General features: G+C 32.7%; 15 protein-coding genes across 15 annotated transcripts; 9 read left to right on the forward strand and 6 right to left on the reverse strand.

The window, feature by feature from the left end:
• Positions 1 to 6143: 6143 nt before the first annotated feature.
• TRIADDRAFT_55930 (uncharacterized protein) lies at positions 6144 to 14698 on the reverse strand (the record flags this gene model as incomplete). The annotated part of the gene is made up of 14 exons (XM_002112133.1): positions 6144 to 6243; positions 6342 to 6418; positions 6983 to 7084; positions 7166 to 7231; positions 7391 to 7515; positions 7984 to 8042; positions 8177 to 8283; positions 9298 to 9375; positions 10162 to 10260; positions 10406 to 10634; positions 10880 to 11004; positions 11180 to 11251; positions 13295 to 13471; positions 13904 to 14698. The coding sequence occupies 14 exons, from the start codon at positions 14696 to 14698 to the stop codon at positions 6144 to 6146; spliced, it is 2211 nt and encodes a 736-aa protein (XP_002112169.1).
• A 9214-nt stretch (positions 14699 to 23912) lies between these two features.
• Positions 23913 to 27432, forward strand: TRIADDRAFT_55931 (uncharacterized protein; the record flags this gene model as incomplete). Its single annotated transcript, XM_002111628.1, has 4 exons — positions 23913 to 24015; positions 24799 to 24917; positions 26091 to 26351; positions 26578 to 27432. 4 exons carry the CDS (start codon positions 23913 to 23915, stop codon positions 27430 to 27432), a joined length of 1338 nt encoding a protein of 445 aa, XP_002111664.1.
• Positions 27433 to 36638: 9206 nt separating this feature from the next.
• Positions 36639 to 38108, forward strand: TRIADDRAFT_55932 (uncharacterized protein; the record flags this gene model as incomplete). Its single annotated transcript, XM_002111629.1, has 3 exons — positions 36639 to 37276; positions 37879 to 37957; positions 38052 to 38108. 3 exons carry the CDS (start codon positions 36639 to 36641, stop codon positions 38106 to 38108), a joined length of 774 nt encoding a protein of 257 aa, XP_002111665.1.
• Positions 38109 to 39209: 1101 nt separating this feature from the next.
• Positions 39210 to 41132, reverse strand: TRIADDRAFT_23895 (uncharacterized protein; the record flags this gene model as incomplete). Its single annotated transcript, XM_002112134.1, has 8 exons — positions 39210 to 39308; positions 39428 to 39547; positions 39645 to 39726; positions 39914 to 39979; positions 40098 to 40181; positions 40319 to 40448; positions 40676 to 40752; positions 41011 to 41132. 8 exons carry the CDS (start codon positions 41130 to 41132, stop codon positions 39210 to 39212), a joined length of 780 nt encoding a protein of 259 aa, XP_002112170.1.
• A 2697-nt stretch (positions 41133 to 43829) lies between these two features.
• TRIADDRAFT_37642 (uncharacterized protein) lies at positions 43830 to 46325 on the reverse strand (the record flags this gene model as incomplete). Its single annotated transcript, XM_002112135.1, has 1 exon — positions 43830 to 46325. The coding sequence occupies one exon, from the start codon at positions 46323 to 46325 to the stop codon at positions 44232 to 44234; it is 2094 nt and encodes a 697-aa protein (XP_002112171.1). The 3' UTR covers positions 43830 to 44231.
• An 8643-nt stretch (positions 46326 to 54968) lies between these two features.
• Positions 54969 to 66462, reverse strand: TRIADDRAFT_55935 (uncharacterized protein; the record flags this gene model as incomplete). Its single annotated transcript, XM_002112136.1, has 39 exons — positions 54969 to 55063; positions 55094 to 55219; positions 55405 to 55511; positions 55629 to 55738; positions 55856 to 56066; positions 56216 to 56358; positions 56537 to 56613; positions 56908 to 57010; positions 57090 to 57197; positions 57360 to 57491; positions 57660 to 57762; positions 57886 to 57974; positions 58056 to 58114; positions 58217 to 58268; positions 58380 to 58435; positions 58521 to 58587; positions 58683 to 58725; positions 58813 to 60286; positions 60372 to 60675; positions 60776 to 60805; positions 61087 to 61110; positions 61286 to 61351; positions 61695 to 61757; positions 61963 to 62016; positions 62111 to 62164; positions 62264 to 62643; positions 62847 to 63036; positions 63324 to 63596; positions 63706 to 63815; positions 64013 to 64217; positions 64314 to 64388; positions 64500 to 64527; positions 64632 to 64704; positions 64816 to 64901; positions 65027 to 65223; positions 65461 to 65481; positions 65653 to 65850; positions 66012 to 66200; positions 66430 to 66462. 39 exons carry the CDS (start codon positions 66460 to 66462, stop codon positions 54969 to 54971), a joined length of 5808 nt encoding a protein of 1935 aa, XP_002112172.1.
• Positions 66463 to 68656: 2194 nt separating this feature from the next.
• Positions 68657 to 73452, forward strand: TRIADDRAFT_55936 (uncharacterized protein; the record flags this gene model as incomplete). The annotated part of the gene is made up of 17 exons (XM_002111630.1): positions 68657 to 68671; positions 68929 to 69044; positions 69297 to 69336; positions 69427 to 69501; positions 69594 to 69699; positions 69797 to 69860; positions 69951 to 70044; positions 70163 to 70210; positions 70395 to 70440; positions 70520 to 70593; positions 70714 to 70937; positions 71064 to 71347; positions 71521 to 71904; positions 72099 to 72316; positions 72405 to 72535; positions 72637 to 72729; positions 72873 to 73452. The coding sequence occupies 17 exons, from the start codon at positions 68657 to 68659 to the stop codon at positions 73450 to 73452; spliced, it is 2592 nt and encodes an 863-aa protein (XP_002111666.1).
• A 746-nt stretch (positions 73453 to 74198) lies between these two features.
• Positions 74199 to 76042, forward strand: TRIADDRAFT_23555 (uncharacterized protein; the record flags this gene model as incomplete). The annotated part of the gene is made up of 4 exons (XM_002111631.1): positions 74199 to 74363; positions 75056 to 75363; positions 75421 to 75760; positions 75905 to 76042. 4 exons carry the CDS (start codon positions 74199 to 74201, stop codon positions 76040 to 76042), a joined length of 951 nt encoding a protein of 316 aa, XP_002111667.1.
• Positions 76043 to 78359: 2317 nt separating this feature from the next.
• TRIADDRAFT_24660 (uncharacterized protein) lies at positions 78360 to 78932 on the reverse strand (the record flags this gene model as incomplete). Its single annotated transcript, XM_002112137.1, has 1 exon — positions 78360 to 78932. The coding sequence occupies one exon, from the start codon at positions 78930 to 78932 to the stop codon at positions 78360 to 78362; it is 573 nt and encodes a 190-aa protein (XP_002112173.1).
• A 3531-nt stretch (positions 78933 to 82463) lies between these two features.
• TRIADDRAFT_63905 (expressed hypothetical protein) lies at positions 82464 to 84847 on the reverse strand (the record flags this gene model as incomplete). The annotated part of the gene is made up of 5 exons (XM_002112138.1): positions 82464 to 82628; positions 82750 to 82854; positions 83199 to 83314; positions 83869 to 83967; positions 84715 to 84847. The coding sequence occupies 5 exons, from the start codon at positions 84845 to 84847 to the stop codon at positions 82464 to 82466; spliced, it is 618 nt and encodes a 205-aa protein (XP_002112174.1).
• Positions 84848 to 86561: 1714 nt separating this feature from the next.
• Positions 86562 to 87113, forward strand: TRIADDRAFT_5070 (uncharacterized protein; the record flags this gene model as incomplete). The annotated part of the gene is made up of 1 exon (XM_002111632.1): positions 86562 to 87113. A coding segment is annotated over one exon (552 nt), but the record flags the coding sequence as incomplete, so codon positions are not given.
• A 4131-nt stretch (positions 87114 to 91244) lies between these two features.
• Positions 91245 to 91691, forward strand: TRIADDRAFT_55941 (uncharacterized protein; the record flags this gene model as incomplete). Its single annotated transcript, XM_002111633.1, has 2 exons — positions 91245 to 91428; positions 91567 to 91691. The coding sequence occupies 2 exons, from the start codon at positions 91245 to 91247 to the stop codon at positions 91689 to 91691; spliced, it is 309 nt and encodes a 102-aa protein (XP_002111669.1).
• Positions 91692 to 96058: 4367 nt separating this feature from the next.
• Positions 96059 to 106100, forward strand: TRIADDRAFT_55942 (uncharacterized protein; the record flags this gene model as incomplete). The annotated part of the gene is made up of 25 exons (XM_002111634.1): positions 96059 to 96108; positions 96329 to 96411; positions 96999 to 97355; positions 97467 to 97985; positions 98105 to 99637; positions 100380 to 100489; positions 100600 to 100779; positions 100925 to 100993; positions 101152 to 101254; positions 101644 to 101811; positions 101901 to 101985; positions 102104 to 102224; positions 102364 to 102434; positions 102548 to 102674; positions 102846 to 102952; positions 103137 to 103239; positions 103879 to 104029; positions 104179 to 104260; positions 104358 to 104424; positions 104686 to 104774; positions 104855 to 104981; positions 105100 to 105141; positions 105698 to 105765; positions 105882 to 105932; positions 106043 to 106100. The coding sequence occupies 25 exons, from the start codon at positions 96059 to 96061 to the stop codon at positions 106098 to 106100; spliced, it is 4521 nt and encodes a 1506-aa protein (XP_002111670.1).
• Positions 106101 to 106563: 463 nt separating this feature from the next.
• TRIADDRAFT_55943 (uncharacterized protein) lies at positions 106564 to 107181 on the forward strand (the record flags this gene model as incomplete). Its single annotated transcript, XM_002111635.1, has 1 exon — positions 106564 to 107181. One exon carries the CDS (start codon positions 106564 to 106566, stop codon positions 107179 to 107181), a length of 618 nt encoding a protein of 205 aa, XP_002111671.1.
• Positions 107182 to 111914: 4733 nt separating this feature from the next.
• Positions 111915 to 120411, forward strand: TRIADDRAFT_55944 (uncharacterized protein; the record flags this gene model as incomplete). The annotated part of the gene is made up of 20 exons (XM_002111636.1): positions 111915 to 111969; positions 112102 to 112452; positions 112548 to 112799; positions 113001 to 113075; positions 113777 to 114049; positions 114206 to 114315; positions 114427 to 114606; positions 114796 to 114864; positions 115019 to 115118; positions 115667 to 115757; positions 115941 to 116061; positions 116196 to 116266; positions 116848 to 116950; positions 117067 to 117217; positions 117311 to 117392; positions 117541 to 117607; positions 118157 to 118198; positions 118833 to 118900; positions 119036 to 119086; positions 119832 to 120411. The coding sequence occupies 20 exons, from the start codon at positions 111915 to 111917 to the stop codon at positions 120409 to 120411; spliced, it is 2892 nt and encodes a 963-aa protein (XP_002111672.1).
• Positions 120412 to 121107: the final 696 nt, after the last annotated feature.

The raw sequence follows: 121107 nt of genomic DNA on the forward strand, positions 1-121107 counted from the left end.
GGAGACATTGCTTTGATCTTCATCGATAAACTGGTCGGTTTCACGGCACGTATAGGATATATCGGTTTGATTTAATTCAATCTCACTCATATTGAAATGGTTTTGGGTTCCTTCACAAGGCCCTATATATTTATAAGAAATCAACAACCGATATAACTTAAAAGGACCTTTACTATGGTATTAGCAGATTAATTCATTATTTCCTAAAAGCAACCAACACGGCTACACCTGATCATGATCAGGTTAGTGGGCATTCTACCGTGACCATAATAAATTTGTAATTGCTAGCACAACTTATTCCACTAATAACATATTTAATGACTATTATTTGAGTGCACTATTCATACTCTCTTTCAATCCTCGAAGGATATATCATTATATCATTGTATATATAAATTCAAATAGATTTGTATCTGTATAATTGCAATACAAATTAATCACATTACGCCTGCAGCCCCGTATAATCAATTATCTCCAATCCATTAATTATATTCATTACAGCATAAGATAGAGCAGAAGTTACAGTAGTCACTGCAAAAGTAGGAACTAATGCTAAATCTAAAGTAGGGAGACTTGAAACGACAATTGAAATCTTTTTATACTATACGAAAGACATTCTTTTGACACGATAAATAAAATAAAATGCCCCAATTATGTCGTTGATAAAGGGATTAGAATATTCTAGATGTCAATGAATATTTTTTACTGAAAAATTTCTTTTGACTTTGCAAACAAAATTAATTATAAATTAAAAAAAATAAAACTTGATCAAACATAGAGGATTAAAATGAGTTATTGATGAGACTTAGCTATTAGAAGACGAACGAAATCGCGATTAAAAATGTAGAAACATTATTACGTAGAAAAGGAAAAAAAATCTCAATACAGTAACAACAAATTTCGACAATGACCTTAAATTCATGCTCGATACGAGAACTTTTAAATTTTTCTTATTTTACAATTTTCAGACCGATATCACAACATAGAGACGAGTCAATACAGAATTGGATCTTAGTAAAGGACCCTTGTTAAAACACTAAAATGTAGCAAACTGAAGTAGCAATAAATTTTAGTTTCATCTCAATGCCGAGTAATGGAGAGCATCGTTCAATACTACATAGGCACTTGCTTCTGGTCCGTGGACAAGTCAGCAGTATTACGCTATTATTTCTTACTTAAGTTCGAAAGTAAGAGTAATAAAATATATAGCAATATTAAATCGTTGAATGTAAAGTACATCAAGTTGGACATCATCGCTTATTTATTTGGACATTTTCTTCCACGGTATGTTATCACAGCTGTCGTAAACTACTTCACTAACAAAAAAATAAACGCCATTTGCTCCGCTATTACTCGAAGCTTATCATTGGACTCAATTCTTAATACAGTATATACTGTAGTTACGTTTGATATAAAGTACAGGACAAGCCACGATATAATTATCGCTTCCATATTTCCTAGTAAGCTCTGCTACAGTAATAATTCATGATTTTGAATAATATCATACAAAAGAAAAAATAATGAGTGATACATACATTAATTGGTAACATTGGGATTTGGGAATGAATAAAGTATTATTAATTAAGCTCTGCAATGGAGCTCGCTACGTTCTGGAATTTCTTCCATTTCCATTTACCACAATGATATGAATAAAGACTGCAAGATAAAATCTATTTTAAAGTGCCAAACTACTTAATCCTGCAAGAGATGCTATATCTTCCAATTTTTTAAGCTAGTTGACAAACGGAACTCAAATTAAAGAAGTTGATGACATCCAAATTATACTGTACTGAGTGCGTAAAGTAGCGATCCTCACCATAAGTATACACTCACTATACAGTACAGTACAATGCTCATACTGTATATTGGATTGTCAATAATACTGGCCGTCATGATTATTCATTATTTATTTACTATAATCTAGGCAGAATACAAGATTAATAAACAGTTCAAATGTCCATTGCCTCATTAGACGTAGGGCATGACTCATTGCTGATAATGAGTTCATACATCCCATGGAAACTTGACTGAATAACCTGTGATGATTTGTCACTTTTAAAGAAATATTGATGAAAATACCAATTACACTATGGATAGAAGTTGTATACCGGATAAGCAGACCGCCCATTGCCCTGAGATTAATCACCATCATTAAAATATAGCACAAGGCAAATTACCGATAAAGCAGAATCTAAAAAAAAATGAAACGAGAAAAATCAAGGCAGTTCATCGTTTTAGTGGAAATCAGCGCCATACAAGAGCCAGATATCTGTGTATCCGAGTCTATAATTTGTCTTCTGTATTGTTGTCTATGGCAGGTGCAGTAGGATGGCACTAAGCAGAGTAGGAAAATATCCTGATTGATCAATCATAACTTTATTTTCATTTCTGACAGTTGATAATTTACTAATTTATTTATGAAGCTTCAATACAATGCTGGTCAGAGCGATATTGCCGTCTACTACTGCATGTGGCAAGCAAGAGGAAACGATCGTCTTTCCAAACTGATGACTATGAAAGTTGAATTTGATCAATGATATCAACAAGGAATGATGGAGAATCGAAATGAAAGTATTTGTTATAGTGAAATAGTGTAATACCCTACTGTATGTGTTAAGTAAAAAGAGGAAATGATCGTATTTCCAAACTGCTCACTATTGCTTATTGTAACAGTTGAACTTGATCCATGATGTCAACAAGGAATGATCGAGAATCGAAACGAAAATTTTTGTCATAGTGAAATAGTGTAATACTATCTAGTACAGTACTGCATGTGTTCAGAAAGAGGAAATGATCATGTTTAAAAACTGATGACTGTGAAAGCTGAAGTTGATCAATGATATCAATTGGGAATGGTGGAGAATCGATATAAAAATTTGAGCAATAGTGATTCCTATAATTACAACTATTCATTTCGCTAGGCTAGAATACTTCAAGTCGTTCACATAGGAAAGCATGAGTAAATCAAAAGTAGATCAACCGTCGTCTTTAGAGACAGCAATCGTATCCATTCTAATTTGATGCTTCAGCAAGTAGATTACTTGAAATCGAGGTAGTTTGAAAATAACTTTTCTATCCATTTGAAAATCAAACTCCATTCACGGTCATGAAGCCATTGTTGTTTGTTATTGCACTTTATTATAGATATCTTCATCCAACCGCAAGAATATCCTTCAAAGCGGAGTCTTGCTTTGATACTCATGCTATTGTCGTCATTTTGGGTAAAAGATGACTAGCCTAGAATACATGGAATCATACCTCTAAACTGAAACGTTGATGTAGAGTACTCAAGACATCAAGTGAAACATCCTACTACAAGGGAGGCTGTCTAAACTTTCAGGTAGACATCAACTCTTATTACGCCAGACTGTAACGTTATTAACGTCTCCACAAAGAACCCCCCCCCCCCAAAAAAAAAAACTCCAGTACAGTACTGTCTATCACCGATATCGGTCGATCTTCTGCCAAGAGACCCGAAACGACTGTTATTCAATCATCATCGCCATAACAAGACGAACATAGTGAAAACGAAAACGAAAATGAAGTCGGTCTTTTCATCATTTTGAGTCTATTGATAACAACTTCAAGCCTATCGTATCCCTGATTTCAACGCTTACCTGAAGAACCAAGCAACTCTCCCTTATCACGGTTATAATCACAATCGGACATGAGTTAGGCAAAATTTTGGGTGATGGATCAACGTGGAATCTTTTCGATTGGAGCAATGGTCAGCGGCAGCATGAAAGCAATGAAATAATTTGCCCAAATGTTTTCAACTAATTTAATCAATAGCCAGCTAGATAACGTTAACCTAGTGATCAAAAGTAACAATAGAGAAATGACGAATAGAGTTGATGATGAGTTGGTATTGGCTGAGGTCACAACAGTGACGTCGATCACTTTCTTTGTACTGTTTGGTGCTGGATAGTACAGTACTTTGCACTGTAATGCACTGTACTATACACTGTACTATTCTTCCAAGTCCTTGCTACTGCCTCGGGACCGTCATGGCCAAATGTAGGAAAACTTTTGAATTTGGCCTTATCCTCTAACCAGCGACTTGTAAATTTCCTCTTGCAATAAATTATTACAATCCTTGTTTTGACTAAGGTTTCTTTTTCGATAGTGGCACAACATTGTAGTCCATGCTCGAAAATCGCGCATGGATTACTTTAGTCGATGCTGTAGACTAACCTGAACTGGTCGAATAAAACTGTACAGTACAGACACACAACAAGACTAGTTCCAGGTCAGTGGACTTTACCATATGCAGTACTACAAAGCAACATGTCCAATGTGGACAGCATAGCATGCCGTTGCTGATATCCTATGCCATCGAAATGACCAGTAAAACTCTTCTCATTGATCTCCACATTTTGAGTAATAGATGATCATGAAAATGGCATAGTCAATAAAACGACCTTGAAGAGGTTACGATATCAACTAAAATTGATAGAATGTCTTAAAAAATGGACTCGGAGAGAGCGAGCGTAAAAGCAGTTCAAAATCAACCGTGCGCAACTTTAAATCTATCAGCGTCGGTACCTAAATGGCCTCTCACTCACCGAGTTATCAACTACGTAGTAGCACTGATCGAGCTGTTGTTATGCAGGAAAATTGATGTTAAAGTCAAAACTTAGAGTAAAAGAAAGACGAAATAATTCTTTACTTTTGCCGATATACCATTGTCGTATTAAGATGGATTGCTTACAAGCAGATCAAATAGAACTGGCCAAATCGATCCTAGACTCTACTGCCTCCTGAAGCCTTAGCGCTTTTTAGGGCTATAACTCAACTTTCAAAGTAGGGATGCCAATTCATACACCAAAATGGCCTTGAAGAAGGCGCAAAACAAACTAAAGTCAATGTAATGCCTTTCAAAGAGGACATCAGACAGGTTATAAAACTAGATTATCATCAATCGTAAATGATTACGTACATCCTACAATACCTAAATGGCGTTGCAATGCCTTTCAAAGGGGACATCAGGCAGGCCATAAAACTAGACTAAAACCAATCGTAGATGATTACGTGTATATCCTACAATACATAAATGGCGTTGCAATGCCTTTTAAAGGGAACATCAGACAGGTTATAAAACTAAACTAAAATCAATCGTAGATGATTACGCGTATATCCTACAATACGTAAATGGCCTTGCAATGCCTTTCAAAGCGGACATCAGACAGGTTATAAAACTAGACTAAAATCAATCGTAAATAACTACGTACATCCCGCAATACCTAAATGGCCTTGGCATGCCTTTTAAATGGAACATTAGACAGGTTATAAAACTAGACTAAAATCAATCGTAGATAACTACGTACATCCCGCAATACCTAAATGGCCTTGGCATGCCTTTTAAATGGAACATTAGACAGGTTATAAAACTAGACTAAAATCAATCGTCCATGACTACGCACATCCTACAATACCCAAATGGCCTTGCTGAAAGTACGACACACTACGCCTATTCATTATACAACTGCGCCGTTAAAATCCTGTGAGAGACTACTAGATATATATCATTGACTATTAGCTATAGCTGAATCAATTGGAAGACATCTTAGTTTATGAACAATTTATTATACGAGTATAGATAGTGTTAAGGACAAATCGATCCCTAAGCTACGTATAATAACAAATCTAATAGGTTACAAATAGAAAATTTGACAACGCGTTGTTAGTTCGATAACTAACTGCAACAACCCGTTGCAATTATTAGCTCAAAATGTGACTATTCTAAAGCATTCCGACATAAACGTGGACTTGACGGCTATTGCAACACATCAATAATATAATCATCCATTTGAAAAGCACAAATTGCAGAAACAGTTGATTACTACCTAGTTGAGTCTCAAGATACATTCAATGAAATAAAAACAAAGGAAATTGGTGCTAGACTAATTCCATTTTCTTCCATGAAAATGAAAACGGCAGCGGTTAAATAGTGCAAGACCAAAGGGACCATAGTCGAACAATGGATGACTTTAGATCTTCAAAAATACCCCCTGTACGTCGAGCTACTTATAAATATTTAAACTGCGATGACTAATTTGCTAACAAAACTATCACCATTTTCAACAATTAATTTGAATGCTAATGTCATGCATACAAAATAAATTCCATCGTCATATCAACATTCATAACAGCAAACATTTATCCTTTGGATTCATGGGAGAATTTGCTTGGCAATCAAATACATCAGCAAATTCATGAAGATTAGATAACGAACCAATAACCCTGGACAAAAAATTAGAAATCGATAAGCTACAATATCAAATGTGGACTAATGCCTTGGATAGAAAATTTTTAAATTAACGAATAAGCTATCTATCAACCTGAAAACATTGGGGCTATGCAATTCAGTCATCTCGAAGTTTAGCAAATAGTTTAGCAACGATGTCCTGCACATACTCTGTAAAATGAATTCGTTAAATAAAACTGAAAACAACAGCAATGGTTAAAATGTCGATGCTCGTTACAAATACTAGTCAGAAAATAATATTATCGTATGTATCAGCACAGACAATATGCCATAGCCACTTCTAAGTCAACGTTCCATGCAAGAATAGTCTAAGCTAAATGGCTTATACTAGTATAAATTATTTCACGTTATAAAATTAAACTCCATTCTAGAACTGCGTAGAACGGTAATGACACATGTGCTAGACTCAATCTAAAACTGTACTAAATAAAATCCATAAAAATATATTCTTATTTCAGTGTTCATCTACATATTCAAAAATACAGGATTACTGCTTCAATGCCATTGAACTGTGATCAGATGAATATAACCTATTCCACATTAAATTTCATTCATTCATGCACCGAAAAACGTAATGTAATCACAAATAGCATAAGCTAAAACAAATATCATAAATGTTATCATGACTAAATTAATCTTGCATACGCGTAATAGAGATATAGACAAGCTATTTTCTGATCAATCACATTAAAGCAAAATACTTTTGCAACCAACCTGAGCGTAATGTATGAAGAATAACTGTTTCCTTGTGAAATCATTTTTCTCTGCATTTCCACAAGGTGAATTTTCAGCTTGATTTAAATTGATTTCATAGGCCTAAGTAATTTATTTTGCAGCAAAACCTTCAAATTACATAAAACATTAAATTAATTAGCTAAACTGCCACATGCAACTCACCTTGTAGGCTAGCTTTAAACCTTCAGAATCGGCTATATTTTCAGACACAGTCAAATTACCATTCATCTAGACAACAAATACATATTGTCAAGAAGAAAGATTGTTAGCACAATAAGAAAAACATTCATTAATTAATTATGCAAGAATAGAATATCAATAAATATATAGCAAATAAAGCCGTGAAATGGATCTGATAAGAATAAAAATGATCCCAATCAAACTCACATGTTTCTCATCTAATTTATATGATGAATATTGATTAGCAAAGCACTGGATTCTACTGATATAGTTCTTTAAAATATCATTGTCTAGCCATGTCATGATATTGCCATATCGATCATGCTTAATACCTACGATACCAAAAAATGATGACAAAGAAAGAAAAGTTAATGTACTAATGGCTAATAGCGTCCTCTACAGCAAGCAAAAACTCTATATTAACTATACTAGTCACATTATAAACTAATTCTTGAAAGCTAATGCCAAACCTGTAGGATCCAATGAGTGCATAAGTTCATGACCTATTATAGTTCCTAATGCAGCATAGTTAGCAGCGCTACTTGTATAAGAAAAAGTCAAGGTTCGATCAGTTCAGAGGGCTCGTCATCAATAGAATATATAGTGTAAGATAGACGCATATATCGACACTTCGATCAAAATTAAGTGATCTACTAACTTTGAATATAAAAGACTAAATATGGGCTTTTGCAATAGTCCAAGAGGAACAGCTGCCATAAATAACAAGAGTGTGTATTTCAAAAAGACTAACATTTATCATTAAATCGTTGAGTTTAGCTCAAATTAAACTAGAAACTTACCTATCGAATTCCAGGCACGATAATACAAAGCATTATTTGAGTCGATATTGATTAACCACCTTGAATTAATCATGTAGCAACAAATAGAAGACTGTTACTATGACTAAAATCCATATGCTAACATTTTCTATAAATTTTAATTTTCATGTTATTTTTTAATCCTCTTACAACGCTCAATTTATGATTAGTTTACCTCCGTCCTATTTCGGTTGGTTTTGCGATGGTTGAAAGCTTGGCTTTAAAATTAAACGCCTTTACATTCATTATATTTTCAAAGAAACAATCCTGCTTTACCCTAACCTGTAAATATTGTGATAAATAGCAAAGCTATCAAAATCGTCATGTTCAGTACATATAGTATGTTGAAAAATGAAAGTAAAACAATAAAACATCGCAAAACCGCTATATCATATTTTCCAGCTATTTCCACTCTATCCGAGCAGATCATGAATCATCAAATACTACAATGTCGTTATATACTCGTGTATCTGCAATAAATCTTAATTTATATAGAATGGAAAATAGTCATGATACTGATGTGAGATAGTATTCCACCCTGTCAACTTCCATTGCTTTATAGTTGCAATTGAATGAATATTAAACTCGTATCCAAAATAGCTTAATTACATATAGCATTCATAGTCATACATCGTATGTCCTATTCTACGGTCTAACGTTGATAGTTTAGATCTAGTAGGTATAAAGGACAATGAATTTAAGCCAACCCATATTTTCTCTATCTTACATAAGCAAAAGCTAAGGTCTAAAGGCAAGAGATATAACTACGAGTACATTGGATAATAAATTCGACTAATTATAGATTTAAGAAAATATAAGCATCTCCACACTTTCGGAAAAACTCAAGGTTTAGCTAACTAGACTTCAGCTAATTTTATTATACTCTATGGAATCTATCCCATATATCATTTTTACTATGGCCATATATATCAAATTCATTTGTGATAGACTCCGCCATAATTAATGATATTCTAAATAAAGGTATACAAAAACAAATACTCCAAAGTATCGCTATATTATCTAAATCTCAATAGATTAACAAACTACATCGCAGTTGATTATAAAAGCCGCCTTTTATTATGGTTGTCTTAATTCACCTATTCCCGTCCAACCCCTTATTTAATATTTTAATCAAATGCTAATATAAGCCCAGATACTTCGATGACAGGTAGATACAAACCATCACTGTCACATTATGGTATTGATTTATTCTGATGAAAAACATAATTGCTCGAAAACCTTAACTTAAATTATCTTGCGTTCTATTTCCTATTGCGCAATTTACATATTATATACCTCCGAATATTGATTTAATAGCCCAGTGTCATTAAGTATCCATTCAGGAAATCCAATCATAGACGAAATACCATGAATCTGAGAAAGTAGAATAGAAGACAATCATAACGTGCAATCTCACCAATCGTATAAAAATTACGCAACCAAAGATGCTAATATGGTTAGGACAATGATACTGTAATATCTTAAGTATCGGAAATCATTCTACAGTCGTTATCATCTAATCACCCAAACTTAACTATCTATATCCTGATGCTTTCATTCACTTTCTCATGCACGACACTATTAGGATTTAAAACTCACTTATCAGTCAATTTGTATACAACAAAACGTTAAGCTCAACAATGTCACAAATAGGGGAGAAAGAAAGTTATTAAGTTATTTTATCTAAAATTTGAGCAACCAATTGAAATAAAATCTATTAAAGCATTAGCAAGGATTTTCTGATCGTTATTTAAGAAATAGTTTGCCTTAAAAGATATTAAGAGCTAATATATTATACAGGTGAACTAAAAACAAATGCTTGCTAATGAATATCACTTGCATTTTTGTAAATAATGTAAATAATGTAAAAAATGTAGCCATTTAACCTATTGACGTTTAGACGATAGTTTATATTACTTCTTAATTATTAATTACAATTCAATAATGCATCTAGACAGCAGTTATTCGGATAGGTTTATGATAATAACATGTAAAGGATTGTGAAAGTTAAAATGAGTGAAATAAACTCGAATCCACTGAACTCTAAAATTGTTAAGGTCTCCTCTATCTAGTGTACACTACACATCCAGACATCATTTTATTGATTTTATAGCCACTCGATCACGTCATTAAACCCCTTATAATACGGCACAACTCTACCTTGGTAAGCATTTCCCCTTTAAGTCTGGCACCCAACCAATGAGATTCTTCGACTTTGGATAAGAGAAGGGTCTTAATTTCGTTAACTATTTTTTCAACCTTGTCAAATAAGAAAATTTAATATCCAGAGTGATACCGTATTTATCCAATATTAATCCCAATACATTTTCGGAATTTACAACACCAACAGCCTTAGTTATGTCAATAAATAAGCTTAAGAGCTAATATCACCATTTCTTCTTACCATTTTAATTTTTTCCAGCTTAACTTGATTTGCTTGAACAAAGAGTGAACTAGTAATAACCCCAAAATTCTCATCAGACCACTTTATACACATTTTCCATCGTGGCTGGATGGACTTAGGGTAGCCATTAATTGCTGTAGTAAAATCATCTTTTAATTTTACTAATGGTGTAGATAAGTAAGGAATAAAAGATGATATCGAACGCCAGACGACAAAGTTGGAAAAGACACTGTATTAAAGAATTAAATTATTCAATAATAGAATCGCTTCGAAGACTTATACGACTGTAAAGTAGTAAGATGTCTATATATACTATATATATATACTCGTTACATAGACTAATACATAATATAAATTTAACAATGACACATTAATCTGCATTCAACATGTTAATGATGTATGAGAAGTATCCTGAAGGGATTATAAAACTTGACTTTGCACTGCACATTATATGGGCATATAGTCATTTCTTACTGTTTGTCTATTGCTTCAATTAGTTTGCACATATTTCTAAAATAATCTTCGTTATATATTTCAACTTCAAGGTGAGAAGCAATTTTTATTTGTGCAATACTTTCTAATACTTCAATCCAGTTTACCTAGATCGTAATCATGAATGAAACATAGGTAATATCAATTTCTTAAATATTTAATCATCCTGGCTAATTTCTTAAAAACCGCAATCGCTCTTAAAATAGTTCATTGGATTATGCTTTAATGCTTTAAATCGTATTTTTAGTCAAATAAGTATTTGGTATATGAAATTGTAGTTACCTTGCTACATAATTCTTTCTGAATTTTAATAATTGGAATACGTTGAATCTTTTTCTTTTCATTGTTCATTAACTACGAAAATAGGAAGCTAAAGCTATAAAATCATCGCAAGATCTATCCGTTCGAGCACAATTTAGTACAGGCAATACCTAGCCACTAAATATATATTCCTAAGTACTATGTATCTGCTGAATACTTGATTTAAAAAAATATCCAACATACAGTATATGAGTAAATTACATACATTTACGGCAATAATCATAATATAGGTGTAAGATCGATCTTAAAATAATTGATGAGCTGTATGTAGTTATGCATCAGTGATAGGAATTTTTTTCTTTTCGAGTTTCCACTGTTATATATAATAATCTATGTTGTACAACTGGGTTCGATCAAAAGCAGATGTTCTAGAATTTTTTATATAAAATCTAGTAATTCTCAGCCGTCAATATAGCTACAGGAAGGAAACAATCAATCAATCACTGTGCTGTTATTTTTTGCAACGTGGAAATAAAAAGAATCATCTAAAATATGAGGTTGAAAACTGTGATCATAATCAAAACAATATAGTACTGTTCATCGATATAGAAATGATAAAAACAGAAAATTACTGCACATCCTCAATTTTTGCATTTCATTGTCTTTAAATTAAAATTGTAGGAATTGCTTATGGCTTGGTCCTGGTAAATAGCAACTGCGTAACATACGCGTATATTACTAGCCAACCGACAAATAAACTAATTCAGACGCATCTGTTGTATTTGGCCAAGTACTAGAAATTATTTAATTACATTAATTATTTTGATAATGAGGAATTTTAACTGCAGTAAATATCTATTTGATGTTTCTTCTCTATCTTAACCCAATAATACCATTTATTTCAAATGATGATCTATTTAGACATTTGCATAGATCTTTCTTTAAGACTAAGTCAACGCTCTCCATGAGGAGAATTGCCTTAAGGATAATTTAGAATAATACACCGTTAGTATAAAAGGTATCATGATGAATTTTTTTCTGTTTTAAAATTTTAATGTTAGTCTAATAAGTCCATATTTCAGCACTATATTTAATAAAATAAAATTTAATAGAATCTTTCGTCTTTACAAACAAAACTAGGTTACATAAATGTGTGTGTGACGTAGTGCTTATAATTATATTTTTGAAATAGAATAACAATATGTTGAATTAAAATTAGTATCAGCTTACGTACAATACTAGTTGAAAAAGAATCAATAATGTATTTGTAAGTAATACCATCCATCAATTGTTGAAAAAAAAATGCCAATTTATGTAGCTATAAAAGAGCAAACCAAAGATTTTATATCACTGACATTGTTTTAGCTGAATTTTTTTGATAATGTCAAGTTGAAATAGAACCAATTTCTGCTTTTCTGATGTAATTTACTTCAAAATAACAATTATTTTAAGGGCTTTTAACGAAACTAGAGGCTCTAAGATGGATATATTTCTGTTAAAAATATCTCATCCAAGTGCAATAGCAATAAAAATTAGATTAATTCTCTGTTGAGATACAATTCTACTACTGAATAGATTGTCCGTAATAGAAAAGAATTTAGCAGACTCAATGAAATAGGTACCATGGTATTGCAACAAATACAGTAAATTGATCAAGTAAATACTAGTTTTTGAAACGAATATTTGTCTTACTAGGATACTAAAATATTCATTGAACTTAATGAAGAAAACATTATTGAAAGTATTAATTGTCAATATTTAGATTCATTATAATCATCACCAAAAATGCGTTCCTTAACGTTAAGAAGACTTATAGTAGTTACTAAATGCTGATAAAAAAAATTATATTAAATAATATATTGCGACTAAAATTATTACTTCTAACCTAGGTTAAACCAAATTAAAACTAAATACATTACTCTCTATCCCACTTAGAAATTATGACCATTACAAACTACCTTCATACAGGTCAATTTTTGCCGGATGAACCCTTCAAATTTATTTATATATAGTATTGTAACATCAGAGGTAATTCTTTATTTTACCCATGACTGTCAATCAGTTCAGTTTTCCCTTAAGGATTATCGAATTCATTCTTCTGAATCAAATTGTCGATGCTTAAAAATTTGGACTTACTTTCACAATAGTCTGCTCAATTTGGATGATATCATCTAGATCCATTAAAGATATCGATGTATGCCAAGTAGACTGTAAATGCTGCCAAACCTGTCTTAGGTAATTGCGATAGACTTGTATCTTGCCGGGGTCATCGTAGTATGTTAAATTGAAAAATTCTAATTTCGGTGGATGGATCTAAATAAGATAGTAGACATAGTAGACAAAGAAATGAACAATAAGCATCCTGTTTATTTCTAATAGAAAGACTAAATTATCATGCGGTAAGTGATACAAAACAAGACGTTTTAGTTTCAATTTTAAATTCAAGCCTTTCGCCTAAATTGAATACTTCAATCTTCTAATGAAATTAGTCATATGTTTATACATAAATCACGTAAATGAATTGTAGTGTATCTGTAGCAGAATGAGCTTGAATCAAATCTAAATTTATCGACAAGCCTGATTCTGCCATAATAATTGAACGAATAAAATATAGATAGATTGACTTCGCAATCGTACTATCCGTAGCAGAATCAGCTTAAATCAAATCCATATTTATCTACAAGCTTGATTTTATCATAATAATTAAACGAATAAGATAAATTTCTATCGATGTGGCAATCATACTTGTAAAATTTCTCTTGAGGAATTTCGACCATCAGTATGAATAACAAATTGAAATAAAGTCGGCACATTCCACTTCATAGACAACGTTAAGATTCGATGAAAATGTTTCGTAGGAGATTGTTTCTTGACATGAGATCCATGTTTGGATAGGGTGCTATTAATTCCGTGGCGATGGTTATGTGGAAGCAATTGCTGTATTAAGTCTAACAGAGGCCACGAATCCATTCTGTCAATTGTGGTTAAATTTATACAAGAATCATAAAACTGTCTCAATTTATACAGGGAAATATTTTTGGTAGGATGGCTACAATTAGCTTTACTACTGTTCAATTTCTCTTCAGTTAAGTTTAAAATTGATTGTTGAACGAGGAGAAAATTTCCCTTTAAGATTTCATCGAATGGACTCCAATGCGTATAATTCTGTAGTAAACGATTATTTTCTATATAGCGATCACATGCATATCGATAGAAATTTTCACAAGGATTAACCGATAAATTTAATGTTGCTGTTATATTATGTATCTTGTTTTGACCATCGATTTGAGTGGAATTACAATCTGTCGATGTATGTTTTCGTTGGTACTTTACTACGGTCATATAAATTGTTACAATCACAATCATGAATATAATAATAATCAGAAGAATTGATATTACGACAGCCCAGCAATCAATTTCACTTTCATCACCGCAACCGCTGCGAGTCTTTATAGTTTGATTTCCTCGACCAGAATTGTTTTGTAGTAGTCTATTTGTAGAATAAACCAGTCTAGATTTAGTAATATAATGTGATAACATTTCTGTTACATTAACAGTAACCACTCTTTCGGGTTAGCTAATCCTCTCAATTTATTACATAAATAAGTTGTATTGAACACGTTCTGTTACAAAAAAGGCATTGAAATTTCTGAAAGTATATCATTTAAAGCTTCTAATTTAGTCAAAATAGTTACCGATACTTCCATCGAGGACTTTTTTGCATACGATAACGACGAAAAGCATTCATAGTGAATCAATATTAGCGAATACCATGTAACATTAGCTGATTGAAGATTACTGTATGCTATTACAATTTTTGACCCCACAATTCAAAAGCAGAGTGAGCATAAGGTAGAGGCTTTTATAAGGCGATCTGCGATGACTTTGGATGCAATAATAGACTGACCAAGTCTGCAACTAATTATAAACATGATTAATATTCATAATGTCATTAAATGTAACAGTCGCTTTAACTATGTATTTTCATTCACGAACAAAGATATCATAGTCAGGCCACATTATAAATTTATTAAAATATGAAAGGAAGAACAATAGCTTAGAATATAAGTTAGATGAAAGATAAATTTAAGAATGGATCATTTTAAACGACCAAGATAAGTAAGTATAATCAGCGTTATGATCATTAAGAGGGTCTTGAATAGAGTGACTGCGTTACTTCATATACATTCCCTTGGGGAAGGATACTGTAATTTATTGCACCCTACAAGGAATGCATATTTATTTACAAAAAAAGAAAAGGTAACCGACGATATAATGGTATGTCTACTGTGATCTTAAACAGAAATTTAGAATCATCAGGGACTTGGATCGATTGGTAAAAAGTAGCTAAGGGTATTGATTAAGACGGTTTACCATTGCTACCACTTTGCTGGAAGTTTAATGAAAGATAGCTTCACGAGCATATGAGGAAAGGTATCCAGCTAAACAAGGAAGACTCTAGTTCTAATATTAAAATTATGCTAAAATCAGTCAATCGATGCTGAGGATAGTGGACTTATTATAGAAATATTATCCATCAAATGTAAAATGTGGATCATATTCGATGAATTTTATGTTCTTCACCTCTGATAAAATCTTTTGTCTTAAATGTTAACCATTTTAATTATAAAAGAGAATAAAAAAATTTCTGGTATTGTCTGACACTAATTCTTTGGCTCATTAATAATTTAAGACCATGAATGAAAGTGATCCCCTTGAATTTTCTATCAGATTATGAATTATTTATATAACGCAAACATAACTAAACACCTATTACACCTAGCTGAAATGTAAGATTAAATGAAAATCATATTCTAACGGAACGATATGTTAATTATAATCTTAGCTTACAAAACTATTAACAATATATTGACATATTAAGTGCCATAACTGATTGATTTATTGACATTAAAATATTATTTATTCTCATCTATAGACAATAGTTTCGATGCAATAGATAGCCAGCAACAAATGCTTGGAAAAAAGAACAGATGCTACTGTTTAATATTTTTATGATTGCTAAGTAGAATCTACGGCTTCATTCGACTGCTAGTCTGAAATACTGATCAAACTACAGTATTAAAAATTAACTTGCGAAGCTAGTTCTGTAATATCTTCATCTTAGTATAGGTAGTGATAATGAGGAGAAGAAAATCTACTCGTCATTAGCTACACATTTCACTATGGAGCAAACTGAAAAATTAATCTATAGAATAATATAAAATTAAAAATGCTGGCATTATGAATGGCATAATGTACCGTACCCTATGAAATTAGATCGATAAGCTTTCACCATAAATTGTCTAACTTTAATCTCTTTTCTATTAATAGATGGACTATAGTTTATAGGGTAGCAAATTTTAGCATTATAATTAATGGATTGAGTATGTATGATGATAGTTTTATCCGATGTTATTATTAATTATCTAGTAAGTAGTTTAAGTTTACTGTAAATTCTCAACTTCAATGTAAGTAAACTTAAAAGCTAAATTAATGTCGGCAGGTTCTGGAAAAGTAGAAATTTACTGGAAAGAGCGCATTAGAGGGCATAAATTGTATTGGAAATCCTGAATATCTAATATCTTGACATTAGCGGTAGTTGGAGCATAAAAGTGAATAATTCCCTACCTATCTGAGTCAGATCTACAACAAAATAAATATAACCCTATTGCTACTAAGGACAGTAGATTACTTGGCATATTGAAAGATATCACTCGCGTTGATTTTCTCTCTTGCTCAATATTAGTATATTTTTAATATTAAAATGAAAGGAAGCCAACGAAATTTTAAATAAATTTTAATTGGTGATGTAATTAAAGTTTACTGATCTCCATGATACACTCATTACTTGATAGGAGAAACGACTAAAGCGACTTTAAAGTTGAGACTAGGGACGTACCTTATTTATATAGTTTAAAGCCACACTTAACTTAACCAACTTCGGTCTTTGCATCTCGGCTATTGATAGATAAATTTCATTGCCAGAAAGCTCTAATTACTTATTATTTTTAGACTACTGCCTCGATCTCTGGAATAAATTTGGCTTGAACTTTCTTCTTCATAGTATCTAGATTTGCTAGCTTTCGCTTAATGTACAAGATCCGACATAGCTAGCATGTGAATTGACGATATTTTATTATCTCACTACTATTACTAAAATATCGAGTTTTACAGTTTCACTTGAAATTACTTGAATTCAGCGACCTAATTAACTCTGATTTTCAGTCTTTATAGATATACGCGATATCCGAATTAATATTATACTATGGACCAAGGATTTCATCATAAAGTAGTAATACACTAGTCCTAGAATGTTTTCTAATCATGAAATTTATTCACTTAAATTTTTTCTTATGCAACCGGCAGAAGTGAGAATAAATCTTAATACTGCGCTGCTCAAATAGAGCAGCACATGGGATGATATTTTAGCCTTAATGTCTTAATGTTGATTTGCGTAAGCTAATATCGAATTAGTCTCCTAATACTCTTTACTTAGTATAACTGCTACGTTTATAGTAAACGATGAGATATCAATCAGGCATCATCGTATTAGATTTCGGTGCATAATACTATATAAAAGTGCTACTGTTAATTTGGCTCATAAGAAATTGGTTCTAAAAGTCTAGTAGTCTACGTAACAAATAGTATTCCATTATACCATATGCTATCATTACATGGAAAAGACCCGTACAAATAATTACACCGGTAAATTGGTTTGAAATACTGTAAATTATGGAAACATGAGGGTAAAGTTTACATAATCAAAAGCAACTTTTGTCTATTGGGTAATAACCTTCTATATTAGATAATCTAATCTAATGCACCCGAGTGTATATAAAGTAGGAAAAGATAGTGATTGTCTACTAATTATAACAATAACATCAGATACACTTTTGTTGGAAATTTATGCACGCATGGTTACATATTGGCAATCAAACGATCATTTCTATCTGCTTAATACAAGGATTGGATAATTAACAAACTTTTGAGGAAAAGTCAAGTACTTTGGCGAACAAATAGAATAACCATATGAATTACTATACTTACGTATTTAAAGCTATAATTGAATTTTTTATATAAATTAATCTTAACTGTTAATAGAGTCGCGATCTAATATATACCGTGTAATTAGCTGTAAGCAAGTATGTCAGATATGGCCTGTAATAATCTCGTATGTACAGCTGAAGATCATTTATGTTCTAGAGGGTAAGCAATTTCAAAATAGAAGTGATTTAAGAATATAGCACAGCATTTTTACAGTACTTAATACAATGTATGATTATAGATTACTATCACAACTAACGTCGAAGATGGTAATTGGACATCAAGTGAAAAAGCTTCATTTGTTGTAATTTGAAGTTGTGCAAGACTCAATCATAGAGAACTAAATTTTGTTACTATCGTTAGCCAGTTTGTTATATGAAGCTGAAAAAATATGAAGAGTAATTACCGGATCTTTTTCGTCATTTCTTATTTTTTGACTATAAAAATAATGCAAGCATAAGTAGATGTCTCATCCAAAAATTTATTGAAAATTTCTGCAAAGTCATGTAGTTAAGCAGTCCCAAAATATTGTTTCAACAATTAACGCTTTCTGTATGGTTCTTTCCCATTAACCGTTTCTGCTCTAATCTTGAACTGTCCCCGTTGAAAATTTGTCTTTTCAATGTGTCATAAGAATATAATCATCGTAGTAGCAAGCCAGCAATCTCGAGATTATTATACAGCAAAGTCGATTTAAATACAGTTTAAAGGTAGAATAATAATAGTCCAGCGTATAGGCTATGTCGATACGAAACACTGCTAAGTGCATTATAATAAATTTGTTTCATATGTAGCCAGGATAATAATTTCATATGTGACGAAGATTCAGAGTGTATTTTATTCTTAATTCTCTTTCCAACTTATGTACATCAATTTGCAAATTTCAATATGGAGTGTTCTCAAATTAAAAATTTATTGAATTATCAAATTCAAAATAGTATCATCTTTGGGATCATTAAACTAAAGTAAACTAGCTAGATATAAAGTTAAATAACCACTAAATTTTTGTTATGAAAAAATTCCGTAAATGTTTTTAGGTTATAACGTTGATCAAACAAAATGCAATCAAATTCTCCACTAGTGTTTATGCAAGTTTGCGCTCTGATGTTTTTTACAGATTGCGATTTCAAACGTGGCGGAGATTGCTTAATAATTTCAACATGGTAACTTTTCTATAGACTTAGTACTTTTAACCGCTATACAACGTAAAGCAGCCTTACCGTTTCGTAGCCACTAGCAGACCAATTTTCTTGAGTGATATGAATACCCTGTTACTTTTACGTAGAGAAAAGCCCTGCTAAGTATTTAGTAATGTTTCCGATGGAAGAACAAGAAATGCCAAAAGTCATTCATTTCTTACCCGCAATAAACAGCTATGTTGTCATTTCTCGTTAATTCAACGTCGTATTACTAACTAGTATATGCATAATATTGTTATACTGAATATTTTCAATCAAACAATTTCATGAGAAAAAGTATTAAAACTAAAATAAACCGTCTCTTAGGCTAAAATAAAAGCCTTGAATAACGTATAATTACTTCCGTTTCTTATCTTTCATACATGACTTTGTATCAATCCTAATGTTATTTAAATGATGTTGCTTGGTATTGAATCAATCGTAATCAGTGGTATAATCTAGTTTACTGAATAATATTTTAGTTTATGTGCCTGTATGTATCGAACAAACAACTTCCGTTATGTATTCGTATTACAGAATGATATTTTAGTTTATCTAATATAATATATCAAATAACCGACCTCAGTCACAATTCTATAGACGTAATCGCTATTAATATTAGCACCCAATAACTTATTTAAGGTACAGAAAATAAGTTATTTGTTCACAATGGCCTAAAGCATAAACTTTGAGTCATAAAGCAGTACATGTATACATTTTAAAGCATAGCACTGCAGATAAAAAGGGATATTTTTATTGAATCTTAGTATTCAACTAGTAGAATGCTTGGTTTTAATATCGTAATAATCAACATGGCTTTACATTTATGCCTAAAATATTTACTGCTGGTAATTTGTTACCATGGATAATTTAAATTAGGCTATTGTGATCAACACTGGATGTATCTTTGCTATCAAAGGCGTAATATATTAAGTTCTTGATTTGCCACAACACATAATTATTATCGTATTATTGACAAGATCCAGGTCATTCTGAAGATACTTTTCTTACTCCAACCTGATTAATAAAAGTAACTTTTTTGAGCTAGTCAATGTGGGCCAAAGATAACCCGTAAACTTAATTTGTACTGTACGTATATTGTCTATTCAGCATCTTTAAGAAAATATATTTTTTTAATATAATTTACTTACCTGTACACGGACATAACAGAGTATCACATGCCCACGCTTTGTACACATTATTGCGGTTAGAATTCTTACCTTTATTACTATTTCTTCGTTTTTATTTGCAAGATAAAATGCATGTTGATAATGAACTCCTAGCTTCTATAGTCTCAAAACTTTATTTATATAATATTTCATTGATTAAAGTGGGAAAACTTTAAGTTTCAATATTGTATTCTATTTTTATACCTATCTGTAAATACAAGTCGAATGATGTGTCTTAAAATTTTTAATTTAAAGTCCTACTTTATTATTTTCAAATATGGTTTTGCAATTACGTCGATAGTTTTTATTCGAAGTATCACAATTAAAGTAAGAAAGGTCAAGGTGAAATTAGACTATAAAGCTATACTGTAAATCAGCAGATATTGCGTCACTTTTTTATAGTTAGGCTTCTTAGACTATAATGAATGTAAGTAATACGAGTAATAACCAATTGACTGCTAAAAGTAGCTATAACCTCAATTTTAAGTACAAAGAATTTTTGATGATTAAATTCATTGAATTAGCCCCTTATTGCCGGGCTATTGGCTTTGAAACTACGCTGCCTGATATCGCCTTCGAGTAAAAAGATAGCGATTGAATGAGCGACACCGGAGGAATCATGATTGCAGTATCAAATCTCGCTATTTTTAAACAAAATGTCGATACAACAATTAAGTAACAATTATGAAAATCATATCACCTCACGGAAATTAAATATTTATAAGATGCTATAGAGTGAAGAATGAATTAAGCCATATCGATCGTTGAGCATTGTTGAAGCTCTATCTATTCTACTGGTCTAGTTAAGAAATAAGAAATACGAGAATTTTCACAGCAGCTGTAGCGGTCTATCTAACTGAAGGCGCGATATTTGATTTATTTTTGATATAGCAAAGGTCAGCATGATCACCGTGCTGAAGCTAGACTAATATTGCGTTATTACACCTTTGAGTGAGATGATATGCATTAAAATAATCAATAGGCTTCATCAGGAGCTGATCATTTTAGCCCAAATCAAGGGATGCTTAAATCGGTTTAAAAAGTACGATTGATCTATTGATCGAATTAGAACGAAACGTAGATCATAAATGTATTCCATGTATTCGTATGTAATCCATCTGTTGTAGTTGAAAGATCTCGATCATATCGTACAAAATCGACGTCATAAAACTGTGTACGCTAGAAGATTATAATGTAGATCAAATTCAACCTTAGATCATCCAATGGTTCATTCATTGTAAACCTAGAACTGCAATACAGTCCATTTCGGTAGTTTTGCAATCTATCAATGAACTTCATAACTTTGTCAATGTCTGCAATGATTATTTAACTCGCGCCTGGTGGTAGATGTGGCCCCGAAATAACTCAATTACGCTAGTGGTTATTACACTGGCAATGAACAGAACATGACCCGACTTTGAAGTCATCTTATTAACTGCATAACCAATGTTGAAAGTGACTCTTAACAAGTAATTATCGAATAAAGCTTTGGAAGGACTTTACTTTAAATAAATAGTATCAGTTTGGTAGAATAGTCTGTTTTTGTCAGGCCACAAAGAATCCGTTATCAGCAAGAGCAATTGTGAACGATCCTATTTTCACGTCGGATTAGAATTCATGCATCACAATATTCTGTGAAGGAGTAGGATGATAAAAAAATCCTGTAATTTGCATCGATTACGTGAATCCTATTGATGGACCACTTTCTTCGATATTAGCTGAGCCTTTAAAATAGAGAGTACAATCGTAACAACCAGCTAGGAGATTCGGTGGGGGGGGGGGGAAGCTGAAGGTATGCAGGATGCCAGATAATTACAGTTTGTGGACGATTTGACAGTGGTATCATTGTTTGTTGTTTGCTATTGGTTGTTGAAAAAATCTTCCACTATTTTATGTGGCCGTTTAGTCAAGAAAATTTCTATCCATAACGTTAGCAGCATCCTCTATGTCAAGCCAGATTGCTAATCATAATTATATATACAAGAAATGATCTCTGTAATCACCTCTGACGAATAAACTATCTAGAATAGGGAATGCAATGGATCACTTATCTCGTATTGAACGCAATCCGAGTATGCCATCAATGAATGGATTTTAGTCAATTATTATTGCATAGAGAAGCAAGATAGACTTGATCAATTTCAATTTGTGAATCAGTAGAATATAGAGTATACTGTACATACAGTAAATAGACGAATGGATTTTAGTCAATCCTTATTGCATAGAGAAGCAAGATAGACTTGATCAATTTCAATTTGAGAATCAGTACAATATAGAGTGTACTGTGCATACAGTACAGTAAATAGACAAATGGATTTTAGTCAATTCTTATTGCATAGAGAAGTAAGATAGACTTGATCAATTTCAATTTGTGAATCAGTAGAATATAGAGTATACTGTGCATACAGTAAATAGACTCTTGGTCTTGATATACCCATTTTTAAAATGGTAGTTGATAGAACAATTTCAAGGTTGGCTAGCGTTTGCTATACGCTTGGCCGATATCCTTCAAATTGCAATAGGCTGTCAAGCAATCGGATATGGTCGACATTCTTCATAGTGTGTCTATGTTGCGGCCATTCCTTAGGCTGATTTTGTCCTTCAGATTGATGATTGCAGTCTTCGCCTTGGCCGTGACCAATCTTTGAAGGACAAAATCAGTCTTGGGAATGGCCGATTCCGTTCATGGACCGTGCCATATTCTACAGTAGACAGTACAACAAGCATGGAACATGTTCGGTATTATTGATTGATTTTCCTTCAGGCCGGTTTCAGCCAAAATAGGAGCATGCAATAGTTGCTTTCTATCCACTGATGTAGAAAATCGTTTGCACAGTTTTCAACACTTCAATATGAACTCAATCATCATTGGATGCTGTAAGGTGTTTGTGTGAGATCGATGCAAACTCTTCTTCTTCTTGTCCACTCAGACAGATCGTCCATTTTGTTTGGTTTTCCATGTTGTCTTCAATCGTCTGTAGTATCCTATTGAGAAGTGACAGTCGTCTTGGCGTCGATCCGTACGCTTACTCGTGGTACTGTACAGTGTACAGTACGACTAGCTCGTTGGTGGGAACAATTCTACACTGTACAGTACTGTACCATAGTGTACAGTGTACAGTACTACAGTTTACCGTACTGTACCGTAGTACAGTTTGGACTGTACTGTAAGCAGAAATGTCTGCGGGTTTCCCTATTCAGAAGTTTCGAATAGTGGCACACAGGTAAAACGCCAATCGAACAGGCAAATAAAGAGAAACTCTTTTCCTTAGTTAGCAACAAAGCAAGTGGAAAGTATTGTACACCGTCTAGTATAGTACACCCATGGACAGTACGGTGCCGTGGTAGGGTTTTTAGGCTGGGATGTCTGCGGGTTTCCCGAATCAGAATTGGGTATTGAAGGGACACACAAGGATACAAGCCCAATCGAACAGGTTAAGAGAAACTCTTTTGGTCACCGGCATAAGTAAGTTGTTTTGCAGGGAGAGGAAGGAAAAGAGAATGGGGGGGGGGGGTGATCCATTTTGGACACTACCATAGAAGTCGAGTACTGTACCGTATAGTACACGCTATATCTTGCAACTATACGCGTAGTACAGTACCGTATTGTAGTGAGTATTGTAGCGTAAAGGAGGCACCGGTGGGCAACATGTTGGGAATGAAAGAGAATTTGCAGTACCGCACACTGCGTGTTGGAAAAAGTAAAGTCACTGATCTGTCTTCTCTTTGCCAGTGTAGCCATTGCATTCCAAGGCCGCTGATAGTGACATCAATTTGACGAGCGAATGGCACTGGCGTACAGTACGAATCCAATGGACCGTCGCCGACTTGGAAATGACATCCAGTAGATTCCCATCATTGGTACAGTACATGCTGACGTCACAAACGCCATGACACCACAGTACGGTACGCCTGATTACCATTGGTACAATACCAATGGCAGACGACATGCCTGGGTACAATACCGTTCTTGACGGTCAAATCACAACCGCCTGGCGCGCTAACCCTGGTCTCATTCTTGTCTCCACGCCAACATAACTTACTATAGTCTACATGACGGTTTTCATGTGCAGAACCACTTGCAACCCCCCCCCCTAGACTCCAGGCTGTCCGTCTCACGTCGCCGTACAGACCGTACAATACAGTCATGAAGGAAAGTAAAAGAAAGCGTACCGTACTGTACTTTACCGTAACGTACTGTACCGTAACGTACTGTACCGTAACGGACCGTACCGTAACGGGCCTAAAGGAAAAAAGTATAAAAACATCACTAGGGCCCGGCAAGCGTTGCATTCAATTTCCGCAATACCTGGAGAAGGAGAGTTGGCCATTACCTGCAGTGGACTGAGCGCCTTTCCGTTTGGGGAAGTAAGTAGGATAGAGAGTAAATGTTGTTTTGAAGACCCGATGGAGCAGATTGCAAGGACGGTCATCAGCCTACGATAGCAAGTTGGTTGCATTTGCAAATGATACCAGACTCCTTGCTCACTGACTTGACCTTGCACTTTTGACTTTCACCTCAGTTGATCAACAATGACTGACGATCATCATGTTATGAGGATGATTATCATTCACTTCATCATGATTACTACGGTACTGCAACACTTTGGACAAGGAGATGAGTTGGTGTTTTCCACTAAATCATCTCTAAAACATCAACCATAACTCAATTGGACAGCGAGATACAAGGAGTGTACACTGTACACTCTATCCCCATGCAGTGTTAAGTACAGTACTCGTAATCGTGTTGGAGAGTGCACCACTTGACCATGACCGAGATAAAATGGTTATTTTGCAATCTTATCCTTCGTGGCCATTCCAATGGCATCAAACCAACAGTGGCAATAGTTGACGACGCAATAATGTCTTCTATTGTCATGTTGTAGTGGACTATTGCAGCATTCAGCTATTCATTAGCTTGACTCTGACATAACGTTAGTGCTTCCATTGTCTATCGTAAACTAATCATTAATTCATTCATCAATCACAATCATCCAAGTGGCTCGTAACATTTTCTCATCACTTGCGAACTACCACGCCAGTCATGATACAACATCCATTGCCATTCCCATGGTAGATCATGATAGAGTAGACGATTCTAGCTAGTAACGTGTCAATAGTTTAAATCGTAATAGCATCATAAGTACAATAGTCGAGTAGGTAGTGTTATTATTGTCAATCGTAGTCGATGCCACTATTTCACCATCACTTGCTAACGATGACTGGAGTCATGATACAACATCCATTGCCATTCCAATGGTAGGACATGATAGAGTAGACAATTCTAGTAACGTGTCAATAGTTTAGATCGTGATAGCATGATAAGTAGAATAGTCGAGTAGGTAGTGTTATTATTGTCAATCGTTGTGATCGATGTCACTATTTCACCTCTCAGCTATCAATATACTTGACTCTTGCCGATTCTACTTGCTTACTTCTTGGGTAGACCAATGATATCAGCTAGGCGGTGAACAACGCTTTGTCGTCATTGCTAGGCGAGAAGTAATGATACCATATACTCTATATGTATTCACTTAATAGACAGTTGTCGTGATGGCATCTAACCGTAGCCAACGCAGCAATGCTGGTAACCGAATGTCAAGGTTAATCGATGAAGAAGCAGAAGAGGACGAATTTTATGAAACTGCTTTCGGTGGATTCCAAGAAGAATCTGATGATGAAAAGTATGATACTGAGGAATCAGAGGAAGATGTTGCCGATTCCGACATTGATGCTAGTGAACACTCAGAACAAGAAGATGCTAGTAGTGACGATTCCCAACCACGAAAAAAACGCAAAAAGGTAAAAAAAACCTTATAGCATCTGTAATCATTTCCTGTATGCGTCTATCTTGACGCCAAGGAGATAATATTACTAACGGTAATGCATGTACAATTCATGATGATCGTTATCCATGGAATGATGGTAAAATAATGATACAATTTTATCTATCAATCATATTCAATTGGTACTGTGTGTCATCACCATTATAATTTATCGATCTCCAAATACTTCCAATAAAATGTAGATTGTCATTGCTGCTGTTGCGCGTGATAAAAACAACACAACCAAGGTCGGCCAGAAACGTGAACGCAAAGTCATCGCATCAACTAGTACGGTAGATACTGACGAAGGTACCAGTCGATCTGTACGAAAGTCAAAGCGTTCAGCAACCATGGTGCAAAGCCAAGAATTTCTAAAACGCATGAAAGATCGTGATGGCAAAGAAGTCAAACAATCTATTAAGAAATCACAAGATTCACGACCTTTAACTCAGAAGGAATTACTGGAAGAAGCTAAAGAAACAGAAAAAGCTAATCTTGCGTCTTTACGTGAATATCAAGAATCTGAGAAAGAAAAAAGGGCTACCAAAGTTATTCGAAGGAAACTACTTTATCCCTTCGTTCGGTATCAGTCCATCACTATGCCAGATGTGGATCTCCAACCGAATGGTGATCAGAATGACAATAATAACACACTACAGTCTGACCAGTCATTGAATGAGTCATCTAAAAATCATGTAGAAGTTACTGCAGATAGTCATGATCATAATTACAACAAGAAATCAATCAAGAAAGAGGAATACGTTATTCCTGTAACAACCAAAAAGTACTCTCGTAATTTTATCACATTTACCGATACCAGCAAATATCCTTCAACTTATTTCCCCGTTGCTACGTTATCGACCGAAGCAAAACCACCTATATGCCCAGTAACGAACCTACCTGCTCGTTATATCGACCCTGCAACCTTAATACCCTATGCTACATTGGATGCTTTCAAAATTATCCGTGAAGCGGCTCAATCATGTGCTAATACTATCAAGGAGGAAACGAAAGAGATACAACCTGTAATTGCTAGCTTACATACTGGCGCACAATAGCAACTTTGTTGCCCAGAATTGAATTAGAAACACTTTCTCCTTTCCGTTATACAAGATATCATAGCTTTATTGATGCCATATTATTACTCTTGTCAACAACCATAGTAGAAATAATAGTCATTGGCTTGAATCGTTAATTATCAACGAGGAAGTGGCACTGCTGTTCGCTTACGTTGTGAACTATGAAAATATCGAAATCTCAATTCAACTAGGTTCTATATTGTATTGATGATACTTAAGTTATTGTAATATACGTAATGTACAGTTATATGCTATACTTACATTACCAAGTCAGTTACAACACAAAGAGTACGTAGCTTAAACTAAGGAATCTTTTATTTTTCAATCAATCACTGCTTTGGTAATAGATTGCGAAAAGTTGATTCATTTTTCCTACATGTATGTTTGAAAGTTTGTTGACTGTATTGGTAAAGTAGTTATTAATATAGTTACAATCGAAGAATCATAATTGTACAATGCAACGTTGATAACCAAAGTCAAACGCTTGAATAATTAGTTGATGCGATGTACATTGTAATCGAACGCGAACGATATATTGACCTGTAAACTTGTGAATGAGTGCCTAATGTGTATCTCATTAGCTTCGATTACTATAGATGATAAAACAATAAAACATTTTTGGTTAATGATTAATACTTTTTAGAAATACTTTGCGACAGATGATGCTAAGCGAATTTCAGAATGTACTATATCCAAAATGTAATTGTTTGATATAAAGAGATAGCTTTGATCTGTAATTTATTGGATTATGCATAATAAATGAGATAGAAAGCTTCATAAATAGATTGCGTGTTTGCTGTTACCGGTATTTGATATTTGCTCCATCGATGTGGGATGAAGAAATAACTGTATAAAATAGTAGCATTTTACAATATTTGTTTTAATTATACTTAAAATGTTTTAAGCCAAATACTACCATACAATGAAAAATTGCCTCATTAAAACAATTCTATCGATTTCATATTGCTCATAAACAAATTTAATTATATGAATATCGAAATCATGAAGCCATGATATAGAACCTTATCCAGGATAGAATTGTAAAGTGGGAAAAATTTATTGGGGTTGTTCAAGAGATGGTTCAAGAGATTAATCCCATAATTCAATTGATCTATTTACACTACTCGTAATCCGATTCTTTGTTGCAACACGTTTTTGCGCCTCAATATACTGGATTGGCTATTACGAGTATCCTCCAAAATTAAATTATTATTTGTTATTATTTTCTCCTGCCGTCAGCTCGTTGTACATTCCATTCCTATAACTGGAATAGATATATTGGATCATCTATATTAAAATAAAAATAATTTACGCGTAGACGATGATTGTCGACTACCTAAATCGTTAGGAATTGTCCTACAAAATTATTTTTTCGAAAGAATGGATGCATTTATCACCAACAAAATTATCTTTTGCAATAACATCTGGGAGAGAACATTATTTCAAGATGCAAAGCTGTGGGAAGAGCAATGGCTTAGTAGGTGCATCGTATCTTATGCTATAAGAAGCAAAAGGGCCTTTATAGTGAGAAGGCGCTAATTGCAGCCCACGGGAACTTATTGCGTTTTACAATTGTAGCCCGTAACTTAATGCCTAATTTGTATAGCTCGATAAGGAAGCTCTGATAGCACTCCAAACATGAACGTTATATCTTTCAATTCAATAAGATGCGGCTACTGGTACCGTACTGAATCAAAATATTCTTAAATAAATATTATAAGATGCGCATTTAAGATCTTGCTATTTCATTATTATCTTTAAAGTTTCTCTGAAAGACAATTAATAAATCGATAGTCTACATACTGTAGATCTGGAATTATTATTTCTCTTAATGAGTTATCCTTTATGAGCAAGATTACAATGCCTTACACAGCAACAATATTAATACTAATATTGCGATACCTATGGTACATTGATTACTTAATCAAATAATCAAATTTACTGTTAGCAAACATGCAAAATACTAAAATTTAACTGATCAGGAAAATAAATGTTATAGCATCTTATGCACATTTATCATGGGCAAAAATTAGTGAGCTCATTCAAGTCTACGGTATGATTACATAATTTATTTATAAATTCGTCGACTGTTATAATTTAACTTAAGAAAAATGGAATAGTTTCAACTCAAACTACCCAAAGGTATGATATTAACACTAAAATGTGTAACATAGTCATCGTACGATCATTTACTTAATAAGAGGAGTATTATTATCAGAGAATATAAAAATGGAACTTTTAATTAGATAAAACAACGTGCCTTAAGACAATGAATCAGCATTGAATGATAGACGACGTACTTATAGAATACCAATATCCAGATTTAGTGATCTGCTAGTGGTTATAAAGGTGTAAGAAAGTTATATAATCTCAATTTACTTCTATAGGCACTACAGGATTACATGTGTTTAGATTGTATGCTCTTAGTTGTTTCCGTGATGATTATTATGTTGTCCATGAAATACATCAACAATTTATATTTCTATCTAGAAAGATTAGATCGCGATCCGTTGCAGTATTGACAGTTATATAACTCCATTATATTATGTAATAGACGATCACCATCGTTATTTGTTTCCGATCTTATCAACTATTTTAGATGAGAATTGCTTATTACATTTATATAATAAGAAGCTAATCGATTAGGAGAAGTTCATAACTAAATCGTTTTATATTCCATATAATGATTACATATTAGCAATACCATAACGAGCTTGCACGATTCTTCAAATCTAAGCTGCTATCGTATATGCGGCCAATGAATGGTCGCTAGGTTTTAAAATAGACTTTTAATGTGTTTTTCCCAATTGCAAAACCTGAGCATAGTTTCGAAGTTCTACATTAACGGTATCTTTTCTCTCATGATCCAATTGATCCAGACCAAGGCGTATTCTTTTACTGTCAAAAATTAATAATTCTTAGATCATCGTTCATACTGCGATACAGCGTTACTATAGTAACCAAGTGCACCTGTTCAAACCAGCCCAACTATGACAACTATATTTTCAAATCCTACCAATTCCAAGTATTGTGTCAGCATACTAGTACATATGCTCTATCTAAAATACATTTTCATTCAATAGATATAAAAAAATTATTGACTATGGATAATATCATATTGATTGGATAGCCTGGAACAAATCAAGAACAATGAATAACAGATGAAAGTATAGAGTAGAAAGGCTCCAATTTAGAACTACCGACTCTGTCAATATCAGTATACAATATCCATGGATTCATTGTCCATTATGTTCATTCTATAAAGAATGATGATCATTATTTTTTTTAAGCCAATGATATCATAATCAACGTTATATTGAATAGAAAGAGAAATACGTACCTTAAAAAAGTGATTTACTGTTGGCTATTTTTTTCTCCCTCTGGTAATCTGAAATCAAGAAAATATATCATTCATATTGATCATGATTTTTATCAAGATATCATGCTATACCTGAAGACAACCTACGTTCGTGGTATAATAGTCAATCAAGACTGTTCCATCCTTGCAAGAATATAAAATATTTTAATACCTTAAAGATTCTTTTATTATCTAGATGTTTAATCCTTCGTCTAGACGTTAACTGATGTTATAAAAACAAGTTTGTCATCCATCGCCAAAAACATTAAAAAATTACAAATTGAATAAATCAAGCAGCCATATTCTATCGAACTCACTTTTGCTCAAACTTACAACTAAAGGTAAAATAGATAATAGTAAGTCTTATTTCGTAATTTATGAAATGTTGTAATAGAATAATATATAGTCTTAATTTGAAACTTATGACTTTCTAATATCTTAATAAAACAGTAGAATAATTAACTACATGACTAAGATAATTTAGATCAACTTCTAAGAGTCAGTAAAATGTTAAGCACAGTCCATACCTTAAAGAATATAAGTTAGATGATTTTAATTATTGTCCAGCATAAGCTGCTCTAACAGCAAATATGATCGTGCTACTATATGATTTACTTGGACATCAATAATTATTTTTACTCTCTAGAAAATGGTATTTAAGTAGCTTAATAATCTCAATATTAAAGAGGCTTATGTCTGATTTAGTCAATCATCAAAGCCCGATTCGATGATCGTTAGCAATAATTAATTGATTGATTAAAGTAATACAGCGGATTTGATGACTTTTTTTAATTTCAATAACTTTTATGTTCCTTCTATTGCTTCAATTTTATTTATTTTGTTCCCCATCTAAGCATCATAATAACTATAATTTTCTAACTTATTACTGAATTACTTTGATGCTTTAAGAGTTTTGAAGTAAAATATTGGTGACTATATGAAGTTTTTAAAAGTTATTAAGAAAGCTACGGCCCGTAATAATATACTTAGTGAAGGTTAATACTTAAACTCTGTTTTACTGTAATTATCCTCTATTATATAACGGGAATTAGAGGATTGCTGAGCCTATTTAATCACTTTAAAATTATTTTAGGGTATTTTCCACAGGGTTTAACTCCAGACATAATATGACAATGATTTAAGAATTATTCTGACGATTTTCATTAAATATCTAGTTATAGGTGATTACAAATAACACAAATTGTCAGTGATCATAAGAATATGCTAACAGTTCTCTACTACATTCACGTTATGGCTACGATGTATTCTGGATTTATTCTATTTAATACCGGTATAAATTAGCATCAAATTAAAATCAGCGTTTATCTTTTTCGTTGCATTATTCGATCGTTCTTTATAAGCCAGGATTGCCTAAGAGTTTTTATATTATACCACATTTTATCGTCATTTATGTGTTGATAAGATTAACTGTAACTTACCAAAAAGAGCTTTCACCCCCTCATAGATAAATTGCTCTAATTATTTTTGCCATTTATAGTTTAAAGAGAGTTTTTATAATGCAACACATTTTATCGTCATTTGTACGTTGGTAAGATTAAATATTACTTACTAGAAAGAGTTTTCACTTTCCTGACCGATAAATTACTCTAGTTATTTTGTTACTTAGAATTTAAAGAGCTAATCAATCTTGACTCAATTTCATTTTATTGCTAACTGATGCTACCATGTTTTACTATCAACCAATATCCTACCAATCATGTCAATAGATCATTTGTAATTTCACCTTGACATAAAATGCGCGTCCTAAATAATGTTTAACTCTTTTCTATTCCGTAATTCATATTTATAGTTATTATTAATGTCTGCAAATGTTATCTTTTTACCCCACTACTTATTCCTTCTCTAAATCGCTCGATGCATTCTAAGCTTTGGGTAGATGTTGATAATGCTGATTCAACGATTTAACGTTTAAACGATTAATGAATGTAGCTAAAATATGATATGATTCATTGATCAATCAATGAACAACCAATTATTCTCGATCCTTACCGTCCCGATAGTGAATTCTAGGCGCATTTTGTGACTTTATTTATTCTACTAAATAATTTTAACAAGACGTTCCATGTTTACTTGTAAATTGAATAGAATAGCAAATCACCTAATCTAATGTTGTTATAGTCTTTGCTGGCTAAAGTAACTGATAATTACTCATAAAATAGGGAGAATAATATTTCAGTTGAATAAGACAGCTTCATATTACTTAACAAAGTGTAAAAAATGATTAAAAAAATGATTAAATGGAAACATGGCACTGCAGTATAAGTTCAGCACAAATTTCAATTTAATACTAGGGACATCAATATCAAGAGTAATTAAATTGACGATTAGACCCCACTAGCAGCCGTACAAACATTTTTTCTTCACATTTTTTTCTCAGTTAATCAACATTAAACTAATTTTACATAAAGAATGATGTATCACATATAATGCCATTTTGGTGAATTAGTCAAGCTACCATAGATATCATTACTATAACGCTTCCTATTCAGTCTAGTTAATTTAAAAACGGCAGTAAGCAATTTTTTCTTATTTTTCTTTTTTTTCATGTATGTCTGGTATCTTATGATTTGCCACGATGCATTCAATCTATTTGATCAAATTTTAGTTGGCAATCAATTAATAGACATTATTGTGACAATAATAAAGTCCATAAATTTGTCAAGACTGAATATCGAGAGTGCGCAGCAAGATGAAATCGATTAATGAACGATATTAATTCCTATCATTTCTTTTCCATCGATGAATTTTAATAGGTATCTTGATCACTTTTCAAGAGCATGAAGTCTTCTTATATAAATATCAAATTTAATAAACAGAATAACCTACAAAATGGTTTCTATAACACAGTAGAAAGTTGATGATATAATTTCCTTTGTGTACCGGTACTTTCTTATTAAACTAGTAATTCGTTCATGCAAAATTGTTGCTACCAGTGTAATCTGTAGAACCCAATCGGTTTTAATTTATTGTAAGTTTACCAATATTTTCCGGTTATTTATCTGTTCCAATTATGCCATCGAAATCTGTGAATATTCTCTACAATTTTTCTTTGTTAAGACTAGCAAATCATTCAAAGCCGATATTAATTAACCACCAAAAACTAGAAATTCTAAATTGAATACGTTTCATAAAAAGAAAATCATCCAATTTATACCAAAACGAATAGATCAACAAAGCACTATTATTATACATTAGTAATATAAATACTTTTATCATTATCAATAAAATTCTTTGGTATTGTCGGAGCAAAACGTCGGAAGTTTATAACTACTTGAAATGTAATCATATTTAGGGAATTGCACTCAAAACGCAAGTCATGTCGGAAGTAGTATATTATTCCCTGTTAGGACTAATTTTAAATGAGGCTTTTGGAAACTATATCGTAGCCTACATGTGTATGTATATAAGATGCCTCTAATTAATATTTTTTGGAGTAATATCGAGATTAGACTAAGATTTTACCATCGTTGCAGTTCGAAATTGTACTAGGATTCACTTTGTAAATGTAGTGAATCGATATCGGCTATTGGTAAATTTAAAAGGGTTTAAGTTAATCATTGTTCTTAATTAATTATCCTTTACCTATGTTGTACCTTTGTTAGTAATTGATTAAAACAAAATAGTGTAATCTCAAAGTATCATGTGCCGAAGTCATGCGTGCTACTACATACTGATATCGCCAAATCTAAAAATCTTGAAAATAGTTTATCGATCAAAAGACCGAAAGAGAATTAAATTTCTTTATTATTTCATATAAGAGTAGTGATTGATAAATTAACCGAGAGTTTAGGTAATTAGACTAATCATTTTAGAGGTCCTGCTACAATATTCTGTAATAACTTTATATTAAGCATAAATTTAAGATGTTTTTATACTTTTAAATATTCATGAACTTTCCACGCCTAAAAAAATATAACGATATCATTATGCTGTAGTTTTATCATCCTTGATGTTGCAAAACAGGGAATACGAACATTTCATGCACAACAAGCTTAAAATTAATTTTGAAATGTTGACTTGTTATGAAATCTATTTCATAAATTCTTCGTATATATCTCGAAAAAAAATCACTGGTTAACCGTAAGCAGTTGATGGTTTCTCAAGTTGATCTGATTTTAATTTCCCAATGTAAAGGGCAAAAATCATATAAAGCACGATAAGTCGCGATCAAAAAATAGAATAAAGAATAAAAATTATTATTTAACGTCAATTCAAATCGATAATAAAAATAAAATTTAACCATTTTTAAAATTTCTAGAGACTGTGCGCACATATCAGTACTACTAGACAATTACTGCATCCCAAATAAGAGACGTAATTTTTAGTTTAGCATTACTATTCTAATAGTATTAGTTACATCAATGTATGATCATGAGAGAACATAACTTAATACTAAATCTTTCTATATTTTTGCTGCAGCCTTAAACATCAATGTTGAATATGTTTCAGCAAATTTTCAACCTACGTTTACATATGTAAATTTCTTCGCTACATATCCATTTCAATAGGTATACTTGATCGATTCCAGTGATAACTGTAATCTAGAGTAAATAGCAACACAATTCTCTATATTAAAATGATGCCGATATCAATACAGCAATTTAACACTCACTGTTAACGCGTTTATTCGCTCGTATATTCATTGTAGCTACCAGATTTAGATATTGATAGCGACTTAATGGCAAAGAATACGAATAATATCTGCATTAGTACAATAATGAGGGCAAATATTGCAAGACTTGTTTGTAAGAGTAATCAGTTTACCAGGATGCTCATCGCGGGAAGGCTTTGGTTATACTAGTGAAGCATATTAAGCGATAATAAATTAATTAGTTTCGCTTTATCTACGTAAACAATATTAATCTTAGTTTCAATTTTTTCGGCTATACCATATTATCTACCTAGAATAATTTATTCTGTAATTTTAAATGCTCCGTACTGTATTTCGTTCTCTATTGCTTCATAGGATTGATCGTCTTGATAATTTAGGATAAGAGATACAATATGTTTCTGGTCGTAACTGACTTAATAACGAACATAAACCTTTTAATTTGTTGGTATAAATTATTTTCTGACTCTTAGCATTTTGTAGGTAACTGATGTGAAAGCTACCTAAAAATACGATCTGCAATTAAATTTTAAAAGTGTTGCAATAATATAGTAAGCAGCTATACATATATGTTGAATATTGCTGGAAGCCATAATCACCCCTAAGTTTTATACCTCACAATCTCTTATTTAGATCAGCTTCCCTCACATAAATTTAAACCTCTCGTTCAGCTAGTATTTCGATGTCATATATAGCAAGTATTAGTCTGCTACAGTAGTAGTACAATAGAATACATTTAAGTAAAGACCATAAAATTGTGGACTTCATAAAATAGATCAAACTCATGATATCAAGTTAAAAGATGGTAAATTAAGTGCTAGTAGAAGAATATTGAAGCATAACAGACATTTAACACATCCAGAATTTTACACAGCTAAATCCGTACATTCAATAAATTTGTTCTTAGTTGCAATACCTACTTTCCATATTGTGAAAAATAAATATTGTCAGTCTAGCCTTTTGCTTTGACTTGACAATAATCTGAATATAAATTTTAACGCTATTCGTATTATAACTGACTCTAGTATATGAATTTCTATTCTATAATGCCGAAATAATTAGAACGCTTTCGTGATTGCATCTTATTTAACTTAACTAATTTTTCCATGTCATCTTATTAAATGATTTAGCGCAATTGTCACAATCAGCGATAAATGAAATGCAAGCTCTTTACCTGCAGATGTCTTACAGCGCGATATGAATCAAAATAGCGAAGAAACTGTAGCCCACTATCAACGATCGATTGATAGCCCACTCTCTTTCCCCGGTAGTGTAGAATATCCAGAAGTACTTGATTCACCTGATCGTTATAGAACTGAAATCTGTGATAATAGCAAAAGATCTTCAAATCCTACAATAATAGGACAAAGCCCTAATTCTAGTCCAATAATTTCAATAGCACCTTCGTTTAATCGTAACCATCGTATAAGAAAATCGGAACAATTCGATCATCCGGATGAACGTCCAGAGTTAACAGAACCTAATGATACCTTACAATCACCAATTTTACAAGATACAAAAAGTCATGATTCACAAAATCAAAATGAACAGGATATATGCAAAGATTCATTTAGTGCTGCGACTCCAAAATGTAATTCATCTTATTCTGAAACTACCAAAAATGGAAATACTAATCGAGTTGACAAACTAAAATTTGACTCAGTCTTTTCACGGACGGATTCATTGATTACCGCAGCAGATAGTGATCATCCAAGTAGCCCAACTACTAATCCATTGATGTCTCCCTCTCTTAAAATGAGCTCGAATCAAGTTGCTATGTTTGAGGCTAAACCGTATGTACCCAAACAGAAGATCACTAGAACCAATTCTAAACGGTTAGTTTATCCAGACAATTAATCGTAATTACAAATAATGTGCAGAATGTTAGTGGCTTAGCGTTACCAGTTAATCTATATAAATATACATGTCGTAATCTGAAATCATCTAGTAACTGCTGAGAAAGTTAATAATCAGTGCTAGATCAGGCTATAGATTATGAACTAACTGCTAAATATTAGAACTACATTCTTCCTGATCATATAACATAGTTGATTTCAATATGGCAAATGAATATGAAGATATCGTGTTTAGCACATTGTTAGAGTCCGTTCGATAAAACGTTAAAATATTTCTAGCTGACCTGCCTGTATTCTGTCTTGCAAATTGGCATTCGCTTACGATATAATTGCTAAAATTGACCCACAAAAAGAGAAATAAGGGTTAAGTAGTTAAACCCTATTTCAAAATCTACTTGGAACTCTGATATTATACAAATTTTTTGACTGCAGTAGCCATAAGTAAATATTTTTAATTATTCAGTATGCTGGAATATTTCATATGACAAGCTCTAGTAGCTCTCATAAATATAATCGCCTACATATTGAATAAATATGCTTAAATACGTATGTATAAAAATTCTCTCCTTTAAATATTTTAGTTCGGCGAAAGTCAATCATTGCTTACATTTCCTTATTTGTTGCATCTTCCCTTTGTGGTTATTTGTATGGATCTATTTGGTAAGTGTTCGCTCAACTGTCAATATTTCAATTTTAGTATTTAATGTCATTAGCTGATGCCGTATATTTTGAACACTGTCAAATTTCCATATAGATATTAAGTTACGAGCCAAGTCAGAAATACACTGAAAAAGATGAGTATGTCTGCTGATTTGGAAAGAATCCTACAAAATGTTTGCCTTTCTCAACTCTAACGGGAGATGTACAAATAAGAGTAACGAAAATAAATTCAAGATCTAGTCGTATATATTAATGCAGTCCCACCCTCCAAAAGAACAAAATATAAAGCGATACACTTCAGATTTGCCCTTATAAAATAACAAGTTATTTTATGTATTAATTCTTAAAATGAAATTTTGGTTTACTTGCAAATTTATAATTTCCTCTACCGTATTGTTCTTTTTTTGTGACAAGTACTGTAAATTTAATTAATTGTACTTGTATCTTTGACAATCCCGGCATGTTTAAAATGTTTAGAATACATTCTATTACCTAGTTTGCTGTTATGATTATACTGTAGACAACTTCACATAGCTTTACGCAAACTTCACCGTTAGCAAGATTGAAATTTTTTGCGTCGATATTTATATAAGCAGTTAGTAAACTAGTGATCAAACAATTCTAACGCATGAAGCTTTTCTTGCTCTATTTGAAGGTATTTACAACATTAACTTCTAGCTTATCCTGTAATTCTACTATAATGAATTTCTTTGTCATTTGTTTTGCAAATCAAGAGTGATTTCCAAGCACACCTTTCAATATATTAGGTAGTTTTTCCAAATTTATTACACAATATCATGTATAAAGTCATCCTACGCATTTTATGATTGTCTGGTTGCTATTCAGATTCATTTAGCAAGTGGATGTTATCAAGTATATGCCATTTTACAACAATTTGTGTACAGGAACAAATGTATATTTAAAATAACGGAGTAAAACCAATAAGGGAAAGTAATCCAACAACTACTAAATATAAAACATCAATAATAAACATGAATTTTACCGTGTCCTAGATACAGTTATCAAGGAAGTATTTATTAGGATACAATTATTAACTAATCAATAACCATTAACTTCATGGCAAAATGCTAATGGAAAGAGCGATAGTACCATATTAGCAACAGAAGGGATGGAATCATTTATGCATATCCCCTATTTTGCAAGAAATTATCAGAAACATAATGATGCACTGGATTAGTTTACAATCTGCACATACTGTATGAACTAAAAAAAATAGTAGCTTGAACGTCTATTATACATACTTTACATATTCGGCAATATCCCAATTGGTCGAGATAGGTTTAGGTGAAGTTACTTGACAACCATCCTTCGTTATAATTGCTACTTCGTACTAAAAATTTAGAAAAGTGTCGAATGTTATAATTATATCCTTAGATATTAAGACGTAGGATTTCGAAAATGCCTTCATATAGAATAAGTTGCAACATAATGTTTCCAGGCCGCACTCACTTGATTCCCAGATCTCCCATCTCGGTACAACAATACCCTCATACATCTTTCAATAGCTGATAAAGCTTGTTCTTCAGTGAAGTTATTATTGTTTGATTCATACGACTGGCGCAATAATGGCTACAGAATCCAAGTTTAAAACATAACTTAATCAATTTGACATATTTTGATTTGTATCAAGTAATTAGTTGCTAAGCAAGTACTTTCTGTAACTAACCTGAGCAATATAACTTCCATAACCGGTGGCAATCGTTGGAGCTTGATAAGCAACACCTAGTTTATCAACGTATCCTAAATAACTATGTACATTTATTACAAATAACAGATGTAAGAAATTTGGAGGAAAAATACGCTTAAGTAAAGAAGAGTAACTGATAGTATACAGTGTTATCCAAAGGCCTTACACAACATATAACGCAATATAGAATACACATTTAATAGCACGATGACGTATGTTCATATTCATGATATCGATCATCAGCATACCTTCCTTCATTTTCATCATAGCCACCAACTATAATGTTATTCCATAATGGATTAATTTTAGTCCTCCTAAATACAGCATAAATATTTATTATGAAAATGAATGTTGATTAATAGCATCATTCCAATGCATGACCATGTAAGAGAATTACGTCAATAAGAATAATTCGAACCAATCGCAACTAACCTATTATACAAAATGCGAGTTAACCAAGTATGAATGGCTACTGGTGAGTAACAATAATTATCATTTAAACATTTTCCGTCTAGCCTATAGATGAATAGTAAAATTATGAACATAACGACGTTGGGATTATTAGCCATAGATAGTATTAGTCAAGCTACTTTGATACCTTGAATAAGATTTAGCTATGACAGCGTTAACGCCTTAACAACTAGTAGACTTACACTTTTTGATTGATTATGTCTCGTATAAATTGAAAATCAGCATAATCTCCTGATGCTCCAATAGCAACTTTTTCATTGACTTTCAATAACCGACTAATATCACGAAATCGAGCCAAAGATCCATAAGACCCTAAATTAAAAGATCAATTGTAAATGATTATGATCTGATAAGAGATGAATGATTATCCATGGCGAATCATTGAAATAATAAGCATGGGCCATTTTCACCCATCTTGTAGCTATTACTCTGTAGACAAGACATGATTCAATATCATGACTCCAATTCTAATTGTAATTATTTTACGTTTGGATGAAAGGCTTTCATCTATCGCCTGTATCCTCGTGTTTGAATAATACCTAATGTATCAGCAGCAATAACGACACCACCAGTAAAAGTGACACCAAGAACTGAAGTACCCGTAACGATTGGCTGCCTAAGATATGGATAAAAACATTTTACTTTTAAGTTCTTTTAGAATGGAGAGAGTGGCTGATCATTTTTAAACCAGCTCGAATTTTGAATACGTCATAATGATTGTCCAATACTAGAGTATGATACACGACAGTCGAAAGGTATGAAAGTTTACAATGGAGGACAAGTAAGAACCAACACGCAAGCAACGATGCCTGCGTTTGTGTCAGAAAATACGACGATGATAGACGATCAATACGAATTATTGAGCAATACTTACTGAGTGTATGTTCGAGGTAATTGGCTTGAAGCTAAATTGGTGCCAGGAGTGTTATAGAACTGACCGGGAGAAGGGCCATTTTGCCAAAAAGGAGCAGCAGAGAATTGGCCGCCGTCCGCCATGACTAAACAAATTGTGATCAACGTCGAACGCTACGCGATACAGTACGGTACAGTACCATACACTTTGTGCAGTGTACTGTACACTGTACACTGTACAGTTCTGTAGTGGTAAAGAAGAAAATACCGGACATGTGGACAGTCGGACGCGGATTATTATCACCTTTATGGACAGATGGACGAACCATACAGTACTGTAGAAGAAAACGTTTTTATTACGGACTACAGTATACAGTACACTGTGCACTGTAGCGCGACCATGGGGACACAGGCATACTGTACTACACTACTGTAGTGGTAAAGAAGAAAACACCGGACACATGGACAGCCGAACACGGATTATTATCACCGTTGTGGACAGATGGACATACCATACAGTACAGTATAAGAAAACGTTTTTACTACGGACTGTATACTGTACACTGTAGCGTCGACCATTGTTGGACACAGGCATACTGTACAGTACTGTAGTGGTAAAGAGAAAAACACCTTTATGGACAGATGGATAGATGGTTACGGCTTATTGGTGATTCCTGGTTGTTGACTTGGGTTAGAATCCGTTGCTACTGCCCTGTTATTTGACGTACAGTACTGTACTGTACTGGCAGCCAACACTGCTGTAGATCGTTCCAATTTTGAACTTGATGTTGACAATTCGATGCTGAAACATCTTCAACGATGGTATTTACTGCATAGAACTCCATATGCCAAAATGCCAGCTAATTTTAAAAATCTGGATAACTAGCTGTAATTTTACTGATGAGTTCGACCTGAGTCAATACCATCGTTGGAGACGTTTCACCATCGAATTCTCAACATGAAATTTAAATCAGTACTGCACGTCTGTACCCAATTATGGACATCGACATACTGTACTGGGACTTACTCGACGAAAAATTCTCCACTCAAAGCCGCAACTAAACAATTTTCCCCTATAGTTAAAATAGGTTACGGCTTTGAGTGGAGAATTTTTAGTGGAGTAGGCCCTGATAAAGAAAAATCTTTTACTTTTATATGTCTATGGTTATGGACGTCAAGATACATCTGGACCGAGGTAAAAGCAGAAATTCTACAGTTTGATAGATGTTTGACTCGGACGGTCGGACATTTCTGCCTCATCTCCTATCGATCGAAATTACTGGAAGTAATATGACGTACATTGAATTGAAATCTATTCTATTTTACCAAGTTTTTACTCGAAAGCAGGTATACAAGGTCATTGATGATTTTCAATTCGTAGAAATGATTTGAAGATAAATAGACGCTGAAGATTCATGCTGAGCAACTGATTTTTCGGTATTTCGGTCTAGTTCAGGTGTATCTACAGAAGTAGTCCATGACCTACTAGTTTAGTGTGTACGACTGACGGTATACAGTAGTACAGTCCATTTTCAAAAAATTTTCTAAGTTAAAATACATTTTTCAATATCTTCGTGAATTGTAACAGCTATTCAAGCCTGAATCTCGATTATCCTTTTAATCACTCAGTATAATGTACTAGAAATTATCCATATCAACCATCATGACTACTGGACTCAATTCGTAGTCTATAACACTTAGATGTAAAAAATAGAGTCAGCTGATGCTAAGTCTACGGACATCAAAGGCACTGAACTTCTAATTATCGGATACGGATAGTTAAAATTATACTGCAATAACGGGCATTGACTAGTCGCTGTAGCTTAAGCTAATGACTTGTCCGATAACTTGGTCAATAACTGCGAACTGATAATACTCATTAACCGCTTCGATCAACGATTTAGGTAATCAACTCTGATCGAATTAACATCAATAGAGAGATAAAATAAATACATAATACAAAAGCCATTGGTAGTAGAGATAGCTAGTAGTAGAATGAACGAATTGATTATAATTTCTAGTAAGGTTATTTAAACAGGCCTTGAAATAATTTCGAACTGAACTTGTGAAATCCTCTTCATGATAACATTTTTGTTGGTTAAACTTTATCGTTAGCTTCAGTTAGTCCATCTCTAACGGCCTATTTAATCTACATTATGGGGACAAAGTTTCATTCTAGTGTTTCTTCTTATTCATTATCAAGCTTTTGATCATACCAACATGATAGGATGACTACTACCGTATTCATGCTGATAGTAGCATTTCATCAATTTGATTATCATAAATCGCACATTGGATTAGGTGTACGAGTACGTGTTGGAATCTCTTCAGCATCCATTACTTTGACTTAATATTCTTCCAATGAATTATTACTGAATGTGTAATCTAGCCGGAATTAATTGAATCGACAAATTGTAATGATAACTTTATTTCTTATCCCCATAGCGCTTTGGGAATAGGCTTTATGTGGATGTCTATATGATACATTACACGTCCATTTGAGAACTTCATTATCATAGTGATGAAGGAAAGATCAGAGGAGCTAAAGCGGCGCTTCCATTGAAATCAATGAAAGGTCTGTATCGCGTATTGTACATTAAGTTATCAACTTTTACTGCCAGGGTATGAGACATTATTACTCGAATAATTTTGCTCAATTATTATGTAGTAGCTTAGCAAAGATTCGAAATATCCCTCTAAGAGTACATCATGCATCTATTGTTGTTCTTTCTATGCATCCATATAGACGCGTATATCATGTAATATAGGCGTCGATCACTGTGTTGTCTATCGCCATATTACTTCATACATATATTAAAGCACATTCCAAGCCATTATAAAGTTAAAATTACTTTTTATTAGGCACAGCACCGTTAAGTAAACAATTCAGAAATGCTACACTAGACCAATTAGAATAATCTCACAAGATGTAATACGAATTAACCCATTCAAAATTGGTCGTAACGATCAACATAGTTAAGAAAGAGATCGTAAAATAAGGCCAATAAATGGTCGTAAATTCGCGTGATAATTGTCAGAAATAATATCCTTTTATTACTGATAATACGTTAGCGACTAATCCTGGTCAAACGATAAATTCCGAGTATCAAGCATGATCGCTTCCTGTAGCCACTGCACTAAATTACAAAGATATAGAGATTAAATGAACTAGAACAAAGATATTTCATCGGCAGTTATCAATAGCTATTTTTACGCATTAAACCGATGGCATTACGCATTATTTTAAAAGTAATTGGGGAAAGTGGTGGTAAACCAAAATGTAGGCAACTGCAATGCTGCAAAGAAAAGTCTGACTTGTGCTTCTCCACCTGTACCCGGCAGTATATGTATTTTGCCTTCATCAATGAGCTGATTTCCAGGAGTACCTACAACCAACTCATCCAATGTAAAGCGAGACATAACAATAGCAGCTGTTTTCTCATCCGCTCCTGAGTGGGAAAGGACAGTATCTGAATTAAAAACTGAATTTTCCACATACCATTTCATGTAACTGCTACCGGGAATGTTAAAGTTGGAATTTCCCTTGCCGCTAGGATTAAAGGTAGGAGTAATGGTGACATTAAAAGTATATTGAGCATCACTGACATTTTCTGGATTAAACAAAACCGATAAATAGTCACAAATCAATTCTAAGTTCATGGCTCTGACAGTCCTTAAATTAAATATAGGGTAAGTTCCTTGGCCCTGTGGTCCACCATTGCGAAGTTCTGAAGCACCTGTTAAGTAGAAACCTCGCCAAGCGCCCGATTCTGCTTGATAACCCATCTGATCGTAAGTATTAGCCAATAAGTTGATTGCTGATGTCCTAAGCTGTTCATCAGCTGCTGAAAGTGTTCCTTGGTCGTGAGCGCGATGGGTACCGTAAACAACGTTGTTCAATACCATAGCAACAGCACGATATTTGCCGTCATTATAATCTTGAGTAGCTATCGACAGAATATTTGCAAGTGATCCCATATATCGAAGATATTCTTCTGAAGCTCGAGCAGGTGGTAGTTGATGCATTGAAGCAGGATTAGCATCAAACCAGCCAATGTAGCGTTGGTAAACGGCCTTGGAATTGTGCACGACTGTACCATATAAACCGCGATTACACCATTCATTTGCCAAAGAAGGTGGCAATTGAAGTGCTTCTGAAATTTCTTGCATAGTATAACCATTATTGGCTAATCGCATAGATTGATCATGGACATATTTGTAAAGATCTCTTTGTTTTTTGATCATGCTGGTGATACGACCAGATTCAAAAGGCCCATTCTCGAAATGATTAATCCAAGTTGGCCAGTTATGAGATGCAAACATTGATTCAATGTTAGGAAAATAGCGAAGGACTTTATTCAGACATTTGGACCACGTCAATGGATCACGCACTTTAGCTCCACGCGGAGTCAAAAGGTTATGGAAGGTATGCGTCATATCTTCACCTGAGCAAAAGGATCTCCACTGTGGAAAGTAGATCATCATTTCTGATGGAGCTTCCGTGTTTGGTGCATTTAAAAGCACGACTACGACACCATCAACGTTCATTGTTTTTAAATCGCCATCAAATTGGATTTCTTCAGCTGCATAGATACCGCCGCTACCACCACCACTTTGCTTACCGATGCCAACATCAACGTGATCTCGCTCGCCAACGGGTAATAACTTACCACATTGGATCAAAGCACGACGAATCATGGCTGTGCCAGCAACAACATTTTCACTAACTGCTTCATGCAAGAAGTCTGGTGGAGCGTAGACAGGAAATGGTAAAGTATCTACGTTAGGATCTGGTACAAGACCATAAACTCCAGCAAAATGATCAGTATGAGAATGAGTAAAAAATACAGCTCTGATGGGTGGATCTCCTTCTTGCTGGGTAACGTTTGGATAACGCTCTTTATAAGCTGCATTGAGATTTTTTAAAGCTTCTCTTGCTGTTTCTGTTGCAGTCATCGGATCGATAATAATCCAGCCGTTATCGCTCTTAATTGCAGACATGTTAGCGATGTCATAACAGCGAACTTGGAAAACTTTGCCTGGAACTACTTCAAATACTCCCGATACAGCATTCAGTAATGCTACTCTCCACAGACTAGGATTACAGGAGTCTGGACATGCCGGAAAGGTGTTATCGTCAAGTTGCTGTTGAAAATCATACTGTGTCAAGTCCCATACCAGTTCGCCTGTACCATCTTTATAAACTTTACGTGGAAATAGTTCTTTAATCTTTCCACGTAGTGCATCAACGAAATCCTGCTTATTATGAAAGGGCAAGGTATTTGCCACTTCTTGGTTAGCAGCAATGGTATGTTCTGATGGTTCTGCTCTAGACATTTTGACGGTATCACAACAATTCTTCAATCTGAAGGTAGCAATGTGTGCGGCGAATGATCGAAAATGATCGCCTTTTATACCTGCGTCTAATGAAAGTGTTACAGTTCTGTTATGGAACTAAACCTATTCAAAATAATACCGCAGATTGATAACTTGAGTTAATTGCTCTTAATGTACTCAGCAAGCAAACAAATTTGAATAAAACACCTACCGATCTTTTTGTGTACACTTAATTAATACGTACTAATAAAAATACCCTGCTGTTTATAATTAATGAATGCCAATATATTTTGACCCTGAAAAGCTGGCTTGATATTATGTTGTTACTAGAGTACCCAATTTAAAAGTATCATAGAATTTACGCAATTACGTATTTCTCAGAAATATCTACCTGGTTCCACATGGTATTAAATTAGGTATACTGTATATTATTATACATCACATATGATACTACTTAAATATAATCAAATTTCCGTAATATTGAGATTACAACAGCTCTTGTTAGTTCAGTAATCATGGCTTATAAGGCAGGCTCCCATTTATGACTCAGCTCTCAAGTGGTTACGTTACAATCAGTCTGTCTACGTCTATTTATTCTTAATTAAATTCTTATATTCAATCATGATTGCACTTCTACAAGCTAATTGAGAAATAGCGACTCAGTAGTCAATGACGTATAGTATATTAATAATGGAATCAACATGCCCAAGTGAGCGTAGTTTTTGAACTTAAAATCATGTATGTAAATGTTATATACGGAAAATTTCATCTAGGTATTGCAATATAACCTGATAAAATGAGACTTTTGAATTGATATTTTACGAAAAGCACTATAATTTATGGAGCCATTACATCTTGCAACGATAAGTGCCAGTCGAACACCGTATTAGCTATTTCCGGTGACAATTACCTGACGGAATAAATTCTATCAGAATGAAAGGTGGAGTATTAAATAATAACCACCACACTAATTAAAATGATTATTTGTAAAGCCATCCTGAGGCTAGTAAGAAATTTGGTCACATACAGTGCCTAGAAACTAATTACTGTAAGCGTTAATTAGGTTGAAATAAATAAGTCGAAGAAATCGGAACTTATAAACATGTAACAAACGCGATGATGGCGTGACTAGCTAATAAAAAGGTTTAGACACTGCTTGATGCCAATAAATTACTTAGACTCCTTAAATAATATTCTAACAATGCAAAAGTAATATAATGTATTGCTGGCGTTATATACTTTTCTTATACAATTACTGGCTACGTAAATTAGGTTACTAGTCCGCTTATAAGCACGAATTATGAATTCAGTTCGTTAAAATATATTGTATTAATGAATTGATACATACCGGGTCTGTTTTATCCGTTAATTCAATTTATTGTTTAATCTCTAATAATATCAGTAAAGCAAAGTGGAGCAGATTATAAATGCAAAGAGACTAAGTGCTAAGCGCTACAGTAACTGTATTTTTAACGTTTGCTTCATTGTGAAATATAGATATTATGCTAGTTACGCATTATTAATTTATAGAACGAAGTACGCAGGTACACTGGATTGAAGAGTTATAATCGATTGATTAAAATACTAGAACACAACTAGATGGTACAGCAAATAAAAAAAGTATGCAATTATATATTTTCTTTTAACTCGGTGTGTAATAAACTATGAAGTATATAATCAATTATATGTTGCTAGGCCTACTAAGAAGTAGACATTCACTAAAGTGAGTAGCGATCATCATCATTGTTTGCACGAAACAGTTGCTAAACAATAGCAAGTATATCTTGATCTATTAACTTTTTTTATATCAAGAGGCAGATCTAGATGTTTATGACTCCAGACATTGTTGCTTAATTTAAATCAAACTATATCCTAGAATAATTATATAAAATCAAGGTGTATGCAAGTGAGAAATTAATATATCGTATGATCGATGCCGTAACTATTATAATATTATCCTTCCATTTAGTCCAACCCATAGACGCATACTGTGTTTAAAATTGGTTATTAGCAAGCTGTAGCTTTATTCCATGAACTGGAGTGAAAAATTAAATGCAAAGCTCCTGGCATAATACGCCCTTTAAAAATAAGAGAATTTCTGTACAATTGCATAAAGCAAGTTCGTACGCAAGTGAAAAATTAATACGGGAATATAGTTGTGTTCGATGCCGTAATTATTATATTATTATTGTTTCATTTAGCACAGCCCACAGACCCATGTTGAGCCTGGAATTAGTTATTAGTAATCAATAACTTTTTCTATAGGTAGGAGTGAAAAAATTGCATTCCAGCTTCTGATATTGTACGTATTTCAAAAATAAGATCATTTCTGCACAAAGCAAGTTCATGCCAATCAATAAGCGAAATATTAATGTATTGCATGATAGATAATTCATTTATAGAGCCCAGTGGTAGACTCCATTAATTGTGATCTTTCACATATGTGTTTACTGATTAAATTTTTCAGTATAGTCAATTTAGTACTACTATTTAGCATGAAAACTAATCCATCCTATAGGTTCATACCGTGTATGCAATTAGTTCAAACGGATTCTTTATAGAAACTTTATCGATATAAAGGAAAGAAGTATATAGTTTAATTTCATCACGTTAAAGGATTACCCTTCCTTGTGCTTTAGGAGAAGCTATGACAAAAAATTACGTAGCAATTTATCACATACGTTCATTATTGAGAACATTGTTAAATCACTGTTCTGAAAATGATCATTATAATAGAATTACCGAACAATCAAAGATTAAATTAGCTATGAAGTAAAATAAAATAATTAACTATCGGCATAAATGCTCATGCAAATATTTAAATCGAAATTTAAATACATTTAGAGAAAATCAAGTCCTGTACTGTTTAGTCTTTACGTCTGTACACAGTTATGAAATTCTAGGTTCTGCACTGTATACTACTGTACGGTGTATGATAAGTGAATATGTAAATCTAGACTGGACACAGCTTGAGACATTTCAGCATAGTTCCTGGCATTATACGTATTTTAAAAGCAAGATTATTCCTGTATAAAGCAAGCTCATACGCGTAAATAAGCAAAATAATAGTATATTGTATGATAGATAGTCTATTATTATATGCAGTAGTAGAATTCATTATTTGTGATCTTTCACATACTTGTTTACCGATTAGATTTTTTTAGTATACTCCAATTTAGTACTACTATTCAAAATAAGAACTGATCCACTCTATAGGTTCATACTGTGAATTGCAATTAGCTAAAACGGATCCTTTATAGAAACTTTGTAAGTATGGAGGAAAGAGGAATATAGTTTAATTTCATCAAGTAAAAGGATTACATTACCCTTTCTCGTATTTTTAGAAGGGGCTATGCGAAAGAATTATATAGTAACTTATCACATAGTTTCATCTTTGAGAACATTGTTAAAGCACTTTATTGAAAATGATCATTATAATAGAATTACCGAAGATCAAAGATTAAATTTACTACGTAGCAAAATAAAGTAATTAATTATCGACGTAAATGCTCTTGCAAGTATCTAAATCGAAATTTAAATACATTTAGAGAAAATCAGGTCCGCTATCAGCAATTATACGATTCATCTCTTCAACGGGAGAAATCTTGTAGAATTGTAATATATTATGAACTGAAAAATCCTTAATACTATTCTAGGAGAAAAGAAAAATTTCAATGTAAAATTCGTTATATCCAATTTAAAGTCTCTAGCTTTAAGTACAATATTGTTATTTAGATAATAGACAATTTTAATCGCGACTATCACAATCAAATCAATAGCAATCGTAAGTCCTTTGTTTCTGTTCGAATAATTATTATCTACTGTCTTAAAAGCATTTTTTGTTGTTAAATTCCAATGTTAGCATGGTTCCTATAGCGTGACCTGTATTGTGCTGCACTAAGTCGCTCTTCTAATCTTCTTGCTAAATATATCCTATTTACTGCGTTCAAATAATAGCTTTAACTTGTATTTATCGTCAAGCGTATTGTTTCTATTAAAATCATAATCAGTTTATGTACTACTTTCCATACTGCTAATACCTGACAGAAAGCTACAAAAACATGCATGAAAAGTTCACATTATTAGCAGGTATGCTTTTATTTGGATTATAAAAAATTTTTAAAGTAATTTATGCCTTAAATCCGACTATCTTTGCAGTGATTCAAATTACAGTATAGGTGCATACTAATTCTTCAAGTAGATTCTACTCCAAGACCGCCTGCATTGATGCTAATGCAAAACTTGCTAGAGCTTCTCTTTAAAATCAAAAAATAAGAAGTAATCTTTCGGCAAATCTTCAAAGTCGATCGACTACTGCTCGCTTGTTGTTTGAAAAACATTGTCTAATAGCTCCTCAAACTCCATAAAGCTCTATGAATGTAAAATAATAAAGGTGTTTCCTTTAGGCTACCTTAAAGACAGGGATGTTAATTTGCATTACATTTGATGATAAGAATCGATATAAAGTAGGGATCAGCTGTGAAAATGAGATTTCAGTTGATCCTAAAAGTTTCAAAAATTTAAATATGAATACTATCGAAAATTTAGTTTAACGATTTTACGGACTTCAGAATTCAGAATGTGTAGATTATTATTGTTTCATTATTGGTTGAAGCCAACATAAACTGAAAGATAGGGATAAAATACTGTAGAAGATGCCGTTAGATGAAATCGTGAATTATTGTAAGTTTAACGTACTGCTCTTTTTAGCGAAGCTGGATTCTGAAATAAAATTGAGATTTCTTTAATTCTCTATTGTAAGAATCTTTCTTCGTCTGGAATAAAAAATTATTCACATTCTACTTGTATGCTAGCATTCAATCTATCATATAAACAGTATTGCTATAGATCCGATATCCCATTTTTAAATTGTTCCGAATCTGATTATGAAATAATCCATAAATACTTGTACAAGAAGTAAATTTTTGATCATTTTCTGTAAAATTTACATTCATAATCTCCAAAATTACCAGCATTAATATGTGAGTTACAGTAAGTGCAAATGAGTCATCAATATCATACTTTAATATATTCACACTCCCTTATCACATTATGAACAATCACAATAGCTACCAGATTGGATAAAGTGAATTATATTTGACTTACTGTCAACTTTATTAACTACATGCTGATCGTCGTTAAGTACATAACAAAAAAGCATAAGATTATTCATATTTCTGTTGCAGAAAAAATTAATGGAAAATAGCATTGTTTTCAATGAACTTTACTTGTAATAGATCAGCAGGTAGTATATAATTAAAACTCATAATCAACTTTATCTTTATATTCGCAATATAGCATTCATCGTCTAGATTAGCATCAACACAATTAGTTAGAATATACAATCGTGAAGCCAACCAAATGTACCACAAGATGTTGCAAAATAAACTTGTATATGTTATAATCCTAAACATATTCATTATGTTTTACATACATATTTATTCACCTTCCTAATTTTCTTAATCTAAATCCATTTAACAATCATACAATAACAGTATAATCGTACTTTTAAAAGGGAACTACCCGCGATCGGACACCATGCTGTGAGGAGGATCTATACTTGTTTAAAGCTTTTAAAATTAATATTCATGCCTAATCATGTCGTAGCTTAAACAGATGTCTTAAATAGATAGCTGCACACAAATTAAAATTTATGAAACAAACTATTTTACGATCAAGTTTGAAATCTAAATAACATAACCAGCTTTAGGAACTACAAATTTATTGCAAAAGTGTCAACTACTAAGAATCTCTGTACAAATCTAGCTAGTAATTGGCGATAATAACTATCGCAGTTAATATCAAGAATATTTTTACTCTTAGAATTAATCTAGTCTACGCCTTAAGAAAGGGGTGTATAGTTAGTTGTAAGTAAAATGAGCTAGAGAAATATTTAGATGATTTACACTCTATAATATTTAATACTAGAAGCGGCTCTCCCAATATGCATTATCCATCTCTTTCATTTTTAAATGCTAAATATCCAGTATACCTTACTAGATCCAGCATTTATTAAAGTAAATGATCTTGAGTCACAATAAATACCTCCAAAAAGCACTCTAATAGCGGTCGCCTTTTTACATTGATCACTACTTCAATCGTATTAAGTTTAGAACTAATGTGCCCTACTGTAGTACAGTAACTATCGTACTATTCCACGACCTAAAGCTTTTCTATAAGACATTTTCGAATCCATAGTTTCTATCAATATAGTTATTTTTAAAAATATGAAGATCATGAAACGTATTAAAGAAGGACTAAAAGGAAAAGCTGAAACTCTTCCTTTTTTATATGTTCCAAAAACATTGCAAGTCTCATTAGAATAGCTAACTATAAATAGATGTGGTACTATAGTATTTGAAGGAAGTCATATGATGAGCTACTGTGTTACTAACTCCAGAACAAGCATTGGATATTATAGAAGAAATATCATTACAACGGCATGTAGGCACTCGAATTGCCGAGGATAGAAAAAGTGATTATCTTATAGTTTTACTTAAGTTTTAACTTTGATTCTGAACTGAAACTTGAGCAACTCTTTTCAACAGTAGTAAACTTTTAATCTTATATGAAATTTAGCAATGTCACAAATGAAATTCACCAGAAGAATAATCCAATTGATTTTACAGAAACAAAATGAATTTATTGATTACATTCTATATGTAATCAAAAACGTTAATACATACAAAAAAACATTAACAATAAAGTTATATTTGTACGTTATAAAAAAACAAATATTGTAATGTGTAATGCCTATATTTATATCTCTTATTATAGTTTGAAAAATGGCACAGCCACATCGCCTTCGATTCCTTGGAATGTCATTCTTTTTCACTAAAGAAGCAATGCAGCATGGTTTTTCGTCTACAGCAAACTCTGGAGATGACTTGTGTTGTTTTAGGATTAGAGACGACTTCGGGGGCAGATCGGGTAAGGTTCAGAGTTAGTTTTGGCATGAGAGGCCATTACCATTTTATACGTTGCCCGCGGGCATTGTATGTGCATTACCCGCGGGCGTTGTATATACCCGCTGCTTTTACATTGCCCGTAATCTTACCCGCGGGCATTGTATACATTACCCGCTGTTTTTATATTGCCCGTAATAATTAATATAAACATTATTACATTCTTATAAAAATTGCTAATTAACTGATATCGATAATGGTGAAAAGATATCCGAATCGTAATTAAGCTTTAATCACAACTCTACTATTTCGTGCAAAACTCGATATAATTATAGTGCCTCTAGAGTTGCGTTCTAATTATCTAGAATTATATTATGAACTTTGATTATTAATATAAACATTATGACATTCTTACGAAAGTTACTAATTAAGTGATGTCGTTAGCGATGTTGAACTCATCCAAATGTTAGTTAAAAATTTAGTCAGACTTCTCAACTTGAATCCAGTAATGACATTAGCGATCATGATTTTCCAGTTGCGAGCCGTTATTTTCCAAAAGTAGTGTAACAGATTGGTTAATATGCAAATTACTGAGCGATAATAAAAAATCTTTGGCAAACAACTATACTAACGGCAAGAACGTTAAATCATGTATGTATGGAAAAGTTTAAATTTTTATGAATCAAAACTAGCTAATGCAGTAAGTAGGATTACTTAGTAGTAACTGTCATTAAATTTTTTCCATTATTTACATTGTTTCTAATTCACTATGATAGGACAACTTCAAACATATTCAGCATAGAAATAGTAGACCCAATACAAATGATGTATCCTGAACGCTTACATCTACTATCAGGATAGTCTAATTTACTAGAAAAGTAATAAGAATTTTATTACACAGAAGGTAGTAGTCAGAAACCTAATAGACTGACAGGTTAATACTATAGAAAATGATATTCTCTAAATCATCTGCGTGTGCAAAATGGCTACCGTATGCATCGCCTTATTTAAAAACAGCTACTACTAAATTGATCCTCACTTTATTATCAAACTTTCATATCAAATGAACAACAAAATGATTTGATGTAGACCAGCAGCTGACTCATACTTTATTCAATTCAATTTACAACTGTAATCGGCGTAATATTTTACGTCATTTTTTCTAAATTAAAATGATATTCAATAAAATCTGATAGCATACCAAAATTTATGATTTATAATTAAGTTGCCACTGTATTTGAACAAGTGTAGATTATTTAAGTTAAAATCTTATTACTTTTATCGAATTCGGCTTGTCAATTACCGGATATAATATTAAAATGTAATCAGCTCATAAAAATGAAATCTCAAATAAAACTTAATACATTTAAATCAATATTAATCAAAACTTTACTCCATAATCACGAAAACACTATAAAAGGTTTTATCTCGCTTTCGTCGCTTCATATTACACCGACCAATATCAATTAGAAATTTTACTAATACTGATTCTCTTAAAGCAAACTGCTTTGATACGGAAATAGGAATTAACGTCAACATGCAATAATAGCAACGATAGAAATTATGTTACATTATGGAAAGCAATTTTAGCACGATAGTGAGTATACAAGTATTCTTTTTTTCATACAGTATAACAGCAAAAAGAACATTTATCATTGTTTCAATGGAGAGGATTTGTATCAAAGCAGCCGTAGAATTTATCAATATTCGCTCGCAATAGGTATCATAATAAAACAATTTAAGTAGCTGAGTGGATCAATTCATTATCTTCCTCTTCTTCTGAACTTTCTTCCGTCATTGTATAATCAATTGATTGCGATGCAGTAGTTGTTCCTGCAGTGTGAGGAGCATTCACTGACGTACCTGTTGATATTCTTTCGTTAATGCTACTAGTGATGCTTGGACGATTTTTAATAATCGTAGGGAGACTATCGACAATATCTCTTGTGTTATTCTGGGCAGATTTTTCCATACCAACCGCAGGTAAAACTGTAGTGTTTCACAATAGGTAAACAAAGAGTTATTTTAAATAATTATGTGTAGAAGTTGCAATCAGTTACAGTAAAGTGTTTAATAAATTCAACGACAGCTTCTATCAAACAACTATATACTATTAGCTGTTGAATTATCAAATTGGAATAATCATTGACATAAAATTACCAATTCTACCTTACCCTGTGATCGATTTAAATGATAGCCATGTATTAAGGGTGCAGCAGGAGATTTTGCTAGGTTAGAACGTCTCTGTCCATTTTCGTTTCGTTGTTCGGATATTTCCTCCCTAAAACATTGTGACATTGTATTAATTTAAAGAATTTAATACGGCCTAACCCACATCTTGAATAAAATTCGTTTGATTTCGGTAGTATTTGTAGTTATGCATACAAAATAGACTTACTTTACTCCAATCGTATCATAGGTAGAACGTTTAATGTCCATTTCCAATAGCTTCGGAACGCTACTGACTACTGTACTTAAATCATCAGAAGTAACTAGCGATGATGATGCCTACGTAAAATAATTAAAATTCGTTTACTAAGATTATGATCGTAACTGTTTATAATTGCTAATTACTGATACGTTATTATAATGTATTTTGCATATTATTCAGAATAGCTGACTAACCTGCCATGTGCCACTCTTACTCGTCAGTGTTGAAGCATTTTGGCTATCTACAGGAATGTTTAATTGCGATGTTACAAACGGCATATTGGCAACAGCATTTCGTGAGCCACCTGGCAGTGATCTAGCTCCCATTATAGCAACAGGTGGGTCAGTTTCGTAATTAGTTTTAGCAATGTTGTCGGAAATTTTTTCGGCTACAAATCTTTTTAATCTAGAAAATTCATCAAATATAAATAACCGTTTTGAACGTTAGAAAAGAAGTTTCTTTTTTTATATTTAGTTGGAATAAAACAAAGGATCTAGACTATTTGAATTAGTAAATAAGTTTGTCGCAGAATAAAAGAGATCTTATCAACTGACTTGCTCTTATATGTAAATGCAGGCTTGATTAAAAATATGCTATTATTTTGTTCAATGGAGTCAAACGTTGATGTTAACAATTCCGCCAGTTGCAGCCTTTGTGATGTCATAATTTCTATCTTTTCGCTCCATTTGCTAGCTCTCTGTTTAAAATTAAACAAATCCGGCATAAGTCTTTGAGTATAGGCAATTAATGCACATAGGATATTACAGATACTTAGAATATAGACACTTTACACTGAAACTCTAATTAAATTAATATACATTATGATTCATTTATTTAAGTAATAGAATCGTTTGGCCTCTTCTTAAAGTTAATACCTTGCTTTGAAATTTTTCCATTTTGGATAAGAGAAATAAAGTGTTATCATCGAGTTCCTTTTTACGCCTTAAAGTACCTAAAAGAAAGTTTTATGAGCGATTAGATAGATTTGTGTTTCATTAGGCGTTAACAGAAACAATTTATATTTGGTTAATTGGATTTATCCCACCCCCTCTCCTCTAGGATAAAATAAATAGAGCGTCTTATTATAAAAGTCTTTAAAGTACTATTGTTATCGTTTGCTAGTGAATAATTTGTTAATTAAATCATATGTAAGAATATCACATGTATTCTTACTACCATGCTTCATTTCGCAGGGCAAAAAGTTGTATCTGGTTCAAGATGCCTGAATACAGCATTAATTCCTTACCTTCTAAGTTTTTCATCTGACAATGATGGGTGTATTTGTTAACAAGACACGCTAGTAGCTTTCCAGGTAATGATGTATAATTATCCATGCCTTTCATAGATTCCTTTATCAAGCAAGGAATTAATAAGCAACTAGACGTTCGAATAGAGTATCTTGTATATTTACGTACGTAGCTATCATACCTTATAGGCATTTTCCGATAGACTACCAATATTAAGAGCTCGTTTTAACGATTTCGCGTTTCTTTCAGCATCTTTACGAGTAAACATAATTGGTGAAGCAGAAGTAGTCTATAGAATTGAAATTTCAAAAGCAATGCCTTAATTTAATTGCAATTCTGAAGCTTTAATAGAATTATATATAGTATAAGCGGTAATAATAGGATATAAATGCAACCCTCGAATTGCAATCCTATAATTTTATTAATAATAATACTAGATTAATTTTTTTACCGGTGCTTCTTTATGATCACTTGGACTAGTTCGAGGTGATAATGATAGCGTGCTAGATTTTCGATTTCCAATGATTGCTCGTGCTTCTTTCGGCGTAATTGCTCTGGGAGGTAATTCAGAATTTCTAATTTCCTATGATTTAGAATAATCGTCCGAAAATTGTCTTAGACAATACGTTTATCAAATTTACAATCAATTAAGGGATCAGTTATTTTATAATCATTTTGCTAATTATAGGAATGTTATAAGTAAGTTAGGAACTTATAATAGATAGCTTATTTAACAGTGATGTAAAATTACCGCTTTTAATTGAGTTATAACACGTTGCATTTCTGAAATCGTTGTTGAACTTGCATTCAGCTCTTTTTGACGGAGGTCAAACTGATTTAGAAGTTCATTTTGACTGAAATTTTACGTATTAGGAAGGTTGATTAGTGCAAGGAAATTAAATCCATTTGTTTACAAGTAAAATTATAAAATTTCAAGTTCTGTCTAGCTATCAATCACAGTATAAAAATAAACATACAGTTTCTCAGCTAATTCCCTCAGTTCACTTTCATCAGCTTTTTCAGGAATCTGAGGCACTAGTATCGGAGGCTCCATGGCTTTTTGTTTCTAATTATTTGCAATAGAAATGATAATTGAAATAATTCATTCCATCAGTAATAAACAAATCATCACGTAGCAATAACTTACCAATGTGGAAAGTGTGCTAACCAAGTTATCAACAATAATTTGTTGAATTTGACTTAGTACTATAAGAAAATAGATCAGACATCAAATCGTTTGAGCCAAAATCAATCTAGCTATGCTTTATAATTAGTATACGACGAATAAATAATATACTGTAAGCATACCTAATTCTACGTGGCAACGTATAACGGTAACTTGTTCACCAATTCTTTCGTCCTAATCATGATATTTTTTAGAATCAAATCTCCATATGTATTGTCGTGAAAGCAGAATGAAGCCTAGAAAATACTATTCTCAGATATACTACTTCTGCAAATATACTCGTACCTTGCTAAACTGAACCGGTTGAATATCTCGAAGTGATTGTGCAGCAGAGTAAAAGTCTATAAAAAAATCGATAGATTACTACATCGAGAATATCTTTAGATAGTTAAATCATGCAATGAATAAATATTAGATGCTACATACCTTGATCATTTAAGTAACCACTTAAGCTATCTTTAAATTTTATGACGAATTGATAGCTTTTCAATAGCTGTTATGGAGCAATGAAATAAAAAAAGACTAAACATGAGATGAACTGGTGCTGTACAATATGTAATAGTAATCTGTTATGCATCTAGTATAAACCTCGTCTACGGCAGGATGTTCAGAAAGTAAGGGAGAAATTTGCCTATTGAAGTAGTTATATGTTCAGAATTAAATCAATTACCTTACTAATAACAAACTACAGTAATATGACAAAATTAAAACAACATACCGTGTTGGTACAGAAGTAATACCACTATAAGTTTTGTTATCCAAGTTCAAATTAGTGGAAACGTTGTAATCAATTTCAGTATATTGTGGAACGTAATGTTCATAGGAAGGTAATTTATACTCAGGTAGATTAAATTCGCCAATAGAAAATGTCTCCAGTGGCTTGCCTGTTGTGCTATCCTCTGTGCCTGATGCTCTACTAGGCAGGCTACCTTGGCCAGCTGAGGAATCAAATGCAACTGCTGTAACTGGTTTACCTGCAGATGCAACCCTATTTTTCTGAACACTGGATGGACGTCCTGGATCATTCTTACGCAATTTATCCGCAGCACCATCATAAGGCATATTCGACCTATCTAAGATACCGCCATAAGGTGTTTCAAGAGGTAAACCTGTTGTTGGATCGACTAAAATTTGATTCATTCGATTATTCGTCCCGTAACGTCCTGGACTATCGGCAGTTGCAGCTCTGCGGTGCTCTTGAGGCGATCGACGACTATTGCTATCAAAACGCCGATGAGAACTGCTAGAACTTGGCTTACGAGGAGAACGTTGTAGAGGAGGTAATTCTCGTGATAACTGAGCAACATCAATATTGCGAGGATAATCATCAGGAAAAACATCAGTCGACGCTTGTCCTTGATTACTTGCTTGAGCATGAGCATATTTATTAGACATACCCTCAATATATCGTGCAAACTGTAAGTTAACATCACGGAGGGCAACATTTTGTTTGGCTTGCTGCGAATTGGTTGCCTGTCCCAACGCGCTTGCATTACCTCCAACTGATTGATTTAATTCAAATGCACGAATGCGTCCAATGTTTTCGAGCAATTTCGAATTATCTCCTGTTAAAGTCATATTATTTATTTGATTTATTTTATCAGGATCATTACTTTGACTGGGAGCAGCAAGTTGAGTCCGTGCATCGCCAATGATTCCTCTATCTGCCATAGTTAATTGACCAAATCTATTACTAATTTTCATAGCGTGATTGGGTAAATCACTAGTATGAATGACTTGGCTATTCTGCGTTTGCGATGTATTTTTTTGCGCTTCCGCTTGCTGTGGAATACTAGGAGGTCGACTTTGCAAAACTGATGAATTCTGAGCTAAAATTTGCACTGCCACTTCTACTGGAATGCTTGTCATTTGAGAAACTAATTTTACTGCAGTTTCATTTGGAACATTCGATGGAATTTGTCGTAATGCTTCACGTAAAATCTGACTAGCAGTTAATTGCACATCAGCAGGGATCGATTCAATATCTTTTGCTGAATAAGTAGAGTACTTTGCAACAGTATCGTCCTGAAGTTCTCCGCTTGGTTTTGGAAACTGAAAGTACTCTAAAGCTTGCTTAGTCATACTATTTGCATTTCCATTCCCTGCTGTCTGGAAATTAGTTGCGTTTATCCCCGGAACAAATGTACTCATAGAAGCAATTGGCTGTATACCAGCCATTTGTGTTGCAAATCCTACATCAATGCAAACACGTTAAGCGTTAGCTATAATGAGATAAACCGTGGATGTGATCAAGATATCCTAGTAATAAGTCATAACCTGTTTGGTTTGATATAATAGCTTCAGTCGCTTTTTCTTGCTGAAGAGCAACTAAACTCTCTACTTTAGGGAATTCACCAGCGCCTTTAACTGTAACTTCCTGCTTACCTACCAGTGGACTCCTTGCACTACCTGGAGGAATAGATGGCAAATCACTAGCTGTAGCGTTACTTCCAGCACTGCGATGAGGAGTTGCTCTGGAGCTGTGCTCTGGACTTAGAATACTACTTCCTTGATTGATGATATCATCGATATTCGTGCTTCCTGGATTATTTTCATACAGCATATCAGAGACAGTAGCTCTCTAAAAATGAGTATAAAATCATAGCGTAAAATAATTATAAAAGCGCTATATTTTTATAAAGTTGGTTAGAAAGTAGCCGGTTAGCGGCTGAAATACTAACCCATTTCTCTCTTAATTGTAAGCGTTCCTCCTAAATGAAGAAATACATCGAGTTATTACGAAAGTTCAACTTTTACACATGTCTAAGGCTTTTTTAGATCACAGAATAGGAATTGATATTCACTATGGTACAAAACTACGATTGCTTGGTAGTCTATGAGCTAAAGCCAATTGACAGTAGCGTACCCCTTAAATATCATTTTAAAAAGGAGTTAACTACTCGTATATTAGCCAATCATAAACAGTGTAAAAAGAAGATCTTAAGACTATATCAACATTAATATATTTTGAGGGTAAAGATTCTGAGCATACCAGTTTCTGGACCTCATTTCCGGCCTACATAAAAGTGTAAATTAGAACAAATTGGTTCATGTTAAGAGACTACTCTACTGGTGTTATATATTCTACTTCGAACAATATTTAAATAATATTTTTTTTACTTTATTACTATGTCTGATCAATTTGTAAGCTCTAAAAGCAATATATAACATAATTTACGCTCTAAATTTACCAGTTGATCTGCTTTGGATAACATCTCCACGCTCTTTTTCAATTTTTCTTCTAAATCATGCTTTTCCTTTATCGATGTATATGTCAATTAGATTTAAATGCAATTAGCAACGTATTCAATCACGCTTCTAGTAAAGATGAAATTAAAGAAATATAACGGTATCACTGCCAGGTAAATGTAGTCTCTCAATGACTAATAGATGAATGTAATCGATAGCTTAAAGTATTGCAAATAGGTGAAATAAAACGTAAAAGCCATCAAATAAACAGACTTTGATATAATCCTATAAATTCTGGGTATGTCTATTCCATTAACTTTTCGAAAGTCCAATATTTTAAGATTTCCCAATTTGAGATCTTTAGCCCCTTATAACTACGGCTTTCAATAAATAGCGGTATTTAATTCTTACCTTGCCATATTTAGTTCTATCATTGAGATTTTGCGCTTTTAGGGCTACAATTTGTTTCTGATACTAAAATATCATAAAAGATTAAGTGGTAATATTATTTACTTTTTAGTAATGCTGCATAAAACTCGTTAGACACCTGCTGCATGATTTAGAAACCTAGTTTACTGATTATAATTTAGAAAATATTAAATAGATAGATAAATTCACCGAACTTTGGCGATCATCTTGAACTCAATTGTAACCATCTATGTCGCATAAACAACTTTACCCTTTGTTTCATTGCTTCCATTTTTTTTAGCGCATCTTTCCTCTTCGATACCGACTAAGATAAAAAGCAAGGAATTAGTTTTAGTTATAGTTAACAGAAAGCAGGAAACTGATTAATTGTAAGAGCTAAATGGAGAATCTGCCAATACCATAGTGCGATATTCTTTAAATTTCTCGGGTAATTCTTCAGGATTAATATCATCCTTTGAAGAAAAAGATCATAGATTCAATTAGCTTAGCACTTTACGATGGGTATGCAGTTAATATCTATAATTAATTATCAGTATCATAGCGACTCTTACCCACTCGGCTTCTTCTTCATCGATTTCCGATACTAAATCTAAGTCACTTTCTGAAGTAGCCCGCCGAAAGAAATTTGATCGAGGTTGGCTTGGTGTTGGCGAGGTATTAGGCGACGAAGAATTAGAAGATGAATTTTGACTTTTGCTATTATTGCGTCGATTCTTTTTACTTTTCTTGCCCTTTAAAGATCCATCAGGACCTTTACCGCCTTTTTTCTTGCTTTTATCCTTATTTTGCAACAAATCACTCAATATCGATTCCAACTGAGACTGACGTCGATTAATTTGCGGCAATTCCTTTGCCTCAACACTTTTCTCTTCTGAAACATTCTTCTTATCGCCAGTGTCACCAACTTGGGCTTGCTCTTGTTGGCCAGTTTCTTTTCACCAAGTAAAATTCAAGCATAAATAAATTAATTCTTCTGTTTATTGTATTGAATACGTCTCTATCCAGTGGATAGCAGGTATAGGCAACATTAATGATAAACTATAATGAAGTCTAGCAAAATGAATTGATGAGCAAACCGTAGACTAGAAGCATACCGACAATCTTCTGAAAGTGCGATTGACAATTACATCTTACCTTCCTTTCCTTTAGATTCTTTATTACCAATTCCTTTCAATTTATGAGCTAATTCGACCACAGATCCAGTATCTGCTTGTGAACCTCTACTCTTGGGATCAATATTTGTATCGATAACAATACCAGTAGCTAAACTACTCCGGCGTGAATCTGCAACGCTGCCGCTGCCTCCATCTCCATCTTTAATTTTCTGTAGCAATTAAAATAATGCACATGTTAATCATAGTACAAAACCAGCAATCTATCCATATAGAAATTCGTTTCACTACTCGGGTAGTGTCTATCAGTTACCAGCTGAATATGTATTACTAGCTTATACAGTATTCATATGACATCACTAAAATAAGTGATCAGGTATAGCATTTCTAAATTTTTTGCTTACAGTATAATTGCTAGATTCATAAAAAGAGCAAATTTTTCGCAAGTACATCACATGGTATTGGAAAATAGGTATTGGTCCTTGATGTATTTGCTTACCTTAACTGTAGACTTTGTGATTTTCGCCATTGATTTCGTTCGTGATAATTTTCTGGATCTAGTAGTAGAAGAAGCGGCAGAATTCTTACGGTTAAATGACGATTTACGACGACGATGGGAGCTAGGCTCGGGAGAGAGTCTATTTGGATCATTCATTGACGGACTTTCACTGCGGGCATCCATTTCAGGCGATGGAGTTATCCATCGCCTTGTGCGCTCAGGTTCACTATCCTTTCTGGGTGTGCTATGCTTCTCCGGGCTTGGAGCTTGAGTCTAGTTTTCGATCGATATAGAAAACTTTAGAACCTATTCACAAGCTAATATAGCTTCTATCATCGTAATAAGTCGTCATTCCGTCATCAAGCACCTATCATAAACTTACAGCGATACTCTCGTGCAACTTTTTTGAATGTTCATCTTGCACCTTTTTCAGCTCCTGCGAATACTCCTTTTTTAATTCTTCAATAGTGCGTTGATGCTTTGTTTCTAGATCTAGTAGTCACCAAACAAGTATGCAAGTTTTATTTATAATTGTTAATAATTACGGCTAGTAATTTAATTAACCGCTATAGTTAATAGGACTATTAACGGCTTTAACTAGATCCTAGACCATTTACGATGCTTTGGTACAGATTTAATAATCATGATTAAGCTAGTTAGATAATATAAGTAGTTAATTCTATCTTTACCTTTCTTAGTTTTCTCCTTAACTTCATCTATTAAGATTTGCCGATCTCTAATCGTTGTTTGGCGATCTTGATTTGGAGAAGTCATTTGCGTACTGATACCATCCATTGATGCTTGACTTGATAATCTCACTTTTAATCTTCTCTTTTCAAGGAATTTTTCCGCTGCTTCTTCAGCTTTACTCGCAGCCTTCATATCCTCAATTTGCTATTAAACGAATTAAGAAATCAGTACCATATTTCTAACATAGATGCACTATGGAGGATTGAGATTAAAGCAGACTAAGAATGCTATAATATCTACCTGTCGGGCTTTCTGTAGCGCCATAGTTTTAACCTCATTTTGCTCTCGAAGATCATCCACCGCAGTTGCATCTCTCTAATAATATATCATAAGTATAGTTGTATATTAATTAAAAGATTAAGCCAGATCTTTTCAAAATTATATCTTCTCCATTTCTTCAATTAATCATTAATGAAATTAAATTACCTTTAATGTGTCATTCATTATAGTCAATCTATGGCGGAAATTGTATATCATGTTATTCATATCTTAATCATCCTTACTTTTGATAAAATTATTCAAAATTGATACCGTAAAAAATCAATACGTCTACCGTACTTTTTAATTTCCTTATCTTTAGCATCAGTTACTAATGTTAATTCCTTAATTTTCTTTTCTTTCTCTTGGACTTCTATACTCAATTAAGTGATCATGCAAATTGTATTTAGTGAATAAGTGCGTATAATGATATCATATTGTCTTTGATTAATTAATTAACTAAATTATTATCATGAGATATTACTTATTTGCGTATCGTCGAGTCTTGTTGTTAAACTAATAAGATCATCACGAGTTTGGGCTAAAGATTTCTCTAGCTTTTTCTTACTCCTATAAGTTTACATACAAGATCAGATTAAATGAAATTATAGCTTTTTTAAGGCTTGCAAGTATTGCAATTATAATTAGAGTCTAAATATTTATTCCAAAAAGGTAAGACAAAAGTTGCAGATTACCTTTTCGATTCTTTGGTATTTTGTATCGCCAAATGATTGATCATATCATGGTTAATGGTTAATAGTCTCTCAGCAGCTGCATTAGCTGAAGTTAAAGCATCTGCAATACGTGTGGAAACTTCCTCTAAATCTATATCAGGACGAGGAGAATCTTGGCCATCCTGTAATATCGGTATTGTCGAGTGTTCTTGAAAAAACTAGTCATCGAGATAAAAATATATGATGTTATCACATATGACTACTTTACAATTGATTGCACTGCTTATGATTTTACTTAATGCTCAAGCTAAGAATAATAAGATACTGCTGAAATAATATTAAATCTAACCTATAACTTCTACTTAGATAAGCAATATAAGCATTTCTACGTAATCGCATATTGAAAATATAATAGTCACCATCACATTTCGATATTAGAATTAACATCTACATACCTCGTTGATTTGATGAAGTAACTGTAAAATTAATTAAAAGGAACTAAAGTTAGTAAATTTCAGTATAGACGAGTAAAATTATCATTACTGAAGAAATGAATCCATGTTATGAAGTTACTGATTTCATTAAAATCTGTTTAGCTGACAGGATTACCATTTAAAATGTCGCCTATTCTAAAGAAGTCACGTTACCTTAATACGATCATCGCATGCCCTCTCAAAGCCGACAACAAATACTGTAACTTGCTGCTGATAACGTTTCTTTTTGACCGAATCCGATAGTAAAATAAGTAATTCTTCAGGATCTTTCACAAACTCCATATTATTGTTATTAGAATCTTTGAGTATTCTATTATTTTCAGCATTCTCGATTTCATACGATGCTAAAGTCTATAGTTGGATTACATCCAGACACATTTGATCAAAACTAGCTCAAGTAACATTAACCTTCGTAATATAAATCTGTTGAGTAGCAATATTGCGATTAGGAAAGACGAACAAACTATGATAAATATAGTATTATTGTATTGAGGGGCGCTAAAATTATTTACCGAATTTATCCTCTGAGTAATTCTTGTTAGCTCTTCTTTTGTCTCTTCCACTTTTCGCAGTGTCCGAGCTTTGGCCACGGTTGCCAAAACATTTTGAGAATGGCCATCCGCTCGTGCTTGGTACTTATTTTTCGTAGAATTGCCTTCTCGTAAAGTAGAAGTAAATCCTGACGACAGTAAATCAATCATCTAGAAGAAGTGATATTATCGTAAAATTAATCGTTCGAAGATATGCTGCATCTAGAAATTCTGAAAATCTGTATTGCTAAAGATGTTATATCTCATATAAAATTTAGCATTTGGTTTTATTTAAAGTTTTAAAAATGTAATTCTGACTTTACATTTTTGCTGTTATTACTTTGACATTAAATATGATCTTGAAAGTAATCTTAATCTTTAGAGCACATTTCGTAGTTACCTTTTCGTATGCTCGAAAATTAATATATAGCATTACTTATACGCTAGTAGAAATATTACCGCATTTTTTGTAAGATAGATTGGAAGCTGATTACGAATTATTAGTATAATCATTCTTCATATCTTCTTTTATCTTCAAAAACAGTAGTGTCGATAGTAGATCTTATAGGACTTACAAGTATAATCAAGTACTAATTAATATCTTGAAAGAATAAATAGTAGATGAAAGAAGATGCAAGTAAGACTAGATAAAGCTTTCAGTTTTCAAGGACACAGCACATACGGTGAAGATTTATTTCAAACAAGATTGGCGAGATTGGCTAACGAACAAGTAAATATTCTAATTTCATCAGTGATAAGTAAATTTGTATGCAACTTTATATAACCACCAATAGAGAATAATAATGGTGAATAGATCAAAGTTTGATAATCTAATCTGAATTAAGCACATTCGTATATATATATATATATATTTGATGCTTAATTGATAAAAATTGAATCTATTCTAACTATATAATGCAAGCAAGAGATCGAAATCTAATCTTATAGTGAATCGTTTTAAAGTTACTTACTTTGAAAATCTTTAAAATTTGTCAACATTTGATGATTGCAAAGCTAATATAAATTAATAAATATTTTATAGTTCAATCTTGTGAGACGGGTTTTCGCGATTTCTTTGATAAGTGTCATAAACTATGACTATAACCACTTCTAAAATGATCTATAGCTTGCTTCAACAGTGAAAAATTAATTTTGAACTACTAAAATGACAGATTATTGGTTGCATCGAATATTCTAAATTTCAATTATTGAGATTCGTGCGAAGGCTTATTCCACAGTAATAATTAATGTATCGAATAATTCTAGCAATATACAGTATCAAGTATCATGCCCATAGACGACCAATGTGTGGACTATCCACATACTATATCTATCCGTATAATCCCATAATATTAAAGTTCGCACTTCCCACGTTAATTATTTCTACTATATCAAGTAACGTCAGCATTTTCAACAATGGCCTAAATGCTTGTTTGTTGCTAAGCAACCATCAATGATATTACAGTAACTGTCTATGAACACCCGCTTTCTGTAGTCTTCTGGTATAGAAGAACCAAACAGCAGTGGCATGGCTTTAATATTGCAACCTGTACAGTAGTTTAGCTCATACAGTAAATTATAGATTGACTACACAAGGTTATACTGTTGCAACGTTGATTGGAAGTGTATTCCACAACACAGTATCACGCCTAATTTGCAGGTATAGTCGAATAATAGAATCAGCATCCTATCTATAATGAGTACAGTTATACGTTCATGTAGTCGCAGGAGATTGTATAGTGCCACCTTATGTTTATGCAAGTAGGCCTAAGCAGGATGGGAAATCAGAATAGTTGATAATCAACTTGATATACTGAATGTATTGAGTTTATAGTACAGGACAGAGTAATTGCACGTAAATGCTTACGGTATGAACAAAATCTGCCGCTTGGGTCACTATACTATCTTGCTTGGTACTGGTTGCCTAGATACTCCTTCACTTGTAAATTGTGAGGATCTTGTACTCGATCTTGACTTATTTAAGATAAACCCTGCATAGAGTACAGGAAATTTAGTTACGACATATTGACTATCGATATTACGTTAAATGATTCCGGGATATAAGGCAAATCTATAAACTATAGGACGACCTGACATCATCTAGTGATCAATTGATCGATATAAACTTATTTGAACAACTTCTCATTGCACTAATTTGAATTGTTGACGTCGTAACAGCTAATTTTATGCAATAATATCGTAGCTGATCATCCGTCTCTGTTAAAAGAAACAAGCCTTCGAAGTAACTGGTACGTAGATTAATATTCGAAAACGTTTAAGATTTCGTTACTATATCCTAAAATTTTAGAGAGGGCTATTTCACATATTATTATTGGTTTTCGATATCATCAGATTTCGGTTTATTTCGTTGTATAAATGATTGGTAGCAATACTTATAATCTGTGATTAAAGAGTTTAGAATTATTACCGTACAGTGGATCTTCTGCCGAGGATAGGTTTAACAACTGATACACAACATAGACTGCAACGCCACCACTTTACGATTTTACAAATACTAAGAATGACATATGGCCATAGTTAGTACTGATGTAGGATAGATCTTGCCACAAATTAACCTGAAAACTCCTGCCATAGTAAACTTTGGATCCCGAATAATTCCTTACAGGATGCCAATTCATAAGGTAAAACTTTACGATTCTGAAGAATCACATCAACTCTGACTGGAAATTATTGATGGTGTAAAACTTTTTTTTGATGGCTAGCGCGTTTTTTCATAGTCAAATAATTATTTGTTTTGCTTTGATATTCGGTGATTCTAACATGATTTCCTTTGGCCCTTACATATAAAAGCATTACTCATCTTATAAATATCCTAAATACTTATGTCATCTTTAAATTTTTAAAGCTGTATTGATAAATTGCGCTCATTTAATCATAGATACCCATCGTACACAAATTTGGGATTGTTTCACTCAGTCATCGTGAGGAATTACAAGAGCGAATAAACAAAAGATATCTTGAGATCCCTACTAAACCGCTGCCGAAATCTCCAAAGTAATGTCATGTTGTTATCAATTGTATTAGATCTTAACAAGATTTTCACTCTTAAATAAGTAATTTGAGTACCTTAAAATGTTATTATTGAAATACTTCTACAGATCAATGTAGTTAAGCGGGCTGTAGCTGACTGCAACAGAAATATGCAAATTACATCATAAAGATTCTAGTAGCTTAGAAATAAATTTCTGTTCCATGTAATAAGAACTTTATGTATTAAAACAAATCTTCTTATTGATCCATTTACAGGAAGTTTGACTATGATGTTGAAGAAGACTTCATTTCAAAGGTATTTTAAGAACTATTATGGATGAAAATATATCTACGAAACTTTCTCAGATTACAAAAGAAATCTAATCTTAATTTTTCACATAAATAGTTTAATAGCTCTATCGGCACACCACAACATAAAAATTATGAAGAATCTGCTGACAAAGCTCTGCAAAGACTAATAGTGAGTATATTTAAGAATATCTTAGCCATGCAAATAGATGTATGTAAATATTAAGCTCTAACATCAATATCATACGTAATATGATTCTACAGCGTCGAGCAGGTATTAAGAGTGGAGGTATGGGACAGCACATTAATCTGCCAAGGGCATGGTGTGAATTATCTATGCTAGCACAGTGCCAAGGTAGAGTTCGAGAAGGTAAGATAATGACTTAATCATTTAATCCCCTCTGCATGTTCTACTGAAACCCTTTATAGCCTACTATGCAACTAAAAACTACCACTCGTATTTGCAGATAGCCTTGAAATACTTATTACTTCATTAGATCAAGCTCCTCTCAATGAAGATCATTTATCTAGGTATGGAAGCGACACTATAGTCTACGAATATAGTCATCTCTGCTACAATATCATCCAATTTTAACTATTTCTGTACTTTGGCACAATTAGCCTCTTTTATTTGGCAGAAGTATCAATATATTGGCTTAAAAAATCGGCGGTATCTAAACCGCTTTTACGAAGTGCCGAAATTAAACTCATGAAGGTAATATATCGTAGACATATTTCGAGCTACTTTATATATCATCTATCTCATTGGAGCATACTCCATATTTATGTTGCGTAGTAATTAGGCCTTAAATCAACGGTTTATTTTATTACAGTTGGCTAGCTCCGTTTTCTTGAGAATTTTCTGCTACTATTGCTTGAAGGTGAGCTGCTTTTTAACTACCACGACTTTCTTGTAACTACTTTAGTAGAATAGTTTCACGGTAAAATTTGATATTCATAAGATATTGATCCATTCTATTCTAGAACAAATGCTGGCAGCTACTCATCTTTACTATCTGTACTATATCAAAATTAAAAATCCACTGACTTTAATATTCTAAATAGGTCGACTTGTCAGCTTACGCCAAGGATTTATCAAAGTACGCTCAAGGTAATGCTTCTTTTAGCTAAAGAATGCCGCCTAAATTATTATATAAATATTAAAGATTGCTGTACCTTATATCTGATAGGATTTGAAGTATGTCAGGAAGCATACAGAGCATTTCCTGGATCCCGAATGCTATTAAAGTTTATTGCAGATATCGTAAGTTATGATCACATGCTATCTTTAATATACTGACAAACTTCCTATTAATTTAAGAATGCATCTACAGATGACCTTGTTTGTGTTTATCTTTGATATACGCGTATATTTTTTATCTAGAGTAAGGCACTAATTTCAACATATAATCATAAAATTGAAGAGCAAGCATCTAGTAGTAACGACATAATGAATAGAGAATCATTCATGGCTGCAATGCACAACGTTTCTCCAACATTATGGCACTCTATAGATGTGTGGCGGTGTATCACTCATCTCAGTGGTGGCAAGAAGAAAGCATTAAAAGCCCTACAAGTGTGTGCGACTTGCATCGCTACTGAGCCTTGGTAAGTAAAATAAATTATCAGTATGAATATTTAGCTCAAATTTTCTACACAGACAGCAATCGATGAATATTCGCATTCCCGAAAGCACTCCGTTACACTTTTTTATAACCTATATTTTTCTTTCAGGGTTGATATTGTGCTTGCACTACAAATAATTGGAGATGCTTGCCAAACAGATATTGACGTTCTGAAAGTATTGCATGATATTGCTATTGGGAATATACCTGAAGATTATATTCCGGTTGATGAGGCTCTACCCTATATACCGCGACAGTATGATAACTTAGGGTCCTCCGATAGGGCAACCGGACAATATTCGCATCATTTATCCGATACGTTTGCCGAAGGGGTCGTTAGCTCCGACTCATTTACATCACTAGATAAAATGTTTACACCTACTACAGCTGCCGGTAAGCTCTCATTCTTTATTTGCTAGCGATAATGCTACAAATCTCTAGAGCAATCTCGCTGCTAATCAATTATAGGACAAATACGAAATTTTAGCACTCAAATTAATATACTAACATCAATATCATTGATTCAATACTATACTTAATAATCATTATTTCTAACATTAAATTAGGTTCTCAAGATGATACTAATAATAATCGACAAGGCAGATTACATTCGAGTGGATCCAGTCAAACTCAATCACATACAAATGAAAGTAGATCCGGAAATAGATCTCCTACCAGTTACAGCCATACAACAAAGACTACGGAAGTTTGCGATGATTTTAATGTTTTAAATCAGTATGGAATTAAAGGGTGGCCATGGGAATTAGGCTATGTCTACGCTGAAACACTAACATCAATATGTTTATACGGTAAAACATCCGATATTCAGCAACTGGCATTATATGGTAATAGAGATGAATTTAAGAGAGGATCAAAGATTACTGGAAGTTATGGGCTACTAGACTTGCTCACTTTTGAATATATAGATGATACACAAGAAGCAGCTGAAGGTTTGAATGTGTACTATACTACTACTTGACAACTTTAACTTTATAATCAAAATTCTAATCAAGTTTTATATAATACAGCTATAAATTAGCGTAAGATTACTGCTAGTCTTAAATACAGGCAATAGTCAACTTGCCTTAGAGATGAATATACTAGCAAATATACGATTGACAGTGATCGATTAATTATATAATAGGAAGATCACCATTTTTTCATCTGCATTTTAATAATTCAGCGAGAGATCGGAGTTGGCGTATTCGTGCTGCTGCAGTTCATGGATTACTCAAAGTCTGCCAATACTTTCATCATGATCCAAGTCGTGAAGGTTTCTACAATGTAGCTTGGGCTGCGTTAAATGAACATAAATTAAAGGAAATAGATATTCGTGTACTAGAGGCATATAAAGTTGGCCAGGTATCGAATTGCATTTATGACGCACTAAATTTAACCTATCTTCCTCTAAATTTTTTCTCATTCTAAAATTTTATTCAATCTGGCCTAGTTTGATGCAGACGCGGATAAAAAGCGTTTAAGTATCGTCCCTTTATATGTTTCTAACGCTCTTGTGAAACATGTGGCTTTCCTATTTAGCAAGACTTTTTTACACCAGTTACCGCCTCCTGTCAAATTAAAGTAATCACTTTTCATTCTCACTAATTAATAAAAATAGCATACCTACTTGATATTTAAAATTGTCGATTCCAAGATTTTAAAAATTATTCTTGTTCGATCAGTCCTCAGAAACCTAAAAAGCGAAGTCGGATATATAATAAAGTGCCGAAACGAAACAATATTGCCAAATCAGATTCAAATCGGTTAACCCTTAGGTATGAAGTAGTCATAATAACTAACTACTATTTGACAAATCGAAACGTACAAAATAAAAATTTTATGTATTATTATTACAAGAATACATTACTATTTTATTTTAACGATGTCTTCTTTGCAATTTTTTTCATTCGTTACATAGAGAGCATTTACTTATATCATCGGCATTGTATAAACCACCTATGGACTTTAAAACTAGAGCAAATATTAATTTTAATCAAGTTATTGAAAGGCAATGGCGTAAAGAGTTACACGCCCAATTAGATGAAGACACAGTTGAATGGCAAGTCCTAGAAAATCAAAAGAAATTAGATGAATCTAAGATTGGTAAGGATTATAAGGAGAAGACATTTCCCCCTGATAGCGATTGCGACCCAAATACTGACGATGCTGCTATAATCTCAGAGTCTAAAGAGAAATCCACATTATCTACACCTGGAAACGTAAAAATCATTCGAGATTATAAAAAGAAAGATTTAGAACTACTTCATAATCTTAAAACTAATTTAGACATTAATGACAATCAAATAGTTGATCTCAATCGTAAACACGGTAACAAATTACAGCATGATCAATTAATCAAAGTAAAACTAGATACATCTGTATATGCTGATGCATTATCAGTTAATACAAAATCGAATGATGTTAAAAAATTAAGAGAAGTTAGTGCTACACTACCAGTTCTTCCGGAAATTAAATCATGGACAGCCTCAACGAAATAAATTGATAAGATATTCCATTATAAATGATTTTATTGTAAATTATTTCTCATTAATAGTATCATATACTGTAAGTGAATCAAAATGTAACATAAAATGACTGTATTATATTAAATTATTCATCCAATCTTGTTGGTATTTTTAAAGTTTTATCTTTTCCAAATAATAAAATACGAAAATTTTTCATTGCCATGGCTCTTTGTTGATGACATAACGATATAATATTTTTTAATCGTATGTAGCGGAACTTCATAGAAGAATAGTTTAGAATGCTCTGGATTCGAAATTCCGATTATAAAATTTAAAATTTAGCTATTTTAAGGCCAGTGAGTGTAATTAAAAACGCATATAGACTTTAAGTAAAAGTAGCTATTTAATGTACAGAATTATCTAACAATATTTGAATCGTATATTTCATATCTACATTTCAAGTTATAAGATTTATTACAACTACAAGTAGACAGCAATTATTTGTATCACTAGCATTCCATAAAGAATTAAATAGGACATGGTAATCCTCTAACATATTACTGAGCTAAACGACAATTAATGCCAGCGAAGGTCCTGCTACCCTACAAGTTCCTACGGAAACGAAGGTGGGGCTTACGTTACCAAGGTAACGTAAGTTTCATCGTTTTGCTTCCTATTACTTCTGCTGTCTCCCCAATTAAGTACAAATTATGTGAACAGTCTCCGTGTACCTATAGAATACGAATCGTATTGGAATATTTCTGTTAAAATAAGTTGTGATGAATAAGGATAACTTAATGCAGCAAGCCCAACATGTTTGGACTATGTTGGATGAGATGGCTGAAAATAACCCGGATGGTTATCGACGATTTATGGAGAAACAAATGAAGGATGCTAAGCAACATATAAAATCGCCAGAGCCTGCATTTTCAATTAAAGTCAATGTAAGTATCTTTATTTGTGATGCAGCAGATGAGTAAATTGCCTATTTTAGTACTTAATCTCAATCTTAAGTTATGACTAATTAAAGTTTCTCATAGCCGGTAAGACATTGTGATAGACAAACTGAAAGTCAATAGTATTTAAATGATCTATTTAAAGACAAATTTATAAACGCTTACCAGATCTAGAAAGAAAATAATTGCAAATAATAGTAATTGCTTATTTAATATTTTGCTAGATCATTTAGTTTGGTACTTTATCGTCTTTGAAATAATAATTTTCAATTTTTAACGTATTCGTAGCAAAGCCTGAAGGTTTCAATAGTTGTTATATGGTGTAACATTCAATGTAATTCCGAAAATTATTATATAACGAAGCTGCGCATTTTATTAGAAACATCATGCAGTAGTAAAAGTAAAACGTGCATTAATACATATTAGTGAAATATCGGCAGTCAGATTATATGATTGCTAACAAGGCAGATACAGTAAACAAATATACAATACTCAAGATCAATAGCACTTGTATAAAAAATCTCATAGCTTATTTAAATGTAAATTAATCTGATTCGTACTGGCTTACTCCAACGAGTTAATCTTCTGGCCTGCTCATATGTTCGTTAGTTGTGTATATTATTAAGAATATTGACGAGATAGTAAAATGCTACTAATACTTGTATGTCTTTACATTTTAGACACTTGATCGTCGCGTTTTATACATCAATATCTGTGGTTGGGTTAGAATTCCTGAGCCCCAAAGTGATTCCCATCCAGTACCAATTAAAGCTGGAATAGTCCATAAATTTGAAACGAAAAAGCAACAGTTTCACTATATTGATGTCGCTGTTAACGATAATGTTATTAAGAATAGTTTGCGTGATAAACAATTTAAAGAGGAGCTAATTTTACTAGCAATGAGTTATATTAACGATTCTACAGAATGGGATCTAATGCCTGATAAATATAGTATTTTACAAGAAAAATATTACGGTGATGAGACCAAGTTATTGACATCGTTGGATCAATCCATGCGTAACAGACAGAGCTCCAATCCGCAAAGCAAAGCAAAACCATCAAGTCAAGATGATGATACACTTCGCAATCAGCTATTTTCGATTTCGCGAGAGAGCGATAACTACGATTCTACAAGTACAGATCCACTCCCAGAATTATCTAATTTGCTTGGTAAAATTAGTACTGGTAGTGAAAATAAACCAACTAGCAAAAATCTTATTGAAGAGATATCTTCGACTGTTATACAAAATCCAAATCAAGTAGATACATACTGTACGCCCCAACATCAGATCCAAGTGTTTGGTCATGATCCGCCAATGATGATAATAACAATCAATTTACCCCAAACTGAATCGGTTCAAGAATGCGAATTAGACATTTCACAGGTATGTCATATAAAAGGTATCTAATACACTTTTGGCTATTTAGATTGTTTGTTCAAATGGGTATTTGTGTCAGTTATTTTTGATACTTATTCCATATCATGCTAATAATAACATGTTTATAATTTGCTATCTTGTGCTTTTTAGGTGGATTTAAACTTAATTGTACCGAGTAAATATAAATTACTGCTGAAATTTCCGCAGAAAGTGCAGGATGATTTAGCAAAGGCAACTTTTAATAAGAAAAAAGGCGATTTAAAGATTAAGATTCCAATTGCAAGCTGAAATGACCAAAATGATATACGATACGAGCATCATCAACCTGAATTGTATCCCGTTCAAAGAGAAATTTACTGTATAATATTAGCAGATTTCGCTTAATATTGAGGACAATATTTACGCGTAAATATTAATTACCTGTGATTGATAACTTGAGAATGCTCTCTACATAGATTGACAAGTATTAGGATAATCAGATTATAAATATTCTGATAGTATTTCTTCACTTGAGCGGAGTGTATATTGACATATGACATATACAAAATGTGATCGTATACCGCATCACTCTTACATAAAAATCGCATCACTTTGTTCTTCGTGAAGCAATGTCTTAATGGATTTCACAATCTATAGCGGATTCAACTTTAATATGCTGCAAAAAATTATAAAATAAAATCTTGAGAAACTCCAAAATTGATTTAATTATGTTAAACATGCACAGTAATTCTATTTTAAAATCACATGGTAAGAAATGTTAACCACCATCAATTGAAGTTGTTTCTAACTCTCATGACGCATTTAAAAGCAAATCGACTGTAGTGATACTCAAATCGAGCCAGATACTCGTGTATTCCTTATCCGATCATTCTTATTGTAAATGTTAAATCCCCTTGATTATGAATGAAAGTGATAATTAGCTACATACAAGTAGTAATGGAATGACAAATTCTTACCGAGTACACGAACAGTTATACAGTATTAGTATTTTATGGCATTATGCTATTCAGTTTAGCTTGAAAGTAATTTAGACTGAAATCTAATGGACATTATGCTTTAGGATTTAAGTATTCTTATAATATAACCAATTAAAATTTAAGACTCTCCTTAACAGCAGTTGCTTAATCGCATTCCATATCAATATCAAGCCCCAATTTATATACTCTATGTAATAGTGCACCTTACTTACCTTTTTGATACTTATTGAGGAGTTTTTTTTTCAACGTTTCATGCATGAGCACATCCTTTCTAATAACACAATTCAACGTCCGTAACATGAAGATTTCCCTCAAAACTGCCGTTGGATAGTGTATAATGTGTATAATGATAATGTATAACCACAAAACCCTTTTCAATTTTAGAGAATAAACGATACAATCGTAGTGCACGCCTTTATTTATCTAATATATATATGCATACAACGATATGGATATATAAGTTAATATGATAATAAAGTCTGAAAATTAAGGTTTTCATGAAGACGTAATCTAGAGAGTGAGTAGAATTATATTTTGTCATCATCGGTAAATATAATAACTGTAGTGCTAATTTTCTTAGAATAGTTGATATCAATACTTTGATGGATAAATCCATGATCTTGAACAGTGAAATTTAAAAATCCACGATTACCTTACAGTAGGCTATGAGAGAATGTGTATTACAACGAATAAGCTGTTAATGTACTAGGATTTCACACACTGTCTATTCACTCATAACATTTGATAAAGAATATCTCTATGAGCGACCAGCTGTAATAAAATTATGCTCAATTAATCAGAGTAGTATTAGCAATGATAAATGTATAATGAAAGGTAATAGTGGCAAAGTATCTAGTCAATTTACATGTTATCATCTTGCTTCATCACGAATCATTTCTTTCTCGAGCAGCATGCGAAGAAAGCTAATCGCTAATCATTACAAGGTAATATTACATTTATTAGTTAATTTTCAACATTACGTTGAATAATTTTTTGATAGTAAGATTATGACATGCAGTGTATCCAAAGATAAACTCTATAGTTTCTTGCAATAGATGACGTTTATCCAAAGTTAAAAATTGATCACGTCTATCACTATAACATCAGTGTATTATATCCTACTTTGTACATAATATTGGATGAGATCGTATGTATCAATTAACGAATGCAATTTTGAGTAATAATTTCAATGTCATACTATGTCATTCTTATATACTGTAGGTTAATCAGCAGTACTTCACTTCAACTAGTCTAAAGTATGGATTATGATAATTTGATAAAAGCAAATGCTAAATGTGATATAAGTATCCAAGCAGTTATCGTATTTACGTATATTATCGCTTCGAGAAATTAGACTGAATTTAATAGAATACATGAATTTCACGTATTTTACTATCTAGTCAAGCTTGTAGCATGATAAGATTTTGATTACATGATTGAAATGAATTCATTCACTGTTAAGAAGAATCATGAAAGTCTATCTACTACCTATGGTGATTAATAAGTCTTGTCAAATGATCCAGTACAAAACGTCATTCAACAGTCCAATTTTTCAATTAAAATAACTCGTATTTTCATGGTTAGAAGGTAAGGATGCCATCAAGGTATAGATTACGTTGAGAAATGGATTAATCTGGTAGAAAGCATTGTCGAACTCGATCGTAGACGGCATCAACATTATCGGAGCTGGTGACCGTTCGTACTAAGCCTTGTTTCTCATAGTGTTGAATGATTGGTACGGTATCATTTTTATAACCATTTAAACGCTTTCGTAATGTTTCATCATTGTCATCTTTTCGACCACTTGTCTGGCTGCGTTTTTTCACTCTTTCAATACAAATATCAAAGGGACAATCCATAAAGAGGACAAACTTGACATTGGCTTTGCCTTCCATGTGACTATTCCAACCATTTAAATTGTCGTGATTACGTGGAAAACCATCGACTAGAAATTTCTGAACAGGACTAGCAATCATCGCCTTCTCGATCAATCGTACCGTAATGGCAACAGGTACAATCTCGCCATTTTTAATATAACGATCAATGAGATCACCATCTGCTGATCCTGAGTTCCTTTCGGCTCTTAACAAATCGCCAGCAGATAAATGGACGTAACCAAATTCTTGGACAATTTTGCTACATTGAGTCCCTTTACCAGCACCCGGCCCACCTAAAACAAATACAACACTAGGTTTTGCCATCAACGTTGTTGCTAGTAAGCGAATAGAATGACGAATTAAAGCCACGACCGATATTGATTGATTGAATGGCTCCTTCTCAAAATAATGTCAGCTACAATCATCCAGCAGTTGCCGTTCGATTTCAAATTTAAAGGGCACCTTTTCAATTGAGCGATGACGACAACGTTCTAAGTAACGGATACGCCATCCAATGTGATGCCAATGGAATGGATTCGGACGGAGTGGATTTTCCAGCTGTGCACTGTACACTGTACACTGTACACAGCTGGACGGTTCCTGCAATACTGTACTGTACTGTACACTGTACTGTACAGTACAGTGTGATGCCAATGGAATGGATTCGGACGGAGTACTGTAGATTTTCCAGCTGTGCACTGTACACTGTACACTGTACCGTACACAACTGGACCGTTACTGCAGTACTGTGTACTGTACAGTGTACAGTACACTACAAATCCAACCGTACTACAGTACAGTACAGTACAGTACAGTACAGTACAGTAACAGTACGCATTGTACGTACAGTACTTTGAGTTGCAAATTTTGACCCACTACCAGTTGTATTGTACTGTACAGTACAGTACTGTAAATGAGTGCACAGTACATACTGTACACTGTACCGCATATCGGATGTCGTCGTAACAGCTGTTCAAGTATGGAAACAACGTGGCATCAGTACAGCACAATGGACTGAGTCATAGTACGCATACTCACTCACTCGCTATCATGGAAACCTTTCTTCAGTAAGTGTACAGTACACTGAGTCACTGAGTACAGTACGTACAGTATCTGAGTTATCAGGGTTATTATACTGTACTGTACTGTACTGTACCGTACTGTACTGTACAGTACAGTAGCTTAAATAGCAAAGCCTACTGTACTGTACTGTACTGTACACTACAGTATACTGTATACAGTACAGTACAGTGCACAGACGCGTCACGACACAGTGTACAGTACTGTACTGTACAGTACTGTAGTCTTCAATCCTGTTATCCTTTTCCTGATACTGTACAATGTACAGTACTGTACATTTGAAAACTGGTATTGCTATCAATGAGTAAAGTCCGACTCACAGCGATTTAATTGTTATAGGGTAAGTATGATAGCTGCTCATTAAAATGGAGCTGCAAATTGAGCGCTAGTAGATATACAGTAGATTGCAATTTTCAACTGTGGTAGTTTGTAGTGAGTCAGGATGTTTGCATGAAATCCCATATGCATGCAACACCAACTGATTCGTGTCTTTAGAAGACCGAAAAATTGATTGAACACTGTTAAATGCTATAAATGAGTAAGTCCGACTAACAACGATTTATTTATAAAAGTATGCAGATGATTTATCTTTCAATAAAAGCACCTAATCTGCCCGAGGTAACACAATTTAGTACTTTGTAACTGGTCGTTTCTCTCTCCATTCGGCAATCTTGGGATTCTCCATAATGCGATTGAAAAGATTATTTACACCTGGTAATTTATCCAGCGCCTGTGAATTGATTGATATCTTTGATGTATTCACAAGCATGGAAAAAGTAAAAATCTTCAACTGTTATCTGCAAAATGGAAAATACCAACATAATCGATTCATACTAGCAAAGATTATATAAGAGGAGTTTCTTTGAAAGAATTAATAAAGAATCTAAGAATCTTAACTTTGTACAAAGGCTCTGGCACGTACATATTTGCATTTACAACTCGTAATTAACCATATTACCGTATGCAGTCAAACTCTAGCCTTCGACAAGACTGGTCTAATATTACTTATATAAGCGTACAGTTTACCATGTATGTATGCCTAATTCTCGAATAACATAGCCAGCAATCGCCAAGCTTTGGCATAGAATTTTACTATCTACCTCCAATACAGGCAACTGTCTAAAAGGTGAATTAAAGCCTGCAGTTTAGAAATTAGTGCAATCAATACTTTAACGCAATATAGTGAAGACAACTACGCTTAACTTTAGCTATTTTCGATAAGGTCAGTGGGATAATCTAATCACCTGAGAATGGCTTTCATTGACGATATCAGCGCATTAAAGCTCGGTAATATCCCATCGCACATATAAAAGTGTACGAATGTGTGGCATGTTGTAGGATTGCAACCAAATTAAAAGTCTAAACTAAATTAGTTCTGTGCCCAGCACTAGCGCAAAGCCTCCATACATATTAATTAAATTTTTATTTTATCAGTATAATGTAGCAGAAAGGCTTATTAAGCTGACTATGTATATCATTACACTGCTATACCAGGCAGTTTCGTACAATGCCTTTGCCTGATAATTAATTTGATTTATTTACGTTACGGTCAATATCCATAAGAGCAACTGATGGTAAAGCTAGGACCTCAGTAAATTATTGTACTATGTTTAGATTAACTTACCCCAGCTTGGATAAATAAACACTTAAGCAAATTTAATGGATAATTACCCCCTTCCTATTATTTCTAATAGCCGGTAAAATGGCAACTTACTATGCAACTATTCCATTATGCAAAGTATATTATTGTACTTAGAACGTAGCTTTCAACACAACTTTGTGAGCTAAACCACGCAGCAAAAGAAAACAATCCTTCTTGCCGTAACTTAAACTACCGGTTTTCACCGTCGTCCGTTCTTCCCGAGTCACACGAACATCTTCGTATTCTACATCAGCTACAGCGAATAAATAACGAATTACTTCAACACGGCCGCGGTCATTAAAGTATACCAATTTGTAATTGGGCATTATATAATTGTATTCTTTGAAATCTGGAAGTAATAGCGAGACTTACGACGCTGCAAGATCTTCTTGTGAAAGCGATTGATACTAATTTACCGAGTTCTATTATACGTGAACAGTGTAGCTGCCATTTAACATGCCCAAAGGAAGATAGTAAAGTAGGGTATGATGTAACTATAACAAAAGTTGATTCATTTATGACTCAGCGTAACCACTAGAAATGTAATTCAGGAATGATACTCACCGTAAATAGAGTACATAGCGTACAGGTTAAAACCCCTCTTTTTCACTTTTAATCAATCATAATTAATTCAAAATATTCGATCTACACTCAGTAGAGTATAGCTAGAGCTGAGTTAAGCCCCCTAGAACAAACTTGTACAATCGAACTCTAAGAAAACTAGACCGGACAGTGCATGCAATTTTAATGGGTAAAAATGGATGTGCAACAGCATTTATATGCAAAGTCCAGTTTCCACTATAAAATATGTGTACCTCGATGCTTTCCAACTAATTAGGGTAACTATAATACCAATATTGTACCAATCTTTAAACTTTAGACTTTAACTTGCATACTCAATCGTACAAAGCATAGTAACCCCAGATAGCAATACCACTATATATAGAGCTTTTTCAACAACTTTATTGAAAGCAAGTATGAGAGCTTATCCAATCATAAGGGTTATACTAAATGAACGCTAGGAGTAGCACAGAGTTCGACCAAAAATGACTTTACTAAGTGGCAACAATAGAGCATATCCGTACTTTAGATTTAATCTACAGGGAAAACTCTATTCCTATACGGGAAAAAATTTAGAACATTGTTACAGGTCTTTTCGATCTCCAAGCAGCAATCTTAGGCATTTCCACAATACGATCGAAAAGTCCATTAAGACCTGGCAATTTATCCAGTGCCTGTTGGTTGATACCTTTGAGGTACTCACAAGCATGGAAGAAGTAGAAATCACCAACCGTTAACTGCAAAACGAATCATAAAGTTAATCGATTCATAATATTTGCATGTTGCGAAATTGTCAGTATATAGTATAACACATTCAGTAATGCGATATAAATTGTCAAAATAGTAACTACAACTTACGCGGTCACCAGCAAAATAATCGCCGTTTACTTGCTGAAATACTTCCTCCATTGAACTTAACCATTTTGGTATATAATTTTCAAAGACATCTTTCTGAATTTCAGCCTATATTAACACGAATAGGAATTAGTGATGTTAAGAGTAAGTTGTTAATTTTAGTCCTGTTTTTATTCTAATAAAATGTCCCACTCGTGATACTTCGCGTAAGGTACTGTTACTATAATAAATTTTTGAATGCGTATCTGCAAAAGTATCCCCTAAACCTCATAAAATATACGCTAGCGATTTCTAGCAAACATTATGTCAACAGACTGTAATATTCTATTAAGACTCCTTCATTAATTAGTAAATAAATTCATCGGAGAAATCGCTCTTCCTACACGGTTGAACTATTAAGATGTACTTCGGAACTTATCGCTACATCACAGAATATCATTAGTGAAGTGAACCTTTTTTTCCGGATCTTTTTCAGCCTCTGCACTACCAAGTTTCTGTATCAAATCGGTAAAGGCTCCTTGAACAACATAAATTCGATATTCCTCTTCATTAGTTTTACCATGTAATCCTAGAATAAAAAATGCGGCATTTCAAGATGTGTAACTTCAACATGATATTTACATATACAAGCACGAAATAGATCTGCATTCCTCTATTCTGTATTGTAAACATTAGTCTATGATAAAAGGAATGACTATTGTTCATCGAATACCTCAACATTGAAGGTAATCCAATTTTACAAGGCTACTACTGTAATAAATAACTTTACAGCACAATTTAAAGCTATATTACGCCTAATTCACTTTTCACTAATCCTATTTTGCTAAAGATGGACTTCAATATCGTCTATAAGAAATACGTATAGTACTAGTCTATATCGCGTACTCATGATACTTGGCAGTTAGTGCCCTATATAGAGGATGACGAATAACTCACTCGCTTATTAACGAACATAATTTGGGCCATTTTGCATCGATAATTTTCTTCATTTGTAATTTGTTATCGCAGTAAATTAGCACGATATTGTAATACTACTTTAACATTCGAGTCCATTTCAGTCATGCTAACTATTATATACACTGCATTCTGTAGCATTGTTTATAATCCATTATGAAAGTATACCTAATTCACGAGCAACATAGCCAGCAATGGCCTGACTTTGGTAAAAAGTATTACCATCAACTTCCAATACTGGCAACTGTCCGAAAGGTGATTTACAATCTGTAATTCAAGAAAATTAAGCTTAGTACCATTGAAGCATCAATTCTTAAGGTAATGTGGCTAAGACAGTATCTGTACTGCGTTGTTGCCATATACTGTAACGATAATGTTCGATAATTAATTAATCAACTCGAATCACAGTCGATAGGATAGTTGAATAATCTAGAAATAGGTGGTCATGATACGTAAAATGCCCAAAATGCTCAGCTTAACTTACAAACTACTCTTGTATCTAAAGATACGATGTGCCAAGGTGCTGTATATTTTATGCTAACACTCAATCAGGCAGCCTTACGAGCTATCCAACCAAGCTACAGCAATTTCAACTCTCCTAGACTGCCCCATGTAATTCCATAGTAAAGTGATAGAACTACGGCTTAGTAACTATCGTATCTGAATCAGTACATTCACTATTATACGGTAGAGTACGATGGATCGATCAGTAGACGAGAGACTTGATTTACGATACTATTTTACTGCATATACTGTAAGACATGGGCAGTGTTTACAATAAATCCTAGACGTTGAAAACATGAAAGAATCTACACTGGTAATCAAGGTTGCTGCAAAACATACAGTGGCACGACTGGCAAAGAAAATCAATTCAGACCAGATAGAAACTCTAGTCTCTACCTTTGTACCTACTGTAAGGATTACATGTAATTCATCATTCTTCGATCATAGTACTATGATAATAGATATCTAAGAGTAGGTCAACATTTTTGTTTAAACTGTAACTTAACGAACCAGCTTTTATCTTTGCCCATTCTTCGCCAGTCACACGAACATCTTCGTATTCTACACCGGCTGCAGCGAATAAATAACGCGTTACTTCTGCGCGTCCACGGCTATTAAAATATATCAACTTGTAGTTGGGCATTTTCAATTTAGTTAGCAAATATGAAGAGGGAGTCAACCAAAGCACCAAGCTGAAAATTGCGATGTGTCAAAATCGTTGGTAGAAGGGCATTTATATACTGTACTCAATGTCTGCGGCCATACGCTTACGCTATAAACAGAGTAGCTCATACAAGCCATTAAAGCTGACTCAGCTTTGAAGGCATTCTGCAAGCTTGTCAAAACCATAGTTCGACGGTACAGTGTACAGTACACAGTCTACAGTACTCCTCACTGTAATGTTACACTGTACACTGTAGAGGAGTGTACTGTACACTAGTGTACACTGTACAGTACAGTACAGTAGTGTACCATCAAGCCTCGCCCACCGTCAGCCCTAGCAGTCCAGTAAGTGAATCGCTGGGACAAGAGCTTGTATCAAATATAACACCTCATGGTAAAGTGGCGATCAAGCATCACAAGACGTCAACCACTACGATCAAAGTCGCTGATTAAGCATATCCTCCAGTTCGAGCTTTGGGAAATCCTGAGGTTGCAAAATTAAAGCTGACTCAGCTTTGAAGGCATTCTGCAAGCTTGTCAAAACCATAGTTCGACGGTACTGTACAGTGTACAGTACAAGTCTACGGTACTCGCTACTGTACTATTACACTGTACACTGTAACCATCAAGCCTCGCCCACCGTCAGCCCTAGCAGTCCAGTAAGTGAATCGATGGGACAGGAGCTTGTATCAAATATAACAACACCACGTGGTAAAGTGGCGATCAAGCATCACAAGACGTCAACCACTACGATCAAAATCGCTGATTGAGCATATTCTCCAGCTCGAGCTTTGGGAAATCCTGAGGTTGCAAAATTAAAATCTTCCTACCATCGCTACTATTTAACCACAAGTTGATACTGTATCAGTATAAACTTATGCTTCATGATAACTGGCTACAACCATAAGAGTTCAATTTAATTCAGTAATCGAGTGATCGTCGTCGTCTTGGAATCGAAAACTGAAATCTACTGTTCAACCAATTAGGACATTCTCTCGATAGAATTGCTGATTGATCGCATCTCAAATCATTCAAGTAATATTCCATTGGCAAGGTAAATATCCATTCTAGTCAATGTGACCATTAGCATAGAGGAATGCAATGATAGTGAATCGTTCGTTGGTCTTATTCTGGTGACATGAACGTAGGCATAACTGGATCGTTCTAGAGTAAGCTAAGATGAGTAGAAAGATATAGAGAGGCAATGAATGACTGACTTGCTGACTGGAGGAGTTCTATCAGTCAGCAGAATAATAGTCATGGCGTTGAACGAATGATTATGCTAATAAATTCACCATGATCATATAACAGCCCTTCGATAGTATTCTTTTGCGCTAATGGGTGAACACTGGATAGACAACGCAGTATACATGCTTAGTTATGTCCTAGCATAAATAACGGTAGACTGACGGTGATTCTCTTATTCATTCATCTTATAGATCATAATAGTTATAATGGCCAACGACAAGACATGTTATGATGAAATGGAAGATCAATCGTGTTCGCCACGTAAAAGGAATAAGACTACTACATCTAAACGAAAGAAACACAAATTGAAGTTAAGTCGCCATCATCGCCTGGAAACGTCCTCTTCAATTAGTTCAGAGTACACAGACGAAGAAGTACCTTGTTGTAACGATAGGAGAAATAGCGATGATACTCGCAAAGATAAGACCGATAGCATTGATATCCTACCTAGTGCTGATCAACTTGTAGGCTTAGATTGTGAAATGGTTGGCGTTGGCAAAAGCAAGCGCAGTGCCTTAGCTCGTGTAAGTATCGTTAGCTATGATGGCGTCATTGTATACGATAAATATGTCAGGCCTGATGAAGAAATAACAGACTATCGAACTCGTTGGAGTGGCATTCGTAAATCACATATGAAACAAGCTATATCAATGACGCAAGCTCGTCAGGAAGTTTTAACGATCCTTCGCGATAAAATTGTTATCGGCCATGGTCTTAAATTCGACTTTGAAGTCCTACAGTTTCAATTACCTTCTACTTCGAAAAGAGACACAGCCAATTACCTTTGGCTCAGGCGGTTAGCTGACGTGCGGCCGTGTGTAACACCTTCGTTAAAAACTTTAGCAAGAATTATATTAAACAAAACTATACAAACTGGAGAACATTGTAGTGTAGAAGATGCTCGTACTGCAATGCAGTTGTACCGTTTGGTCAGCAATAAATGGGAATTAGATTTGAAACAGCACTCGAAATCCTTTATGGAGGATGAATATTGGCCAATGAAATTACTAAATCAAACTGGTTCTATTAACAATATTAATTAATCAATTTGAGCCGATATAAAACGGCAATCGATCAGGAAATACTTGGTTATAGCCACTATGATTGCCAATTACTGTACAGTACAGTGATTTAATAATTATAAATCGTACAGTCGTAATGACCATCGATTCCATACGATATAGTGCGTTTATATACTAGTTTTATATGATGATTTATAATTAGGATAACCTAATTACGAAAATTTGTATCAAAGCTGGAATAATTATGTACAGGATAGACCAGTACTATACAAGTTCTGAAATAATTTGTATGCTGTTGGCCAAATGTAAAATTTTTTATCAATTATTAATCAAACTATTATGGACACTTAATGCAGTGTATGTACATATCGCAACTGGCTAAAAAGAAGTAATTTACTACATACCTGCATAACCAAGGAAATAAGGAATATTATCTTACAACATGTTTTAATATATTGATAGTGTTTTTAAATTATGATGTATTACAAAGACACTTTATATATATCTACGATGTAGGTATAATCGACGAAAGTGTATATAAATGAATGGCTGGAATGCTACAGCTATTTCGGTTCATCCTGTTTTCGTTAATACGAAGGATAAGCATTCTTTTTTACATGTGCATATATCATTACCAATTAAAAACATACTTGTTGTACGGTATAAATGGTGTCGTTGTGTTGTATCAGGATCGGAACTTAGCCCTATTTCTGTTAGAGAAATGATCGTAGAACTAGTTGCACAGATATTTTGGATGAACCTTCTAACCTGTTCAATACGCTATTCTAATTCTTCTAAAAACCAATCAACGTCCTGATAGGTAATTACTATGCCGCGGAACTGCGCACCATTTAGTAAAGTGATACCATAATTAATCAAAGGTAACAGACATTCATTTTCTATATGGCTTTCATCGCTACTTATAAAGCAGGCCTGAACTTACTATTATCAAAACAAATTTAAACAGAGTGAAGCAGTATGCCCGATGTTTTAGGTTGTCTATACGTTACTATAATTGTAAAAATTGCTTGTGCACAGTAATCGAGTAATATCATATATTATTTCCTAATTACAGCAATTATTCGCACGTACATTATTATACTAAATATCACTAATTAATTATTCTGCATAGATCGAGTATGTAAGCAGAATAGACACAACTTCTTTTTATGCAAATTATTCAATGTCAATGTTGCACCATGTGCAGATAGTTACATTATTCAACTCTCTAATCACAATTCGTAAAACTACTACGTGCAACCTGAACATCAACTAAATCGCATACGTGTACACTGATTTCATCTATAAATGAAAAGTGTGATGGTGGATCTGTAAATAATTAGTTTTAGTTAGTGTCAGACAGCCAACATCAAGAAGGGTAAAGAAAGCGTTTCAATTTTATTGATAAATATATTTGACAAGCTACAGATTTGGCGCCTTGATTATTTTAATTCCAGACTAAAAAATCGTCTTCTTCAGTAGCAAAGGCAATAAATAAGAACTCAATCACCAATCAATTGTGCTAATTCTAATAAATAACATTTGTTATATAATACCTTATAAATATAAAAGCTTAACCCTAATAATACTATTACTAATATTTTAAGTTTCATTCAGTAAACATATTATCAACAAACATAGCTATCAATATAAAATAGATGGTGGGTAATTTAAGATGCAAATTTTTTTAGCACCTTTGATTCTTAAAATGTGGTGTGCCTCTGTAACCCATCGTAGATCATATATGATCAATATAATTCCGCTGTAATTAATCCTTCTATCGTAGGTTGCATCATAATATTAGATATTGCTGCAAAGTCCACATTTCTAAGAAATGCCGTTTATACCAGAGCCTGCGTCTATTAGTTATTATCCATAACGGAAATAAAGTATGGAATCCCCGCATCTAACCGTAACGCCAATGTTATTTTTTAGGAGCGCATAGTGTTAAAATTTTTTCTACAATAGACGAATCACGACGTATTTAGTTAATTACCATGTTAACATATGTCAATGAATATTTTTACATAAATAATATTTACCTAAATCTTCATGGAAAAGCCTTCTATGCTTTAATAATCTATTGAAATTAAGACTAAATAGAATGAAAAGTACTTTTTTACAGCAATCCCTATCATTTATTAGTGAAGTATTACTCTCTCCTGATTTGGAAATACAAGGTTATTAAAATTTTGATCTTTATTTAACTTGACTTCATTTTTTTAATTCATCATTTCATCGGCAATCAGACCAATTTAATCGGTATTTCTACCATCCGTAAGTATTGCATAATCATAAGGTAAATTGCAAGTCTTTCATTTTAGATACTCTTGGCGATAATACTGTACTTAATAGCTCATCCTAGTTTGAATTAAACTATTTATTCAATTTTCTAAGTTAATTACTGAATTAATTGCCAGGTATGTTTTTTAACGTGCATGCACGATCTTTCGTTTTCCTCCAAGCAAAGCAACTTTTTGCTAGAGCTGACAAAATCTGATAGTGTAAGATATTTGCACTTACATAATCACGTTAGCATCACAAGTTGGGTAATGAAATGTAAATTTCACGGTATCCAATTGCTCTGCATTAGAATTAAAATTTGCCTCTGAATTTCAACATTAATTTGATATCCCACACTTTGATTAATTTCCAGTCGATTCTACCCCAATGAAGTTCCTTGAGGCCTAATTTCCTATTAATTTAAATATTCAGAACTGTTATAAATTGCCACCGCAGTTGAGTTTGAGTGATATGGTGGAGGAGAAAAAAATAAAATACTTTTAAGGGACATTTCAATGCTGCAGCATCGATTCCATTTCTTAAAGACCTATAGTAAGAATATTATACCTTTTAATGTAGTTTCCCTGTTGCAAAAGATCCATACTGATGTAGAAACTATGGTATATCGTAATAGAAATAGTACAGTAAACTTCTTTTTCAAAAGCAATTAGTTTTACATGTCATAATACTAGGAAAATTTCAGCTAGATGGAGATTGTAGTCGACTGTCAGAATAAAAACCGCGATTCATCGGTTGGGAGTTCAAAATTTATTTTTGAAGAGGTTGGTGTAGGGTAGCTACAGCATCAATTTGTAAAGAAAGCCTGTTGGTAAATTTCTCATTAAAAATATTTCATTAAATTCATACAAATACTATGGAAAATCTAATCCAGAAAATTACTTAACGAATAAAGTAGTGCATGAACTTGTTTTACAGGTAAAGTAGCAACTGTAAAATAATTCCAGATACCATTTTGGTAAAAGTAGCCAATTAAAACAATAAACCCTAATCTATTTTTTTAACAGACTTTCTGAGAAAAATCATAATGGTTAAATTCAAGCCAGTAATTATTAAATTATCTACATTATACAAGATAATCACAATCATCGTACCGCTGAATTCAAACATTTTCATTACCTTAGAATTTTTCGACCTGTTACATTAAAACGATAGGATTCCTTATAGGAACGCTCATGGATTAATAACTTATTCATACGAGTAATAGCTGAAGATATTAACTTTCACTTCAAATCTATTTATTATATTAGAAACATTAAAAATAGCTAAATTTTCATTTGTTTATTTCAGTTATGACAACAAATAAAACCTGAAGAATACCCGTAATAACTTTAATCTTTCTAACCAGCAGTAGATTTAGCTGCTCGTTTTAGCTCCACAAGTTTCCTTATCCAAACTTATAAGTTTAGTTTGCTGAAATTACTTTTTAAAAATTCATTTCAATCCATTACTAGATACTAGCCCACCTGATTAGATATGCTAGTGTTAAATTTTACAAATTCAGGATTGTACGTATAAAATTTTAATGAAGGAAATCGTAATTTTCTAAAATTATTATATTTCGCTATATTAGAACTCAATCAGCTAATATGCCTGCATGATATTTAAAGTGAAAAGAAACTTGCATTACTCTTATACTGTAGATGGTAAAATAAACTATCAAGCCAATAAAATCACAGAAAAAAGTCTAATACCAGAGCGAATGATTCCAGTATTAGAATTTCCATTTAATTGTTTGATCACTAGGAGCTATTGAAATATCTTGGACAACGGGTGATTTACTGAGCTTGCAAACAGCTTGCAACGATGGTAAGACTGAATCCTTGTCTTGTAATCATTGCCTTACTGTTGGTATCTCATAGCGCTAGTATCATTTGCCAAAATGATGATGACGATGATAGCAAGGAAAGAAAATTATACTGCTTACCTGAAGTCTTTGAATTTTTCATTAATAATTGCCCGACATCAAGGCGGAAACGATTTATTATAGGTAAGAGGAGCATTTAACATAAACAGTTACAGTGCTTTCATCTATTTTGCAACTCCTTGCTGCCATTCTAAAGCCCGGACCAATAGTTATTAGTTCTTTCAGAATTGATCATTTACTATTATTTGTTTATTATTCTAGATTCCAAATCCTCAACCAGTACTCACAAACAACATGATGTTTTGATGCGAACACTTCGAGACGCGAACCATGATTGTTGTAATCCTCCTGGTTGTACCCGAGATGAAATTTTAGCTTATTGCTAAGTTTTTATAAATGTCATCGATCTCGGACCTGTGAAATCTCCCAACAAGTTTACCCAACGCAAATGTTTTGCTACTAATCACTTCCAAATAACAGTTTCTAACTAACTATGTTAGGTAATTATTTTTAGCTCTTAGGAAGTAACTATTCTACGATTAATATGCGGTTTTATTAACGATATAACATATTCGGTATTTCATAACAAGACACTAGAAGTGTAGTATATAAACTTCTACTATTTGTACTTGCATGACCCTTTTAAATTCTGAAATTGAAGTTGATAACAAAAATATGAGTGATTAGTAAACCGGATAATAATTCTACTGCATTTCTGATTATAATATAATCTACTTATTCCTAATCCCAATAACGGCATTGGGCTCTTATATGATTCTCCAACGTACTAGTTTACTAATTCTTTCCTTTTCACTCTTTACTAACAATAACCGTTAGAATTCTTGTAACTCACCTAAATTTATTTCAAATTGATATCTTAAAATAAAAAATGATAGCACTTTAATATTTCTAATCTCAATCGTACTTAATGTGGAAAAGATGACATACCAAGGTTCTAACAAACTTGAATAAAATTGGTTTCAAATGACATCAAAAGGCTCTACTATTACGTTGACAAGATCGCTTTGCAATAATTTCAACGCTCTAAAGATCAACAATTTTCGTAATCAAATCCAAGCCGCAGCTAAACTGTAACTTGCTAGTGCATGTTATATACGTATATGTGGAGTATATATTCTATTATTTGCATTTGCATCACCAAATTTCAAAGAAAATTCGGGAATTGCAGGAACAGAAAATGTCAGGCAAATTATCAGGTTCATTTTATTATTCAGCTATTTAGTATCTGCAACTATCCAAAATTATAGTTACGCCTTCATAGTTATTTCACACTTCTTATCATATTTATGATTACGCTTCTGCCTATAATTAAAAACTGTAGGGAAAATATGGATAAAATAATTGTTATTTCTGTTTAATTAGAAGATACTGATGATATTGCATTGGAATGCGGAATAAACAGGAAGTCATTCGTTAGTAAATTGATTTTATAGATTATGACACATGATCTTTCATCCTTCAACGCTTGTGACTAACAGAGCAGATGCAAACTCCAAATACACATTAAGAAATGATATTTAATACCAAGTTTACAAATGCTAGCAATATTGTCGTAGCTCAAAATCTAACATGCGTTGTCAGTCAGTATCATAAAGGTTATAGGTGAGTATTAGGAACTTGATCTCTACTATTAAAAACTGTTAATGTTTGCAAAAAGGTCATGTAAGGATTACTTATTCATCAAATGTAGAATTTGATTAAGATATTATTACAGAAGATCTGTACTACTGCGATATTATTCATTACATACAGTAGTAAAAACAATATTGTGTTGAAGATAATTAGAACGGTATATGATGAAGAAACGAATTAATTTTAACAATTAATTAACAAAATTACTATCTGTGATTATTTTACCGTAAGAGACACGAAAGAAGGCATTTTAATGCTGATAGTATAAATTAATAGTAAAAATTCTAGAATACGTAGGTAATGTCCAACTGATACTATAGACTATATGAAATTACTTAGTAAAAGATTTTGACTCAATATAATACACGTCATGGGATGACAATCTTATACCATCCAACAGCCACGATTTCCTGCTGATTTCTTAAAGTACCCCGATGCTATAGTTACGTAAAATTATTAACAAGTTATAATTATTTTATTTTATTTACGTTAAATAGTACAAACATGACTCAAATCATATCCACTGTAATAATATCTTCTTTAAGTAGCGTAAGTATTTTAAGGTAGACGATGATAGAAGGTATAAAGGATTTTATTGAGATACAAGTTACAGGCTAACAATGATATGGTTGTTATAGATAAGGTATTTGAGATAGCAGGAACGTAGGAACTGACTAACGAGTTAGCGTACAAGGGTATTTATAGGTTTTAGATGGGGTTGAGATAATGTCTTTATATGTATAGCATGTTGTCTATATGTGGTCATGATGTCGTACATTATGAATATAATACAATACAGTACTTAAACGGTATATTATAAGTATTCGTATATTAGGATATTACTATACTAGGCATCTTCTATATAAGATCATAATGTTATATCCACTACAGCCCAACACTACGAGTATTTCTATAGAATGTAACCATGATCATAACAAACACTATTTTAAAAACAGAATCTACGCTAGGACTAAGGTTTGTTTAATTTTCATGCTTTCATTTATTGCTATGTTAATAAACATATCTGGAAATAATGGAATTCAGTTATAGAAGTAGTTATCGCGTAAGTGCAAAGTTTGCTAAACTTACCCCTTCTCTAGCAGGGCTAAACATGTTTAAGTAAGCAATACCAATTAATTAATCTTGAAAATCTTCATGAACATTAAAAAGTGGACAGTATAACAATATTTCTAGCCAATTAGCAACCAATTACATGTCGTAAACCAAACTTAAAACTCTGCAGTTTTATCAAAAATTACGAATTCAGCAAGAGTAGTTACTATACACTATATCATACGCGGTATAATTTACTAGTGATGAGGGTGTATGAAAATTTGTCTTAGGTTTACTTTAAAACTAAAGCTCCAGTTCCTAGATTCGATATTTTAGGTTACTCATCAGCCGATTTAGTAACATCAAGTATAATATAAAATGAACAATCAATATATTCAAATTGAATATGGTAATCAGCATATCCTAGATTCGAAATTTTAAGTTGTACAGAAACCGTTTCAATAACATAAAATAGAATGAAAGGTCTTATTCTACCACAGGATATAACATTGTTCAGTAATTATTAAGACATGGCATTAACTGGCAAAGTATTAAAACAACTATAACGTAGTTACGATGCATTGCAATTTTAATCTAATGTTATACAAGCTGTAACATATTAAAGAAATACATAGAATTAATAGAAAGCCACTGTGCCATTAATTAAAACTAAAAGTATGGCACATAACCAAGCTTAGAAACCTTATTTAGATCAGTAGTAAATCAATCAAAGAGCTTTCTTAGCACTAGTCGATTCGATTTCATGTTCCATTTCCTTGCAGCGTGAGATGAGATTAAAATTATAGCTATGCTATTATCTGTAAGGACTTTGGAGTTGACAAATAAATGATATCACGGTTTGTATATCAGGATAGAACACTATAAGGCCATGGCCTACAGTAGTCTACTACATCAGTAAGGACTTAGCTAGGCATAGTTATATAGTATGGAAAGATACTAATGTTGACAGAGAACTATCATATGGAACCTTTATATTATGACAGAATTTGACAATGCCATTACCCACGCTTATATATTTTAAGTACTAGATTACGGAGTTGCAGGACAGTTGGAAAGATGGTAGTTTTGGAAAGGTTGGCAAGTAGCTTAATAGAGGTTAGCAGATTAAAGTCAACAGGCATAGAGGTAGAAAAGCCCCTGTGTCAGTAATTCAGTAGTATTTAGGAGCTTACCTACAATGGATTATCGTCATTTGTGAGAACTTTAACATGAGTCCTTCAAAGCTGAGCAGTCAAGAGTGAAGTATATCAAGCAGAATTAGAACAGAAGTCATATTGGGACATAGAAACTATTTACTATATACCAGACTTAATTTCCGTTAATGTTAAAACGACGGTAATCTCAATATGGAAATAACGCCTTATCAAAGCATTTTGATCTTTCTTGTATACATTGGGAATGAATTGACTTGTTACTTCAGCACAAATCTCTACAATTTAAACTTTTGAAATCAATCGTTCGATCTACCTTAGATCAAATCGACTGAAATCTTTAATAATAATTTAATAGTAAACTTTCAAGTATACTCGATTGGATCGATCGATCTTCTATTTTCTTATTAACCCAAGATAGATAGCAATCTCCATTTTTTCTTTTCCATCACGCCCAGTATATAATGATCATGGAAACGATGACGCCATTATATTGCTATGAAATTCCTTCTCTAAATCACACCCAAGGGTAGTGGCTACGACGTAGGTGATCGTTGTTTTTGCTCTAAGTTGCTTACACTAAACTTTGTCTCATTCTAATTATAGCTATTCAATGTGACAGTCGGATATCATTTAACACAATTTTTTCTAATTGTAACAGTTACAATAACATGAATGATACATGAATAAATCAATGGTGCCATCATTAAACAGTAGAATTATTTTGATTATTAATTAGTTAACGATTGTTAGCAAAACTATTGTTGGATCTTCATCACGATATGTCTTCTAAATAAAACAGTAGTATGCGATTGCTTTTATCATTGCAGTGCCTATTCTACACTATAGATATGCTTTTCAACCATAAATAGAACATGAGTTACTCATTTGATGAAATAGAATCTCCATACACCAAGCGTTACGAGTTAGTTTTCTTTATTTATTTTGCACAGACTAGTATGATTTGTTAGATTCTCTTCTTGTGCGTAATCATGTTATGATTTAGGAGAATTTGATTAACTTATTCCTAGAACGCAATTCATCCTAAATGGTTGTTTAAAAGAATTTTGGATAACAACGCATTATCACCTTTCTATTAGGGCTTAGTTGGATTGCTTTTATTGACTCCTACTACTTAACCGTAGTAATTCGAAAAAAATTATTAATCGTTATGGCTATCAAAAATCTAAATTATTTTTATTCCTTCCTCTTGTTGATGTTATTCTTGGTAAGTTAAAAATTCATCTCATTCTAATCATATAAGACTAGATCAACTTTAATTTATCAAATATTTAGTAATCATAAGAAACTATCAACAATATCTGTGATTTTAGTAAAATCATCATAATAATTTTTTTAAATGATCCTATGATATGGACTAAGGTTTTATCCATTTTATTTTCTTCTCGGATTGAACTTACTCCTCTAGTCTTCTCATCATCGAGTTAATGGTATGAATATTTAATCCTTAATCTATCTTTAATAACTCTTTCATACGATAATTATCCTTACTTAATTCTTGCTGTAATCGCAAAATCATTCCGCTATAGGGTCATAATGATTTTAATTAAAAACGATTTATAAGGCATTACCATGAAATTAGTTATTCTAAATTGAACTCGATTCTGTTTGTTTTTATACTTGTTATTCAATTCTTAACAAGGATTACTTTCATCAAATATTTATAGCTTGTCAGTAATGCTGGCATTAAATATTCCAGCATAACTGGCTTCGAAGATAGTTAAAATAATGCATGATTTTTGGCTATGTATTAACTTAAAATCTCGATTGTTTTGTTGCGATTCAATTTTATAGGAGCAGATTTTTTTATGATATCTCCCATTGTAGCTGGTTTTATTCAGTCTCCACAATATCCAAATCCTTATCCTGCAGGGCTGGAATGTATTTGGAGTTTAACAGCTTCACCGAACTTCACAGTTATAGCCAAAATTTATGATTTCGATGTCAAACCTCGTGTAGAAGGAATTTGTTCAGATTATCTTCGATTCTCAGCCGGTGTAGAACCTTTATCACAAAATGTCTCCATTTATTGTGGACAAACTTATCCCAATTCAATCCATTTCAACACACGAAACTTGTACGTTGAATTCTCTACTCCAATTGCAGTAAATGTTAGTGGTTATCATGGATTTCGACTGGGATATTCGTTATGTAAGATTTCATGCTTTTGCTAAGGTTTACTTTTAGACTCACACTATAGAGAATAGGTATAGCACTAGCAGTGGCTATTAGGATAACATAATCTGAATTTATATCTTATAGATATCCAGAGTAGATTGGTCAACTTTTCGTATATAGAAAGCTCGAGCCCATTTCGAACTCTATCTCTAAATAATGCCAATGTACCAGCTTCTAGACGCTATCCAATTCAAATCACATGCGGCTATACCGGAATGCCCGTCTTAACAGGCACTAATTTTACTTGGTTTAATAATAACCAACAGTTAGGCACGATATCTGCAAATTCATCCACTATTACCTCAGTCGGAGGATTTACACTAAATTTAAATTCAGATAATGTATCGACGACACTAACGATATTCAAGGAAACTTCATTAAATGTCTACAGCAATTATAGATGCAATATTACTACCGTAGCCCAAACAATTTCCATACAAGGTAATTTAATCAAGATATCAGACTATCAACTACAGGTTCTAGGAGAAAATAGTATTTTGGAAGGCCAGACGATGCAATTAGAATGTACGGTAATATATACCCTGGGTAATGCAAGTGGATGGGAAACATTTACGTGGCTTCTCGATAATTCTCCGTTAACAAGTTAGCGCCATGTTATATAGTTATTATTAGATTGTATTAAATAAAAGTATTAAGCAATTTGAAGATAACTAATTATATCATGTCATAATTTTATCATAATATAAATTTATAACTTACAGATCAAGAAGCCAACATTCAGATCATCAGTAATGCTACCATATCAACGCTGATCCTAGTCAATATAACTCAATCAACATTTAATACCAGCAAGCCCGTTTTCACTTGTTCTTACGATGGAGACAACGGCATAAAATCTCAAAATCATACGGTAGAAATTTTGCAAGCCCCTGCGGCCCCTAAAACTTTGGATCTATTGGAAACTCTACTTCCATTTCAGACCGTTATTCCTTCGGGTGTAGTGGAAACATCTAATGGTCCATGGCAAACTCTAATTTTAATTCAGTCTAGTGCTTCATCGAAAATGGCAGATACACTAGTATCTGAAGCTCCACTTGCATCGCCAACTATAGTTCCAGTCCAATCTATCGATCAATCACAAATTTCTAAATCATTGGTCGTTCCAATTCGACCGATCATTCCATCGGAAGTCGAACCGGAATTTCCAATTCGACCGATCATTCCATCGGAAATCGAACCGGAATTTCCATTTCCAACTATCATTCGATCGGAAACTGCGCCGCCATCACAAGCTTCAGTACCAGTAATACCTGCAAGTCGGAATCCTTCTCAGACTCCTGTTCTATCAGAGTCTACAAAGCCATCTGAAGTTCTATCGGAAACTTTAACTCCATTTCCAACAATTAGTCCATCCCAGGTTATTTTACCATCTGAAACCAAACTTTCAATAGAAAGTATATCTATAACTACGGCTCCATCCGAGCCTTTGGTCCCACCTGGAACCTTTGTACCATCTCAGGCCCTTCTTTCATCGCAAACTCCATTTCTTTCTGAGATTCTGCTACCTTCTATAACGCTGTCACGGTCGGAAAATTCGGTCTTTTCTGAGACTCTAATTCCATCTCAAACGGTATCCTCTCCGGAAGGATTAGTTTCTTCTAAAAATTTATTTCCTTCCGAAACAATTATTCTATCCAGTGCCTTTGCTTTATCTCAAAGTTCAGTTTTATCCGCATCGTCAGCAAAATCTCGAACTACAGCTTTATCCCAATCTTCCACTTCGACTCAAAGCCTAGTTTCTTCTCTGTCCTCAACTTCCTCTCGATCTTCAATATCATCAACTATTACAACTTCATCGCGATATTCCAATACGTTGCAGTCTATATTACCTTCCGAAGGTTCAGTTGCATCTCAATTATTAGTCTCATCAAATGCAGTAGATCAACTTCAAACTTTATCTCAAACTCCGGTTGTATTTCCGTCTCCAATTCCATCCCAAGTTCCAGTAACATCTCAAGCTGCACCTCCATCTCCAACTTCAGTTCTATCTTTGCTTACGATTCCATCTCAAGTTCCAGCTACATCTCCAGCTGCTCCTTCATCTCAAACTCCAACTGTATCTATATCTTTGACTCCATCTCAAATTCCGATTACACCTCCTGTTCCATCTCCATCTCTGGCACCAGCACCATCTAGTAATAGGACATGCCCAAGTGAATTAGCAAATGGATACCTTTGGCCAGAAACATCTATTGGTATGGTGGCATTGGTTTCATGCCAACAATCTACCATCGGTTTGTATCTAAATTTCATCAACATCACCACAAAAATTATTTCCGTACAAGTATATAAGGATTTAACACTTACTTCTCTATGCAGTAATATCTTTACGGATTTAAAAATTACTTAAGTCTTATGAAATAGTATATATTCCCTTCATATTAGAAAGCAAAATCATTACTATCTTAGTAACTTTGAGTCCCGAATTGATACTCCAGCTGTAGTCCGCATAAGCATATTATTCTTTTCATCACATAAATCCAAATTTAAATGATCCTGTACGATTTCAGTAGTTTGTAATAGATCTATTCGAGTTGTTTGTGTAGTTTGAAATTAATTTAGCTTAAGCGTGTCATTTACAGTACTTCCAGATGCAATATTCTTCTCTAATCTTATAGCAGTGGTGACTTTAATATCTTATTGAACTAATATTGTATGGACTATTTCGGAAAATACCAGCTGAGCATCTTTTTTACGTTGAGGCTGAAAACAGTTCTAGACTCGGTATTCATTAATTAGTTCCCCAATTAAGAATTTGCACAAACAGATTATTCTTCTCATCGTATAATTCCAAGATAAATAATCCTGTACGATATCAATAATTTATGATAGATCTATTTGAATTGTTTGATTAGTTTGAAAATCAATTTAGCTTTCTGGCATTAACATCACATACAGATCCTACATCCTTCTCTAATCTGATAGCAGATAAAAATTTAACATCTTGTTGAACTAATATTGTATGGACTATTTCAGGAAACGCTAGCCGTGCATGCATTTTCGTTGAGGCTGAAAATAGGTCTAGATGGGATCAAGTATCTACTAATCAGTGCCCTAGTCAGAGCTTCATTTCTTTGCAACAAGAGGTAGTGTACATCATTTCGATCTATGTGATTGATGTAATGGCATTAAAACGCTATCTTAAGTAGATAACAGTGTCTATTTTTTCTTTAAATCCCAAATTACACTTCAATAGGCATCATTATTAAACGATAGCAGTAATAACATAACCGACATATTAAGTAAATTACAAAATATCACTGAAACGCCAGCTAATAAAAGCCTAAGTGTTGGTGATATCTTGGTAGCGAATTCGATCTTGGATACAGTGGCTAACGTTAGCAAAAATCAAACAGTTTCTGTCAGGGATCTTTATGTAAGAATACGGAAAAAATGATATATCCTTATTTTGATATATTATTAGTCTTTTTAATGAATCTAGACCTTTGAATTGTGCGTTTTCCAGCGATTGAGGTCTTGTAAATAATCTTGTAAAATATTTTATTTGTAACTGGTAACAGGAATTTGTTCGGACAGGAAGCAATTTAATCGATTTAAAAAATCGAAATCAGTGGAATATTATACAACAGGTAAAAGAATAATTGCTAAAGAATAAAATTTTGAAATTTTTCGTTGTAACAATTAAGTTTCTTTCCACTTGTAATTTAAAAACGACAATCATTAAATCTCGTTAATATTACGCTGTTAACACTGTATTGCTTATTTATCATTTGCTCTTTATTCAAAGACGAGACCAGGAACAACAGAATTGAGTCGAAACTTGGACCAATTTAGTAGCCAAGTCAGCGTTAATCCTAACCAAACCATAATTGTAGCAGCCAATAATATTGGTATATTTATAAGTGATTGATTTCCCCGATTTATAGCATTTATTAATTCATCAGATCGTATATTTTACTAATTTTACTTGCAAATTTATCTACAAAGTATGCCAGTACTTGAGATACCATGAAATAGAAGTTATATATCAATAAGATATTTGTTTAAATTGTACTTCTTAAAAGAGTTAATTTATTATTTTTCATAGTTGCTATAAGCATTTCTATCTAAATAAGTTATCTATCTCTTCTGGTATTAAGTACACTTATGGCATAGTATGTTTTATCTCTCCTAGTAATATAAAAAATTTAAACAAGACTAGTATATTGAATGACTGGCAATCTCCAAGACCTGCTTGATAATATGAAATGCCTAAATGAATCATTATTATTTGTTATAGTCATGGAGGTTTATGGTTTTAGCCCACAACTGAACCGAAATTATCAATTTCCCGATAGAGTTTTTAGTCTGGCTAATTCACCATCGAACGACATTATTTTCCAGACCAATAATTCACAGAATTGGTTAAGAGGCAATAAAATCAAACTACCAGCCTCTACATTTCAAAGTATGATTTAGCTACATTGTACATTTTTAGGATAAAGTAATATTAATTATTTTACTACATGAATTGAACGGGATTTCTTTATCATATAGGCTATAATACAAATATTAAGGTGGTCAGTTTCATGTACAGAACGTTAAGTGAGCTCTTGCCTGATGAGATTGATCAAAGTATAAGGTAAAATCTCCCTCTATTTCATTCGTCGTTTCTGTGTTTATTAACTAATTATTTACAGTCATATTCGATCAAATTCTATTCTATCATTATTTATTTATCTTTAAACATTATTTCGTAGTGCATCTTCAAGAAATTGGATTCCGCAAACATTGGTAATTTCTACCTCTCTTTATCCGCCCCTTACCGCAGCATTATTAGAACCACTTGAATATATATTGGAAAAACTATCGAATGAAACGGTAGCTTTATTTGCGCCATTATTAAAATTATTTTAATTAAGTCGATTTGACACTGCTTATGCAATTATACGAAGAGATGCACGTGAAGGTATTAACACATTAAATTCATATATAGTCCTATTTATTTTCTCATTTACAGCTAATATACAATCAACAATTATACGCAGTTTCTAACAATTTTAACTGTTCATTCTGGAATTATTCTATAAGGTTCGTGTGTTCTATTCACGGAATAATTCTTTTTCACGATAGAAATATCATCTACGCTCCTATTCGCCATGAAGTGTCTGTTAATTTTTTTTCTTGGCATTAATATAATGTAGAACTATCCATAGTGGGGCTTGGTCAAATCAAGGATGTCGTAGTAAATCCTTCAATTCTACTCATATTGTCTGCCAGTGTGATCATTTAACTAATTTCGCTGTATTAATACGTCTATCGGAAAGAAACGTAAGTATTATGAATGTCTTAGAATACTGTTGACTAGATTATCGATTTAAAAACACGATCTGCACCAATACGAAATGGGGATTAGCGAACTATACAAAACGGACGTAATTAACGACTTTGAATGAAAAAATATGATCGGTAAACTAATTCTATTTTATGTTGATTTAACAGCTTAGTGCGCCTATCCAACTTTCTCTTGAAATAATAACTTATGTTGGCTGCGGCCTTTCAGTGGCTGGATTATCTGTTACTATTGCTGTTTACGTCTTTTTATGGAAGTGAGATATATATATGTATAAGCAAATCATCTCAATATCAATTCTGTACTGATCCAAAATTTTCTGATGAAATTTGCAATAAATTATATGACGAATCCAAAATTATCGCAATTAATCACCTCAACATTATCAATAATGATAATTATTTAAAAGATTAATTTTTTTATGTATTAATTAATAACAGATTTTTGAAAAATGCAACGCATAAAATACATTTAAACCTATTTATTTGGCTCTTACTCTCCAATCTGATATTAATGTTCGTCGACTTAGCAAAAAATGTCAAGGTATTCCATACATCATTAATTGTAATTGATAGTTAACAGCCGATTTAGGTGTTAAATAATTAATAATATTTCGATCTAACTTTATTACCGTACGTTTATTCGAATATAAATTGTCGATATGCCTTAAACTATTAAGTATTTAGTATTTTATCAGCTTCTAATTTATAACTAATCAGTAATATTATATATTATTCTATTCATTCCCGTTAACCTATACCACGGCATAAAATCCTACTTTAGTAGTCTTGGATAATTTTAAGTTTCTATTTATAGTCCTTAATAGACATCACAGCTCCTCACCTACTTGGTGATAGACTATTCTATCTATCTCTATCTATCTAATTATTTTATCTAATAGATAAATAATATAAATCTTGCTAGTGATATTTTTTGGATAATCCTATCCTAATATATTCCCTTTTTAATTGATTAATAATTATAATGTAACAGTTTATCTTCTTTGCAATACCATACTCGTATATTATCCATTTTGACTTTATTGCTAGTAGCTACTGGTATTTATTCTCATTTATCTGCCCTCTATTTTATTCATTCAAGTTTTATGACACTGTTGCAGGTACTGAAACGTTTTCAATCAAAAAGTAACCAATACATCAACTTCTTTTTTTGATTTTATAGCCATTGTGCGCTGCTTTTGCTTGCTTATTACATTTTACGCTCTTAACCACTTTCTCTTGGATGCTAATTGAGGGCATTCACATCTACTTTATCTTGGTAAAAGTTTTCGACGTCCGTGAAAAATTTCGTTATTATCACGCAGCATCCATAGGTATATAATTAAGTGCTTACTTAGGATATAAAGCAATTTATCAATCTAAATTCCCCTTTCTAAAAACTACAACCTTAATGAGATATTCTAGGATTAATTATGCTTAATATTTCCGATAATCACTATTTATAATTCTTATTTTTCTAAAGGCTTTTCAGCTATAGTTGCAATTCTTACTGCGGCTATTACTAGTGGCGTTAGAGGAGTAGAATTTTATTTAAGCTCGCAAGGGTTAGAATAGCATTAATTTATAAAATAATATAGCAGCATGTGATTGCTATAATAATCTTTTCAGAACTATCACTAATAGTTGTATTTATTTTTACAGTTGCTGGTTATCAGCTCAAAATTGGGTTATTCTTGCATTCATCATTCCATTTATAATTATTTTTGTGGTATGAATACCTTCATTTATCTTCGTAATTTTATTTCAATTATGAATAGTTAAATTGTCAAGATATAAGGATTTTCTACTTCACATTTGTTACTTTGATTGGCTAAAACGATTATTTTGGGTTTAAATTATTAAATGCCAACAGCAAGTAACGTAATATACTGGCGATATTGTTCAACTGCTTTTTACTTATTTTGGTAATGATGAGTATAAATAAATGAGCATGTACCCAAAAGTAATCGCAGTATATTATTTTTTATAGGCCAATGTAATATTTTGTGGTTTGGCCATCCATACCATGCTCCATACGAAAAAAGTCGCAGAGGAAGCTAAAGATTTACAAAAAGCCAGGTAAATTAAGCGATAGAATTTATCATAAATCACATAATTGCTTTAAATGCTAATTTATTCAAAAAAATTTTTCATATTAGAATTGCTTTACGAGGTCTAATTATTCTAACGCCAATTCTTGGCTTAACTTGGTCTTTCGGTTGCGCTCTCATGGTTTCTGACAGCGTTGTACTTCAATATTTATTTGCTATTACTAACTCAATTCAGGTAGACGAAATCGAATGTAACACATAGCTGACGTTTAATAACCTACCGCAAGTTAATCAGATTTATAAGTTATTATTCTGTAAAAGCTAAAAAATGATGTATAACATTTTAATCTTAGGGTGTCTATATCTTTTTCACTCACTGCCTTTTAAGCAAAAAGGTAAGATCTCAAATTCATATTGACTAAAAGTTATCTAGTTCAATTAGAATCTAAATAAGTCATTATAAAATATAGCCCGAAATATAAACCTAGTAAATCCAGGCTTAAAATTTTTACCGTCACTTCAGACGTAATACTTTCTTTTTAACTTTAGTCGACGATCTCACGTGTATTGAGGCATTAATCCTTACTGGTTTCGAAAATACGTATTCTATACTACTATTAACTTTTAAAGCTTTAGCTAAATAGCGTTATTACGTCTAGTTCTGCATGTGTTAGTAATATATCACATCAGCCGAGTATTATAAATCGAATCGCTAATATTGATCTTTAGATGATCCAGGAATATTTATTTTATCAATACGTTATCAACTATTTGCAGATTCTAAAAATGCTGTCCTCATTTCTTTATTAGTAATTACGAATATTGTCAGCAGCACCTAAAATGCTGACCATATAAAATCTCGCGTATAGAATAATTACTCCCAAAACGAACCTAAAAATATTATTTAAAATTAAAATACTGAAATTACTGCTATATAATTTTTTGTCACAGATCAAAGAAGCCTACAATAAATCGAAAAGAAAAGGAAGGAGGTTCATGCTCAGTAAGAAAAAAATCAGGTATATTGGATGTCTTCGACGTGAAATGATTTTATGCTTATTAAGATTGGCCTATCGGCCTATTTATTCCTTTGAAAGATTGAAATTAATAACTTCAATTTATCTCCTTATTATAGCCATAAAAAATATAACGCCCAAGAATCTTCACATTCACAATCAAGGCCTAGGTATGAAATAATGAGATCTCTGACGTGGAGTAACTCACTAAAAGCAAGATCTACTTGATTTATTTATTTATATACGTTATTTCATCTTCATGGCGGTAACATTTATTTAGCTTTAGTTCTTGCTTATTATCTGGTGAACAATTACGAGACGTAAATACTTTAATTTAGTATGGAGAATACTCAAAAAATAATATGCAGCTTAATTTTCATATTAAATAAATATGAATCTGTTATTATTAGACTATTTGTACCCTTAACGACTCTTCTGAATAGATATTGTCTCAACAAACTAACATAGACTGCATCATCTGCGTAATTTAGACTCGAACATGATCGAGATTGTAACGAATTTTAATATCACGTACATGTTGTTGCTAAAAGTAACCGTATTATTTGTAATTAGTATATATGGTTCGCTTTGGAGTGATTCTATTAATGTCGAATTTTTGTAGCTATATAGCAGATTATCAATTCTAGATTTTAAGATCCTTTACGCTATTTCCTTCTTAACATTGACGGCAAAACTAGATTTTTATTGTAATTAATTTAGCTCATTAAATGCATGATAAAACAAGCGGATTCAATTCAAATTTTTTATTATTCTAGTGTCAGCAGCCCTAAATTCAGTAAAATGACTACCTTGGAAAGCTACAATTTGGATTCTACGCAACCCGTTGTATTAACTGCAATGAAAGTTTATTCCGACTATGAAAGTGAAGACATTTCATCTTTGCAACCGACCGCAATTGCTGTTTCTGTCGCTGATGCAAAGATTCCACAACGTGATGATCATTTACAAGAAAATTACCGCTACGGCATCATCAATCATACCTATGATGACTCCGACATTCAACCACAACAAGACACAATTACTGAAAAATGCGCCGCGAATAATCACGATAAAGTGGATGATGTTAAAGATTCGCTAGAAGGAACTGACCATCACGGCATCATCAATCAAACTTTCGAGGATTCTGAAATTCAGCCGCAAGTGGATGCAATTACAGAAAAATCGTTATCAAATAATCAAGATCATTTTCACAACGTATCATCTTCACCGCCATATACAAATTCTACTTCCGCTCCTGATGTTGATATCCGGCCCAATCGTGAGGACCAGTTGAAAAATAGCGACCATCAACGTTTACTTAATCACGATTTGAAATATCAACCAGAAGCGAATCCTGACAATACAACAGCGAATTATGTCAGTAAAACGGATATTTTCGATGAAGAGATGTTACTGTAGCCGGTTATTAATCAGTTTTAAGTATTTCGCTCACATGGAATTTATATTGACTACGATATTTACAGTTATATTATTTCTATTTAAGAATAAAACTTGAACTTTTAACGGTAAACTTGCCTCCTCCAGAAGCGATTTCCTCTCCTACAGCTTTATTTTCAAGTGAAATTACTTGTTTTATAAATTTTAACTATTTCAACAAGACATATTAATAACATTTATAAATAGGGAGGGCAATACCCTAATCTAAACATCGATTATAATTATTAGCCTAACTTAAATCTAATACGTTAAATTTAATTATTTATGCATTCTTTTAATATTTATATGTGAAAATGCTACACACGATCAACTAACTTCATAGTGAAACGAATTATCAGAACTTTACTTTTAATTGCCAACATATTTTAGAATTAATATCACCAGCTTCATTATCAAACTGATTTTGTATTGATTCTTTATCAAAAAAATAAAATGGCGTTCTTAACCAAATTTTACCTGCCATTTGATAAATATCAGCACGAATTCATAAGTCAAAACAATATATGTATTCCAATTTAGAAATGTTTCATGTATGCGTAAGGAACACCGTCAGGGAAGTCATTGAATTATCTGTGATTCCTGACACCGATACTGTAATTAAAGTATTAATAACTCGCTTAGTCAAATAGTAATATCAATTTGTGATATATATTAGCTTCTATAAAACTATTAGCTCATAATAACAATTATCATCATCTTAGAATCTACTGGTACTTCATAGTCAATCTGATTAACCTCTGTTCTGTGGTAGGAAATCAAAAGCAGCTATAGAAGTTGACCATACAACTCTCCTATAGGATTAAGTTATAGTTAAGAAGTCGCTACAAACTGCAGTAAATATCAGGAATACGATGATGGTTATAGTTCGATTAGTCTAAGATATAAGATATACAAATTACACCTACAATTGCTATGATATTGTCACAAACTAGGAATAGTCGTAGCTTGCAATATAGGTTGAAAGTATGTTTTCGAATCTATGCTAATGTAAATTAGAATACGAATCAGTTGATATTCCTATGTAGATAGAATCAAGACTTGGCCCTGTTAGGCCTTCAATCTAGCTAGATGATCATAATCTACTTTATTCTCAGCAAGGACGCAGCTTATATAACTTTTAGGTACTTAAAATTGATCAAACTGCACTAGTCACCTCGTCATTTAGAAGTTAATCAAGTTAATGACCTAAAAGTCTCTATTTGCATAGAATAAATGCAGTCTATTCCTGCTAAATTACCTGTGCCGACATTAAATTGATCAATTTCTATTCGTAGTTTAGAAAATATACATTTGGTTATCTTACTAAGATATCTCATCTAAACTTAAAGCTGTACTTTTAATCTTAATATTATTCGAGGTGATAAATATAATCTGGTTAAACTAGTTGGTAATTACTATTTCAATCTACCCAATCCTAATCCTAAATAGAGGATTGCATAGTGTCGACTGCTTAGCGCTACTAAAGTTCAATTAAGTAGATCATCAACCCTACAGGCATAAAAGTATGTATACGCCACGAAAATTGATTTTCGCGATACTTATCCAACCATCCATATTAGCATAAGGAACTACAACTTTTCCCTGATCCCTTGAATGCCCAACAGAATTAATTGACAGTTAGTTATTATGCGAAAGTTTGCGAACGGCCAATAAGGTAGATGGATTAAGTAGCTTAACATGGTAAATTTTCATACTGACCTTCACATTATAACTGCAATATTATCATTTAAATTTAAGAAAAAAATATACGAGATTAAATAACGTCTACGCTGTTCTATTGATCTGACAGTTAACTTTTACGGTGCCAGGAATCGGTCATTTCATAATTTTGGCATTTTTAGAGAATAAAGTCAATTAAACAATGTAAAGATATTTATTACTTTAAGATAGCGATATGTGTCAAATAGCTACCACAAATTTTACTATATCGATGGTTCTTTTAAGTACTTCGGATAACTATCTACTCTTTAATTGACTACTTATATACTCTATTAGCAGTATATCCTTGTAATAATGTAATGATCTCAGCCAATTATAGTAGTACATTATGTGGCTAATAGGATAAAATGGTGCACTTGCCTTGTATCTATTTTGTTTACTCAAAATTTTGGTTACGTAAACGAAGCAACAGTAAAAGTAGGATTCTATTGCGCGATTATTACAGTCCTGCAGTCTTTATCTTATCATATTATGGATATAGATCTGCATTTTCTGTTATGTTAAGCCTTAATACATTATAACGATTGTTTTGTTTACTATTGGCAGTTTTGCTATAATAAGAGGACGGGTAGTAGCTCAATACTTTGTTATTTAAAATAGTCTTAAATTAAAAGTAGTCGTAAAATTTACCGACGATACCAGAAAATAGTTCAGCACCTAATCAGGTACTAGAGTATTTAATTACTAGAAAATATTAAAGCTTTCAATCCTTTACTTTATTCTATCGCTTAGTATGTCCTTTAATAAGCTTAGATTTTACTATATGAATTTATTATGCTCAGATTCTTACAAACATTCGTGATTCGATCACTTATAAAATTATACCTTACTGAAGTCAGTCAATCTCAGTTATAATCTGTACTAATTAGACTTACAGCGCGTGCACTGTTTATCTCAAGTATGGATGGATATTTTTTTCAATAGGTAAAGCCGTAATGAGAACAATTCCAAATCCCAATGAATCTAACGCAACTATATCACAAGTCGAATATATTATCATATGTTAAGTACGATATCGTAAATTAAATCGTTTCAGCGTTGAGAAAAAAGTATTAAAAAAGAGGTTTAACAAAGTTATTCCATTTAACTATCCTACATGTAGCTCGGGCTATCAACATAAAATCACACCCGAAGTTCACGGTACCCTGTAGCTTGTTTTATTTATAATCAAATTTTGAGAATAAAAATAGAGAGGCATTATTCCCCGTGTAATTATCTATGCTTTGGCTCTTACATTAAAATAAAACTCGTACCCCAGCGATCGCGTAGAGTGATGAAATATAGAAGATTTAATGAAATTATACCCATCATGAGTTGTTACATATGGTACATTAATTCAATTTTATTAAATGAGATTACGAAGATCCACATATTATCCTAAAATTTTAATCTTATATTCGATTATGGAAAAAAAACATAAATAAGCCTTTAATAAGCATCCCAGCAGACATATCCATCACGCCAGATATTAAAAACCATTTTATTTTAATTAATTAAATTTAATTTCAGGAACATGTTGCGAGATCGTTTCTTTAATATTCCCAGCATTTATAAACAATTTATTACTATAATAATATCGAAACTTCAGCCTTCCTATAAGCATATTTTTAATGTATAATTTATTGAAAGAAGAAAGTCCTTGATCTTAAAGTTCTACAATATTTGTATTACCTATACATACATATGAGTTAAATATAATGATCGTACTCCATGCTATGATTAGTAATGCCTAACAATACCAGAAAAATTACCTATCACTTTGCATTAACTACTATAAATTAATTTTATTTAGATGGATAAAATTTTTAGAACATAACGCAAGTCTATTTGAGTCTTTTACTTATTTTTTCCGATTATTCACACAATGACATTATAGCCGGACATTACACCGTAGTCTTATTTCACGCTAAAGCGTTTAAAGGTATAAAAAAACAAGTGTTCAAGAGTTCAACTTTTAAGTGCGCTTAACTTTTATTTTCATTATCCAAAAATTAAAATATATTGCGCCTATTGGCAATGTTAATTTAAAAGCTAAGTATGCTGGTGAAAGACATGTACCAGTCATTATTTGCACTGTGTAAGATAGTAACAGAACATACCGTAGCATTACAAAGCTTCTATAGAATTATGACGTGCTTAGTCATATTTACATTGTCAGTGATGGGCATAATTCGATATGTGTCACAGTAGATTTATAATACTTAAATAAAATATTTAGCGAGTGAAAGAGCAATTTGATAGATACCAGCTTAGTAAGCTATAACCTTTGGCCTTTTCTTCTATTTGGGTCCGTATGCTATTTTATCATAATAATTAAAACTACTGTCTTCTTATTGGTATTGACCATATGGTTAAACAATCAAATTTTTTAGCCATAGGTATCTCCAGTTTTTAACAGGGCTAATAGTAGCTAGTACGACACAGACATGCATTGCATCATAGGTCAATAGTATAAAATTAATCGTAAGATTAATCAATTTGTTATGAACTTTTTCATCATCACATCGGTGCAATATGATAATAGTGAAGAGGAAGAACCGAAGTCAAAAATTGCATTTAGTTTCATAAAAATTTTAATTTGTCTTCAAATTCTGTAATATCAAGCGACATTCAACCTCTTTAATAATTATATTTGAGAGAATTAGCCGGCAATTACCTGCTCTACAAGCCTAACCATGCATTTCAATGTATTTACCAAAGTTTGTCCTCTTTTCTTTTTCATCATCTACAACTTCAACCTTGTAAGTTACTAATGCTAGTAAAATATTTATATCATTCAATATTAAAAGATTCTTTAAATACGGAAAGGCATTAAAATATTACCAATATCAGTAGAATTTTCTCGAGAAAAAACGTTACTTTTAAATATTATGCCGTTTAATTAGATAATAGTAACTTTATAACCTATAATATCAATTTCTACCTCCAATTGTTAACATCGGAAATCATATTTTAATCTGATATTTTTTGATTGTATGATTATTTCCAAGTGGTTAATTTTCGATATACCTGGAAAAATTGCAATGCAAGGTAGGAAAAATACTGTATTCTGTTATTGTAATAATTGAACGATATTTGAAGTCATGCTATTCTTCTAGAGAAAATATTTTGCATCGATCTAAGCTATAAAATCAAACCAGTTTCTTTGTTATATCCTTTTAGATTGTGGTGATTATATGCCAGCTTTTCTGTATACTGGCTATATTATATCACCAAATTATCCTTATAACTATTCCTCACCACTGTTTTGCTCTTGGTCAGTGGGAAGTGGACAGAATGGAACTGCTATCGTTAAAGTAATCGATTTTAACCTTCGTCCACGAGTAGAAGGAGTTTGTAGCGATTCTGTAAGCTTTTCGTTCGGTGTAGAACCTGATTTTAGAGGTTTACCATACTGTGGTCGTACTTATCCTCAGAATGTCTACTTTCAAAGTCGGAACATACATATTATATTTACGACACAAAGAGGTTCACCTGGAAATTATACTGGCTTCAAAATGAGTTATTCTTTATGTAAGTAAAATAATTTAATCTCTGATACGACGATTACAAGTCCAAATCTATGCTAAGAAGCTTTGCTAAAATTGAAGTATTCACATTTTTTATAGATGTAAATCAAAATAACACTGTATTTACCTATCAAGACCCAATTTCAAATCCCATTCGTGAAATATCGTTAAACAACCAAAGCTTACGAATTACCGGACGTAATAAAATCCAATTAACTTGCGGCTATAAAAATTTACCCGTACTCAATGGCACGAAATTTCAGTGGTATCTTAATAATCAAACCCTAGGCCCTGTTATTTCTCCAAGCCAGCCCACTTTCAACCACTCCAATTTCTATCGTCTTCAACTGAGTCAGTATCAAAACATGGTAATCTTGCAAGTGTTTCCCAGCACAGAATTCAAATTTGACGGCCATTATGGGTGTAGTATCTTTACTCCTGCTCAAGATATATCCCTTGGAGGAAATTTGTTGATGATATCAAACTATAGAGTCAACATAAAAGGAGATTATACGGTCATTGCAGGTAATACATTGCAATTGCAATGCACAGTCACTTATACGTCGGGCATAGCTAGTGGTTCTGAAAATTTCATATGGTATCGATCACAAATTCCGATCGTATCAGGTTAGTAGTCCAATTTAATTTTAAAATATAGCTGGCAAGTTTAATTATTGGAAGCTTATCTAATTTGTGCACTTGTATTGAATCTATGATGAGATTTATTTTAATGTCGGTATCCGGCATTGGAGCAACCCTTCATAGATGGGTTTAAATTCGCAATTGAAGATAGTATAAATACTGTAATATAATTTGATATCGACATTCCAGTATTCTAGATTAATTTAATCCGAGTACTTGTATTGAATACAAGATAAAATTTATTTTAATGGCGATATCAGATTAACCCTTCAATGATGGGTTTAATTGGCAATTGAAGATAGTACAATAGTTATGCATAATGCAGTTCGATACTGACATTCTAGTATTCAGTTCAACTTATTAGTAAATTATAACAGGCAACAATACTCCACAGTGCTTTAAATTCGTAATTGAAGGCAGTATAAATAGTCATTGCAAATAATATAGCTTGATATTGATATTCTAATGTTTTAGTTCCATTTAATGGTAAACTGTAGCCCGCGATAATACTTGATGTAAGCTAATTTAATCTATGTGCTTGTATTGAATATATGATGAGATTTATTTCAATGTCAGCATCGGATTAATCCTTTAATGATGGATTTAATTGGCAATTGAAGATAGTATAAATAGTTACACATAATAGGGTCTTTATATTGATATTCGAATATCAATCCTTTATACAGGTGCCAATTCAAATGTTCAAATTGAAAGACAAGGCTCAGAATCCATACTAACTCTAAGGAATATACAGCGACAATCTTCTAATACAAGTCTAACACATTTTACTTGTAGTTATGATGGCGTTATGGGTATAAAGGAGGCCCATCATACTATAGAAATTTTTCCAGCTCAGCCGCAACCATCTACATGTCCGAAACAGCAACAAAATGACTTTTCATGGCCAGAAACACCCGTTGATGCTGTTGCCGTAATTCCTTGCGGACAGTTATCGTCAGGTTTGTAACAGAAAATTTAACTTATTTTATTGCTTTAGTCAGTTTCAAGAGTACATTATTTATGATGCCCGCCTTCTAAGTTACTGGAGTAAAGCTAGCTACTAATTCAATATTTCATTTTTTGAATTTCTTTATTTCTATATCACCTTGATTTAGGCAATGTTACTCGTGCTTGCTTGCTGGATACTGTGGAACAGCTGCCTAGATGGGGAAGCGTTTCCAGTATTAATTGCGTTAGTCAACCTTTTATTTCCATTCAACAGCAGGTTAGTCAAGATAAACAGCCTAATGTTCATTCAGTGTAATCATCAACTTAATCAAAAGTTAACAAAAACTAATTTACTACGTCAATCTCCTAAATTTTATGTGATAACTAGGCTTCTAATTTAACTGATAAGAATAATAATGCTACAGAAGTCCTGACTAGGCTACAAAATATCACAAATACTCCATCTAATCAGAGCCTGACAGGAGGAGATATTTTAGTTGCCAATTCTATATTAGAAAAAGTAGCTAATATAAGCGATGAACTATCTATCCAAATTAAAGACCTTTACGTGAGTCTATCATTAGATTGAAAATAGAATAACTGTACTACAGAAGCCATTCATTAATTATTATAAGATAGCTATTTCTGAACGACTAGTTTCAAATGTAGAACTGATTAATGCGGTTAGAGTTCACTAAACCTTCATATATCCCCATTAAATAGATTTGATATATTTAAATTTATAACTATCATTTAGGAATTTGTGAGAACTGGAAGTAACTTGATAGAGAAAAAAAACAGAGATCAGTGGATCGAGATACAAAAGGTAGAGATCTCAAAAATAGATTTGATTTTAAGTTGCTGATGGCAAAAATATAGTATCATTGCATAGCGCATTATTTGACGATCATTAAAAGTTCTAACCCTTAATTTATGAATTTTACGCTTTTATATTAATAAGATCAATTATATACTAATAGACCAAACCAGGAACAACGGAACTAGCTCAAAACTTAGATCGATATGGTAGTTTAGTTGGATTAAGCAATGAGACAATCATTGTGGCAGCAGATAATATAGGTATATCAATTTCAAAAACATATCCTGATATTTCATTGACTTGATACTTTATTCATAAAGTCATCAGTAGGATAGCCTGCATAGGAAGCAATTTGTCTAGCTCCTAGCATAACAAAATGCTTTTCTAAAACATTTCAATTTCTGATTCTATTAAAACATGGATTTAGCTAGCATTCTACGATTAATTTCATATTTATAAGCAATAAATTGCACCATTTCCAACTAGGAAGTGTGGATAGAAGCTGAAAATAATTCTTATTTACCAATAGTTATGGAAATAAGCGCCCTTAGTACCGAAACAGAACAGCCATATCAATTTCCTAGCGAATTCACTAATAGAGTAGATCAGCCGGCAACCAATATTGTCCTTCAAACTAATAGTTCTAGGCGATGGCTCAAGGGGAACCAGATTAATTTGCCTCCAACTGTATTTCAAAGTAATTTTATCCAAGCAAAGAATAGGCTGGATACTATATTCCATAAAATACTTGAGTAAACGTTGAGTTAATTCATTAATATCAATAATTTTATTTCATTCCTAAATGTAGGCTATGATGTTTCAACTACAATTAAAATAGTAAGCTTCATTTATAAAACTTTAAACGAACTTTTACCCGAACAAGTCGACCAGACTCTTAAGTAAGCTAACTTAGCGATCTATTTGATATCGATAATATTATAATCATTATTTGCAAATGGAATTTCTTTCAATACTATGAAGACAGATGCGATTCCCCTGATTTCTAATATAAATTATAGATTATGTTTCAATTCTAAATAGAACATAGAAAGATTAATAATTTTATTGAAATATTTTTATAGAACTAACTCGAGCCGATGGATTCCACAAACAGTAGTAATCTCGACATCACTTTATCCGCCACTCAATAAAAAGCTACTTGAGCCAATTGACTATACTTTGCAAAAAGTGTCAAACAGCGAGGTCATTCCATTGCATAAAAATTTAATTCTGTTACCTGTTTTGAGTTAAAAAATGATTGCTATAATGTTATTTCTGTCTAGTGCTTCAACTTGCATACATTTGCTAAATTAAATTAATATTCATCTTGATTATAGCTTTTATTCAATCGCGAATTATATAAAGTTACTGACGAATTCAATTGCTCATTCTGGAATTATACCATCAAGTACATGATTTGCTACTCAAAACGCTTTAAACTAGCAGCTGTTTCTTTGCACTAAAGTTGTTTATTTTAATCAAAATATCTTAAGGACTATCCACACGGGAGCTTGGTCTAGACTAGGATGTCGAACGAAATCCTCAAACGCCAGCCACATAGTTTGTGAATGCGATCATTTAACGAATTTTGCAGTACTCCTAAGATTATCAGAAAGAAATGTAAGCTCTTCTAAGCTAATTTTTAACGAAATGTACTTTGTAATTACTTTTAATGTATTCCTTGTTGAAATAAAGATGCATATGGTCATAAGACTAATACCAATTAATTTCAATTTTTCTTCATTTCTTGAAACAGCTTACCCAACCTATCCTGCTCTCACTTGAAATAATTACATATGTTGGTTGTGGCTTTTCTGTTGTTGGATTGAGCTCCACCTTAGTTATCTACTCTGTATTATGGAAGTAATTATTCTGGATATTCATTAACTTCTGCTAATATCGATGATAGATAAAATTAGTCCTATACCTATTAAATACTGTTTTATTAATAAATGAAACTGTTGCTTTTCCTACTTGTAAAACTATTAGATTCTTAAAAAATCCAACCAACAAAATTCATATGAATTTATTCGCTTGGCTATTAGTTGCTAACTTAATCATCATGTTTGTGGATTTAGCAAAGCATATCAAGGTAATTTATATGACGATTATTGAACTCAGTAAAATTTCAATTATTTTCGCTATCAAAAGCATGATTGCAACGATCAAGACATATATTTTCAATATGTAATCTATCTAATATAATAGGTTCTATGTACTATCCTGGCTTCCGTACTCCATTTCTCACTACTGGCTACGTTTATGTGGATGTTGGTAGAAGGCATACATATTTACCTTGTGCTTATAAAAGTTTTTGATGTCAATGAAAAATTCCTGTACTACCAATTAGCATCAATAGGTCTGTTTTATTCAAACAGATATAGAATAGGTCAATTTACCTTACAGAAATATAAGTAAATTTAATGATGATGTTATCGTTTATTGGTACCAGGTGTTCCCGCTTTGATAGCTGGCTTAACCGCTGCGATTACGTGTGGAGCTGCAGGAATGGAATATTATTTAAGTTCACAAGGGTCCGACTAATATTAATATGTCTAGTATCATACTCGTGATTCCTACAATTCTAAATACAAGGAAGCCTTGAAAATAAAACCGTTGAACTTAGGACAGCCTATTTTTACTCTTCCTTTTAATTTATATTATTCTTTCAATTTTCTATAGTTGCTGGTTATCAGCTACAAATTGGGTTATTCTCGCATTTGTCATTCCATTTGTAATCATCTTTGTAGTAAGTTTGTAATCAATAGTTATCAAAATATTACATCTTTAACAAAGTTCCAGGATATATAGCTATAAATACTAAAGCTACTGTATTGCATATATTAAATTAATTTAGCAAATGTAAGATTCCCAACTAAAGGTCTCTTAAATCTTGTAGACAAACATTGTATTTTGTGGTATGGCAATTTACACTATGCTCAATACACAAAAAATAGCTCAGGAGACCGGAGATCTGCAGAAAACAAAGTTTGTTTTAATAGCTTTCTATACTAAAATTGTTTCATACAAATGCTAGATAAACAAAGTGAGGATCTCTTTTTCATATGATTAATATCATTCTTAAGAATCGCGTTGAGAGGCTTGAGTATTTTAGCCCCCATCCTAGGTTTAACCTGGTCTTTTGGTTGCATTCTTATGATATCTGATAATGTTGTGATACAATATCTATTTGCAATTACTAATTCGGTACAGGTAGGTATAATTTATAACAGAAGATCATTCTAAATATTCGCATTTACTAACAGCAAGGATTTATTATTATTAATTCTAACCTTAGGGACTATACATCTTCCTTGCTTACTGCGCCTTCAGTCAAAAGGTAAGCGATAAAAATTTATGACTCATGTTACTAATCCAAATCGTCTGCAATACTTAACAGCATAATTTGATTCTATCAATCATTCATTTAAATAAACGTTTTGTTATGTTAATCATCAGAATAGCGGCCAGTTAATTTGTATCTCACTAAATAATGTAGACCTAAATTTAAATGACCAGAAATTCTATCAAGAAGCAATAATTATAATTTCTTGTACAATTCATGAAGAAATAACGAGCGCTGTTTGTTATATTTTTTATTACAAATAAAGTAAAATTTCATTGAATATTTCAATAATAACTTAACATTGACCAGAAACTTATCAATAATCGTTAATAATAATATTATTGGGATTCTATTCTCCGCTTGGATTCGTAATAGTTTTAAAATTTAAAAATTTATTATTCCCTTTGCTTTTAGTTCAAGTTTAGCAGTAGCCTAGAATTTCTATCCAGTCATAGCGATATAAGTTATGATTGCAATCCTAACCTTCAAAATTTAAAAATTGATTGAGAAGGTTACTTTGCTTACTCAGTAACTACCATAGAATAATTGCTTTGCAGCAATTTCCAAAGTGAAATTTTAAAGGATGTAGGTAATATTGCTGATAGAGTTCTATTAATTGAACTAATAGGTTAAAGAGGCCTATGGTAAATACAAGAAACAGGGAAAAAGACATTTTATAATGAAAGAAAAGCCAAGGTAACAAAAGTCGCTACTCTTGATATATATTTTACCTTTATCGAAGGGTACGAAATACAATTTTTGCTATAAAAGCGCCAGAATCAAAAAGTTAATGCCTTTCTTTACATAATTTTTTTAAATATTGTTCCGTAGCAACACGAAAGAAAAATCGAATGATTCCTCTTATCCAAGTTCCAAAGTTGGGTATGTTAGCTATCAAATTGAGTAATGATTGCTCTGTTGGTCTTTGATAAAACAAAGGGGACATGATCAGATTTTAAAATGGCACGTAATAAATATCTTTAAAGTGAAAACTTTGCAAGGAAGCTATATATATAAATTCCTATCTGTTTTGAAGCAGATTACGAATCATGTTCAGTTAGTGTTTTAGTATTGGCGGTAGGCTATATTGAAAGATCACTACGTACGAATAATCCTACATGCTTAGTTATTATTTTATTACAAAATTTATTTTGTATGAGTTCTACATCGAATATAACACAGAACAGCATTAAGTTAATTAAGACACTGTTATTGATTGTCTTCCTACTATGCTGCATATAATAAATTCAAAGCAATTTCTGACTCTTTAGCGTACATACACATAAGAGTATCCCTGTAATCGCGGAGAGCAGCAGTAAAACTTTGCGAGACAATATTCTATAAGTAAATTCTAATTATAAATACCTATAGTAAAGAAGCTTAGAAAATTAAATTGCGATGTATACCATCTGACATGTTAGGAATGCAAGAGTATTTGCAAATTTTCAAGTTATAAATCATTACATAGCAGTGATAAATCTAGTATATTTAAATTCGAAAATAGTGTAGCAACGAGAAATGGAACTAAATATTTAGCTTCGTCGGAAGCATTTATGCTCTAGTCACCACCAACAGATATTTATTTTATTTTGAATTAAGATTTTATTCTATTTTCATCTAATACTAGCAACGTAAAAACAGAAAAAACATCTATAATAACCAGTACAGACGTCGAAAAATCTGTAAACGTAACATCAGCGGAACAAATGAAACAGGAAAATATAAACCCTGAATCGTGTGAAGAAAATTTCGTCGTGCTATCAGTTCCTGAAGTTTCAGTATTACCAGAAACGAACGATAGCCTAGCGGATACTGATAGTCGTGCCGATAGCGAACTAGATCAAAAACCTCTAAGTGGTGGAGATCCAATAGAGCGCAAGAATGAAGAAGAAGTATTAAAAAAGCAAAGTTATTCAGATCAAGAAAATCTCTCTTTAGAAGATCAGCAAGAGTTACTTCGTATTAAGATTAGAGGTTTACATCCTCAAGCATCGACTGATGAAATTAGGGAATATTTTAAAAGATATGGCAAAATTGAAAGGATTGGTAGCATCAGTAAACATCAGGCTAATCAGTCCGATGATGAAAACGAAGATACTGTGGAAACATACGTAGTATACCACGAAAAATCTGCAATCGATAGTATCTTCAGCGAAACTAAAGATACTCACATCATTCATGATCGTCAAGTCTATCTGCAATTGTAAATTCCGTTGTATAGCAATCCGATCTCAGATAATCAACATAAACGAGTACGGAAAGGCCTATAAATTGATAGATAAAAACTCGTAAGATATAGACAGAGCTAACATATACTTGAGAAATCAATCAGTCTCCAATTTTATCACTAAATTTTAAAGGTTCAAAATTCAGGTATACTATTGGTGTTAATTAGACATTACCAATATCTTTCTTATCTTTTTTCCTGCTGTTAAAATACTTTATCTAATTGCTATCCATGAATTTAAACGTACATCGTCCATGATATGATATTATACGGTAACTGCAATTTTATCGTATTATATCGTCATATAATTTAACCTCAGTATTAATTTAAGAGCACTTTGATGAAATAATTGTTTACGAGTATATTTCAGCTCATATCGCATGTGTAAATGAATGACTGCTAAATTGATAGTATAGCTTTTTTTACTTTCCTTCATAACTTTATTACAATATAAGCGTATGGTTAGTTTATTATTTAAAATAAAGAAAAATAGTACCAAATCCTATCAGAAGATTATATGTTAGATGTTAGATCATAAAAAAATTTCTAGGCTAAAATTAATATATTCGAATGATCTTAAAAGCTATAACTTCAAAGTATAAGACGCATTTACTTTGTTCTCGGTTAAAAATACGAGAGATTTCGGTAACCAACTCGAGAAGATATCAACATACAC

This window comes from Trichoplax adhaerens, genomic scaffold (assembly GCF_000150275.1).
Source record: "Trichoplax adhaerens TRIADscaffold_4 genomic scaffold, whole genome shotgun sequence".
Taxonomy (NCBI): Eukaryota; Metazoa; Placozoa; class Uniplacotomia; order Trichoplacea; family Trichoplacidae; genus Trichoplax; species Trichoplax adhaerens.